We start from the raw sequence: 144,179 nt of genomic DNA, 5'->3' as shown, positions 1-144,179 counted from the left end.
CATCAAAAGACTCTCTGGTTCTTCTTCACTTTCTGCCATAAGGGAGGTGTCATCTGCATATCTGAGGTTATTGATATTTCTCTTGGCAATCTTGATTCCAGCTTGTGCTTCTTCCAGCCCATCATTTCTCATGATATACTCTGCATATAAGTTAAATAAGCAGGGTGGTAATATACAGCCTTGATGTACTCCTTTTTCTATTTGGAACCAGTCTGTTGTTCCATGTCCAGTTCTAACTGTTGCTTCCTGACCTGCATACAGATTTCTCAAGAGCAGGTCAGGTGGTCTGGTACTCCAATCTCTTTCAGAATTTTCCACAGTTTATTGTGATCCCACAGTCAAAGGCTTTGGCATAGTCAATAAAGCAGAAATAGATGTTTTTCTGGAACTCTCTTGCTTTTTCAATGACCCAGCAGATGGTAGTTCACGGTTCATGTACTGTCAAAGCCTGGCTTGGAGAATTTTGAGCATTACTTTACTAGAGTGTGAGATGAGTGCAATTGTGCAGTAGTTTGAACATTCTTTGGCATCACCTTTCTTTGGGATTGGAATGAAAACTGACCTTTTCCAGTCCTGTGGCCACTGCTGAGTTTTCCAAATTTGCTGGCATATTCAGTGAAGCACTTTCACAGCATCATCTATTAGGATTTGAAATAGCTCAACTGAAATTCCATCACCTCCATGATAGCTTTGTTCATAGTGATGCTTCCTAATGTCCACTTGACTTCATATTACAGGATGTCTGGCTCTAGGTGAGTGATCACACTATTGTGATTATCTGGGTCGTGAAGACCTTTATAGTATCGTTTTTCTGTGTATTCTTGCCACCTCTTCTTAATATCTCCTGCTTCTGTTGGGTTCATACATTCTGTCCTTTATTGAGCCCATCTTTGCATGAAATGTTCCCTTGTTATCTCTAACTTTCTTGAAGAGCTCTCTAGTCTTTCCCATTCTATTGTTTTCCTCTATTTCTTTGCACTGATCGCTGAGGAAGTCTTTCTTATCTCTCTTTTCTATTCTTTGGAACTCTGCATTCAAAAGTACATATCTTTCCTTTTCTCCTTTGTTTTTCAGTTCTCTTCTTTTCACAGCTATTTGTAAGTCCTCCTCAGCCATTTTGCTTTTTGCATTTCTTTTTCTTGGAGATGGTCTTGATCTCTGCCTCCTGTACAATGTCACAAACCTCCGTCCACAGTTCTTTGGGCACTCTGTCTATCAGATCTAGTCCTTTAAATCTATTTGTCACTTCCACTGAACCCACTCCAGTATTCTTGCCTAGAAAATTCCATGGACAGAGGAGCCTGGTGTGCTATATAGTCCATGGGGTCACAAAGAGTCAGACATGACTGAGTGACTTCATAGTCATAGTCCACTGTATAATCGTAAGGGGTTTGATTTAGGTCATACCTGAATGGTCTAGTGGTTTTCCCTACTTTCTTCAATTTAAGTCTGAATTTTCCAGTAGTCATGTGTGGATATGAAAGTTGGACTATAAAGAAAGCTGAGCGCTGAAGAATTGATGCTTTTGAACTGTGGTGCTGGAGAAGACTCTTGAGAGTCCCTTGGACTGAAAGGAGATACAACCAGTTCATCCTAAAGGAAATCAGTCTGAATAGTCATTGGAAGGACTGATGCTGAAGTTGAAACTCCAATACTGTGGCCACCTGATGTGAAGAGCTGACTCATTTGAAAAGACCCTGATGCTGGGAAAGATTGAAGGAGGGAGGAGAAGGGGACGGCAGAGGATGAGATGGTTGGATGGCATTACCGACTCAATGGACATGAGTTTGAGTAAGCTCTGGGAGTTGGCGATGAGCAGGGAGGCCTCAGGTGTTGCAGTCCATGGGGTCACAAAGAGTCGGACATGACTGAGCAACTGAACTGAATTGATTTTATAAAAATTTATCTCCATTAATTAACAAGATGGCTAAAATATGCATTTTTTTAGTTAAAAATTTTAGAAATGCTTGCATAGCAACATTTTATTGACTTTCCCCAACAATCAGTATACTTTGTTTCACTCAAAATCATTTATAGACATTTCCACTTACTAGTTTTAGGAACTATGTTTCTTTGGCAGAAAGAAATATTAAAGTTATTAATTTTGATATTAGTATTAGGATCAGTATTACTGCTGATTACAATCATTTTAATGTCATCTTTTTTAGGAAATCTTTGAATACTAGCCTGATAATAGCCACTTTATAAAATGTTATCGCCTATAAAATGTTCCACATCTGTTTTATGAGTTACCACCTATTGCTATGCATTTGGTATTTAAAGAAATATGCGCTTCTGATTTATTTACTTACTTCCAATATATTACTTTTACAATTTAATTTTCTCTCCATTCCCCAGGAGTAGTTTTTGATATGACTAATATAAGGATGGCAGTAAATGTATATTTTCTAAAGGGTCAGACTGTTCTGGGAATTATTAAAATAGTATATTTATTATAACAATACAATAAGTTGAAAAAGACTTGAGTCTCTTAAAATGTTTAGAAATGTTTCTCCTATCAACTATCACCTTTTTCTTTTTTAACAAATCATAGTTAATTTCCACTTATGAGATGGTTTTTATTGGCAAACATGAGCAGGAGTTGGGAACTCAGGCCTAACCTACTTAAATCAGAGGGAGCATTAGCACAAATATTCTTAAGTAAGCATTCATTGTCTAATCAAACGGAACTGGCTTACTCAATGTTCAGGAGCATGTCTTTTCAAATCCTGGCTCAGGCTCTTGACTAATGTGGGCTGCTCATTCTGATCCCACTGGAACTGCAGAAATCTCTTATTTCCTTTCATTTTCGGGTATGCAGCTGCATTTCTAAACCATGACTACATTGCTAAATGAATCATTGATTTGGAAAATCTGAAGTGACCTTCAACTTGTTCTCAAACTCTTCCTCAAGAGAAGAGAGACAGAATCAGCAAAATATTGAAAAGGTATAGTTTTTCTTAAAGGTGTTTTTGGCAAGTAGAATGTTGGAGACCACTCTGTGTGTGTGTGTGTGTATATATATATATATATATACACACATATATACACATATATATAAGTGTATGTGTTAGGGGAGATTATATTTTATATTCAGAAATAAGGGTCTTTAAAATAGTTTGTTTGGGGTATAGCTTCAAAAGTCAAAGGTTTTTCTTATAATATAAAGGCAAATGCTGTTTTTGGCTTCTCAGCTGCCCTGTTAAACTATATGCCACTCAGATAGCCTGAAATTCTTCACTGAAGTGGCTGGGATTAGTTCTGGGTACTTACCAGATGGTTTTCCAGACAACCAATACTGTGAACAGTTGTATGATTAGAAATTTTACTTCATTGTCTCTTTAACTTCACCCTTAATTTTCAGTCATGTTTATAGAGGAGGTTTTGTCAAGAATTCTAGATATACACACAGCCCTGGAGAGAAGTAAGGCATGCCTTCTGCACTGACTTGTTCCTCTTCATGATGAGTGACCTACTTAGGCATATGAATATTCAATGAGACATATAGATTACCCTGATGGAGCTGCCCAATTAAGTTCATGTAAGGTCAACGGAAGACACAGATCCCACATCCACTGAGTCACTAATTGGCTTCCTACCAGACGTGCCCCCTCATCAAGACAGCCCGGTTAACCTCACCCTGCTTTCCCTTGAGTCCCTTTTACCCTTTGGTGCTGAATGTTGAAAAAGTTTCTCTACCTAAAGCAAGTATTGGAAAATAAATTGATAGGAACATCAACCCTTAGGCATAAATGACTGACAAGTCTCAACTCTTAAAACTGCAAAAAAAATCTGCAGTTTACTGTGCTTGAAGGTTTCTACTACATCACTGGAGCCATAATTTAAGTTTTCTATGAGTTTACCTAAGATGAGTGAATAAGCTACCGAGACAACCTCATAGGTTCTTTCTCACTCTGACAATACAGACTTTTTATGGATTTTCTAAAAAGTGTGGTTTACTTATTATTAACTCTGCTTTAGAGCTATGGAAGCAGGGGCTCAGAAAGGTCTAGTAGCAGAGCAGAGGGCAACTTTCTAACTTGTGGCTTTAGTCATATTCCTGGTTCAGAAGCTTCCTAGTTATTCTTATCTGCTGCGAAGCTTGCATCAGGTTCTTTTCATAAACTTCCAAAACCAAATCATACTGACAAACTTTTCTCCTGCCTCTGACATCTCTTAACCATTTTCATACGATGAGTCATTTTTTGCTCTCTCTCATCTCATTCTTAATGTTCAGGTGGGTGAATGTGATGACTGTAAAAGGCAAGCAATCAATATCTTGGGTTAGGTAAAGCTCTGTAAGCCAATCTGCAAGCCTGAGCAAGGCTCCTTGTGTCCTTAACTGTAACCTTGGCACATGAAAAGCAACTTCCATTCCATTTTACCAACGTTTCGGTCAAAGATCAATTGCCATTGTAATTATATCATATATCACAGGACGGGGAATCACTGAGAGGGCAGGCCCTCTAAACTAATACATATCATTAGCATTTAAAGAACATGAAAAACAAATTGAACATTAGTCCTCATGTAACTCTTTTTTCTAGAGCAAATAATTTTCCAAATTAAAATGAATACATTAATGAAATTGCCACATTCCTGAGAATAAACTAGGTTGGTAATGTCGTCAAGCCCTGAGCAAGGTTTAGCTCATTGTACTTCTCTGTCTGATCATTATAACATCTAATCAAGAGGAGCTTAAATACTTCAGTGAGCTCTCAAAATAAATTTGATCTGAGCAGCTCAGGTCTCATGGATTCCTGGGGTTACTGACTAGGTGAAACATGTTTTTGTTTTAATCCCTGTCTCAGCTCAAAGAGGATTAATGCCCATAATTCTCCTATCCCCATTTAATTGAGAAATGAAGTTTGAAGAGGCACCTCCGGAACACTCCACTTTGAAGTATGACCTATCTACTGTCTATACAATAAATCTTCCTCTGCTCACACACACACTTTTTTTTTCTCACCCACAGAAGAAAGGAAGAAAGGTATGTACATGCGCCTATGTGTATGTATTTGCATGTCTCTATTGCAAAACACACATCCTTGTGGTTTTCCCTTTCCCATCTTAGAATTACCTTAATGAAGGCATTCTCTTGGAGGTTCAAACTGTGTCTCAAACAGCTGTGACCTCTTCTTTCTCTGACATTCTAATAGCCCCTTTGGGACAAATAGCCCTTTTATTAAAAGCAACACAATTCTTGCATCCCTGTTACAATGTTAGGAGTTTTATTTTTGCCTTTTCCACATCATTAGAGGGAAAATTTTCTGAGGAAAGAAAGAGGCAAAATACTACACCCTGGAATGACTTCCTCAGCTGGACAGGCACTAACTAGCAGAAAAGGGCCAAAATTTTGAAATACAGACCCCTTCTCATGTCCTTTAATTGACCCAGTGCTAGGATATAATTTGAAAAGGGCACAGAGATACACAGGAAGTCTTCATGTCAATCTCACTTTTTCCATGAAAGTTGATGTGCAAGTTTAATGAGGTAATATCTATGAAGTGCTTAGCACAGGACTAGGTACACAGTAAGCCCCCAGCCCAGTGGTGGTTGCTATGATTTATATAAGGAAATTTGACATCTTGTACCCAAGCCATAAGGTATCAGAAGCACTATATCTGAAACTCAAATATCTTTATAAGCTAATTGCAAAAGTGACATGCCATCACTTCAACCATAACCTATTGGTCATATAGACAAGCTCTAGCTCAGTGAGAACAGCACCACCTAAGGTTATGGATATTTGAACTCAGGGACCATAGGAGGCTGTCTGGCTACCACTGCTACCTAAAATATGCCCAAACCTTTACCAAACTACTCTCTTCTACATTTTAACCTTTAAGAGCCAGATTTGTGTGTTATTGCTGTGAATGAGATTTCAACAAAATGATATACCCAGAAATAGCAATATTTAAAGATTGACTATCCGTTATCAATTTACAGATGTTTTATGTGATGTCTTGCTTGAATTTCAAAATAACCTATTAAAATAGGTAACAGAGAAGATACTACTATAACAGTTTTATAGATAAGGAAACTGAATATCAGACAGACTTAATGATTGACCCAAGATCTCAACTAGATATCCTCCTACATTCTTATGGCATTTCTTCTGCCAGGTTAAGCTGTCTTGTTTGTTTGTTAAATGCTTTCCTGCTTGTGTGCTGGGGAGACAGTTTGTAGCAAATCACAAGTGTGTGATTTTTGTCTAAAAGTCATTAGATTCCAGCAACTGATACATATGTTTCTTTTTCTGTCCAGTTGCTTGTACCACACACACACACACACACATATATATATATTTATAGACACACATGGACATACATTCATCTTTCTCATCTCTGTTATTAAGAGAAGACTAAATTTCTTTCAGAAAATACTTGTGGCCATTGTGTCACAAAGAAATCACTCTTCCATGGAAGTTAATATATATATACATGTCTATATCTATATCTATATATATAGATAAACTTTGTAGCTTTCCTACCTTTATTCTAAAATAAATTATGAAAGGTTGTATGTATGTTCAAGCTTCAGGCAGAATTTTTCCTGTTTGGGAGAACTTTTTCAACTACTTCTATTTGAATTGGTAACCATTTGTATGAGAAGAAAATGAATGCTAATGGAAAAGCCCAGAGTGGATTTGGAAAATCATTATAACCATTCTGTCGTAGGTTTGAGCCTTTGACAAAACACCTATTCAAGGATGGAAAATCCACTATTTCTCTTCTGCATTTCTTTTTCTGAATAGAGCTAGATTGAATAACCAGGGTTGATAAAGGATTCAGAGCAATTGCCTTACTAAGTAATAGTGAGCCATTTTCTCACCAATGGGACAGAAACTGGTCTTCATCTGAATATATAACTATACTGACTACCATGTACTGGGGGGACTGGGGGAGCAGATGGGTAAAAAATGAGTGAGAGAAATCCCCTATAATTTTCACTACTCCTACAACATGCTTTATCTAAGTACCAGTTAGGACACCCCTTTACTAAGTTCTACATATTTGCAGATTTATTTGCACCTCTAGATTTTTTCTTACCTTTGTATACCCTTTGTGTTTCAAAATATGTCAACCATGTGTGCGTGCTAAGTCATTTCAGTCCTATTCAACTCTTTGTAATGCTATGGACTGTATGTAGCCTGCCAGGCTCCTGTCTCCATGGGATTCTCTAGGCAAGAATACTGGAGCAGGTGGCCATGCCCTCTTCCAGGGAATAGTCCCCACCCAGGGATCGAACCCATGTCTCCTGTGGTTTCTGCATTGCAGGCAGACTCTTTACCACTAAACCACCAGGGAAACCCCATATGTCTACCTTCTTTATGCATATTTAGATCCACTGACCGTCCTTGAAGCTTCCTAAATGAGTAATAATCATTTACATCCCTGTTAGTGCTATGATTTTCAAAGTGCTTTAACAAAAGCTAACTGAGTGATCCTTACATAGAAGCAAATATTACCTTAGTGTTTTAATGGATAAGAAAAGTAGGAATGGTTTGATTAGCATATAAGGATATAGATTTAAAAAGAAACAAGGCTACCATTGATCCATCCTTTAGTGAAATTTAAAGCTTCACTTAATTTACAGTCTGCCTGAGATTCCCTTCTTCTGAGTGCTTGCAGCTCCTAGAGTCTGTCACATTTTAAAGCAGCCTTTAGGGACCAACTGCCTGGTTGTTTCCATATGTGTATAACTCACTGATGACCTAGAACTAGATCTATCTTGCACATTCTGCACGAAACATTCCTCATGCTGGCCTTCTTCCTACGTGCATCCAAAGAGAAGTAAGTGAGACATTTTGTGTGCTTTTTCCTACTCCCAGCAATTCTTGAAGAAGATAACACAGTCAATTGAGATCAGAATGTACTTCATTCATTCGTTCATTTACTTAATTGCAGTGCATGCCTATTACGTGATACTCTTTCTTGGGCCTGGAAATGCAAGTTAAAGGTGGAAAATTTTAATTTCCAGGAGCTTAAAATTGAGTGGGGATACTTTGACCCACTTTTTAAAATGAAAACAAATGTAACCACTGATGTGAAGGACAAAAAGAACTTGTTCATGTCTTCATCTATATCCGAAGTAAGCACATGTCTCTGAGAATGGATTCCTCCTCTTCTACAGGACTCTGAACTTAAGGATCAAAGTTTAATGACTAAATTATGCTTACCTTAAACTGAGCATTATATGTCAGGTCTTGCATTTGCAGCTGGGGGATGGTAAATGCTAAACATTTTTTTTTTCCTTTTCTCTTCTAGAGTCTAACTTGAATGGAAAACACAATGTGAGGGTGATCAAGACAGTTGATCACTAGACAGTTTGTCTTGGGTGAAGATGATAGAAAATCATGCATTCTACTTATATCCAAAGTATTTAGCAGATGACATGAAATACTTTTGACTGGCTTAGCTCTTTTTACAATAGTTTTCTGCCTACTCAACCATAGCACAGGTGGAAGGAAATACACCCTCTTTGGATCTGTTCAATGGCCAGGAAATATATTTTGAACATTATATTGCCTTTAAAAATGCATGATAATATGATCAAAATTTCTGCTTCCAATCTCAGAGCTTCATATCCCATCACTTATTGGACTTGAACTCTGTACTATCTCTGGCTCATTTTTCAATAGATGAAGAGTCATTAAACAATAATTATGCATGAAGTCTTCAGGGGAATTCAGTGGTGAGTCTCCAACAGGGGAAATAACAAGAAAACAATAGCAATCATGCAAAGCTCAAGAAAGACAATCTTCAAAGGAAATAATATGAATGGGGATAGGACACTAGGTGTGAGAGGTCAATTACCAGTTTGGGGAGCTTCATCTCAGAGGATGCTTCAATTGAACCAAATCTCAAAAAATGTATAGAACTGGCACTATAGAAATTGGACGTGGCAAGTATAACAGGCTTACAGAACAGCCTGAGCAGGTAAGAATTCTAACCATGATTTTCTACAATTATGCATTGTTTGGAACAATATTAAATGATGATTCTCTGTCCCATGTATTTAGTATATTTATTAGATCCCACGTTTGTTCCTAAATGCATTTTTTTCATACAAGAACCTTCTACACTATATAAGTCATTTGAAAATAGTTGATATCTTTCACAAAAGTACATTCTACACTCAAATTTCAGAGGTAAAATTGAAGCCAACTTCTTATACCATGGCATAATACAGTGTTGCTTTATTGGCAAATTTTTATTTTCCCTGAAAGCTCATCACTTCACAGTGACATTTCAAAATTGCCTTCATAAAATTAGGATGATTCTAGAAAGCTTGAAAACATAGTAGCTATTCCCATGATGTATGATCTTCCTGGACCTCTACCTCATAAACTCCTAACTTCCTTTGAAATAATATAGAAGGGCTGATTTTTCCTTTTTTGTACACAACATTCATTTTTTTCCCCTCTCTTTGGGCTATTCTTTATTATTTAACTTGGTTACTGTATTATTTAAAAGAAAAAAAAAGGAGTTTGCAATATTGCCTGTATGGGAGATGTTATATAGAGTAAAGCAATATTGATTACATTGTAGCTATTAACTACAATTCTAAAAACAAGGAAGGAGTTTGAAACAATGGATCAGGGCAATAATCATCTTCACTCTCCTACAAGATAAAAACGGGAAAAAAAAAAGCAAGTCATGTCCCAAATAATTCAAAACTTTAAAATTTCTCCTTCAAGGTCTATAAAGCCAGCTTGAAAGTTTAAGGTAATAGGTGAACTTACAGGAATGGAAATAGCCTTCAATGAACAAAGAATTTACCATTTTTTTAGAGTGTACATAGAGAATGACCAAGCTTTTGTCATTTGGCTCCAGTCTACATTTTCAACATTGACTATTAAGTCCTTCACACAATTTTACATGCTCTAATTAGACTTCCACATAGAATTTTCAGTATATATTATTCTGGTTCTTGCTGATGACATTTTCCTTCCTAAAAAGTTCAGACTTAATAAAAATATGAATTTCACAAATATTTCCATTTCTTTACCTTCCTCTGTCAATCTATCTGGATCTCTCTGTTCTAGTTGTGAACAGGAGAATTTAATAGAATATTACCAGTGAGAGTTAACCAAGCAAATGGAGTTAACCTAATTCCATAGATTAGGTTTCACAAAGGGAAACATTCTTAAACGAGCCCGTAAGAAGACATGGGGAGCATAAAGACCACAGTGGATGAAATGCAGTTAGTAAAGGAAGAAACAGAAGAACACATTTTTTTTTTTTTTTTTTTCATCAAACTGAGAGAGAAAAGAGGCAGATGTCAAAAGCTCAGTATGAAGTCAAGGCATAGGGACAGTAGAATCCAAAGTAGAGAACAAAGGTCAAGAGATTAAGTGGGAGGTTATTTCTGGAAAAAAAATCAAGAAAAGGTGTAATTTATCACTGACATTTAATTGGCCTTCATGGTGAGACGCACGGAAGTACCACCAGTATTTAAAAAGCTATAGACAAGGAAGGCAGAATTAATCAACTGGGTTTCCAACTGGACTCATCTCTGTTAGGTGTTGTGGCAATAAAAGAGATATGCCTCTTTAAAGGAAGTTAGAAGACCAATGTAGCACATAAATCAATTAGAAAATACTGTTTCAGAGCACAGACTATTGGTTTCTCTAGTTCCTCTAAAGCACCTTGCTTGTAGTGATTGATCAGTAAATACTTGTTAAGTGCACATAAAAGCTGTTTGTGTTTTTCAGATTCTATGTACTATAAAGTTGGAGGATAAATTTAATGAGGGATAGATAATTAGAAAGGTCTAAAAGGAGGTGGAGCTTAATCTGTGCTTTTGAAATTAAATACAGAAGCAAATGAAAAAAAATACCATGTTTGGGAAAAATGAAAAGAGATAAGTAAAATAATTTCTCCATTAATTAGATCATTGCTCAAGGGTTAAACAAAAATTCCAAAGTCAAAACCCCGGTTGCTTAACTCATTCATAATTATTTATTCCAGAAAATTACCCAATCTTTCTTTAATTAATATCATACCAAAATATACATCTTGTTTTCAATAAATAATAACACACAAATTATCCTTAGTTGTCCCAGTACATACATTCATATGTTTGGGAAAGTCTTATTCATGTGAAGTCATGTCAGACCTGCAGAACAGGTTGAACAAGCTGTTCTTTGGGCTTTAAGCTTATCACCCTACAAATAGTAAGGGCTGTAGTGTTAAACTCTATGGTTTCTAAAACTGAAGCACATTCTAACCCTATTATATCATCGTTTTCATTTAAATGACATCAATCTGAAGATATGCGTGCATTATGGTCAAAATGAATATATGATTTCTATACAAATTAAGGTTTTTTCTAATTTGCAGTGATGCAATTGAAACAATAAACTCAATGATAACAACAAAGTAGCTAATTGAGTTGATGATCATTTAATTTTACTTTTGATAATGTGTATGTTTTTATTTAGACTAATACAATATAAATGATAACCAGCTAGTTTTAACCATCCTCTCATTTGAAGCATCTGCTCAATGAAGGAGAACCACTGAATTGTGTGTGTTCCCCACACTGCTGCTAATTGTGGGAAGAGGCTGACTTGAAGCCTGCAGTTGTCTGTGGACTTATCGTTGCACAGATGACAAACCTGTGAAATGTGGGAGTGAGGTTTGTTTATATCTCTCCATACAGAGACACAAAACGGTGCATTCTGTCAATTTAAGAGAAAAAACAAATACGCTAAGCCTATTGAATTCATTCATTTATGCACTCATTCGTTCACTTATGCATCCTTTCATTCACTCATACACAAAATCCTTATAAAAAAATAAAAAACATGTAACATCATCAAATACTCTATGTTGTAACCTATATGCTGAATCTAAAAAATAAAACAAGGGAGTGATTATATCAAAACAGAAATAGACTGACAGTTATAGAGAAAAATTAATGGTCACCAGTGGAGAGGAGGAAAAGGGAGGGACAAGTTAGAAATATGGGTTTAAGAGATACATATTACTATGTATAAAATAAATATTATGAACATACTGTATAGGTGTTGTTCTATAAAAATATTGAATCCCAGTGTTGTACACATGGAACTAATATAATATTGTAAATCAACAATACTTCAATCAAAAGCAAATATATAGTTTATTATCACAAGTCTCACATCCTAGGACCACAAATAAACATCTAGGTGAGAAGTCAATAGAACTGAACTTTATCAAATATTAAGAGTAAAATGAAAGTAAAAGTGTTAGTTGCTCAGTTGTGTCCAACTCTTTGCGACTCCATGGATTGTAGCCTGCCGAGCTCCTTTGTGCATGGAATTATCCAGGCAAGAAAACTGGAATGGGTAGCCATTCCCTTCTCCAGGGGATCTTCCCAACCCAGGGATCAAACCTGGGTCTCCCACATTGCAGGCAGATTCTTTACCATTTTAGCCACCAGGGAAGCCCCACTGAGGGTAAACACTATGCTAAATGTTTTGTGTATAGCATTGTGCTTAATCTAAACATGCTTTAAAAAACACACAGGCAAACTGAGAGTTAGATGTGACTTTTGGAATAAATCTTAGTAAAGAATGAGGTGCAGGTCATTAGAACAAGGTGTAGGATTTGAATATTATTCCTAGTGTATCGGGGAAACACGCAAAGTCCTATGTATCTAAAGGACAATGCACATTTGGCATTATGATGAGAGATGAGAAAGTAAGCTGAATCAGTTTAAGGTTTTGAAATTCATCTTAAAACAGAAAATTCTCTCCTGTATGTAAAATAAAAAATAATTAAAATCAAAATGCCAAAGAAGTTCTATTTTTAAAAATTTGATGTTACTGATATCAGAGGAAGGAGACTGTAGGTGGGAAATGGTTGAAATGCCCATGACCTGAACATCTATGAACCAATGCAGTCAGAACAGAATTGTAGAGCAGGGTCTGAGATATATTTCAGAGAAAAAATAAATAAGCAGAAGAATCTGTACACTAGAATGCTCTGTTCTAGAAGCTATGATTGTTCTCTAACAGACAAAGACTGCGATTATCAACTTAATTTCACAAAACTGATTGGAACACTTGGATTAGACGTGTGGCCACATTGGTTTCTTAATAAGTTATCTTAGTACTTTAATTACTCCATCCAGCAAGACAGAGTTGATGACAGATCTTGGCAGGAGCCTGCCTCAAAACATTGACATAATGGCCAAATACAGACTAGAAAATGTCCTTGGCACAAGGAGGGGAACCAAAAACACAGCCCCGGGTTGAGCCATGCACGTTCAGATGTTTTTCCCACATTCTCAAATCAGGCAATGCTCCTGCTTCCTATAGCAAAAGATAAGTGATGGTTGTGGAGTGTAATCACTAGTGTGTAAATCACCTGGGAATCTTGATAAAAATATAGATATGGATGAAACAGGTCTTGTTTAGGACCTTGGATGTTGTGTTTCTAACAAGTTACCAAGCCATTCTTATGCTGCTGCTCCATGAATTAATTAAGAGAATAGAGAGCCTAGGATGGTCACTGCAGTAAATTTTTCTTGCGTTAGAGCAAGGACTGTGACTCTGACCACATCTCGGTTGGACAGGGTGCTCCATTTCTCTGATTTCCTGCAAAGTTCAGGATCAAAGACAGCTATTTTTTGCACATTACAACTGGCTAGGCTCATGATAACCAGTAATTGCAGAAATCTTGATAAATGTGCCCCAACATAGCCATAAGAGGATAATTCAATTAAACACTCATAAAACATCCAGACTTAAAAATGTTGATTCCAACTATTTCACACTTTTCATATATTCTCCCTTCTGGCTCTAGAGGGTTTAAATATTTTTAAATTAGCTCATTCTGCCCAGAGAGGTCTTCATTTCTTCATTTGTTTTATTTGATCACATTAACTTATAAGCTGCCTCATATATTTTGGGAATGTGGGGACAGAAATACAATAATGAAATTAGCCTTTCCTCCCCTAAAAGTTGGGCTGCAGTGTGGACTCTGCTTATCTGTCATACTTGCTTTCTTCAACACAGTGTTTTGCACATAATAAATCTTTAATAAATATGTCTTGATTGATGTTTTTATTGATACATTTGAAATTTTTCATTACTTATGTAAGCCTAAAGTATTAGGTTTCCCAAGGCTATTTCTTTTTCTCCCTTTAGAACTTGACTCCTTTCTTCTTCAAAGCTCTAGTAAGCATCTCAAGTTTATCCTTTCAGCTTGGAAGTCACAATTTCCCAATCAGGGGGAGATGGATGCTATGCCCCAACATTTGTGCACTTAATTAAAACACAAGAAATGCTTCATTAGTGTAATAAATGCAATTTAAAATGTCTCTAATGGAGAAAATGTTGCTCCATTTTTGAAGCAACAAAAGGGGATGGCCATATGGGTCAATTAATCACTGCTAACTCTCATTTGATGATCACTTTGAGGTTATTTGATACAATAAGACTATAAAAAAGGCTATACATTATTATTTTGTCCAGATAGAATTATTAGTCCAGATATAATTATATTATTTGAGTCCTGTTTTCTTAGTCCTCTCATTTAAAAGTTCTCCCTTTCAAAATTGACCTTTAGTCTCTCTAGGTATAATTCTCTTGTTTCTATCTCCCAATAGTAAATTAAGATATACTACAATGGAAGACGGTAAATGTCAATTTTCAAACTTTTAAAAGAAACTTGTTTATACATTCAGCAATATACTACTTGATTTCTTTCTGAGAGAAACATCTTTTACTGTTACTGTTGTTAACCTGCGTGAGTCCTAACATCATTCTGAGTGGAAAAGATTACCATTACCTACATTATGCCACTGAGTCAAATTTCCATCAACCAATGATTTTTGAGTACCTACCATAAATCTTCTGTGAAAGAAGCTTGAAAAATTATGTGGACTTTTATTAATATACTTTATAAAAATATTTGAGCCATTTTTCCATGCTTACTGTACCATATTTCTTGTTGGATCAAATTTCTGGTTGGAAAAAGAATCAGCTAGTACCTGAGATTTAAATGATTAGAGGGGTTAACTCTGACTCCAGAGGTACAATCAGTGACCTCCTGTCTTTTGTGTGTACACGGATAATATCCCCCGTGGCTCTGAGTCACAGGAGAAAACAAAGGTCTGTGGCCATTGTTGCTCGCTGTCAAGACTTTACACAAAAGTACTGACTGTGCTATAATAGGGAATCAGCTTGCCAAAACATTACAAGAGGCTGAAGTTTCTAACTCACTGAAACTCTACTTAAGTTATTATATGCTTGGATGGCTGCAAGAACAACAGATAGCTATGCAATTAATGCAAACCACGGCAGCCTCCCTCACTTCCTTCTCATCTCCATGCAGACCAGTAATGAGGCGCCTCCTGACACACAGTCACAACACACTGACAAACCATCTTGCTGTGTGAAAAAGACACAGAAAAATCCAAGAACCGTGACGGTGCTAGCAAGCACAACTCCTCTTCACCAGAGATTTCACATCCTAGATGTGTCCAAGACAGACTCCTGGCTGGGGAAGACTTCATCTGCCAGACTCCAGACCAACTTTGAGGTCGAAAGGGCGCTTATGTTATCATAAGAAAACAAAAGTTGCTATCTAAAAGAATGATTTTCTCTTTACTCCTTATGTTAGTATTCCTGAGAAAATATTGACCAAGAAAGATTCTCTGAAACAATTACACATTTCACTGCTTATTTTCCTCATTTATATGAGGAATATGTACCCACCAAGAAATTAGATAGTTTCTTTGGTGTAACCTCATTAAATAGATTACAAAAGATGATGTTAGCTTTTATTATTAACAAAAAAGGTGAAATTTCACCTGATGTACCATGAAATGTAATCATTGTGCTTTAGTAGGTCTGTCCATCAGTGTCACCATTGACTGATATCTTAGTCCACTATTGCCTTACATAACTGTGCTAGTTCCTACAGGTGATACTGCAAAGCATAAAACACAGTCTTTGGCCCTGTGTTCTACTTACCTTTATTTCATTAGGGGAATGGAAGAAAAAATGCAGAACTATTGAATGCAATCAAATCTAACTTTAAATGGATAATACAGATGAGATGCGTGCGTGCATGCTGGCTAAGTCCCTTCAGTCATGTCTGACTCTTTTGAGACCCTGTGGACTGTAGCCCACAAGTCTCCTCTCTTCATGGGATTTTCCAGGCAAGAATACTGAAGTGGGTTGCCATGCCTTTCTCCAGGGGATCTTCCCAACCTACTGATCGAACCTATGTCTCTTACATCTCGCCCATTGGCTGGTGTGTTCTTTACCACCAGCTCCACCTGGGAAGCCCACAGAGGAGATACACAATGGGAAATCAGTGACTGAGATTACCATTGAGGCAAAACAGGCACAATCCCTACAGGAGGAATAGATCCTAAAGTAAGGAGATTCTAGACCAAAGAGTGTGTGGAAGAAGTCAGAAGACTCAACACTTTTATAAGAAAAAAAAATCCACTAAGAATGTCCTCATAGATAACAATATAATAAGCAATAATGCTCTACGTACCAAATAACTGGCTTAAAGGAGTATGGCAAGGCTGTATATTGTCACTGTGCTTATTTAACTTATACGTATGAGTACATCATGAGAGACGATGGGCTGGATGAAGCACAAGCTGGAATCAAGATTTCTGGGAGAACTATCAATAACCTCATATATGCAGATGACACCACCCTTATGGCAGAAGGATTTCCCTGGTGGCTCAGATGGTAAAGCATCTGCCTACAATGTGGGAGACCTGGGTTCAATCCTTGGGTTGGGAAGATCTCCTGGAGAAGAAAATGGCAACCCACTCCAGTATTCTTGCCTGGAAAATCCCGTGGACGGAGAAGTCTGGTAGGCTACAGCCCATGGGGTCACAAAGAGTCGGATAGGACTGAGCAACTTCACTTTCACTTTCACTTTACGGCAGAAAGTGAAGAAGAACTAAAGAGCCTCTTGATGAAAATGAAAGAGGAGAGTGAAAAAGTTGGCTTAAAGCTCAATATTCAGAAAACTAAGATCATGGCATTCGGTCCCATCACTTCATGGCAGATAGATGGGGAAACAATGGCAACAGTGGCTTACTTTAATTTTGGGGGCTCCAAAATCACTGTAGATGGTGACTGTAGCCATGAAATTAAAAGACGCTTACTCCTTGGAAGGAAAGTTATGACCAACCTAGACTGCATATTAAAAAGCAGAGACATTACTTTGTCAACAAAGGTCAGTCTAGTCAAGGCTATAGTTTTTCCAAGAGTCATGTATGGATGTGAGAGTTGGACTGTAAAGAAAGCTGAGCACTGAAGAATTGATGCTTTTGAACTGTGGTGCTGGAGAAGACTCTTGAGAGTCCCTTGGACTGCAAGGAAATCCAACCAGCCCATCCTAAAGGAGATCAGCCCTGGGTGTTCATTGGAAGGACTGATGTTGAAGCTGAAACTCCAATACTTTGGCCACCTGATGCGAAGAGCTGACTCGTTTGAAAAGACCGTGATACTAGGAAAGATTGAGGGCAGGCAGAGAAGGGAACGACAGAGGATGAAATGGTTGGGTGGCATCACTGACTCAATGGACATGAGTTTGGGTGGACTCCGGGAGTTAGTGATGGACAGGGAGACCCCGCAGTGCTGCATTCCATGGGGTCGCAGAGTCGAACACGACTGAGAGACTAAATTGAATTGACCAGAGAGAAAGCTTAACAAGTAGAAGTTATAAACAGTTTAAAACTTATGCTCTAGATTTTTAGAGAAGACTAATATGCAAAACAATGGTGAATGTTTAAGAGTTAAGAATAAGAATTGCTAAATTACATGGTAAAGACTAACCTTTATGTGAATTCACATGAAAGAAATGTCAATGAAAAATGGAGCAATCTGTAAGATATCCTGAAGATGATAGATTTTATCTTATATTTTGACTATTGGCTGATATTTGAATTTATAGAAGAAAGAGAATAAATACCAGATGGAACTAAAATATGATATAAGTCGTGAAGTCAATTTTAGATCTCACATATTTAAGGGGCAGTATAGAACTTAATTCAGCTAAAGATACAATTCAGTAGGGAATAGTGATCTACTGATATTTATTTAAAAAAACTGATGAAAATTTTTATTTTAGATAGATTAATCAAGGGCAATGGTAATATACTTTGGTTTTTAAACTCCAGGGAAGCTGTGGACTTTTAAAGCTCCAAGTTTATGTAGCTCCATGTGCAAACTGAAATGTGTATTTACTAAATAATGAATATGTTATCAACATATATATCCTTTAAATATATATAAAAGTGACTAATGCAGTGAAAATAAATTTAATAAATGACATCTTATACAATTCTAATTTTCTCAACTAACAGGTGTGGTTATTATCTCATACTGGGAATTGTATGACTTCCTTTAAAATACTGCCAACTTACATTGCCATTTGTCTTTCAGTTATCAAATATTAATAAAAGCCATATCAGATGCTTAACACATCTTCATTCCTTTTCCTTATTGATTATAATTTACTGAGTTCCTCAACCTAAATAACACCATTAAAATTGCTATATTTGTTTTCTTTTCTTATCAAAGTCTTGGTAATTAATTAAGAATCCATTTCTTATGTCTGAAGTTAAATGTATACATTCCCTAATGTCTCCAGGACCTTCTTAATCCATTTACTGAATAGAGTGTCTATTCTTTGTCAAAGAGCATTTGTGGCACATTTTTTTAAAGACCAGAAAATAAAGATGAAATTAGAATTTAGCTGAAAGTGGCATGTTTCAAAGCCAAATGAGCTTGTTTGATGTACCTCAGACTTTGGATTTTCATCACTTACAACATGTCAACTCACTAAACACAAATGTTCTATCCCCAAAAAGCACTAAATATTGAAAGAAAAAAAAAAGATTCGCTGACATAAAGTAAGTAGGATATCAGTGATATAACAGCTCACAGTTTCTAAAAAAAGATTTATCACATACAAATAAGAAAAACATCAACTGGTTTCCCAACTTTTGTCCTCACCCCAAATGCACAGCTCTCTACTTCCACAAATTATTTCTGCGATAATGATAAACTTTTCTTTTTCAGGAAATGGACATTGCAGTTGAATACGCACTTGATAGTGGAACATGTAGTAACCTGGATGCTGAAATAAATGCCTTAAATTGAAATTGCACTTTGATTTGTGACCTTTTCTTTCCAAGCTACTTTGTCTGGAAAGGGTTAACTCAGTAGGCTTACATTGCTCCAAACTCTAGGCAAAGCAAAGACTGTCTTCATAACTGTCCCTTGGTCAGCTCCTAGAAAATAATCTCCGAGCCTGTGGAATATTCTGGCTAATAAGAACACTTTAACCATGTAAGTTAATTCTGACAATGTGCTATCTGGTAAATACTCACTGTTCCTCTGTAAGTGGAGATTGAAATCTGGAACAGAAACCTGGGAAATGTATGCCCATAGGATTAAACCCCAGTGAAATCCCTGGACAACCAAGCCTGGTTAGCTTCCCTGGTGGGCAATATTTCACACGTGTTATCACATTTTTCTGGAAGAATTAAGTGCGTTCCCACTGGCAGGGGACACCTAGAGGCTTTCTCCTGGTTGCTGCTGGACTTTGCCCATCTACCTTTCCTTTGCTGATTTTCACCTGTGTCCTTTCATTGTAATAGACCATAATAATGAATGTAACAGTTTTTTTTTTAATTATGTGAATCCTTAGAGAATTATCAAATCTGAAAGAGTTCTTGGAGACCCTCAAAACACTTCTAATTCTCCGTGAATATTTTCCTAATTTGGTCCTCAATGCATTTCCTCTATTCTGAACCCTGAACACTTATCATCAATGCCAAAGAATGTAACGGCTTTGCAGAACTCTTATTTGTATTGTTTATCATTGTTTCATATATTATTAATTTCTCAGATTAATTGCTTATTTTATCACAAAGGCTATGAATACCATTTTTTCTACCAAAAATGTGCAATGCTTTTGTAACACTCAACGTTAACTAGACACTCAATCAATATTTTTATATTAATAATCAGCCAACAAACTGCTGGAATTAACAGTGAATTAGGAACCTCTGTTAAAAATGTATCTAATTATGCTTGACTGTCTATCAGAAGCAATCCAGAAATATTCTAGATTACTGTTACTGGACTGCCTAAGCACCGATATAGCCTATTCTGTCCCACTGTGTCTTACACATGATAAACACCAAATGTTTATGGAATGAATGTGTAACAAGGAAACCTATTTGATTCTGTGAGAACATTGGTTGAATTTTCTACGAAAACCTAAGAAGGACAAACTTGTGGACATTCTAAGTTTGAGTCAAATATTTCAGGTTGAAGGATTATTTCGTGTATCTGAAATAACCCCAGTGGTTGTCTCAATCCTTAACTTTTTGGGTGCTAATGTAACACCAATTAAGTCAATATGTTACATGTAATAACAAAATTTCTGTGTTATAGTGGAAATAAGTTTTAAGTATTTTGAAATTAAATAAAGGCTCCTTAATACTATATTTTTAAACAAAGCTTTCATTTTGCTCTCTGAACTTGTGCAGGCCATAAAATTTTACTTAATATACCAGTAAGGAAAGGATGTAAAGAGGTAATAGTAGGTATTACCAGGCTAATATAGCTGGTAAAATGACAGATGATGAAGTTGAGAAGAATAAACTTTTCTAAGTTAAAGAAATATATAGATCATTGGTTTATTGTCTTAGGTCATATTATGCAGAAACCTGAGGTAAGTACAAAGTGATCTTTTCAGAAATGTCTTCCCAGGAGAAATAGGTGAGGGAAGGACGCAAGCAAAAAAAGTCACATTAGAGCATAGTTTTAGGCAAAGTCCTACAAAATATGATTCAGCGCAGTCCACATGGGTGACTAGGGTGTGTGAGTTCCACCTGAGAGTTCTTGTCTCTATAGGTAAGGAAGCTGAGCTTTCATGCCATCAAGTCATTTGTTAAAGGTTGTCCCCAGGGATTTAAACTCCCAGGCATCCCCTATTCTTTGTGAGCACAGGAAAACTGCTTCTTTCTTCTAGGGGAAATTCTTCTGAAAAGAGTCAGAGGTGCAGGCCATTCAAAACAAAATCAAGCAAAAAGTCTAAAAGAGATCCAAGGAGATCCAAGTGGAACACTGCCAATAACCGTAACTGGTTAATAAAAATATGTTGTTGTGCTATAAAATATAAACTGAATTATTTGAAATTATTTGGATTATTATGGCTTAAAGAATGTTATTTGAACTGTTGAAAAACCATTTGAAAGAATTTTGCAATAAATACACCAGCCTTCTAATAAGTTGTCTCATTAGTTGTTAGGATGCAGAGATCAGTGTACATAAACCCAGTGGAAAACAGTAAATGGTATAATGGAAGAGGAGCACCCAACCAGAACCCAGACGAAAAAATAGTTAAATCAACTGTCACTTGGAAGGTCTTTTGTTAGGAATGTTTTCTTACAGGGCAAATATACAAGTATAGAGTTTAACTCTGGGAAATGTAAATGCTTTCTTGAAGAAGGGAATTTGAGCATCCAGTACATTTGTTCACTATTGTCTAAAGCAAATAGAATTTAATTAAAAGCTTGAATCATGTAAGTGTTATATTTGAATAATCCAATGTGTATGTTAAGGAATATTTTATTTTGTTTTAGTCTCTGTTTGTTTTGTATGTTTTCCCTGGCAGTTTCCTCTCATATTGAGTTCTGTAAGAACTTGGGAGAAATTTTTCTGTGACGATCCCAGGGTGGCCATGGTTATGGAAAATGATAATCTCTATGTTCATTAAATCATAAGAATTAATTTAAAAATTACATTTAGGTATGTGCCATTTCTGTTTTCCAGAGGTGGTATGTATTCCTTCACCTTTTAGGTCTGGGATGCCTTTGTGATTTAGTTAAACAAATGAAATCAATGAAAGTAATGTATGATTCCCAAGGTCAGGCCACCAAAACCTTGTAGCTTTTCTCTCCTCTTGAGCCCTGGTGCTGTCATGTGAAGAAGCTTAGGCCAGCTTTCTGGAGGATGAAACCATGCAGAACTGAGTCTTCTTAGGCCTGCAACCCTGTAATTGAGTTGCCAGCATACTGCAGTCACAAAAGTGACCCCAGGAAATACCAATAAAAGAAAAACCCAGCTGAGCCCAGACCAAATTGTTGACCCACAGAAGTTTGATAAAATGAAGTGATTATTGTTTAAGTCATTTAGCTTGAGGATAATTTTTAAGGCAGCAAATAATAACCAATACACTGTGGCATACATACATGTCAACACACACAAGTATGAGGCTTGCACTGAGTCTATTATAGACACCAGGCTATAACAACAAGGTCTCTTGGGAAGTTGCTTAAAAATTTATGTTGGGAAGGTATGCAACCAAAATAAATGTGTATATTCCTCTACTTGTCCAGTCCATGGATAATCACATACATATATGTTAAGTAACAAAACCCAGGAGTTCCTCTAGAATATTTCCTTGGGTAAGTGCTCAATAAAAACCTTTATAAGAAGAAAATGAAAAAAAAAAAAACCTCTCATTATATGTATTTATTAATTGTCATTTCATTTATAATTATCATCTATCTCCTGTTGAAAAAAAGTAGTCTCGTAATTGGCTGATACCTCTATTTATCAAAAGTGGAACATCCATCCATCTAGTATGATAAACACATGTAATGTGTCTTGATTAGACATAAGTAGTTGGCTATTATCTATGGAGCTGATGAAATAAATGGGGCACAGCTACACCTGCACTTTCCCAGGGTACCTAGAAATGCCTTGCTTAACAGCAAAATTCTGAAATCTTTAGAACAGCTTGTTGCTATTGGGATTAAAGCCCTCCTCATCAGTCGTGCTGTGATGTTATGGTTACAAACACTCTAATTAAGATTATGTACAGACTTCACAATCACTTTCTGATTACCTTCTCATTAAAAAACATTTTTTAAGTTGTCCTCCTGGATGATATATTTTATGCTTGTTCCTCTGTTATCATCTCCACACAAGAATGGGAGAACTTCTAGGCAGAAAGAGAGACTTAGGGAGAAAATAATAACAGATGTACACAAGTAATGTCAGTATATTCTGAATCATGCAGTCATTCTTTATGTCCTACTCTTTGAAAAATGCTGGAAGATATGTCTACCTGGCCGATAAATCCCAAAGAACTCTTGAGACCCACATTGCTGAGTGTAGAAAAAAACACAAGGAAAGAGTATTGGACAGTTTAGATGATTAAAATATATCCCCTAAATGGGTTCTATGCCATATAAAAAAATAAAATGAGTTCTCAACAATTCTATGATCATAAGAAAAACATATCCATTGTACTGACCAGCTATTTTGTTATCTGATGTACTTAATGTATCAGTCTTCTTCCAGTGTGGAAAAATAGCCCAAAGACTGACATAGATGAAATACTTTTTAATCCATATTCAGCTTTCTTTTCATTCACTTTTCACTCCCAAGCCTTTTTACTTTATTTCCCATTTATGTTTTAACTTTTTGTCTAGTTCTTTATTTTGTTAATCTTCCTCCTTCCCAATATTTTATATCTTATATTTTCTTAAAGGAACATGTAACAGGCCAGTTTATGGTTGTATCACTAGTCTCAATAAACACTTTATGTACATTTGAAAAGAATGCATATTCAGGATTTGATGGGTGTACTGTTCCATAGATATCAGTTAGGTCAGGATGTTTCATATTATTCAGATCATATTTGCCTTACTTATTATTTTTGTCTGACTTTTCTATTAATTACTTAAATAAATGAGTTAAATATTTACTATTATTGCTGAATTGTCTGCTTTCTTTTAATGTTGTGCATTTTTGCTTCATGTATTTCGAAGTACTACTATTTAGTGAACACACATATATAACTGCTACATCTTTCTGATTAGCTGAACTTCATCATTATGGAATGTTCCTCTTTATCTCTAATAGTATTATTTGCTTCAAAGTCTATTTTGTCTTATATTAATATAGCCATTTAAACTTTCTTGGATTTACTGTTGCATGGCATATGCCATGCAATCACTGGTATGGTTGAATTGGGTCTACAGTTTTATTATTAGTTATCCTACTGTCCTTTTTTTTTTTTCTTTTATTCACATGCAACTCATTTCCTGCCTTCTCTTGAAATAGATTTTTTTCAGAACTGTATTTTAATTTGGCTGTGACTTTTAAAGATATAACTCTGGTGTACTTTTAATGGCTACTTTAGATATTACTATATACATTTTTAACTTTTTATATTCTGACTTGTTAATATTGCACCACTTTAATGGACTTCTTAAAACAACACTGTAACACTTGTAGTGCAAGTCTACTCGAAATGAATCCTCTGAGTTTTGCTTTATCTGAAATCATCTTATTTCACCTTTGTTCTTGAATGATATTTCCCCTAGACATAAAATTCTGGATTGGCAAATTTTTTTGTTTACTAATTATTATTATTAGTTGTTTTTTTCTCTTAACACTATCTAGAGTCTGTCTCATTCTGTTCTGGTGCACATCATCCCTGATAATGTGAACTGATGTTTAATTGTATGTAATATGCAATAAATAGTCTGTAGCTGCTTTTCAAATTTTCTTTCCTTTTTAATTTCTATCAGTTTTACTGTGATGAGCCTAAGTATGATTTTCTTCATATTTATTATTCTTGGGTTTATCCAGCTTTCAAGTATCTGTAAATTTCTGCTTTCCCCTTAAGTTTAGAAGTTTTTGGCAATTATTTATGAGACTATTTTTCTTCCTTTTTTATTTCTTCTTCTTTTAGAGACACATGTGTACAGATTTTAATACTTTTTACATTGCCTTGAACTCTAAACTTTTGCTCTGTTTTTTATCATATCTTTATATTATATAATTTCTACTAATCCATCTTCTAGCTTTTTCTTCTTTAATGTATCATATTCATTTCACAAGCCTGACTCATCAATAATTTTCATATCATACATTATACTTTGGAGTTCTAAATTTTCCTTTCCTAATATTTATTATTTCTCTCTTGTGGTTTTCTACTTTTTCATTCATTACAAGCATCTTTTTTATACTTCAGTGAATATAATTATGATATTAATAGTTCCTATAAAGTTCTGGTTTGATATTTCTAATACATGTATTATCTAAGACTTGGCTTTTGTTGATTGTCTCTTTATCTGAATTGGGCCACATGTTGTTTGTTTCTATATCTTCATATGTCCCATGTATTATCTAAGACTTGGCTTTTGTTGATTGTCTCTTTATCTGAATTGGGCCACATGTTTTTTGTTTCTATATCTTCATATGTCTAATAGTTTTGAATGATATCCTGGACATTGTAAATATTATGTTTCTGAGAACATAAATTCTGTTACATTCCTTCAATGGGTGTAGATGTTTTCAGTTTTATTTTAGAAGACAATTAACATGGTTAGTTTCCAACTGCAATCTCTGTCTTGTGTGCAGATAGTAATGGCTTAAATTTTAGTTCAGTAATTTTACTTCACTTTTTAATTAATTTTTATTGGAGTATAGTTTCTTTACAATGTTGGTGTTATATTCTACTGTACAGCAAAATGAATCAGCCTTACATATACATATATTTCCTCCTTTTTGACTTTCTTCTCATTGAAGTCATCACAGTGCACTAAGTGAAGTTCCCTGTACTATATAGTATGGTATCATTAGTTATCTCTTTTATCATTGTGTCAATAGTGTATATGTATCAATTGCAATCTCCCAATTCCTCCCACCTCAATTGAAAGATGGTTTTATTCTGCTCCTACATATGTGGGTCAAGATTCAGATAGTTATTTGATTAGGGTTTATATATAGATTTTTGAGTTATCCTTCTCTAACTCCCTCCTAGTGTTTTTCACCATATTCTGGAGGCTGTCATTGCCCTGGGTTTCAACATCTGGCTCTTGCCAACAGAAGATGTCAGGGTTTTAAAAAAGGAATTTCAGCCATACAGTTCCAGTTCAGTTATTCAGTCATGTCTGACACTTTGTGATCACATGGACTGCAGCATGCCAGACCTCCCTGTCCATCACCAACGCCCAGAGCTTACTCAAACTCATGTCCACCAAGTCAGTGAATCCATTCAATGATCTCATCCTCTGTCATCCCCTTCTCTTCCCACCTTTAATCTTTCCCAGCATCAGGGTCTTTTCCAATGAGTCAGTTCTTCGCATCTGGTGGCCAAAGTATTGGAGTTTCAGCTTCAGCATCAGTCCTTCCAATGACTATTCAGGAATGATTTCTATTAGGATAGACTGGTTGGATCTCTTTGCAGTCCAAGAGACTCTCAAGGGTCTTCTTCAACACCACAGTTCAAAAGCATCAATTCTTCAGCTCTTAGCTTTCTTTATAGTCCAACTTGCACATCCGTACATGACTCCTGGAAAAACCATAGTTTTGACTAGATGGACCTTTGTTGGCAAAGTAATGTCTCTGCTTTTTAATATGCCACCTAGGTTGATCATAGCTCTCCTTCCAAAGAACAAGTGTCTTTTAATTTCATGGCTGCAGTCACCATCTGCAATGATTTTGGAGCCCCCCCAAAAAAGTCTGACACTGTTTCCCTATCTATTTGCCATGGAGTAGTTGGACTGGGTGCCATGATCTTAGTTTTCTGAATGTTGAATTTTAAGCCAACTTTTTCACTCTCCTCTTTCACTTTCGTCAGGAGGCTCTTCAGTTCTTCTTTGCTTTCTGCCATAAGGGTGGTGTCATCTACATATCTGAGGTTATATTTCTCCTGGCAAACTTGATTTCATCTTGCGCTTCATCCAGCCCAGCGTTTCTCATGATGTACTCTGCATAGAAGTTAAATAAGCAAGGTGACAATATACAGCCTTGACATACTCCTTTCCCTATTTGGAACCAGTCTGTTGTTCCATGTCCAATTCTAACTGTTGCTTCTTGATCTACATACAGATTTCTCAAAAAGCAAGCCAGGTGGTCTGGTATTCCCACCTCTTGAATAATTTTCCACAGTTTGCTGTGATCCACACAGTCAAAGGCTTTGGCATAGTCAATAAATCAGAAGTAGATGTTTTTCTGGAACTCTCTTGCTTTTTTGATGATCCACAGATGTAGGCAATTTGATTTCTGATTCCTCTGCCTTTTCTAAATCCAGCTTGCACATCTGGAACTTAACAGTTCACATACTGTTGAAGCCTGGCTTTGAGAATTTTGAGCATTACTTTGCTAGTGTGTAAGATGAGTGCAATTGTGCAGTAGTTAGAACATTCTTTGGCATTGACTTTCATTGAGATTGGAATTAAAACAGACATTTTCCAATCCTGTGGGCACTGCTGAGTTTCCCAAATTTGCTGGCATGTTGAGTGCAGCACTTTCACAGCATCATCTTTTAGGATCTGAAATAGGTCCACTGGAATCCCATCATCTCCACTAGCTTTGTTCGTAGTGGTGTTTTCTAAGACTCACTTGACTCCACATTCCAGGATATATGGCTCTAGGTGAGCAATCACACCATCGTGGTTATCTGGGTCCATAAGATCTTTTTTGTATAGTTCTTCTGTGTATTCTTGCCACCTCTTCTTAATTAATATCTTCTGTTTCTGTTAGGTCCATACAGTTTCTGTCCTTTATTTCAGTTATACTGTGCCTTAAAATCAAAGTTCCCTATTGCTGAAGCTCTATTAAATGCCTGGTTAATTCATTTTCTAAAATTTAACTATCTTTCAAAAAACTGTTATATCCCAGGGATTGTGTGTGTGTACGTGTCCAAATTTTACAGTTCTTTGGCATGTGACCTTCACTCTATAAAGAGTCACTCCACTGTCCAGAAAGAGAAATTTGTTTTATCAAATTGGCAGAAAAAATATCAAACATATGTAGTCAGTTTATCAATAAATTTGGAAAACAAATTTCTTTAAAAAAAATATTGACAGAACTTTGGAAAAGTTGTTTGAGTTTCTATCAGTTCAATTCAGTCCAGTTACTCAGTCATGTCTGAGACTTTTGATCCCACGGATTGCAGCATGCCAGGCTTCCCTGTCCATCTCCAAATCTGGGAGCTTGCTCAAACTCACGTCCATAGAGTTGGTGGTGCCATCCAACAATCTCATCCTCTGTCATCCCCTTCTACTCCTGCCCCCAATCCTTCCCAGCATCAGGGTCTTTTCCAATGAGTCAGCTCTTTGCATCAGGTGGCCAAAACATTGGAGTTTCAGCTTCAAAATCAGTCCTTCCAATGAACACCCAGGCCTGATCTCCTTTAGGATGGATTGATTGGATCTCCTTGCAGTCCAAGGAACTCTCCAGAGTCTTCTCCAACACCACAGTTCAAAAGCATCAATTCTGCGGCGCTCAGCTATCTTTACTGTCCAACTCTCACATCCATACATGACCACTGGAAAACCATAGCCTTGACTAGATGGACGTTTGTTGGCAAAGTAATGTCTCTGCTTTTAAATATGCTATCTAGGTTGGTCATAACCTTCCTTCTAAGGAGTAAGCGTCTTTTAATTTCATGGCTGCAATCATCAGTAATGATTTTGGAGCCCCCCAAAATAAAGTCTGACACTGTTTCCACTGTTTCCCCATCTATTTCCCATGAAGTGATGGAACCAGATGCCATGATCTTAGTTATCTGAATGTTGAGCTTTAAGCCAACTTTTTCACTCTCCTCTTTCACTTTCATCAAGAGGCTCTTTAGTTCTTCTTCGCTTTCTGCCATAAGGGAGGTGTCATCTGCATATCTGAGGTTATTGATATTTCTCCCTGCAATCTTGATTCCAGCTTGTGTTTCTTCCAGCCCAGTGTTTCTCATGATGTACTCTGCATATAAGTCAAATAAGCAGGGTGACAATATACAGCCTTGACATACTCCTTTTCCTATTTGGAACCAGTCTGTTGTTCCATGTCCAGTTCTAACTGTTGCTTCCTGACCTGCATACAGGTTTCTCAAGAGACAGGTCAGATGGTCTGGTATTCCCATCTCTTTCAGAATTTTCCACAGTTTATTGTGATCCACACAGTCAAAGGCTTTGGCATAGTCAATGAAGCATAAATAGATGTTTTTCTGGAACTCTCTTGCTTTTTCGATGATCCAGCGGATATTGGCAGTTTGATCTCTGGTTCCTCTGCCTTTTCTAAAACCAGCTTGAACATCTGGAAGTTCACGGTTCATGTACTGCTGAAACCTGGCTCAGAGAATTTTGAGCATTACTTTACTAGCATGTGAAATGCAAAGGAGAAAAGGAAAGATATTCCCATCTGAATGCAGAGTTCCAAAGAAGAGCAAGGAGAGATAAGAAAGCCTTCCTCGTGATCAGTGCAAAGAAATAGAGGAAAACAACAGATCGAGAAAGACTAGAGATCTCTTCAAGAAAATTAGACATACCAAAGGAACATTTCATGCAAAGATAGGCTCGATAAAGGACAGAAATGGTATGGACCTAATAGAAGCAGAAGATATTAAGAAGAGGTGGCAAGAATACACAGAAGAACTGTACAAAAAAATCTTCAAGACCCAGATAATCACGATGATGTGATCACTCACCTAGAGCCAGACATCCTGGAATGTGAAGTCAAGTGGGCCTTAGAAAGCATCACTACGAACAAAGCTAGTGGAGGTGATGGAATTCCAGTTGAGCTATTTCAAATCCTGAAAGATGATGCTGTGAAAGTGCTGCACTCGATATGCCAGCAAATTTGGAAAACTCAGCAGTGGCCACAGGACTGGAAAAGGTCAGTTTTCGTTCCAGTCCCAAAGAAAGGCAATGCCAAAGCATGCTCAAAATAGGATTAGTGATGGTTAAAACAGAATGTTGAGAGGATTAAAAAGATAAATATATTTTTTATTACATTTGATGCACCAAAATATTATTATATCTTAATTATTCTCTGGTGATATTAAAAGATGAATCTTATTTACATTATGATCACACTTTGTATTAACTCAGTATTTACTTAAACACACTTCTTATTTTCTTACCATGAAATAATAATTCAACATTTTAACTGAGAGTGTAGTACTATCAAACACAGTATTTCAATTTTGGACTGACTGGAATTTTGTGATAATTCAGACAATGGTATATTGGAATAAAGTTTGCATGGAATAAAAGCGTATTGAGAAAATGGAGAAAGCAAGTAGTACCAAAAAGGAAGATTTAAAGTGCTTAAGAGGACAAATCCTTGGAATTTTTAAATTATTCCTGTCGATATGAATAATATTTAGAACTGAAAATGTGTTCAGTTCAGTCACTCAGTTGTGTCCAACTGTTTGCAACCCCATGGACTGTAGCACACCAGGCCTCCCTGTCCATCACCAACTCCTGAAGCTTGTTCAAACTCATATCCATCGAGTCATTGATGCCATCCAACCATCTCATCCTCTGACGTCCCCTTCTCCTCCCACCTTCAATCTTGCCCGGCATCAGGGTCTGTTCAAATGAGTCAGTTCTTCACACCAGGTGGCCAAAGTATTGGAGCTTCAGATGCAGCATCAGTCCTTCCAATGAGTATTCAGGACTGATTTCCTTTAGGATGGACTGGTTGGATCTCCTTACAGTCCAAGGGACTCTCAAGAGTCTTCTCCATCATCCCATAGTTCAAAAGCGTCAGTTCTTCAGCACTCAGCTTTCTTTATAGTCCAACTCTCACATCCATACATGACTACTGGGAAAACCATTGCCTTGACTAGATAGACATTTACTGACAAAGTAATGTCTCTGCTTTTTAATATGCTGTCTAGGTTGGTCATAGTTTTTATTCCAAAGAACAAGTGTCTTTTAATTTCACGGCTGCAGTCACCATCTGCTGTGATTTTGAGCCCAAGAAAATAAAGTTGCTCACTGTTTCCATTGTTTCCCCATCTATTCATGAAGTGATGGGACTAGATGTCATGATCTTAGTTTTCTATGTGTAGACACTGACCAAATTGTTTCATTTACAATGTGTAGTCGCTACCTAAATTGCTTATTTTTATCAGTTATACATGCTTCTAGTTGTTATTTTATAAAATATCATAGATATGCAACAAGTTTTAAAGAATTCATTATTTAAAAAGCAGTTTTCTGTACCCTTTTCCATGTCCACATTTCTTATTCATTGTTGTTGTTGTTTAGTCATTAAATCCTGTCCAACTTTTTGAGACCTCATGGACTATAGCATGCCAGGCTCCTCTGTCCTCCACTGTCGCACAAAGTTTGCTCAGATTCATGTCCACTGAGTCGGTGATGCTATCTAGCCATCTCATGCTCTGTCACTCCCTTCTCCTTTTGCCTTCATTCTTTCCCAGCATCAGGGCAAAGGCCTGATGAGTCTGCTCCAATGAGTCTGCTCTTCACATCAGGTGACCGAAGTATTGGAACTGCAGCTTCAGCCATAGACCTTCAGTGAATATTGAGTTGATTACCAGAGTTGACTGGTTCAATCTCTTTACTGCTCAACAGACTCTCCAGAGTCTTCTCCAGCACTACAATTTGAAAGCATCAATTTTTTGGTGCTCAGCATTCCTTATGGTCCAACTCTCACATCAGTACTTGAATACTGAAAAAAAAAAAGCAAAAAAAAACATAGCTATGACCATACAGACTTTTGCCAGGGAAGTGATATTTCTGCTTATACTCTGTCTAAGTTTGTCATTTCTTTCCTTCCAAGGAGCTAGCACTGTTTAATTCCATGACTTCAGTCACTGTCCACAGTGATTTTGGTGCCCAAGAAAATAAAGTCTGTTATTGTTTCCATTTTTTCCCGTTTATTTGCCATGAAGTGATGGGACTAGATGCCATGACCTTAGTTTTTGTTTTTGTTTTTTTATGTTAAGTTTTAAGCCAGCCTTTTCACTCTTCTCAATCATCCTCATCAAGAGGCTCTCTTGTTGCTCTTTATTTATGCTATTAGAGTGGCATCATCTGCATATTTGAGGTTATTGATATTTTTCCCAGCAATCTTGATTTCAGCTTGTGATTCATCCAGCCTTGCATTTTGCATGATATACTATGCATACAAGTTAAATAAATAGGGTGACAATATACAGCCTTGGCATAATCCTTTCTCAAGTTTGAACCAATCCATTGTTCCATGTCCAGTTCTAACTGTTGTTTCTTTACCTTCATATGGGTTTATCAGGAGACAGGTAAGTTGGTCTGGTATTCCCATCTCTAAGAATTTTACACTGTTGTGATCCACAAATTCAAAGACTTTAGCATAGTCAATGAAGCAGAAGTTTTCTTGAATCCCTGTGCTTTCTCTGTGATCCAACAGATGTTGGCAATTTGATCTCTGGTTCCTTTGCCTCTTCAAAACTCAGCTTGTACATCTGGAAGTTCTTGGTTCACATACAGCTGAAGCCTAGCTTGACGGATTTTAAGCATTACTTGCCAGCATGTGAAAGGAGCACAACTGTATGGTAGTTCAAACATTCTTTGGTATTGCCTTTCTTTTGGATTGGAATGAATACTGATCCTTTCTAGTCCTGTGACCACTGCTGAGTTTTCCAAATTTGCTGGCATATTGAGTGCAGCATTTTAACAGCATCATCTTTTAGGATCCAAAATAGCTCAGCTGGAATTCCATTACCTCCATTAGTTTTGTTCATTGTAATGCTTTGTAAGGCCCACTTGACTTCACACTCCAGAATGTCTGGCTCTTGGTAAGTGACCACACCATCCATGGTTATTTAGGTTATTAAGACCTTTTAATGTACAGTTCTTCTGTGTATTCTGGCTACCTCCTCTTAATCTATTTTGCTTCTATTAGGTCCTTACCATTTCTGTCCTTTATTATGCCCATTCTTGCATGAAATATTCCTTTGATATTTACAATTTTCTTGAAGAGATCTCTAGTTTTCCACACTCTACTGTTTTCCTCTATTTCTTATTACCCAGAGAAAATAACTTTTTTCTTTTTTAAAAGATCTGTTTTCTGTTTTCTACTACATCTCTAAATGATGTTTTTTGTGTGTGTGTGTGTGTGTGTGTGTGTGTGTGTGTGTGATTCTTTGGGAAAAGAAGATCTTAACAATCTTTCTCTCCCCATTTTCCCTCAAGTAGGTATCCTCTTACTGCACAGCTACATGGGTAAAATAATGAGATTAAGAACTTTCTTTGGCATAAATAGTAGCAATATGTTTGTTTTGTTTGTTTGTTTGTTTTTGTATCCATCTCTTATGGAAAAAGAAATAAGAGTGAAGTAAGCCAGAAAGAAAAACACCAATACAGTATACTAATGCATATGTATGGAATTTGAAAGATGGTAACGATAACCCTATATGCGAGACAGAATAAGAGACACAGATGCATAGAACAGTCTTATGGACTCTGAGGGAGAAGGTGAGGGTGGGACGTTCTGGGAGAATAGCATTGAAACATGTATATTATCATATGTGAAACAGAACATCATTCCATGTTCGATGCATGAGACAAATGCTCAGGGCTGGGGCAATGTGATGACCCAGAGGGAAGGGATGGGGAGGGAGGTGGGAGGGGGGTCCAGGATGGGGAACACATGTAAACCCATGGCTGATTCATGTCAATGTATGGCAAAAACCACTACAGTATTGTAAAGTAATTAGCCCCCAACTAAAATAAATAAATTTATTTAAAAAATAAAATTAAAATTAAAAAATTTAAAAAAAAGCAAAAATAAACAAATGGGACTCCATTACACTTAGCAGATTTTGCCCAGGAAAGGAAATCATTGACAAAATCAAAAGAAAGAAGAATGACATAAAATATTTGAAGATTAAATGATCAACAAGGGATTAATGTTCAAAGTATATAAATAGGTGATACAACTCAATATCAAAAATAATCTAATCAAGAAATGAGCAGAAAATCTGAGTAGACATTTCTCCCATGGTCAACAAGCACATAAAAAGATCATCAACATCATCAATTATTACACAAATGCACATCAAAACCACAATAACATATCACCTTATAGTAGTGAAAATCAGAAATTTTTTCATCAGGAAGTCTTCGAATAATAAATGATGGCTAGGGTGTGGAGAAAAGCAAACTCTAGTATACTGTTGATCGGGATGAAAATTGATGCAACCACTGTGGAAAATAGTATGGAGGCTTCTCAATAAATTAAAATAGAACTACCATGCATGCATGCTAAGTTGCTTCAGTCATGTCTGACTCTTTTGTGACCCTATAGACAGTAATCTTCCAGGCTCCTCTGTCCATGGGATTCTCCAGGCAAGAATACTGGATTGGGTTACCATTCCCTTTTCCAGGGGATCTTCCTGACCCAGGGATTGAACTCATGTCTCTTATGTTTCTTGTATTGGCAGGTGGGTTATTTACCACTAGAACCACCTGGGAAGCCCTAGAACCACCATATGATACAGCAATTCAACTCCTAGGTATATACACAGAAAAAAAAAAAATGAAAACCCTAATTCAAAAAGATGCATATATATTAATATTCATAGCAGCACTATTTACAGTAGCCAAGACATGGAAGTGACTTGTGTCCATCAACAGACTAATAAAGTTGGAGTTTATATATATATATATATATGATTCATTACCACCAAGCCAAGAATATACAGAAGAACTGTAAAAAAAAGGTCTTAATGACCAATGATGTGGTCACTCCCCTAGAGCCAGATATTCTATAGTGGAAATTAAAGAAGACTTGCTCCTTAGAAGAAAAGTTATGACAAACCTAGACAGTGCATGAAAAAGCAGAGACATGATTTTGCCAACAAAAATCCATATAGTCAAACCTATGGTTTTTCCAGTAGTCATGTACGGATGGATGTGAGAGTTGGACCATAAAGAAGGGTGAGCACTGAAGAATTGATGCTTTCAAACTCTCGTGCTGGAGAAGACTCTAGAGAGTTTCTTGAAAAGCAGGGAAATCAAACCAGTCAATCCTAAAGGAAATCAACCCCAAATAGTCATTGGAAGGACTGATGCTGAAGCAGGAAGCTCCAACACTTTGGCTACCTGATGCAAAGACTCATTTCATTGGAAAACCCTGATGCTGGCAAAGATCGAGGGGAGGAAGAGAAGGGGACACCAGAGGATAAGATGGTTGGATGGCACCATCAACTTAATGGACATGAGTTTGAGCAAAATCCAGGAGATAGTGTAGGACAGGGAAGCCTGGTGTGCTGCAGTTCATAGGGTTGCAAAATGTCAGACATGACTGAGCTACACACACACACACACATTTAATTCAGTATTTAATTCATTATTTAGTTTTAGTATTAATTCAGTATTTAGTTCAGTTTCAGGTCAGTTGCTCAGTCGTGTACTCATCCATAAAAAATATTGAAATTCTTCCATTTCCAGTAACTTGGATGGATCTAGAGAATATTATGCTTTGTGAAATAAGTCAGAGAGAAAAAGACAAATGCTGCATAATACCACTTGTGTGTGGAATCTAAAAATTAAAACAAATGTATATACCAAAACAGAAACAGACTTACAGATGTAGAAACTAGAACTAGTGGTTACCATTGGGGAGAGGGAAGGAGTAAGGGATTAAGAAATAAAAATTGCTATATTTAAAATAAATTAGCAGCAAGGATATAGTATATAGCACAGAGAATTATAACCATTATCTTTTAATAACTTTTATTAAAGTTATTTAATAACTAATATTAGCTATATGATATATTATTATAACATATAATAAATTATGTTATAATATAATGTATATTATATTAAATTTATATTATATTATATAAGTATAATCTGTAAAAATACTGAAAGTAAAATTACTGAAAATCTGTAAAACTACTGAATCACTATGCTGTACACTTCAAACTATGATATTATAACTCCACTAACTTCAACAAATATATAGTTATATATATATGTATATTTACACTGCTTCTATATCTCCATCATTTAAAAATAATTGTCAAAATTTGGATTATATCTGTAGTAAATAATTTAAATATTTAATACTTTTTGCCTTTGCATTAATATTTTTTCCCTTTTCTCCTGTGTTTATTTTAGTTTTTTTAAGTTAATTTTCTAATTAAATTGTTTTCATCTTTTCCTTATTTTGTCAAAATTTTGTTTTAATACATTAAGATTCTTTAGGAATTTTCTCTATGGCATCTTCTCATCTTCTGATTTGCTTCAGTCTTGTGACTGGTCTCTAGTACTGCTAGAACTGCTAGAACTCTAGAACTGCTGTCCACTTATCTTTCCAGTAAGTGGAAATGCCCCTTCATCATCATCCAGGGGATTTCCTCTCCTTCTCTAATTTGTGTCAGAACCAATGTACCATTATGGCATATTTAATTTGTGGTTTATTTTCTTGTGTTTTCAAGGCATATTATGCCACCATTTTGTAAGAAAGGGACATGGAAGGAAAATTTTTGCAATCTCAAATGTCAAAATATGTTTATTCTACCTTTGCTTTTGATTGACAGGGATTAGTTACAGTGTCATAGATTGGAAATAATTTCATCTCAGAATTTTGAAAACATTTCCCCATTGTCTTTTCTCAGTTTTATTTTATTTTAAGTAATCTAATCCCATTTTGATTCTCAATCTTGTGTATGCAAAGTTACTCACTTGATGCCCACATCATTGTTAAATTCAAAATATTGTGCTCTTGTAAAAGTATATAGTCATTTGTTTTCTTGAGCCATTTCAACCTGTAAACTCAACTTATTTTGTTCTCTAGAGTTACTTTTATTGGAATAAAATTACTTTACAATGTTGTACCAGTTTCTGTTGTACAATGAAGTAAATCAGCCATATGTATACATGTATCCCCTCCCTCTTGGCCCAGTCTCCTACCTCCTCATCCCAGCCATCTAGGTCATCAAAGGGCACTGAGTTGAGCCTCCTGTGCTTTATAGCAAGTTTCCACTATCTTTTTTTTTTTGGATTCCTTTGTTTTCTATGTTTATTCACTTTTGAATTCTATTATGCAGATGTTGGATCTCCTGTACCGGTCTTGTAATTTTCATATTGTTTCTCTATTATTTTAACCTCATTCTTTTACTCTTTTCTTTATGAGATTATTTTTCAAATTTATTTTTCCATCTTTTTATTACATTTTTCATTTTTTCTATTGCAATTTTTATTTCCTTAAGCTCATAGTTATTCTTTTAAATTGTCTCCTTCCTATTTCAAAGATTATCTACCTTTAGTTTACCTGGAAACTGATCTTCTTTTTTCTTTCTTAGGGTAGGAAATATATCCCCTGCATAGTCTCGTTTCCCACCTTTTTGTTCTTATTTGTTTATTTGCTCTGGCTTCTGTCCTGTTTAGCATTTGCTGTCTTCTTGTAACATAATATTACAACACATAACTGCTGCTGCTGCTGCTAAGTCGCTTCAATCGTGTCCGACTCTGTGCGACCCCATAGACGGCAGCCCACCAGGCTCCCCCATTCCTGGGATTCTCCAGGCAAGAACACTGGAGTGGGTTGCCATTTCCTTCTCCAGTGCATGAAAGTGAAAAGTGAAAGTGAAGTCGCTCAGTCGTGTCCAACCCTTAGTGATACCATGGACTGCAGCCTACCAGGCTCCTCCATCCATGGGATTTTCCAGGCAAGAGTACTGGAGTGGGTTGCCATTGCCTTCTCCACAAAACATAACTAGAGTATCTGAATTCATTGGATGGGAATCATCAACTCTTAATGTCCACTCAAGGTATTCTAGTTTTGTTGTTTCACTGAACAATCATCTATCTATATCAGCACATTTAGAAAATTTCCCATGAGCCAGTCATGTTTCTCAGAAAAATCTCCTGATTTCTTCTGCCTGCTAGTTAGCAAACTGGCTGAAAGTCCTGTGGTTAGGTTGGAAAAGAAGGCTAAGAGTTCTAATGACCACTAACATCATTGGCTACAGTATGGTGTATCTTCCCACAATTGTGCTCAACAGCGTCCTGTGTAGATACCACTGCTTACCATCTTTAGAGCATAAAATTCCAATCTTCCAATAGGGTGAGAGGTGGTAGTTACTTTATTATGCAAGTTTGGTGAAGGAATCTGTGAAGAGTTTAAATCAGTGTTTCTCAATGGGAGATGTTTATTGACATCTGGGACTGGACAACTCTCCGTTAGGTGCGACTGTCACATATAGTTCAGAAATATATCATCACTGATCCTAGTCCACCAAATGCCAAAAGCATCCCTCCCTTCATCATTGTACCATCCAAGAGTGCAATACAGCTGCCCACTATTCCCTGGAGAGGACACTGCCTAGGTTGAGAAGTGATTTCTGAACACACTTTTCCGATCTTTTTACATTATTCCCAGTATAAATCCCTCCCAAAGATATCACTGATTCTAGAGGTTTTTAACATTTCTGCCAGAGTGCCACCAATTCTGGAGGTTTATAGAATTTCTTCATGTAAATTGAATTGCTTCTTTAATTTATCCAGTGCTAGTTTTGAATTCAGCTTTTGGAGATCTAAACATTTAGGATCTATCAACTTTTCAGAGCCCAATATGTTATTGCTGTTGTTTCCCTTTCATTTTTCCTTTTGTTAGTTGGTATATTCTTAAAAGATTCCATTATTGTCATTTTAGGGAGGGCTCAGCACAGAATAGAAACTAATGAACACATCCAATCTATTCTCTTTAGCTTCTGCTGCAAATCCCTCTTGTGTACTGTTTCATTTCTGTCCACAAAAACTATCTGAGGAAAGAACTCATTTTTGTGTTTTACCCAAGGAAACTGAGGCCTTCAGATATACTCCTTGACTATGTAGTCCAGCTGTTAAGAAACAGAAGCACATTTTAAGCCAATGATCTGACACTGCTGCCTGCTTTCAGAGGTTTTTTGAGGAATGTTGTCTGTTTGCCTGTGGGAACTGGGTGAGCATAATGTGGAGAGGAGCCTGGGGGCAAGCTGCAGTTTCAAGGACTGGAGTATGAATCCTCTCCCAACTTATCACAGGCCATGAAGAATTAAAGACTCATTTTCCTTTGGTCCTCTAAACCTTACTATTCTACATGAGCAGAGCCCTAGATAGCCTAGAATGTCAGCTTGTTTTAGAAAATCTCTTCAAACTGTGCCAGTTGTGAATGACCTTCACCACCCCACTTTCCTTTGCTTGGACTCCATGCCTTCTCTCTGTTACTCATTATTGGATGGAAAATTTTAAACATCACTTTGAGGTAGTCAACTATCCCTTAGAAAGTAGTAAACTATCTCCTAAAACTAATTCCCTTACACAAAAATCTCTGCTTACATTTTTTAGGGAATTTGCACTCCTCTGAATTCCATCTGAGAGCCCTACAAGTTTATAGATTCCTTTATTTTAATAACAGTTGAACTATATTCTGAAAAGCACCCACCCCACATGTTACTTTTTTGTATATGAGAACTAGAAAGACTAACATTTTTCCCCAGGACTTTTAAAATATGCTTTTGAAAAAGAGCCTTTGAAGCTACTGTAGGCAAAAGTTATTTTAAGTCTCTGTTACCATGTTTTTTTTTTTTCCTTCTGTTCTAATGAACAAGTGAACTTCTAAAAATTTCAGCTTCTAATAGTGGCTATGAGAAAGAAACTAGAAATAAAGCTGTGTGGAGGCTTGCTCTATTTCATGGGACTTTCTAGAGGATTCTCTATTGATAGAATAGAATAACTTCAACATTCACCAATTTTTCTCCTGACATATTCTATAGCTCAGGCCATCTGCAGTAGGTTCCTTTCCTTATTATGCTGTGAAGATTAATTTTCCATGTCCAGTCCTTGGGGTGCCCTGATATTTGGTCAAGATTATTAATGTGTATTTTTGAGGGTGTTTTGGATGAGATTAACATTTAAATTGGTAAACCAAGTAAAGCAGATTGTCCTCATTTTTGTGGATGGGCCTCAGATAATCCACTGAATATCTGAACAGAAGAAAAAGGTCACCTTTTCTTACTACTCTGAGTAAGAGAAAATTCTTTCTGTTAGACTGATTCATTGAAGACATAAACTTTTTTCTCGTCTTTGAACTTACACAGAAACATTAGCTCTTCCTGGGTTTCAAGCCTAATGGCCTTCAGACTACAACTATACCACTGGCTCCCTGCTCTTTAGATCTTCAGGCTTGACCTGGTATTAACAATCGCTTCTCCTCAGTCCCCAAACTGTCAACTTACCCTGGAGATCATAGGATTCATCAGCATCCATAATTGCATAAGCTGGCTAGATAGCTATTCATATATATATTGTATATAATTCACTCACACACACATACACACACACACATACACACACACACACACACACACACACACACACATACATATATAGGAACCCAGGTGGCACAGCAGTAAAGAATCCACCTGCAAATGCAGTAGGCGCAAGAGATTCAGTTTGATACCTGGGTCAGGAAGATCCCCTGGAGTAGGAAATGGCAACCCACTCCAGTGTTCTTGCCTGGAAAATTCCATAGATTCCATGAACAGAGGAGCCTGATGAATCCACGGGATCACAAAGTGTGGGACACATCTGAGCACTATCCACACACACACACACACACACACACACACACACACACGTATATATATGTATATCTCCTGTTGGTTCTGTTTCTTTGGAGACCACTAATATGTATATGTTAGAGAGGGGGAGATTTAACGGAGAAGAGGAAAAATCATTTAAACTGTAAGGATGGTGTACATTTTTCCTTTTAGAATAAAAGAAGCCCAGTGCCATGGTGCAACTTGCACCGGTAAACCCAGCATGCTCTTCAGACCAGAGTTCTGTGAAGTGTCATACTATCCACAGAGTTATTACTGCACTGGATTTTAACAAGTCAAATATTTAATTTATCTGCAGGTCAAATCACCATCCTAGCTTTGCTTGTTACCTGAAAGCATTTTTTTCTCTTAAATTTGAATGGGAAGAAAGTAATATTTTTTTCCTTCCATTACATCAGTGATTTTATAAATTTAAGGATCAAAGAAGATGTATTATAAATATATAATTGTTTAAATGTTCTGTTTTCTGCCATTTGATATATCAATAAGTGTAAGAAATCATACATCAGAAGGGTTGGATTCAAAAGCCAGTTCTTTTCCTGTTAGTTACACAAATTAATCTAAATCACTTATCCTGTGTTTCATCGTCTAGTTCTTTTTAAAATATTTAGCTATTTGGCTGTGTTGGGTCTTAATTGAAGCATGTCTGTTCTATTTACCTGATGAAGTATTGAACCCAGGGCCACCCGCATTAGGAGCATGGAGTCTTTTATTTTTTTTAATTAGTTTATTTATCTATTTTTTAACTTTATAATATTGTATTTGTTTTGCCATACATTGACATCAATCCACCATGGGTATACATGTGTTCCCCTTCCAAAACCCCCCTTCCACCTCCCTCCCCATCCCATCCCTCCAGGTCATCACGGTGCACCAGCCCCGAGCACCCTGTAACATGCATCGGACCTGGACTGGCGATTCGTTTCACATATGATAATTTACATGCTTCCATGGCATTCTCTTGCTCTCGCCCTCCCCTATAGAGTCCATAATACTGTTCTGTATATGTGTCTCTTTTGCTGACTCGCATACAGGGTTATCTTTACCGATTTACTAAATTCCATATATATGTGTTAGTATACTGTATTGGTGTTTTTCTTTCTGGCTTACTTCACTCTGTATAATAGGCTCCAGTTTCATCCACTTCATTAGAACTGGTTCGAATGTATTCTTTTTAATGGCTGAGTAATATTCCATTGTGTATAACCACTGGACCACCAGGGAAGTTCTCTCATTTTTTTCTTTTGTTAACTATATACTTACACTGATTTTCTTATGAAGCACTTATGAAAAATAAGTGGGACAATGTATATGAAGGGCTTCCCTGGTGGCTAAGATGGTAAAGAATCTGAAAGTACATGCAATATGTTTTGATAATTAACATTAATACATTTTAATACCAACAACTTAAAGGAACCAAAGGAATGGAAAATAATTTTGCTAAGAGGGGAAAGAAACAGTTTTGTCAGTACAAAAAGAAGATGGATATCATTCATATCAAATGTCTAAAGTTATGACATTTCCTTCCTATATGAGTCTGTGGATACTTATGATGATGGTTTAGTCACTAAGTCATGTCAGCTATTGTGACCCCACAGACTGTAGCCTGCCAGGATCCTCTGTTCATGAGATTTCCCAGGTACTGGAGTGGGTTGTGGTATCCTTCTCCAGGGGATCTTCCCGACCCAGGGATCAAACCCATGGCTCCTGCATCTCCTACATTGGCAGTCAGATTCTTTGCCATTGAGCCACCGGGGAAATTAGACCTAATATTTGCGCCTGCAAGCCTGTAGATATCTGTATTTGCAAGCATGTAGATTTACACAAGCAGATTAGAACTGCTTACTTCCTTTCTCTGAGCTTAGCTGGAATGGTTCCAGAATGAAAGGGATCCTGATTAATCCCCCAAACTACCTGCAGGCATAAACATCAATGGAATTAGCTCAAAAAGCCTGAAAAAGACTCATAGGTCACAGAATGTTAGAGCTAGAAGCAATTATCAAGTCCAGCTCTCCCGACCCTCATTTTACAAACTTCTCAGATACAGAGAGAAGTTTTGAGTTATCTTCCCAAGTTCATTGGGGTAAATGAGAGAGCAGGAATTCCAAGTGGGCTTCATAACTGTCCGTCCATGGCCCACTTGTCCCCCTAACCCCACACTATGGCGGTGGTGTCCATCTCCTTGTCCGGAGGATGGAGTCAGGATCTGCCGCCAGTGACTTCCTTGACTCCTTCTCAGCTCAGCTCGGTTTGCACATGAAAGATATTTCTGGCCTGGAGCTTGGTTAACAACTGTTTGGAAAGAGGACACAAAAGCTGTGTTTCGGACCTTGGAAAAAGATGATGATTAGAAGTAGTGGAAGATATGAATAGATATGAGCTAGTTTCATTTTCTGAGAACTCATTTCTTGGAAAAGTTACTCTCCAGGTTCAAGTGGGTGTGGGAAGGAAGTGTGGTCCACTTATGGTACCTGTTCCTGGTCTTTTTACTGTCTCCATATCTTTGTCTTTTTCAGAATGTCATATAGTTGGAGTTACACGGCCTTTTCAGATTGACCTCTTCCACGTAAAAATATGCATTTAAGGTTCCCCATGTCCGGTTTCCTGGATTGATAGCTCATTTATTTTCAGTGCTGAATAATAGTCAACTGTGTGGATGTACAACAATTTACTTATTCATCAATTGAAGGATGTTTGGTCACTTCAAAGTTGGCAATTGTGAATAAATCTGCTATGAACATCCATGTGCAGGTTCTTTTGTGAACATAAGTTTTCAAGTTCTCTGGGTAAACATCAAGGAGTATAATTTTTAGATCATAGGATAAGAATATGTTTACTCCTATGGGAAATGGCATACTGTCTTCCAAAATACCTGAACCATTCTTCATTCCCATCACCATTAGATGAGAGTCCCATTAATCCATATATTCACCAGCATTTGGTGTTGTCAGTTTTCTAGATTTTGGCCATGCTAATAGGTATGCAGTGATCTCTTGTCAATTTAACTTGCATTTCCCCGATGACATATGAGTTGGGGTATCTTTTCATATGCCTGTTGGTCATGAGTATATGTTCTTTGGTTACATGTCAAGTCATGTCTAGCTTATTCATTAATTGATTGTTGTCTTAATAGTGAGTTTAAGAATTCTTTGTCTGTTTTGGATATCAGTCTTTTATCACATGGGTCTTTTGTAAATATTTTCTCCCAGTCTGTGGCTTCTCTTCTCATTCTCTTGACAGTGTCATTCAGCAGAGCAAAAATTTTAATTTTAATGAAGTCTGCTTATTGATTCTTTCTTTCGTGGACTGTGAATTTGACAATGTATCTAAAAGTCATTGCCATATTCAATTTATCTAAAATATCTACTATGTTATCTTCTAGCTTTGTACTTTAGGTCAGTGATACATTTTGAGTTAATTTTTTTTAAAAGTATATAAAGTCTTGGTCTAGGGTTTTTTTTTTTTAGTATGTGAATAGCTACTTGTCCCAGTGTGATTAATTGGATGCTTCTTCTTAACCAAACATTATGAAACAAAGGACTTTGGAATTAGCTTTTGTTCAGAGTGCAAAGTTCATTTCCCACATCTTATCACTTTCCCTTTCTATCCTATTTCTCCAAATTATACAATTCATTTAAATTTTCAGATTTGTGTGCTTCCTCAGGCCTACTTTAGAGGGCAGGAAAAGGTTATTTAAATTCCCAAGCTGTTCAGGAATTCACATTCTTGCTCTTATAGGATTGTTTCCACTTATAGAGTGTTTGAAGACAATGGAATTTGTTCCTTAAAAGGGAAATGTCTTTATTGATTACATTTTCAATGCTGTCACCAGATTCTGTGGCATGATAGTAAGAATTTGAATTGTGATAAATAAGTAAGATTTTTTTTTTTTTTTAATTTTGGCTTCTCTATCATTGTTTTGCTATCAGTTCAGTTCAGTTCAGTCACTCAGTAGTGTCTGACTCTTTGCAACCCCATGGACTGCAGCACACCAGGCTTCCCTGTCCATCACCAACTCCCAGAGCATGCTCAAACTCATGTCCATCGAGTTGGTGATGCCATCCAACCATCTCTTCCTCTGTCATCCCCTTCTTCTCCAGCCTTCAATCTTTCTAGCATCAGGGTGTTTTCCAGTATGATTTTTGCCATACATTCTCATTAAAAGTTCATAGCCCAGAGGAATACTCTCTGGATAGCCTGTAATTTTCTGAAACTTTGAGTATTTGCCAAGCCTTACTGTTTTTGTGGATAATGCTGCATTCAGACCTATAATTCCAATCACTATCACTATTAACACATACATAAAGAAAATTGGTCAGACGTGTTAAAACAAATGCAATCAATAGCACATCTGTTCTTCATCCTCACATTAATTAGACCAGTAGCCAAAACTGTGAGCCCTGATACCCTTCCTTTTTCTTGATGTTCTTCAGTTTTTGCTATCCTTCTCTTGACTTTGCCCTCGGAGCCTGTTATTTCTTGACTTATTCCTTCAGTGAGAAATATCTAAATTCTGAGTGTCTATTCCTCATTCTGTGATCCAATACTTCCTACATTTATTTTGAAGGCATATATCAAACAACACAACATCTTAGCATTGTCTGTCAAACAGCTCTGGATTATCTGCAGTAACTATTCCTAGAAGTTATTCTGTCCAGTCAAATTGCCTGCTGCCCTGAAATTAACTGTGGCTTGCTCCGAGGAAGATATTAAATCTTACTTACACATTATGTTTAGAGTAGAATTTTTTTATTATTGTCTCCCTTACCTCTTTTCCCCACTTTCGCATTTCTGCCATCACAGTTTTAATGTTTCTCCATTGTTTGTTATCCTCCTTGGCAGCATTGCTTATGAAAGACTCAACAGATATTTATCAGGAATTATGGATTTATTTCAAATTTTGGAGTCATCTTTGGATAGTTCCTCCTAAATTTTTAGGCACTGTAGGAATAAGATAAAGACAGATGTAAGATTGGAAGAAAAATTGCAGATAGAAACTACCCCCTGTCTCTTTCCGGAGTGCAAACTGTTTCCAAAAAGAGACACTGAGTTGTATTGTACTCGAACCAAATGCATTTCCCCTTTATATCTTGAAGGGATATTAGATAACTAGATCAATGTGTGTAATGTTTATTTCAATGTTTTTTCTTCCTTGATTCTTTCACTTCCAACAATTTCATTCCATTTCCTTAGAAGCGAACTTTGTTCAATACCTCATGCCTCAGACCCTATAAACACCCTCAAGACTTGTTTTTCTTTCTCTAATCCCTCTAGCCTTAACTAGAGGCTTTCCTTCACCATGTTTGCTGTCCTAAAGCACAGAAGGTTTTAATCTAAATTCTCAGTTCAGGACCCTGAAATGGCTTAGGAAAAAATTTAAATTCCCTAGGAAAACATCTGGGCATTCATTAGTGCAGTGACATTCAAAAGTGCCATCATCTTTGCTTTTCCTCACTTAGCTCCTCCATGCGAATTCCCTGCATCAGGCAGACTGGTCAGTCCAACGTCCCATCCAAAAAATTCCTGTTGGAGTTCAACTTTGGTGTGTTACTCATTTCCACATGAATTCTGTCTTCCTGAGAAGTTCTAATTTTTTCTCTACTTAGATCTAATGCATCATGGAAGTTATAATCAAATTTTCAATTTTTACTTCTCTGTAAAGCCTTCTTTAGCAATCTAAAAGAATTCCCCTCCTCTTATCTTTAGCCACTTTTATTGCTTGCATTAATCATGTTGGCATGACTTAATCATTAGTGATTCTAGTTATTTGTTCACATATCTCTTTTGTTTACCCTGCTATATGGTAAGTCCCACAAAGCAGTCAGAGGTAAGCTCCCTGTTAGACATATCTGATTGCATCTTCCCTTTGTCTAAAAACTCCAGCAGCTCCCCACTGCAGCTAGGATACAGCCCCCATACATATAAGAACCTTTACTACTTATTCATGCCCACCTCTCTAGCTTCTTCTAAAACTGTGTCTGCTGTTTCCTCTCCTCCAAATTTGAAGCAACAGATCTACTTTACTGATTTTAGATTTTGTATCCTTACTACAAATAATCAGTCTTCAGATCCTTCCACTTCTACCTGAAAGATATCTTTGGAATCTACTCATTCATCATCATCCTTATTGCCACCATTCTAGAATATACCAGCATTTATTCTTTTATGGAAAAATCACTTACCCTTCTTTTATCCTTAGTGATTTTATTAATTAGCATGCTGAGTTTGAAGTGATTCTGAGTTATCAAAATAGATAAATCAATTTTGATATAAAATTTGAATACAGATATACTGGGGTAAAAAGCAAAATGGGAGTCATTGTCAAATTGTTAACCATTCCAATAGATGACAGGAACAAGAGAGAAGGTAGAAAATGAATCAAAAAGAGGGCATGAGTCAGAATACCAAAGATATCTAACATTTAATAAAAGGAATCTGAGAAAGGGCAGGCAGAGAAGGAGAGGAAAACCAATCTAGGTGGGTATCATGAGATATAAGAGAGGCAAGAGAAAATAAAATATAAAATGAGATTCATAATTCTGAATCCTGATCCTGAAAGCAGATCCAATGCAGATGAGGACTGAGGTAAAAAGGGTAACAATTCTGTGAAGAAGAACAGGTCACACTTATTGTGACTTAGTATATGTCAAACACTTGGTCCATAATAGTTTATTTAAATTATGTAATTCATGGAGGTAGCTTGCTGCCTGTGGGGGCGGGGGTGGGAGTAAAGTGTGAAGTTCTTTTGAGATGTAGGATAAAAGAGACTGTTTTGTTGTATGTGTTTTTTTTTTTTTTCCTATTCCCAAGTTTGGAGAGACTTGAGTAAACTTAAGTGCTGATTGGCAGGATCTGTAGAAAATTAGGAGTTGCAGGGGAGAGAGGGGAAGATAAAGGAAGTGAGTTCAGACAAGAAGGCAGGAGGCAAGGGATGCAGAGCACAGGTAGAAGGATGAATATTGACCACAAGCAGGAGCAACACAGTACCTTCTCCCTGAGCAGTGGCTGGATGGGAAGTTGACAAGTAGCAAAAGATGCCATTTCTTTGTAATAGCTTCATCTGGGGGAAAATGTTGATGATGAGATCATTTTTCTGGCAGTCAGATGTTAAAGCTCATAGGAAAAATAATAATAATTGGAGTCAGTATCTTCTGTGTCCACTTTCTTGCTACTTACTGTCTTGCTCATTAACCCCTTATTGCCAACAGATTGACACCTTGGATCAATACAATGTTACATGTCAATTATACCTCAATAAACTGGACAAAATAAAGGTCAAGAAGTGATCAATGCATTTGGCATCTGAAGATCTGGGTTCAGATTCCCCACCTTTGATGATTTTCTTACAATATATGAATTAGCCCCTTTATGCTACTAAACTAGGTTCATGATGCTTGACTTAGAGGGTTGTCATGGCGACACCTACCTAGCGCCTACCACATAGTAGGCATTCCAAAGAATTATAGTTAAATATGAATCTGCATTGCCCTTCCCCTCACTCCTTTAACTTTTTGAATTAGAAATCAGTAATGAGCTATTTCAAAGCTTTCTGCCAACAGCCATTATAAGGATAAAAAGGGGAAAAAAAGAAAAAACGTCGCTAAGTAGACAGTGCTATTCTCTGCAGAAAGCAAAGACGCTCAGACATAGTGCCCACCATGCCCAGGGCCATTAATGAAGCCTAGCTCCTTTTTCTCATCATTGCAGCCATTCAAAAGGAGAAAGTTCTTCTTGGCAAGGAAGTGCTATTTTCAGAGACAAGATTAGGCTCATTTTGGGAACGGTGCTTCTTCAGTCTCAGCACCTCTGAAGATTAGGTTAAAAGGTAAGAAGGAATGACTCAGAATAATTGCATTGCTTTACTGTGAACTTTAAGATCTTTTAGTGCAAGAGTTTTACAAGCAGTGATAGATAGTCATGGAGAGAGGAAAAGTACAAACCCAGGGGACCAGAGCAGCAATGGCTGACTGAATTTCACACAAAAAGAAGCTTGGCCAGCCCTGTTATTTTTTTTTTTTTTCTTACCTCCTCCAGTGTCACAGGAATACATTTAATATACCATCATTTTCTCAGTTTCTGAAAACAGATTTTTTTTTTCTTATTCACCTTCCCTGTGTAAGTGTATGTCCTCTATAAAGCAGATTTTAGAAATTCTATTCTGAGTTCAGGCATTTGAAAGCAAAGCACATGTAAAGTTCAATTGTGATTCTATAATTGGGGAAATACATCCCATAATGATATCTCTGAGCCAGAGCCTAATGTATTTCCTCTCAGCATTGATCAAGCAAACTATAGAAAAGCATTTATTGATTCCTTATTAAATTTTTAGCATAACGCTGAGCTATTTAGGAGAGGCAGAAGAAATAAAACTGGGCAGTTCCTAAACTTAGGAGTTTACAGTCTACTTGGATGGAAGAGGCAAGGTTCAACTGCACACTTGGCAACAAGGAATACCAATATGAAATCATAGTTATTGAAGTATGTATCTACTTGAACTTTCTTTTCATTTTCTTACTTGCTCAACTCTTGCTCACCTCTCATATCCACGCAGGTCCCAGAGGCAGAGATCTGGGGAAAATTACTTATTCCTCTTTTTTTATTTTCTAATCTCCCACATCCAATCAATTGCCAAGTTCTATGGTTTCTACTCCTAAGTATCTCTGGAATGTGTCCACTATTTTTTGGTGCTCTTGTCCTAATGAGGCCACCATCTACTCATACCTGGAATACAATAGTTTGATAACTGGTTACTTGACTTTCAGCCACATCCTTTGCCAATGCATTCCACACAAATGAGCCAGAGTGACCTTTCTAAATGGCAAATACTACAGTGTCCTAAAGTTCACAGACAACTTCAACCTTTCACACATTTCCTCATGCCTGTTTAATCGATTCTGTTTAAAACCATAAGATCACTCACACTGGCTTTTAAGAAGGAGACTGGATTCTTCATCATGGTGTTTAGACACTTGTTTCTCTGGCCGTAGCTTGACTCATGGGACTTTTCTCTGACCATTCAATAAAAGGATGTACAGTTTGGGCCCTTGGTGTTCCTTTCTGCTTCTCTCCTGATTTCCAGTCCCATGCCCCCCGGCTGTGGTCCACTTATTTCCATTTTTGGAAGTTATGGAATAATTATGTTGTGTTTCTGTCGTGTTTTACCCTAAGTCATAAAAATCATCATTTGTTGCAAATTTTTATAATAGTCTTTGTCTTCATCTCTACAGTTCAATAGGAGGAGGGCTCACTTTCACTTATTCTTTTCTTACCATCTGAAGCTAGTTTGTTTTTGTTGTTGTTTGGTTGCTAAGTTGTGTCCAATTTTTTGCGACCCCATGAACTACAGCATGCCAGGCTTCCCTGCCCTTCACTATCTCCTGGAGCTTCCTCAAACTCATGTCTATTGAATCTATGATGCCATCCAACCATCTCATCCTATGTCACCCCCTTTCCCTCCTGCCTTCAATTTTTCCCAGGTCAGGGTCTTTTCCAATGAGTCAGTTCTTCCCATCAGCTGGCCAAAGTATTGGAGCTTCAGCTTCAGCATCAGTCCTTCCAATGAATATTCAGGGTTGATTTTCTTTAGGATTGACTGATTTAATCTCCTTGCTGTCCAAGGGACTCTCAAGAGTCTTTTCCAGCAACACTGTTCAAAAGCATCAATTTTTCAGCTCTCAGCCTTCTTTATGGTCCAACTCTCACATCTAAGCTAGATTAGTCCCTGGCATTAAGTAAATAGCTGATCATCAATAGTCGAGTAAATAAATGTGGGACTGAGTAAAGGTAAAGATAAAATTCTGTAAGGAAGGGTAACTTTAATGTATAAATCAACAGCAAAGGATTTAGGTTAGACAGAGCTCAAGAGAGTGACACAGAGCATTACAATATGGAAACTATAAGAGGAAAATCACTAGGAAAGTGCTGTCAGCATGATAATGGAAAGCACTGGTCTGATTGAAGCAGTATGTGGATGCTGGAAATACTGGAAGATTGACCTAACCTTTGGAGAAGGGGACACCATTAGGAATACAGAAGACCTTGAAAATAGGAAATAAATTTATATTTAATGAACTGATAAAATGGAATATTTAAAACGTTTTACCTATCATCTGGAAGTTGTCAAGGAAAGATGGTGTGATGGGCACAGAAATTCAACTTGTTCCCCTATTCAGATACTAAAGCAGCAGGAAGTCCTCTTTCTATAATTCTTGAATTCAAAGATGATTTTTTTAAATCTGTGATTCCCAGGCAGGATGCCACAAAATGTAAGTTCATAAACCCTGTGGTCTGATAGATGAGTCTAAAACAATGTGCGTCTATATGCCTGCTGTATAATATTAGGCAAGTCATTTAACTTCTTGAACCTCAGTTTTCTCCTCTGAAAATGGGGATACAAATAATTGAACCTACCTCATAAGGCTGTCATGAGGGAAAAGAAATATAATTCAGGTAAAGTGCTTGACTCAGAGTAAATATTCAGTAAAAATTCCTTTTATTTTCATGATGTACTGTACTTCTTTTTATTATTTTGTGTTCGCAGTTTCCATTGTAAGGAAAAAAGGTTCAGTGTGAGTTATGTGCCCTTGTTAAATTAGTTTTCTGATTGTGGTTTTTGATTAAATGTCATGTAAGATTCAAAGTAGAAATAAATAATCATGCAGACAAGATGTTACATCACAAAGAAGTGCAGAACACAAATGAGGGGAATTTTACCATTTGTGTCACTGTCTAACTCACCTGAAGGACTGTGAGACATTCAGAAGAACTTGATATTCTGCGAATTAGTGCGTTAACTCACTTGATCAAATATTCAAATATGATAAATCAACAAATGTTCTCTATTCATTTATGACAGTTGTGATTCATACAGCACACAATAATGCAGATGACAGCAGACACACCTGGGGAACCTGTTTAGCCCTCGTAGCAGAGCTACATGTAGGGCTGCATCAAGATTAATTAATAGAAGCCTACTCTGGGATAGGCCATAGCAAAACTAGAGGTTCTGTTGTGAGGACAAGAAGGCTGGGACCCAGAAGAACAAGGGGAACGGAATTGACAGAGATATTGGCTCTGAAAAAGATGGTAGTTTTCTCCAAGTCAGAATTTCCAAAGAAAGTATTAAGCTCAACCACAAATCCATATGCACCCAGTGTAAGAAAAGTCCAGAGATTGTGCAGAGCAGAGTCCAGGACAGCAATGTTTATTGTAATTATGCAAAATACTATCTTGTTGTGGGAGAGCAATTCATTCATGTCATTTTCCCAGACAGTGCCTGAAGCCATGAGGAGAGGAATTCAGTGCCTTTGGGAATGATTTAATAGGAACTAGATTGGGAAATAGGATGTGGTCCAAGTTAACTGACACGTAAGGAAACAGACGCAGTCCTTTTGGTTGTTTGTTTGTTTTACTAGGGAAAATGAAGGAGAAGAGAAAGGATAGGAATTAAGTGTGACTTGGTAGTAGGGCAGGCCATGTGTTTTAATAGAACACATTTACAGAAACTATAGTTCATTCTTATTCCACCAGGGATTGCAAATATTTAGTACCACACTGATCAGATTCCACCATTATGCTTAGGAATTGGTAACTTCCCAATTCCTAATTGATAAACTTTGAATCTCTCATTTATTTGTTTCATTTACAAATGAATTTCTGTGTTCTTAGGATGGTAATACATGTTTTAAAAAACCTAAGCATTACTTCTCTCTCACTTGTTTAAAAACTCATTTAGAGGAGAAATAGAGCTTTTGATTTCTTCTCCATCGCTCTTATGTTTCTAAAAAACATTTTGTATGTGCAGAATATCCAAATAAATCTCTGAATAGTTGATAATTGCTATGTATTTTCACCCTTTATGAGAAGATGCATATAACTAGAGTACCCCTTGAAATACAATAAAATGCTATTGAACACTTGAAAGAAGCTAATAGGTGAAGCATGATGGTTCAATATCAATAAAAATAAATTTTGATATGATCATTAGAAACCATCTTTAAAAGTCATCTTCTTCATTAAAGGTCATGACAATGGATTGAAAGGTAACTGTTAATAATCATTTTTCTTTAACTTACTTTAATTTTTCTTAGGTAATAGTTTGCAGAAGAAGTTCATGCATCTTTATTTAAATATAAAGCTTTGTGAAACAAACAAACAAATGGAAAACCCCTAATTACGTAGATACCACGTTTGTTTGTATTTTTGTTATTTGGCCTTGCCAGGCAGAACAAGGGATATTATTTTCCTGAACAGGGATTGAACCCACACCCCTTGTAATGGAAGCACCAACTCTTAGCCATTGGACCATCAGGGAAATCCCTAGGTCCTGTGTTCTTTTGGTCAAATATGTTCTTGTAAGTCTATGTGAAGAATTTTTCCTATACTAACAAGGGACCCTATGTTCCAGAAAATACAATGGACAACTAAAAGCTATTTTCAGTTGTTTTAAGAAAACAAATACCGTTTCAAACTCATTTTTTTAAACTGTTTTCAATAATCTCCACTTTCAAACTGTAGGAACTGAGCCTGGCTGAGAGGAGGGAAAAAGGGATTATAAAAGCTCCACACAACTTGTTTCGTTTGGCACATGTACAGTTGAATGCTTTTGCTTTCCCGCCAGGATGGTTAAGTTAACACTTAATTAGTATGTGTACCAAACAAAACGTGCTTCTGGGCAGCACATTTTTTTGTTTTGTTTTAATTTCCCCCCACTGCCCCACAAATAAACAGCCTGGTTTCTGCCCAAAATATTCAAGGAAAAGACTGTGCTTGCCTGGGGCAGAGGCCAGATGCCTCAACTTCCAGCTTCCTTCCATCAAAGCTGTGCAGTTTGGAAATTAAAATCTACAGCAATAATGAAACATATTAAAATGCATGCAAAGTCTTGAGGGCTTATAATATGCTAAAAACTGGCAATGCATGTTTACATCCATATATCAACTTGGATGTGCTGAAAAGATTTAAAGTGTAAAATATGCAAATATGTGTCATATTGTCACACTTGGTCTCTCTAATGGAACTCCCTTTCATCTCAAGTCGTCTTAATTTCATGAATATTACATGGCCCTCACACCTTTTACTCCTGCTGTTGCTAGGCTGAGAAGATTATAAAAATATGTTAATAGTAACTTTCATCAAATAAAAGTTGCAATATTCCAAATAAAGCATTTTTCCCCTCCTCTCGAAATACAAATGGTGAAGGATTTCACGCTATTTTGTTTCCCTGTGGGAGATGAGATAACTATAGGCCAATTAAATTAATGAGAAAAGACCATGTGAATGGCAATATTTGTTCATAATCCTGGCTGGCTGCACATATAGACAGGTATATAGTGGTTTTTAAAATATCCTTGAGAAATTAAAATAGTCCCAGCTCTAGGATATTGATAATGTATACAGATGATTTTTAAATTAGGCTTTCTTCCACAAAAGCCCATGATTTATATTTAATTGTTTGAATCACTATAGGAAGTAGAAAGGGGAGGGAAAGTTTGAGGACTCTATCTTCATTCTGGAAGATGAAAAATAATGATAATATTGGAATTTCAGATAATTTCCCCAGAAAACACACACACAAAAGGTTATACTCTGTCCATCTGAGGCATATTGTCCCCAAATTTTCAGAATGACAGCTTTGCTCTTTTATTGTAACATCTGCTGAAAGGCTCGCTTTTGACTTGCCTTATTGATGACATTACAGTTGGTAGATGGCAAAGAAATAGGAATTGTTCTTTTCTAGACGTAATCCTCACCTATGGGAGAAAACTAGTAGCTTCACAGAAATAATAAGAATCTTACACTAAGTACCACACTGAATTTCATAACAGAGAAAGAATAAAAATAAGAACTCGGAGTTTAGTTAGAACTTTATTTTAGAGGAGCACTGGACTTAATATATTTGGAGAAAAAAATATTTTTTTTCTTTAACCTATGAACAGTTATTCTATAAATATTTAAAGGAGGGGAATCTAAAAAAGTGATATTCTAACAATAATTGAAATGAGTAAGTTACCAGCTCTCTGGCTCAGGAAACCAACATGTGAGCTCTGATTCTTAAAAGTGTTTTCACATATGATGAAAGGACGCACTCTGAACTAAGAGACAAGAAGCCTGTACAGGGAAGGCACAGGATGAGAAGACTGCAGTGCATATTATGCTGGGCTTGAGGTGCCAAGGTAAGCATGAAGGATATTGGAAACTCTGCTTTGAAAGGAGACTGCATGAAGCATAAACTGTGGTCAAAGACAGGCGATCTGGTTTTGACAGGTGACAAAAAGAAGACAGGTCTCCATAACTGTTTGTTTTTTTCTGAATTCTTGCTGTTATTTTGCTGTTTGTGTTTGTTTCCTTTTGTATCGTTGCTGTCCCCAAGAAGTTTTTACAGATTAGAATTGTTAGACAAAAAATATAAAAGGAAAATGCAACTTTTGCTATGTGGAACCAGAGAACATAAGCAAACACAAATTTTCATTGGATTTTACTTTATTTATCAGATATTTCTCTTTTTTCCTTAACTAACATATAATTTTAATTTTAAAAAAAATCCACAATTTGGGTAGAAAGTGACATTTTCTTCATCATTCAAAAGCAACTTCTCCATGTATCATGACAAATCTGGACTGTACCCTTTAAACAGTTTTATATGCTACATCTTAAAAATAAAGATTATCTCCTAAATAGCTCCCTACATCATTAAGAATACCATATGTCTTAATCAGTTGCTATATGTTTCATATTGTATGTTGTTCATCAATATTGGATTATTTGTTTTAAAAATTTGTCAAATAATATAAGTAAAATGTAAAATATTGTTTATACATCTTTCCCCATATTAAATAAAGTTTAAACAAATTCTTTTTAAGGAGATCAACACAGTTTATTTAAAAAAAAATCATGTTTACAAAGTTTTAAAAGTGTGATGCAAAGAGATAAGGTATATTTTAATATATATGTTAATAATATATTAAGATATATTTTAATACCCTTTAAAATATATTTCCTCCTGTGTTACTTACTTTTTTCTTATTGGCTGAAATGTATGAAGTGTATTTTAAAAGAGAATATGGATAAGACTTCCCTGACTGGTAATGGTAATGTAGCTTTTTCAAAATAATCATCTTTTGAAAAACAATGAAATATAATGAAAAACAATTAATGACAAAAACTTAAGGTGTCTAGCATGCAATTAAAAATAACATGACTCAAAAGAACATAGCGATATAAGAGGGAGTAAATTATACAGATAGCAGAAAGATACCTACAATACTTACACTTCAGACACTGAAACTGCTTAACACAGATTGCAAAATGGCAATGCTTACTATGTTTAAAGAAATAAAAAGCAAGCTGATAATACCTGAAGGACAGAAGAAAATTTATGAGAGTGGATTTGAAGAAAACAGTATAAAAATATAAATATATAAAATACAATAAAGCAAATTAAAAATCAGTGGAAATGTTTAGCAGCAAAAATGACACACCCCAATTGAGAATTAATAAGATAGATACAAATATATTGTTCATGCTAAAACACAGGGAGAAAATAAACATAAAATTCAAGAGAGAAAATATGCTTGCAGAGAATAGAATGTGTATAAGAAGAACAGCAGAGAGCAGACTGGGTGGAGGTAACAATCAGAAAGATAATGGCTGAGAGTTCTTTAGACCTGATAATAAACCGGTCCATATATTCAGCTCTAAGCAAGATAAATTAAATAGAAATTCATATGAGGAACCACCATAGAGAAATTGTTGAAAATGAAAATCAAAGGAAAAAACAAAGTCAGACAGCAAATAAAACAAAAATTTACTTTAAAGAGTGCAAACTGACAGCTGTCTTCATAAATGCAACAATTAAGACCCAAAGAAACACGGAATGATATCCTCAAAACACCAAAAAAAAAAAAAGAAAAGAAAAATCAATTGCATATCAATGCTGCATGCAATATAAATAACTGTAAGGATAGAAGTGAAAATCAGAGCATTTTAAAACAAAAGCTGAGAGGATTAATCACCAGAAATCCTTATTAAAGGACTGTTAAAGCATGGATTCCAGGCAGAGAACGTGATTCTTGATAAAAATTTCAATGATATTTTATCTGTGATTTTAAAGCAATGAAAGTAGTACACTCGTGTTTGCTCAGTCCTATTTGACTCTGTGTGATCCCATGGGCTGTGGCCTGCCAGGGTCCTCTGTCCATGGGATTTTTCAGGCAAAATTACTAGAGAAGGTTGTCATTTCCTCTTCCAAGAGATCTTTCTGACCCAGAGATTAAACGCACATCTCCAGTGTCTCCTGTGTTAGCAGGCAGATAGTTTACCACTGAGCCACACATGGACAAACATAAATAGATTTTGACTATAGAAAACAATGATAATATCTAGTGTATATTTTTAAATAGAAATAAAATTCCAGCCAAAATTCCATGAGACATAAATCTCCTAGATTTAAAGATGTATTCATAAGTAATTATAACCCAAGAAGAAAACATAAGATTTTATTAGTTTTATACTTTGATTAGTTATATGTTTCTAATATTTTTCAGATTTTGCCATAAAAGAGAGTACATGTGAATACACAGAATAGATAGAAAAAAATCACAAAATAGGATCATAGATATAAATCTATATTGTATTAAATATAAATGAGAATCCAGATAAAGACAATCATATTCATGCCAGAATAAAAAAGTAAATGCAATTTATAAAGGATCCACAGAAAGCATAAGATACAGAATGGCTGAGATTCAAATTCTATATGAGACAAAATAGATCATATAGAATAAAATATACCGACAACTGAGATAATAACCTTATCGTGGTGAATTTCTAATGACCAAAAAGATATAAGTATTTAATACGTATGCTTTTCAAAATAGAGCTTCAGTTTATAGGACAAAGTCTACTGACTTAAAAACAATAAACAATATATTTTTAAAATATTTAAAATAAAAAATTAAATATTATTCAAGTATAGCAGAACTTTTATGGAATTGGCTGATTTAGAAACTGAAATGTGTCAAACATATTTCAAATCAAAACATGTGACCCAGAGACCGAACTTATTACTAAAGCCTAAGGAACTCCCTCTAAACTCATTTTTGATTAATCAAAAAAAGATGGTAATTATATCACAAATTAGTAATATGTTGCCTTTGTCATTAAAAATCATCTGAAAAATAGAACAAAAAGCATAGTCTTGAATGACTTGAAGTTTTCTTCATTCATGATTATGAATGGCATGTATATTTATAATCAAATCTAGGTGTGCTGCTTTCGTGTAGTTGTACTTCAGTTTGTGGGTCGTCTGCTCGGGGGCTCTATGGTAGGGTTAATGGTGACCTCCTCCAAGAGGGCTTGTATCACACTCTGCGTGACCAAGGTCTGCTGCAGTCAGAACACCTGCCCCCACAGCAGGCCACTGCTGACCCATGCCACAGGAGACACTCAAACATTCAAAAGCTAGTCTGGCTTAGTCTCTGTGGGCTCTCTGGGTCCTGGTGTGCACAAGGTTTTGTTTAAGCCCTCTGAGCATCTTTGGCAGGTATGAGGTTTTGATCCTAAAAGTGATTTCGCCTCTCCTACCGCCTTGCTAGGGCATCTCCTTTGCTCTTGGACATAGGGTATCTTTCCCTAGTGGGATCCAACATTCTCCAGTCAGTGGTTGTTCAGCAGTAAGTTGCAATTTGGGAGTTCTCACAGGAGAAGATAAGCACATGTCCTTCTATTCTGCCATCTTGCTTACTACTTTAAATTGACTAAAGTTGAAGAAAGCAGGGAAAGCCACTAGACCATTCAGGTATGAACTAAATCAAATCCCTTGTGATTATATAGTAGAAGTGAAAAATAGATTCTAGATATAAGATCTGATAGAATGCCTGAAGAACTATGGATGGAGGTTCCTGATGTTGTATAGGAGGCAGTGATAAAGATCATCCCCAAGAAAAAGAAATGCAAAAAGGCAAAATGGTTGTCTGAGGAAGCCGTAAAAATAGCTGAGAAAAGAAGAGAAGCTAAAAGAAAATGAGAAAAGTAAAGATATACCCATCTGAATGCAGAGTTCCAAAGAATAGCAAGGAGAGATAAGAAAGCCTTCCTCAGCGATCAACGCAAAGAAATAGAGGAAAACAATAGAATGGGAATAACTAGAAATCTCTTCAAGAACTTTGGAGATACCAAGGGAACATTTCATACAAAGATGGGCACAGTACAGACCATAAATGGTATGGACCTAACAGAAGCAGAAGATATTAAAAAGAGGTAGCAAGAATATATAGGAGAACTATACAAAAAAGATCTCATTGACCTAGATAACCACGATGGTGTGACCACTCACCTAGAGCCAGACATCCTGGATTGAGAAGTCAAGTGGGCCTTAGGAAGCATCACTATGAACAAAGCCAGTGGAGGTGATGGAATTCTAGTTGAGCTATTTCAAATTCTAAAAGATGATGCTGTGAAAGTGCTGCATTCAATATACCAGCAAATTTGGAAAACTCATCAGTGGCCACAGGACTGGAAAACATCAGTTTTGATTCCAATCCCTCCCCGCCAAAAGGCAACGCCAAACAATGTTCAAACTACTGCGCAATTGCACTCATCTCATATGCTAGCAAGGTGATACTCAACATTCTCCAGGTGAGGTCAACAGTACATGAACAGAGAACTTTCAGATGCTAAAGCTAGATTTACAAAGGGCAGAGGAACCAGAGATCAAATTGCTAACCTCTGTTGGATCACAAGAAAGCAAGAGAGTTCCAGAAAAACATCTACTTATGCTTTATTGACTACGCCAAAGCCTTTGACTGTGTGGATCAAAACAAACTGTGGACATTTCTTAATGAGATGGGAATACCAGACCACTTTACCTGCCTCCTGAGAAATCTGTATGCAGGTCAAGAAGTGAAAGTTAGAACCAAACATGGAGCAATGGACTTGTTCCAAATTGGGAAAGGAGTAGACCAAGGCTGTATATTGTCATCCTGCTTCAAACTTATATGCAGAGTACCTCATGCAAAATGCCAGGCTGGATGAAGCACAAGTTAGAATCAAAATTTCTGGGGGAAATATCAACAACTTCAGATATGCAGATGACACCACACTTATGGCAGAAAGTGAAAAAGAACTAAAGAGTCTCTTGATGAAAGTGAAAGGGGACAGTGAAAAAACTGGCTTAAATAGCAACATTCAGAAAGCTAAGACTGGCACACTGTCCTATCACTTTATGGCAAAAATATGGGGAAACAATGGAATATGAGAGACTTTATTTTCTTGGGCTCCAAAATCACTGCAGATGGTGACTGTAGCCATGAAATTAAAAGACGTTTGCTCCTTGGAAGAAAAGCTATGACCAACATAGACAGAATATTAAAAAGCAGAAACATTACTTTGCTGACAAAGGTCCATCTATTTAAAGCTATGGTTTTTCCAGTAGTCATGTATGGCTGTGAGAGTTGGACCATAAAGAAAGCTGAGTGCCAAAGAACTGATGCTTTTGAACTGTAGTGTTGGTGAAGACTCTTGAGAGTCCCTTTGACTGCAAGAAGATCATTTCAGTCTATCCGAAAGGAAATCAGTCCTGAATATTCATTGGGAGGACTGATGCTGGAGCTGAAGCTCCAACACTTTGGCCACCTGATGCAAAGAACCAACTCATTGGAAAAGACCTTGACGCTGGAAAGATTAAGGGCAGAAAGAGAAAGGGACAATAGAGAATGAAATGGTTGGATGGCATCACCAACTCAATGGAGATGAGTTTGAGAAAACTCCAGGAGATAGTGAAGGACAGGGAAGCCTGCTGGCATGCTGCAGTCCATAATGTTACAGAGAGTTGGATATAACTTAGTGACTGAACAACAACATATCCTTATATAAGAATGTTCATAGTAGTTTCATTCATAATAGCCAGAAATAAGAAAGAATACAAATGTGTCTAAACTGGATAATAAATGTAATAATTTTGTCATATCAATACAATGGAGTACTACTCGTGAGTAAAAATAGAACAGACTACTGATATATATTCAGCACATACACAAAAAAATGTTATTCAAGTTGAAGAAGCTAGACCTAGCAACAAATAATGATTATGACATTCTACAATAAGCAAAAGTATCTATGAGGGTAGACATCAGGTCAGTTGCTGCTTCTGTGATGAAACAAGTTACCTGAGGAGGAGCACATGAGTGCATTCTGTGGGGTTAGAGCTCTTCTGGGTCTTGATGTGTCTTTATCAGACAGTTCACTGAAGATCTGGCAGTTTGCTGTAGATAAATTTCACCCTAATAAAAGTTAGCATCCTTACTTGTTTCTCTATGTGTATTTAACTCACATTGGAACTTATATTGGACTGATTATTAGAGGGTTTGCCATTTTATTTTCTGTTCACTCTCATTATTGGAGGACTTGAAAGATTTTTTTTTTTTTTTCTGTTTAATGTGCTTTTTTTTTTTTTTTAATGTTTTTGGTATTTGGGGAAATTGAGGACTTCTCAAAGAGAATACTTGTTTTTACTTGATGTATCTTACAGATTACTGAATGGTTTACCTTTGAAATGAACAGAGATCATTCAGTCGTTTTTGAGATTGCACCCAAATACTGCATTTCTGACTCTTTTGTTGACTATGACGGCTACTCCATTTCTTCTAAGTGATTCTTGCCCACAGCGGTTGATATAGTGGTTATTTGAATTAAATTCACTTTTTCCAGTTCATTTTAGTTCACTGGTTTCTAAAACGTCGATGTTCACTCTTGCCATCTCCTGTTTGGTCACTTCCAATTTACCTTGATTCATGGACCTACCATTCCAGTGTCCCCGCAAGAGACTGAGTCAGACTTGCCTATGAGTGTCAAGGAGTCACCAGTAGACAGTTTGACTTCAGGGGAAACAACAGGGAGGAAACTCAGCCCTGCCCATCAATAGAAAATTGGAATAAAGATTTACTGAGCATTGCCCTGCCAATCAGAACAAGACCCTCAGTCAGTCTCTCCCATCAGGAAGCTTCCGTAAGCCTCTTATCCTTATTCATCAGAAGGCAGACAGAATGAAAACCACAAACAACAAAACTAACCAAACCGATCACATGGACCACAGCCTTGTCTAACTCAGTGTAACTATGAGCCACGATGTGTAGGGCCATCTAATACAGATGGATCATGGTCGAGAGTTCTGACAAAACTCTCTGAGAAGGGATGACAAACCACCTCAGTATTCTTGCCTTGAGAACCCTACGAACAGTGTGAAAAGGCAAAACGATATGACACTGAAATATAAACTCCCTAGGTAGGTAAGTGCCCAATATGCTACTGGAGAAGAGTGGAGAAATAACCCGGATAGAGTGAAGAGATGAAGCTAAAGCAACCACAATGCCCAGGTGTAGATGTGACTAGTGATGGAAGTAAAGCCTGATGCTATAAAGAACAATATTGCATAAGAATCTGGAATGTTAGATCCAGGAATCGAGGTAAATTTGCTCTTAAACATAATATTAACTCCTCAATGATGAAGTGAATTATGAAAAACAGAACCTCCTGGTCATTCTGAAGCTATTTAAATGAATCCAGTTTTCTCTTAATATAAAATATAGCTTGGCTTGTCTTTTCCTTAGCTTAAAAAAAAAAAAGGACTTGAAGTAGATGATTTTAAAAATTCTGTCCAGTTTCATATTTTTCTGTTCCAATGACTAATTGTAATTATGTATATATATAGCCTTCCATAGTTCTGGCTCCATTACTAAACAATGTTTGGAGGAAGAGAAAAACTCAGATATATATATATATATATATATTCTGAGAAAAACTGTGAAATACATATGTATACTATATATATATATATATAATGTGTATATATATATGTATGTATATACACACAAATACTATCTCTCTATCTATCTATCTATCTATATATATATATATAGTCTAGGGTTTTAATGATAGAAAACTTTACATATCAGCTAGTATTCCAAAGTTTGTAGTTGCAGCTGATATATTAGCACGTTGACCACTTGGTCTAGAAAGTATAATTTGTGAGTTGGTAATCCCCAGACTCTTTAAGACTAAGTCATCTTCTCAGGGCCAGAATATCTTGGCAAGCCAGATCAAAGACTCAGGCAGCTGCAAAGAGAGAGGCTTCGTTAGACTCTGCACTGCTTGCCTTGGTAACACCTTTTCTGACCTATCAGAGCTTAGCTTTTCTGACCTATCAGAGCTTAGCTTTTCTGACCTATCAGAGCTATTTCTAATATCTAACTAACATTTTAACTGATGCAGCATCAGTATGTTACACCATGGTCTCTTTTTAACAGTGAGAGTCACCCTCACCAGCTTAAACAGGTGCATTGCTTGTAAATAAGACACTCTCAGTGTAGTTTCCAACTGATGCACTGCAGCTCATTCCTCTTTCACAGCAAAGAAAGTAGCTTTGCAAAGGGCAGAATCACTCTTCTGGCCCCCAAGTGCCATCACTGCAAAACTGTAGCGTAAGCTAGTGATCCGTCTGAGGAATCAGACTCACTTGGTGATTTATATGATTGATTTTGAAGTATTATCAGGACAATCAGAGATAAGAATGGGTAAACAAAATGAGAGCATGCAATATGACAACTTATAAATGCAACTAATTGTCTATTTCAACTGAAGACAATGTCTCTTAATGTTATCTAGTTAAAAGATTCCAAGATTATAAGAACAAAATAAATGTTATCTTAGTAAATAATCAAAATGGTCAAAGCATTAACCCACACTGGACTCCTGCTAAATGTCTGAGATCCATTCAAAAGAAAAGTTTGAATTTTATTGACAGAAGAGCCAGGAAGTGTGGAGATTCTCTATCTCTAGTAGCAAGGTTATTTCACGTCACTCAGATCTTCTCTGACATATTTTAAGACTCATGACTACAAGTAGAGCAAAAAATTTAATTTTATTTTCATTTGCTAAATCTGCCTATAATAATACAGCCATAATCTTCTTTCTTTAAACTGAGAAAAGAGAGACAAACAAAGAGAGCAATCTCAGAATAAATAAGTTGCATAGAAATAGACATTTTATTTAAAAAATCAAATTATTTATTTCCCCCTATATGAGGTAAACTTTACTTTCATTTGACAGATGGGGAAACAGAGAGATAGAATGATTTGATACAGGGTCCTGAACTTTTGCAACAAGACTAATGTTCATGGCTTCTGTAGCTGAGAAGAATATTCTGCTCTGCCGTAGGACTCTAAAATCAACTTACAGGGTATAGATGGTTCTTATCTGATCTATGTCCAATGTTTCTTCACTCAGAAAATAAGACTAATTTGTTGTTGTTCAGTTGCTGTCCAACTCTTTGCGACCCGATGGACTATAGCATGCCAGGCTACTCTGTCCACCATTATCTCCCAGAGACTGCTTAGCTAGTGGAGGTGATGGAAAACTAAGATCATGGCATCTAGTCCCATCACTTCATGGGAAATAGATGGGGAAACAGTGGAAACAGTGTCAGACTATTTTTTGGGGCTCCAAAATCACTGCTGATGGTGATTGCAGCCATGAAATTAAAAGACGCTTACTTCTTAGAAGGAAAGTTATGGCCAACCTAGATAGCATATTTAAAAGCAGAGACATTACTTTGCCAACAAAAGTCCATCTAGTCAAGGCTATGGTTTTTCCAGTGGTCATGTATGGATGTGAGAGTTGGATGGTGAAGAAAGCTGAGTGCGGCAAAATTGATGCTTTTGAACTGTGGTGTTGGAGAAGACTCTTGAGAATCCCTTGGACTGCAAGGAGATCCAATCAATCCATCCTAAAGGAGATCAGTCCTGGGTGTTCATTGGAAGGACTGATGCTGAAGCTGAAACTCCAATACTTTGGCCACCTCATGCGAAGAGTTGACTCATTGGAAAGGACCCTAATGCTAGGTAGGATTGGGGGAAGGAGGAGAAGCGTACGACAGAGGATGAGATGGTTGGATGGCATCACTGACTCGATGGACATGGGTTTGGGTAGACTCCGGGAGTTGGTGATGGACAGGGAGGCCTGGCGTGCTGCAATTCATGGGGTCGCAAAGAGTCGGACACGACTGAGCAACTGAACTAAACTGAACTGGACTGAACTAAACTGATGCTGTCTAACCATCTCACCCTCTGCCACCCTCTTCTCATTTTGCCTTCAATCTTTCCCAGCATCAAAGTCCTTTCCAATGATTTGACTCTTTACATCAGGTGCCCAAAGTATTGGTGCTTCAGCTTCAGCATCAGTCTTCCAATGATTATTCAGGGTTGATTTCCTTGAAGACTAACTAGTTTGATCTCCTTGCAGTCTAAGGGACTCTCAAGAGTCTTCTCCAGCACCACAGTTTGAAAGCATCAATTATTCCGTGCTCAGCCTTCTGTGTGGTCCAATTCTCAATATCCATACTTGACTACTGGAAAGACCATAGCTTTAACTATTCAGACCTTTCTCAGCAAAATGATGGATTTGCCTTTTAATACACAGGAAGATCCCCTGGAGGAGGGCATGGCAACCCATTCCAGTGTTCTTGCCTGGAGAATCCCCATGGACACAGGAGCCTGGTGCGCTACAATCCATAGGCTTACAAAGAATTAGACACAATTGAAGTGACATAGCCTGCACACACACTAGGTTTGTCACAGCTTTCCTTCCAAGAAGCAAGGGTCTTCTAATTTCATGGCTGCAGTCATAATCCACAGTGATTTTAGAGTTCAAGAAGAGAAAAATCGGTCACTGCTTCCACTTCTTCCCTTTCGATTTGGCAAGAAGTGATGGAACCGGATGTCATGATCTTACTTTTCTTAATGTTGAATTTTAAGCCAGCTTTTTCATTCTCCTCTTTCACCCTCATCAAGAGACTCTTTAGTTCCTCTTTACTTTTTGCCATTAGGCTGGTGTCATCTGCATATCTGAAGTTATTGATGTTTATCCTGACAATCTTGATTCCAGCTTGTAACTCATTCAGCCCGGCATTTCACATGAATGTACTCTACATATAAGTTAAATAAGCAGGATGACAATATACAGCCTTGTCATACTCTGTTCCCAATTTTGAATCAGTCAGTGGTTCCATGCAATGTTTTCTGTTGCTTCTTGACCTTCATAAAAGTTTTTCAGGAGACAGGTAAGATGGTCTGATATTCCCATTTCTTTAAAAAATTTTCCAGTTTGTTGTGATAAACACACTCAAAGACTTTAGAAAGTCAATGAAGCAGAAGTAGATTTTTTTTTTCTGGAATTCCCTTAAAGGTCCTCTTGACTTCACACTCCAGGACATCTTGTTCTACTTGAATGACCACACTATCGTGGTTATCGGGGTCATTGAGACTCTTTTGTGTACAATTCTGTATATTCTTGAGAAACCCTGGGCTGGATGAAGCACAAGCTGGAATCAAGATTGCAGGGGCAAATATCAATAACCTCAGATATGCAGATGACACCACCCTTATGGCAGAAAGCAAAGAAGAACTAAAGAGCCTCTTGATGAAAGTGTAAGAGGAGAGTGAAAACGTTGGCTTAAAACTCAACATTCAGAAAACAAAGATCATGGCATCTGGTCCTATCACTTCATGGGTAATAGATCGGGAAACAGTGACAGACTTTATTTTTCTGGGCTCCAAAATCACTGCAGATAGTGACTGTAACCATGAAATTAAAAGACGCTTACTCCTTGGAAGAAAATGTATCCTCAACTTAGACAGCATATTAAAGAGCAGAGACATTACTTTGCCAACAAAGGTCTGTCTAGTCAAAGCTGTGGTTTTTCCAGTAGTCATGTATGGATGTGAGAGTTGGCTATAAAGAAAGCTGAGTGCTGAAGAATTGATGCTTTTGAACTGTGATGTTGGAGAAGACTTTTGAGAGTCCCTTGGACTGCAAGGAGATCCAACCAGTCCATCCGGAAGGAAATCAGTCCCGAATATTCATTAGACGGACTGACGCTGAAGCAGAAACTCCAATACTTAAAGATTGAAGGTGGGAGGAGAAGGGAATGACAGAGGATGAGATGGTTGGATGGCATCAGCGACTCAGTGGGCATGAGTTTGAGCAAACTCCAGGAGTTGGTGATGGACAGGGAGGCCTGGCATGCTGCAGTCCATGGGGTTGCAAAGAGCCAGACATGACTGAGTGACTGGACTTAACTGAACTCTGAGTATTCTTGCCACCTCTTTACCTCTTGTGTCTCTGTTAGGTCCTTACAGTTTCTGTCCTTTATCATTCTCATCCTTGCATGAAATATCCTTTTGATATCTCCAGTTTTCTTGCAGAGATCTCTAAGCTTTTCCATTCTACTCTTTTCCTCTATTTCTTTGCATTATTTTTTGAAGAAGGCCTTATATCTCCTTGCTATTCTCTGGAACTCTGCATTCACTTGGGCATATCTTTCCCTTTCTGTCTTGCTTTTTGCTTGTCTTTTTTCCTCAGCTATTTGTAAAACTTCCTCAGCCAACCACTTTGCCTTCTTGCATTTCTTTCTTCTTTGTGATGGTTTTGGTCACTGCCTTCTGTATAATGTTATGAACCTCTGTCCATAGTTCGTCCAGTACTCTGTTTACAGATCTAATCCCTTTAATTTATTCATCACCTCCACCATATAAGGGACTTGATTAATGTCATACCTGGATGGCCTGGTGTCTTCCCCGCTTTCTTTTGTTTAAGCTCAAATTTTGCTATAAGGATCTGATGATCTGAGACACAGTCGCCTCCAGGTCTTTTTTTGCTGACTGTGTAGAGCTTCTCCATCTTCAACTGCAAAGAATGTAATCGATCGCTATCAGTATTGACCGTTTGGTGATGTCCATGTGTAAAGTCATCTCTTGTGTTCTTGAAAAACAGTGTTTGCTATCATCAGCATGTTCTCTTGGCAAAACTCTGTTAGCCTTTGCTTCATTTTGTATCCCAAGGCCAAATTTGCCTGTTACTCCAGGTATCTCTTTACTTCCCTACTTTTGCATTCTAGTCTCCTATGATGAAAAGGACATCTTTTTTTTGGTGTTAGTTCTAGTATGTCTTCACAGAATGCTTCAGTTTCACCTTCTTCAGCATCAATGGTTGGGACATAGAATTGGATTACTGCGATGTTGAATGGTTTGCCTTGGAGACAAACTGAGATCATTCTGATGTTTATGAGATTGTACTCAAGTACCACATTTCTGACTCTGTTGTTGATTATGAGGGCTATTCTATTTCTTCTAAGGAATTCTTGCCCACAGAAGTCGATATAATGGTAGTGCAATTTAAATTCTCTCATTCTTATCCATTTTAGTTCATTGATTTCTAAAGCCATCTTCCACTTGAAAGTGAAGCCACTCAGTAGAGCCATGTCAGACTCTTTGAACCCTATGGACTGTAGCCCACCAGGCTCCTCCTTAATCCATGGGATTTTTCCAGGCAAGAATACTGGAGTGGTTTGCCACTTTCTTCTCCAGGGGATCTTCCCAGCCCAGGGATTGAACTCAGGTCTCCCACATTGTAGGCAGAATCTTTACCCTCTGAGCCACCAGAGAATCCCTTGACCAGGTCTAATTTACCTTGATTCATGGACCTAACATTCCAGGTTCCTATGCAATTCCTTTACACCATGTGATTTTACTTTCACTTCTAGACACACTCACAACTGAGTGTTGTTTCTGCTTGGGCCCAGCTGCTTCATTCTTGGGGCTATTAGTAATTGCCCTCTACTCTTCCCCAGTAGCATAGTGGACACCTTCCAACCAGGGGAGCTCATCTTTCAGTGTCATATCTTTTTGCCTTTTTATACTGTTCATGTGTTTCTGACACCATGAATACTGGAGTGGCTTGCCATTTCCTCCTCCAGTGGGCCACATTATGTGAGAACTTTTCACTATGACCTGTCCATCTTGGGTGGCCCTTCACAACATGGCTCATAGCTCTTTCGCCACAACAAGGCAGTGATCCATGGGGGTGATAGTTCCATGAAGCCTAATAGTTTCTATAGAAATATGTTGTCATTTCATTTTTGTACTGGAAGTTTGGATGAAACTTACCCAACTACCAACTCTAGAGTTGACTATTATTAGCTTAATACATCAAGATATCCCGTCATGATAACCATGATGATGATGAATGATGCAGAGGGGTACTCATGATCTAAACAATTGATCTCTTCAACTGTGAAGTGAACTTCACTTTTTTTTTTTTCCTGAACTAGAAACAAGAAAGCATTTAGCCCCAGTATGTAAAGATAGCCATATTGAATCCATAAGAGAAAATCTGCAGACAGTGAAAGGAAGACAAAAGTGTTAGAGGTGAGAAATGTAAAGAGAGAAACCAAGTACCATTCCCAATGTATAAGACCTCACTTGGTCTTGGACATGTTCATCTTAATTTTTGCTGGATCATCTTCTCACTCACTCTCACCACAAGAAAGAGGCTTAAGCCTTTTCTAATTTGAGGCTTCTTTAAGTGTAATTTATAATTCTTTCTCAGTTTATTTCCTTTATTTTCCATCTTTGTGATGATAACCTCTGAACACCTGAATACAAAAATCTAAAAGAAACATGGGAAACAGTCTTGCTTATAGAACAAAGAAACAGATTTCATTTTTACAGAAGGACAACTAGAGACAGGGTTAGCTTATCAACAATTCAAGTTGACCTTACCATACAGCACAATCTGTTTTAATGTTTTTCTCCAGATTACAGTTTCTTTCTCTTAAAGGACTGCTTCCTGGTTGATGCCAATTTCAATGACCTCTCAGTCAACCATCCCCTATTACTGTGTGACCTAGTATAGAAGGAACTGACTTAGGGCAAACTGAAGATGCTTGAGTCAGATATAGGAAGTTGCTGCTGTTCATGGAAATAACTAAATATGAAGTCATATTTCTAGGGGAAGTTGTAGTCTAATACTCCTCTTATTTGACTAGATAAATTCTAGGATCAAAACAAAAATTAGGCTGTATGTTGAAAATAAGTTCATATATATATATATATACATACACACAAACTCATTGTGCTGGTTTTCTATTTCTGTTATGAAAGTAAATGCATTAAATAAATTAAATGACTATCCTGAATTACAATAATTAGACAAAATGATGCATTTAGATTTTAAGTGATCATATCATTCTCTGAGCCCTTTAACACTAATTGACACTAATTTGTATTATCTCTTGCACGTTTGTATGACTTGGATTATTTACACTTGCAAAGTTCATCAGTTGGGAGTTTTCATCTCTCTTGTATCCTCCAAAGTGCTTAGTACAGACATATGTCTAGTGCAGATGAACAAAAACATTAATCCTTGTGTTTGAACACATGAATGTAAATTGCTTTTCTAGTACTTATGAACTCTTGCCTTATTTACTCTATACTGAGTGAGTGAGTGAAAGTTGCTCAGTCGTGTCCGACTCTTTGAGACACCATGGACTATACAGTCCATGGAATTCTCCAGGCCAAAACACTGGAGTAGGTGCCTTTCCATTCTCTAGGGGATCTTCCCAACCCAGGGATCGAACCCAGGTCTCTTGCATTGCAGGCGGATTCTTTACCAGCTGAGCCACAAGGGGAGCCTTTTACTCTATTCTACCACATATAAAATGGAAATAACAGTGACTGTTCCTCAGACTTCACTGAGTAGCTGAGGATCTAATACAATAATACGTGTAAGCTTATACTTCAGTGAAAACTTATGCATTGGTTATAGCATGCCCCTCTGATCTCTCAGATGCTAGCGCTGTTTATTATTAATATTTTATATCTTTTTGTAAATATAGATAACTGCTAAATAAGCAAACTCTTTTTCCCAGGAGTATGAAATTAAAAGAAGCTTGCTCTTTGGAAAGAAAGCTATGACAAACCTAGACAAGTGTATTAGAAAGCAGACACATCACTTTGTCAACAAAGGTCCATATAATCAGGGCTATGATTTTTCCTGTAGTCATGTATGGATGCGAGGGTTGGACCATACAGAAGGCTGATCACTGAAGAATTGATGCTTTCAAAATGTGTTATTGGAGAAGACTCTAAAGAGTCCCCTGGACATGAAGGAGATCAAACCAGTCAATCCTAAAGGAATTCAACCCTGAATACTTACTGGAAGACTGATGCTGAAGCTGAAGCACCCATACTTTGGCCCCTTGATGTGAAGAGCCAGCTTGTTGGAAAAGGCTCTGATGCTGGAAAGATTGAAGGCAAAAGGAGAAGGGAGTAGCTGAGGATGAGATGGTTGGATGGTATCACCAACTCAATGGACATGGATTTGAGCAAACTCTGGGAGACAGTGGTAGACAGAGGAGCCTGGCCTGCTGCAGTCCATAGGGTAGCAAAGAGCAGGACACAACTTCCAACAATTGAACAACAACAAATTTTCCAGTAGAGTTTCCACTGACTTGCTTCCCCATTGTGGGGAAAAAAGAAAAAAATCCTTCTGTTTGCTATTCCTTAGAAATTTGTGAGAGATTTTTTTTCTTTGAACAGTAATAATATCTACCTGATTGTCTCATAGGAGAAATGCCAATCTTTAATATTGGTCACTTTTTATATCTGTAAGAGTCATGATTTTATCTTCCTTAGAAAACTTTTACAGTTTCAAAGATCTTCCACTGAGGTGCCTAATGGATTCACCTACCTTGGCCAGGTAATCTTCTTCACCAGAAGAGGGCAACTTGGGGGTAGTTTATATCCAGATACATTTTTTTTTTAGCTCTCAGGTTGACTCCAAAGAGGTAATAGAACTTTAATGATAACTTTCTCTTTCTCTAATATTACTCTTATTAAATTAGTGGTTTTAATTTTCTTTTTTGGAAAGTAATTACTCCCCATTACTGTCAGCTATGTTTGGGAATTTGTTGTAGTTGTTGTTTGTTTTATAGTCTGATTGTTTGATGATCTCTGTACAAAGTTTAGTTATTTTCAGCAATTTATTCTCTGTTGGATAAGAGGTAATAGGGACTCCAGTTTACAAATCTTTGCAATTAGGAGTTGGATTTCATGGTCTGAACATTTGGCAATTTCTAGTCCATATTAGGTGAGAGATGATAGAAAATCTCATTTGTAAATCGTTTTTGTTTGTCTATTTTGAGCTACAATTGACTATATATATTTTTTGTTTGTTTGTTTTTCTTTCTTTCCTTGCTGGGAAGGAAGTCAGTTCTATGGTAGACCAGTAAGATTTTATGGTTCTTTATTTATTCTTAATCCTTAGATGATTTTAGAATTGAAGCTCTCTGTATTTGTCTATGTGCTCCATTGTCTACAATTCTATTCAGATAGGTCCTTACCTCTGATTGTATAAATTTGTAATGTTTTGCTACTTCTAGATGACGTTGATAAATTAGACTATAAAGTCTTTTAAAGGAAGTTGTTCTGGTTGGCTTATAGAGATAAATAAGCACTTATATAAATTGAATAATCCTAATATTTCCAGAAAACAGGGAAATTGTACTTTAATGGAAAAAAAATGTATTTTTACAAAAAAAAAACTGTTTTGAAATATTTTAAGAATTCAAGATAATATAATTTAGGTAAGTCTGGAAAATGAGACTACTTAAATATTTTGTTTAAATGGAAACAACTCTATGTTCTCTTGATTTATCAGTGTTAAACATAATGCAAGTATACATTTTTCTTTTTTGTGTGTATGCTTTTACTTGAAGAAATACAATTTACTCATCAAATAAGCTAGCATTACTTCTACTTAACGTTCATCATTATAAAAAATGTAAATCTGTGTTTTGAATCTCTATTCAAATTAATTTTATTTCAACAGTAATTGTTCTTTGTAGTTGCCAGCTTGAAGAAAATTTACAAGATCTTTGGGTGACTTAAATCCTTGGACTGATACTAGATCAAGTTAATTAGTGCACATTCACTAGATATGTGGATCATTTCTGGGTAAGACAGAACACTGAAACATTGATTACTAAACATGAGTTTAAGTTTATGTGCTTTTGTTTATTTTTATGTTACCTAGATGCTCAACAGATCTTTGGATCTGTTGATGGCTGTGTATATTTTTGACACTTTGAATAGTTGCTTTCTGAGGGATGCATGTGGCTTCAGGAAGTTATGGTCTGTGTAGTGGTGGGGGTGGGGGTAGGGGTGGTCTCTGCTACTCCACTGCAAATTGCTGCTGTCTGACAGTTTACAATCATCTACCTCCATTTTTTTCAGTGAAATAGAAGTTACTTTAGTTAAAAGTTCTAGTTACTGTAAGTAACTGAGAGTGGACTAGGATTAATAGTGACAGAAACAGACAATGTTGTATGTAAAGTGACAAGATTTTTTTTTTTAAAGTGACAATAGTTTTGTTCTAGAGTAAAGTGATTGTTCCACAATAAGAAGTAGGATGAAGATGGACAAAAACCTGAATGTATATAGTAATTTGTAGAAGGTTCATAGAATGGGAATTTTATTTGCTTTGGATAATAGTGTATGCAAATAATGAGTGTGAAAAAGTTATGGCATATGATAAAATCTTAGCAAAGTATGTCAAGTTTTGATGGGCTTGTATTCTTTGATTGCTGTCTTGCCTTGGCCTGTGTTATTTCAATCTGTGTACAGATTTTGTAGTTTATCAGAATAATATTTTGTGCTTTGTATTCAATTTGTTCTGACCTTAATTGTTTAAAATAACAACAACAACAACAGAAGCCTCTTACTAATGAAAGAGCTAAAGTTCTTTCCAACTGTGTAACTTTTTATGTTTATTTTAAAATATTTTATTATCACTCTCAAATGAGTAAACAAATATTATTTCTATCTTAAATGTTCAAATCTCATGACAACTCTATTTTTTTGCATTCCCCAAATTGAACACTAATGTAAATTGAAATAAAACTGTCATGGCATTTTTTGCACCAAAAAAATTCCCTGAGGTCTCCTAAAAATCACAAAGATTTGTTAAAGCTTATAAAAGACAACTGTCAGAAATAGATGTATTTGATATGTCAATATTAATTTTTATGATAGTTGTCAAATCTAAAGAGATGTCTCTTTTTTCCTAGATTAAATTTTTAAGGGTATATTGTTTTAACATAAGGAAACTCTACCCTGTATGGGATGTACCTAGAGGTGGTTAATGCTCTAACTCTTTCAGACATGTTTCTATTTGTTAGAGTTCTGGTGCTACTTTGCCTTAGAATATTAGGCGACAATATTTTTTTATTCTTTGATTCCATACCTGGTTTCTATGGACTTTGGACTTGCTTACTGATTACTCATACAGTAAAATTGTTTGCATGGATTCAATAAAGACTTTACCTTTCTTGTCCATGACATAATTAGAGATGTTGGTTTTATGGCTAAGTCTTTGTCTAGAATGCTATATTTGAAAGTGTTGCTCATTTAATCAGGTCTGACTGACCACTTTTAGGTAATTATGTTTGACTATAGGATCAATGTTTATGAATCTCTCTTGGGAAAAGTGGTTTGGTATTGTTTTTTAGAGTTCTCAGCCTTAAAATTGAGTATGGGAGGTCATTTTTGGGCAGGCGAAGGAAGCCTAGAATATAATGGGACCTTGCAAAGTGTTGCATTTAACGAATTTATAGATACACCAGATTGGGGGGCCCCATCCTCGGGGATCTAACGCCAGATGATCTGAGGTGGAGCTGATGTAATAATATAAATAAAATGCACAATAAATGCAATGAGCTTGAATCATCTGAAATTATTCCCCCCAACTCAATCTGGAAAAACTGTCTTCCACAATCCCAGTTCCTGATGCCAAAATGTTTGGGGATCACTTTAGAAATGCACTGTGACTCATAGACATAGAAAACAAAATTATAGCTACCAAAGGGGAAAGGAGGGGAGGGGTAAATTAGTTTAGAGTTAATAGATACACATTGCTATATATAAAATAGATAACAACAAGAACCTACTATATAGCTCAGGGAACTATATTTGATATCTTATAATAACCTATAAGGAGAAGGCAATGGCACCCCACTCCAGTACTCTTGCCTGGAAAATCCCATGGACGAAGGAGCCTACTATGCTGCAGTCCATGGGGTCTCAAAGAGTCAGACACGACTTCACTTTCCCTTTTCACTTTCATGCATTGGAGAAGGAAATGGAAACCCTCTCCAGTGTTCTTGCCTGGAGAATCCCAGGGACGGGGGAGCCTGGTGGGCTGCCGTCTATGGGGTCGCACAGAGTCGGACACGACTGAAGCGACTTAGCAGCAGCAGCAGCAATAACCTATAATGTAAAAGAATCTGAAAAAATAATATATATATATATATATATATATATGCACACACACACACACACACAAGTGATTCAGTTATAGAATCACTTTGCTAAACACCTGAAAGAACTAACACAACACTGTAAAGCAATTATGCTTCAATAAATAAATCCAATCTGAGATCCTTCATGAAAACTTCTAGCAGAGCAAATGCTAAGAAGTCTAAACGTTAAAGTAATAATTTTGATGTACCTAAGTCAATAACCAGGCCGAATCTAAAGAGACTAGTCTTATTTTGTAATCAAGAAAATTATTTGAGATTATTTTTAAACAAAAGATGCGATTGTAGGGAAAAAAAACAACAAAACTTGTGTTATAATAGAAAGGTATACATTTTCTATATCATACTCTTCTAAACTGTCTGATTCTAGCCCCATTCATTATATTATTGGATTGCAGGACATGCTGCCCCAATGTATACCTCAATGTAATATTGATTATTTTGAATTAAAGATATTTAAGAAATAGCTAATACAAGAGGGACATTTTAATTCTCCTCATTGTCTCCCTAAACACAGGAAATAAATCTCCCACTTGAAGGGTACACTCCCTGCACTAGGAGGTAGAACAACAACATTATTATTCAGAATTCAGAAATGAAAAACCTGTACAAAGAAATCATGTTGCATTACTAATTTATTACCCAAGCCCCAAATTTGCTTCAGTTTCTCACAAAACACCCAAACCTAACTTCCCTTGTCCTGTCACCTCCACAAATGTATTGTTTCTTTTTCAAAAAATGTATAAAAGTTACCTCCTTTGGCCACTTCTTAAATCTTGTTGGTATGAATCACCCCTGCTAAGCACTGGTTGGACAATACTTGCTTAGTATCTGAACTGCAGGATGCTCTACCAGTGCCAGGAAGATGGAAATAAAAATTAATTTCAAGGAGCTTATAGTCTAACTATGTAAAATGACCTACACCTTGAAATATTAATGTCAGATAAAAATAGGCGACATCACTGAATGTTTAATGCTTATTAAGTTCCCAGGGCTATTTGGTGTGAGTTATAAGTACCAATGATGCATCAATATTCACCACAATCTTATGAGGCAGGTGTATTGTTGTCCCACTTTACAAATGGAGAAACTGAAACATAGTCTGTCACCATCATGGACTCAATGAACATGGAACTGAGCAAGTTCCAGGAGTTGGTGAAAGACAGGGAAGCCTGGCGTGCTGCAGTCCATGTGGTTTCAAAGAGTTGGACATGACTGAACTACGGAACAGAAACAGTTTATCTAAGGTCACACGGCTAGTGAACAGTCTTGCTAGGCTGTGAGGCCAGGAGGTTTCACTGAAGAGTGTATGCTTTTTAGCCACTTTACACAGGGGGGAAGACCACAGCTGCCTGCTTTAGAGCCAGGAGTATGATGTCCCAGTGAACTCCCTAAATGACTTCGAAAAGGAAGAATTTATACTGAAAATTTAAGCATGAATAAAATATGTAAGAATACACAGTAAAATGAGGGAAAGGACATTAATAAAAATTGTCGGGATATAGGAGTTCATTGTTTTGAAATCCGACTGCCCATCCTCTGCTATCCTCATTTCACATCTCCGTGCGTTTGTGAGGCACTTCAGTTGTTTCTGATTCTTTGTGGCCCTATGGACTGTAATCCAGGCTCCTCTGTCCAGGGGATTCTGCAGGCAAGAATACTGGAGTGGGGTGTCACGGATCGAACCCACATCTTCTATGCCTCCTGAACTGCAGGTGGATTCTTTATCCACTGAGCCACCTGGGAAGCCCTTACACATATCCGCCTTACTTCAATTCTGAGTTAACATCTCATCACAGCAGCAGAATTAAGCTCTGTGTCATGAGGTATGGTTTCTGCTGCTATAGGTTGGGCATGAGAGGTGGGTATGAAAGCTTATACCCTCTCCCTGCCATCCTGGGGAAAGGATTGAGTCCAGAGGATTTGGAATATGAAAAACCAAAGCCTCTATACCGTTTGCTTCTATCTTATACAATTTCAGTAATACAGGATTTACCTAAAATTGTCACTTCCCTAATTTTAAAATACAAAATGAAGAAAAGGTCTCACAAAGAATTGTGTTTGTGTACTCTATCAACTCCAGAAGGAGATAGGAGAGGAGACATGTGCTAGCATGTGCTTTTTATGTTAAAAAACTAACTTCCTTTACTTCAACCTCTTTATGGAGAGTGAGGCCACATTGCCCAGTAAGAATTCCAGAGTCCACATCGTTTCCAAGATACCTGGTGTAAAATAATCACAGAACCACAAACTTTTAGACCAGAAAGAAATCACTGGGATGGTATTATGTGTTATGTTGATGAGGAAAATGACTTCTCCAAATCACAGCTCTAGTTGGTGGCCCGTGCATGATTGGAAAAATTTCTTCAGAAAATATATTTCATACTGTATGTAGAGCTTGTATATCACTTAATCGTTCATGACTTGTCCACTTTAACCTGATAACAGTATTTGGTGATCTGTAAACTTTTAGAAAGGCTCTATCTGGCTCTCTTCATAACTCTTAGCATTTATATAGGGCTTCCCTGTTGGCTCAGTGGTAAAGAATCTACCTGCAATGCAGGACACCCAGGTTCGATCCCTGAGTTGGGAAGATCCTCTGGAGTGGGCATAGCAACCCACTCCAGTATTCTTACTTGGGGAATCTCATGGACAAAGGAGCATTGTGGGTTACAGTTCATAGGGTTGCACAGAGATAGACACAAATGAAATGACTAAGCAGCAGCAGCATCTACCTGAATCTCTTGCACCATTATTGCACTTGAAGAATAGACTGAGATGGGAAGCAGGAGGTGGGGGTTTTGGGGTGAAGGGAGGAGCAATCAGAATTACTTGCTTTTGGATAAAGATGTGAAAATCAGCAGATTATTAATCTTGCAGCATTCAATGGCTATTCCAAACCTAAAGCTTTCTATGCAGAGGAGAGAGAATTTAAAAATTTACTTTAATACTGATATCAAAAGGAAATCTATGGAATGAAACCTCCTTATTAAGTGAAACTCACAATAAAAATAAATAAATAATGAAAGTTGGCATGAAAACCCTCGCTAACAGAAGCTGCTGAATCTCCTGCACCTCTTAATGAGATTAATCCCTTCCTACAGGCCAGACTCTAATTATAAACCATTCTAATTAGTCAGGAAGTAGGACTGCTGTTTCTTATTGAGGAAAAAGTCTAGGAAGAGATGCTACTACTGCATGAGAATGCCAGAACGAAGCAAAGAATTTAGGTGCTAACGCAAGTCCGTTGTTTCATAACATAAAGCTTATTTGCTTGGATCAGTTGGCTGCTGCCTACGTATTTTTATGGGACATCTGCAGTTTACTTTGCTGTTTTAAGTTCACTATAGTTTCAGTTTCATTGTAGCAACACTTTAAACTTAAAATAAGCGGTATGCAAAATATTATTTTGACATGTTATTTTGCCTTTACATTAAATGGATCTTCACAAGTTTCAAGTGCTCTAGGGCAAAAAGAAGAAAATCTTTTAGGGAAAAGCCTTAAACATCCCAGATATAATGAGTTTGTTATACATTATCTTGCTTGTTTTGTTTCCTCTGGACTATTTTCACTTGGGTTCCTTTCATATCCCAGTTAGCAAAGGAATTGACCAGAACTAAGAACAGCCCTAGAGCGATAGCTAAATTTCTGCTGTGCTTGTCAGATACTGTCTGACCACTGATTACTGCCCAAGGGGAATTTGTTTCCTTTATAAACTTTTTGGTGTGCTCTCATCACCGTGGAAACAGCCATTCTCTCTGTCATGAGAAACTTCTGGGTGATACTGAAGAAAGCATGAGCTGCTTAATTTTCTTATTATTTTAAATCTTGGATTTGTATGGTATTTTAAAGGATAAGATGAAAGATGGGCCTCTTCATAACACTGAGATTGGGACAACATTGTAATAATTGACGATACAAATATGATCTACCTGGAAACTTGCCTCAAGCAAATAAGCATGAATCAAGTTGGAGAAGTCCAGCAGGAACCTGTACTTTCCCTTACCTTTCACCTATGGAAAATAGACAAATTCACCAATTCTGTGTTATGAGGAAAGCTTTCAATTGCATAGACTGCATTAGTCAGAGTCTTCTGAAGAAACAGAATTTACAGGTTTAAATGTAATTAATGAAGGGACTTTTTATAGAGTTATGAGCAGATCTGTTGTTTCAGTTGCTAAGTCGTGTCTGCCTTTTTGTGACTGCATGGACTGCAGCCTCCAGTCTCCTTTGTCCATGAGATTTTCCAGGCAAGAATACTGGAGTGGGTTGTCATTTCCTTCTCCAGGGGATCTTCCCGACCCAAGGAGCAGACCCTCATCTCCTGCATTGACAGGTGGATTCTTTACCACTGAACCACCAGGGAAGCCTCATGGGCAGGCTTAGGGGGACAAAAAGGAGATAATGCAGCTCCATTGTTGAGAATTGCAACAATTGTACACAGAAACTGCAGTCCTTCGTTGGAGTCAAAGGTCTTCAGGGACTGGCCAATGGAAATATGGAATACGGGATACACTATAGGAACACATGGTGGGGCAGACAAGTATAGAGGAGACAACACACCCCCTCAATGTGTACTGAAGGGTGGGAGTGGATGCAAATGGAGAAAAACTAACACAGAAGAAATGGACCTATGGTTGGGAGACCCCTAGATAGATTTCTTTTGTCTACATAAAAAGGAAACTCAGAAATAATGAGTTTCTGTTTTATGTTTTAAATATTTCAAACTTTTTTTTTTTTTTTTGCACCTTGGTCTGGATGCTTCTCTTTAAGGAAGTGTGTATTCTCTTGTTTGCACAGTTACAAGGTCAACATTTGAGTCGGGGTGTTCCTTTAATTTTGCATCATACATGCCTCACTTGTTTCATCTTTGTCTATGTCCTCTGGGGTGAAAAGTTTTTACACAGTTTCAAGCAGAAGTGGATCTAATAGAGGGATTCTAGGTGCAAACTCAGCATCCCAGTGTATTATGGATAGGATGTGGCACTCTATGGAAAAATGCAGCTGTGGTTGATTCATGTTGATGGATGGCAGAGGCCAACACAATATTGTAAAGTAATTATCTGCCAATAAAAAAAATGAAAAGGAAAAAATGCAAACATAAGAATACGAGGAAAATGGAAGAATTATTTTAACTGCCTCAGTATTACTGATACTGATATTCTAGTCACATGAACTTCCTATATCCTCCTCCCTGGCTCCAAACATTTCAAGTGCTTGCATGGGTTTGTCCTTGAAACTCTACTTTTTATGCTTAATCTACTCAGAACTTTCTGCATCCCAGTCTCCACTCTGAGACTCCTACTCCTATTAAAGGTTCAGCTTAAATGCTCGTCCACATCTGTGACTCCTTTATCAGAGAGAATTGTTGGCTGAACTATAAATTCCTTTACGACTAGGAAGTTGCCATAGCTGAATACTTCTTATGCTAGATATAAAATCAAATAACAAATAATATGAATCGTGTTCTGGAATGTTGGTCATGATTTGTGTTGTACATAAAAGACAACATTTATGAAGACACAGTAGGACTGCATTTCCCTGTCCCTTTGAAGTTGTGTTACTTTCTCTGGTCAATGAAATATGATACAGGATGTCTGTTTCATATTGAAGTGGAAGCCTTTAGAGCTAGCTCATGATCCTCATATTTCCTTCTAACCTTCAAAATGTTCCAAATGTTGGAGCTCTATTGATCTATATTTTCAAATGAGCAGTATGTGGATCAGAGTCTCCCATTGACCTGAGACGGACATGTTGGTTAAGTGATCAGGAAACATTTTTGCTTTAAGCCACTGTAATTACCCATTTATAACTAAAACAGAAATTTTAAGAAATGCCGCTGTTATGGACTGAATGTGTACGTTCTTGTGAAAGTCATACATTGAAATTTTAACCCCAATGAGGTTAATGAAGTTTTATGAGATGGGACCTTTGGACAGTGATGAAGTCATGAGATGGGACCTTCTTGAATGGGATTACTTCCCTTATAAGAAGAGATATGAAGTCTTACTTCCACTCTTTCTATTGTCAACTATTTAAAAACCAGGAATCTGGTTCTCATCACAAATCATCCATGCTAGCACCATGATCACAGACTTCCAGTCTCTGGAGATGTAAGACATGCATGTGTTATGATAGCAACCTAGTCTATGATGATTTGTTAGAGCAACTCAAACTAAGACTGCCAATATCGACTCTGTTGGCATAGTTTATTCCCCACTGCCTGAAAGAAAGAAAGAAAAACACATTTATCAACCAAAGTCACCTAAAATAGTGAATAAAACAGCATAGAGGACTCTTAGTAAGGACATCCTTCAAGAAATATTAGTGAGAATAAATATAGCATGAACAAAGACATGACTATGCTTTAGTGTATATGTGGTGAAGGAGGGGAGTGGAGGCCATGAAGAAACCTGTTTGCCTGTAAGAGGAGTTTTGAGATGGAGAATTGTTCTGGAAATATAAGTGCATAAGTAAAGCTGGCCCAGATTATCAAGTGAGCAGAGTTCATAAAATCCTAGCATCAAAGGATTGAGGAAGATCTTCAAAGGTCACTTGGTTCATTCACCTCCTTTCAAGTAGGATAACATCAAAACCATCCCAGAAAAATGAGAAGTTATTCTATTTTTAAAGCTTTCTGTAGAAAAAGATTCTCTCTGACAGAACTGCTTTTCAGCTCATGTTAAAATCTCTATTCTGAAAGATATGCCTCACTCACATTCAGGACACTTAATATAACACTCAGCTAGGGCTGCCATACAAATTACCATGAACTGGATAACTTTAAACATAGAAGCTTATTTTCCAACCGTTCTGGAGGCTAGAAGTCTGAAATCAAGATGCCAGCAGGGGTATGCCCCCTCTGAAAGCTCTAGCAGAAAGTCCTTTCTTGCCTCTTCCTAGCTTCTGGTGACTCTCAGCAGTCTTTGGCTTCCCTGTCTTATAGCTGTATCACTCCAGCTTCTGCTTCCATTGTCACTTGTTTTTCCTCCCTGCATGTGTCTCGGTGCATCTTCATCTCTCCTTAAAATGACACCAGTCATTGGATTTAGGACCCATCCTAAGGCAGTGTGAGCTCATCCTAACTTAACTAATTACAACTGCAAAGACTCTATTTACAAATAAGGTCATATTCTGAGGTTCTAAGTAGACACAGATTTTTTTGAGGATACTGTTCAATATATTAAGGCATCCTCTGTGTTACTTGTTCAGAGTCTGAGCACATCAATGATTTTCTTTTTTAAATTGCACCCCTAATTGATCTTTCTTGCAGTCAATGTGAATTTTATAGTGTTGCTAATGGAGATGATTTTCATTTAATTATTTTTCTTGATGGCTTAAATTAATGCAAAATCGTTTTCAAATGTCAGCATGAACATGGTCATTGCACTGATGTTTGGTAGGAGGAGAGAAATAAGCCTAAGACCCAGAAATTTAACTTGAGAAGGTAATAATATAGTCACACTAGTTGATTTAATGAATGAAATGAACACACTTGATACACACAATAAGTCAAGATGTATTATGACATAGTGCATAGTTTGGGGTTCTCTTGGGGCCAAAAATGATGTAAAAGATGTGGAGAGAGGGAAAGTGAGACATGCTGAAGTAACTAGAAAGATTTTAGAGAGGACGGAGAAGACATAGGGTAGATAGGATTTTATGAAAGGATACATTATATTCAGTTGGGGGAGTAAGTGAGTGAGTGCTAGTCGCTTAGTTGTGTCTGACTCTTTGCGACTCCATGGACTGTAGCCTGCCAGGCTCCTCTGTCTATGGGGGAATTCTCCAGGCAAGAATACTGGAGTGGGTTGCCATGTCCTTCTCCAGGTCAGTTGGGGGAACTACATGAGAAAGCAGTAGAGTTGGCAAAGGAGTAGCCATCGGTAGAACAGATGGGCCGCAGAGATCTAGGCATAGAACCTTTGTGATGACAAAAGCAGGGTTTGGTTTGTAAAGATAAATCAGGGCCTGCATGTGGAAGACTTTAAATGTCAAGTTAACTTCAAATAGTATCCTGTAGATAGTGGAGAGGCCCTAGAAGTATTTGAGCCCTGCAGGAACGTGATGTAGATGATGGAGGAGATGATGAACTTAGTGATAGAGTGAAGGTTGTGTTTCAGGTCCCTAGAGGAGGGCGTGAAAAATCACTCCAGTATTCTGGCCTGGAGAATCCCATGGACAGAGGAGCCTGGCAGGTGGCAGTCCATAGGGTCATGAAGAGTCAGAAACTTAAACGACTGAGCACACATGCACAAATGCTTTAAATATAGGAAATTAAAGATCCTTGCAATTGTCCAGAAGAGCTTTGGGGGGTTATTCACGATTAAATAATGGGAAGTAATGGCATGGATGTTAGCACATGAAAATTAGTTGATCCAGAGAAGATATGCCACTGAAGGAATTGTATTGTCGTCTAGTGATGGTCTATGAGAAAACACACTTTCCTTTCCCATGAATTCCTTCATTCCTCAAGATAGAAGTACATCAGTATCACCCCCAATATGTGAAATCTGCTGCTTTGGCTGCTCTCCACTTAACCTGAGTTTCAATTGAGAGAATAAAGAAAAGTACATTCTCAGCCTTCTCTGTCGGAAAAAATAATCTCGTTATTCAGCAAAAAATAATGTAAGGTTGCCCTGTTAACTCAGCCTTGCAGAAAACATTTCTGTCAGTTGGCACGAGCTTTGTTCCTTTCACCTCAGGCAGGTGGTAAAGGCATTTTGCAAAAGAGGATTCCAAATTAGGTTAAGCACCAAAATAGGAAAGTGGCCTGGCTCACCCTGGTGGGAAAAGATTCAGAGACGGCTGAAGTACATCCAAATTCACCTCTTAAAGCCACGTTTCAGTGCAGCTCTTGCGAGAATAAAAATGGAGGGAACGGTTGACTTGGAGGCCTTTCAAATTTTGTTTTCATTGGCCTTGCCCAATTCTCAAGCCTGGGCACCTTCATAAACGACCGCTTGCCTTATTTCAGCCAGACATTGCTTTCTCCGGGTTGTCTTAATGCCACTTCCTTCTAAAAGCATTGGACACTCTTTGTTCCCAAAGCAAGTGCACAAGAAAAATGTATTCTCTGTAGAAACTTTCATAAGACACAAAAGGGTAACATTTGAATGGAGAAATGACAGATCCCAGAGAGTGTGTTTGATAGTATTAGCTGTTTTCTTAACTTCTTAATATATAGTTTTAAGAAACTTATTTTTTTCAGTCAATATCTGAATTAAGTAGAATCACTCAAATTGTTCCATGCAACTGTAGTTCATTTTCACAAGTATATACTATTCTACTGTGTTATTACATTGTCTTGAGAATTTGCACACATATGTGTTTGTGAGTGTGTGTGTGTTTCCCCAGGTCTTCTCTTTTTATAGATGGTGCCACTTCGAACATTCTGTTTATACATTCTGGTGAATATGTGCGAGCATTTTGTCCCAGGTTACGAACAAAAATTTCAGATTACTGGGCTTATAGTTTATATGAGTGTCCAATTTTACAGAATAGTATCAATTTCTGTTTCAAAGTGGTCATATTAGTTTTTACTACCACCAGCACTAAGAGATGCTTTGATCTTTCAACATTTGGTAATGTAGACATTAATTTTAGGCAGTCAAATGGCTCTAAATATCCTGCTTTGTGTTATATTTGCATTACTCTCATTTGCATTTGAGTACCTCTTTCATAAATTTCATGACTATATGTGCTTCCTCACTGTACTTATTTTTTAGTGAGTATGCCAAATTATTGTTAGATCTAGTGCTCTCTCTTAGTACATTCAGTCTGGCTTACAAACTCATTTTCATTTCTTTGGATTTTCCCAAATAGTGTCCATAACCTTGTCTTGTTAGCAGCAGTTTCCACTATAAGATGAACGGCTTCTGTGAGTGACTTCCGGCGTTTCCCCAATAGGAAAGCCTATATGAAGAACTAGAATTTATGTGATGCTAGTGCTGGGGACAAAGCAAGAAAAAATATTCCCTAATTCCTGCTTTTTAGGAACTTGAAATTTTGAATAAATAGTCACATTCATCTAAATCCTCACTATTTAGCTTACCACTTGTCCATTTACTTTTCACTTCCAGGTTTTGTTTTATCCTGCCCAAAGTGGAAGTGTATTGTAATTTTTATTTATAACCCTCAAGAAATTGAGACCATATTAACACCTGTTTTTAAATATATTGATAATACTTTTGATTTTTAGCAATACATAAAATATGAAACATATTAATCTGACAAATTAAACTTGTGGTCATCTCCACAGGGAAACTTTTCAACTGCCCATTTGACTTTGTGCTTTTCATGTATAGCCTCTCTCTGACCATACTTCATATTGCAGAGACTGAAGATATATACCACATTCAAGACTCCTGAATTATACTTCAATTTAAGGTTTTGCAGAATCTAACTTCAAAGCTATTCAAAAGAACTTTGTGAGTTACTCAACTTCAAAGTGTACTTGAGATTACTTAGCATCATTAAACAGAGCAATCTAAGAGACAAAGACACAGGCTAAAGTCAAAGCAATTTTAAAAACATCATACATCCTTGTCTTTGCTATTAGTTTTCCTCTCAACTTACTAAAACCTGTCGCCCATCCAAACACGTGCCCAAGAGCATGTTACAGAGTGTGTGTAGGGTGGGGGGTTGTACTCACAAACTCGCCCTTATCATCCCCTTCAGTTCCATTGCTTTATATTAATTGTTTCTTAATATATCTACCTCCAGTTCATTGACTAAGTATACAATTTTATTTTTAAACAAATACAAAAGCCTATTTCTAAAAGTCATACCATGAGGCTGTCACAACATCTGACAAATATTCAAAGCCAAGGATATGACCTAGGAAGTCTGAATACATTCTCTCATTTTTCTCATATTTTAACATTTATCTCTCCTTTATTCAGTAGCATTTGTCAACCTGCCTCTATCCATGGCAGCCCTTCTTATTTTAATGCTCTCACTCTTATCCACAAACTAAATTTACATTTCTTGCAGTTATAAATTTTATTTTTTTGAGAAATATTACTTCAAGAAGACTGAAGTCCAATGAAGACTCAAAGAGAAGACTTTCAGAAGAAAAAGTCTTCCCTTTCTTACTAGCCTAGAAAAGGCAAGAGCAAATAAAAACAAAAAACAAAATAAGGTTCTATATCATTCTGTAAAGTTGTTCTGTCTAGTCTTATCTATCAAAGAACATTGGTAGAGGGTGAGGGAGTAGATCAACCAGCCCTGTGAGTTGAGTCTAACTCTGCAAAGGTGTTTGTGAATTTATTGCCTATGAAATATAATGATGTTGATAAAGTATGGCATTCAAATATATAGCATATACTTCATTGTGTCTCATTTCAGATATATGTTCTTCAGTTATTTAAAATTATAGAAATCTGTGGAAGCAAAACACTTCATGGATTATTTGCCCAGAATTCTTACTTGGTAAGTAACATGATTATATCATTTATTATCAAAATGTAGATACTTTTGAGAATGAAAAGGGATGTAATTAATAATTAGGCATTGACAACAGACACAAGCAGAGATGAAGGCAAGCAATAAGGGGCAAATTTCAGGCTAGTTCTAAGGTAGAAGGTAGTTAAGTGGCTTAGCCACATGTCTTGTAAGTGGCATAGAACACAGGAAAGCTGGCTCAAAGTGTCTCATTAGGAATTCATTGGAACTGAATTAGCTACAATCAGAAAACGGGCAATGATAATCTTGACCAAAGTCTGAAGATGAATAATACCAAACTGCTGACCTAAGATAAATGGAACTAATGTTATAACTTTACTCTCATCTTCTCACTAGACTTAAGATGGTAAAGAATTCTGACAGCATGTCTTCCCCTTGGGCACCAAACCAAAATGACAGGATCCATTCTGGTGTGACCAATTTGTTAACGAAAAGCATGATGAGCTTCTGCACATACGTACTTATCTCACCAGCTGTCTGGGTTGAGAATGAGTGTGTCCTGGGTCTGATACAGGAAGGAGTAATCAACTGAGGTGGTTCTTCATTCTTCATTTTTCCTGTTTCGCTATTTAGCACCATTAATGAAAGTCGTGTCTGCTATTTTTGTTTCTTTTGCCTTGAGTTTAGCATATTCTGAACACCTACTGGGTACCAAAAATATGCAAGGGGGTTTCATGTATATCACTGCTATTTATTATGTTTTGAGATTTGAATACTTTCTCTTACCAGTGACTCAGATGAATATGTTTTTGCATCTTATCGCCTGCCCACTTCAGTGTGGGTCCTAAGGTTACATGGAAAGCCCTCTACAGGACACTTTCTGCCAGTTCTCTCATAGTCAGGGAAAAGTTTACTAAAATTTCTGTTTCAGAAATGATCCCAGTCATATTCCCATCTTCACTCACAAAAACGTAAACAAAAAGTGAAATTCCCACTATTTAAGAACAGTGAAGACACGCTTGGATTTTCTTAGATATATTTTGCACAGGAAATTTGGAATAGAAGAGTCCAGGGTGAATCTCTGGTTCATACTGAACAAATCTATTGAAGAGCTATGAAGAGAAGCCTTCCCTGGGCCTTAAAAGGATCTTGCCCAAAAGAAGATTAAAATCTGTGAGAAGAAATAATTCAAGGACATAAATGACTATATCATAAGGATAAGGCATATTGTAGCATAACAAAATTCAAAGGCTGTGTTTTCAAAGTTTCATGTAGCAAAAAGAGACAAATTTTTCACAGAGAACATTAAATTTAGGGTGGAACTTGAATAAGTCAGTAAAATTCTGACAGATAAATATAAGCAAAGAAATTTTTCAAGCAGAAAAAGTAGCATGAATTGCAGCACAGAAACAAGAAAACACACAAAAGATAAGATTAGGGAATAGACAAAATCAAATCTTAGCTAGAATTTGGGGGCAAAATGCAAATGGTCCAAGATAAAAGTAAGTCAAATTACTTCTAAATCCCTTCTCAGGAGAAACATAAGAGGAGCATTGTAGCATATTCAAAACAAGCACTATTTTAATACAAAAATTCTAAGGTATGAGACTTTTTTCTTTTTAAGTCTGTGTCATGAACATTATTTCATTTAATTTTCTCAACATATCCATGGTATAGGCAATGCCCCTATTTACCTCTTGTGGGTTGGTTCACTGAGATAAATAGACGTTTATTGCTGCCCTGATGGGATAGGGTAATGCTCTTTCCCTCCTTCTCTCTCTCACTAGAAGCAAAAGTGCTTGGTCCAAGAGCAATATCTTTTCACATGCAGGAGGCTTGCTTTCCTGTTGAGCTTTTATTTGAGTTTTGAAAGTGGGACAATGCATTTGTCAAGCAACTTCAGTGCATTAAGCCACTACTTCAGCCATGCTAATAAGACTGCTGCACTCAAACTGTGAGCAGAACCTTGCCAACTCCAAACTGCCGCTGCCCGGCCATCTCATCAGTCCACCTGCCGTGCACCTAGCACTTCAGTCCTAACTCCTAGGCCCAATAGACTGAATATCAGCTCTGGCTTCAGGCCTTCGCCTCTTCTGCTCTGATGATACTGCCTACAACCCTCATTGCTATCTTCTGGCCCAGTATCCATCTCCCTAATGCCACTGACCAGGTTCTGGGCTGGCAGAGACCATTGTGCAGATGGGGTCAGTATGAATGGCCAAGTGGCAAATCAAAGCAAATGCAGATGGGAACACAAGGTGTGGATGAGAATCCTGGATCCAAATATGATGGGGGTTTAGAGAGATTAAAACTGCTAATTAGTGGCTTTGGAACCATCCTCATTGGCTAAATAATAAATAAAAATTTATCTGAGTTGGTTTTACTGGTAAACCTAATTCAGGGACTATGCCAAAAGGCAATGGATTCAGCTAGTTTTAATCCCTGAGGGTCATATGCAGGTGTAAGATGCAGTGTAAGAGCCATACATTATTTGCATGTGATTAGCCTGTGATTTACAGTCTTTACTTTAGACTGTAGTTTGTTCTCAGTCTCTCTTTAAATGAAAAATTCTTTAATTTTCTTCTTTGAAGATAATTTTGTTTACCTATTCCTATGCTTCCCTGTCCACATCCCCCCTATGGCTTAAGTCCTAACAGATAAATTCAGGTGAAAGAATGTGTCATGGAATCAACATGATAACAGAACAAGATTTCTAGGCTTAAGTTAGTAAGCATCATGAATGTTCTGAGCTCTCTGAATTTCCCCTTCCCCAAATTGATTCAGAAAGCATACAGAAAAGAACATGCCAGTCAGCTGAAGCTGAAAATGTACTCCTTTGGCATAGGATTAATTAGGTTTGCAGTTTTTTATGTTTTAAGCAAGTGAGTGAACTTATTTGAGTTTCAAATGTTCATGGCAATCACATCAGAGTAACAATTATCTTATGTCCTCACATCCTGAGAGGAGCAAAGGATATAGGGAGGGCATGCAAATACTTACTACAAATATTGATTCTGTCTTTATTTTTTGATATTTTTTGATATGCAACTTTGCATTGATTTTTGTTTCTTAAATATTCCACTGAAATAAATATTTATCTTGATTAATACATTTTTGTGCCCTTTAAATTTAGTTTTTGAGGTAAATATCTAACTTACCTCATTCTAGTCCTCAACCTGGGCAATCGCTATGTAGTGGTACAGCCATAAAGGGTTTCAGCCAAACAGATACTGCTGCAAAAAGAAGCTGAAAATACTGCTGAGTGCACCAGATGTCTTGGTCAGTTCAGAAGAAACACTGGCACCCTAGGACATGTTGAAAAAAAAAAATGTTGACATTGTTAATCCTAAAACCTTCTCCAGAAGAAATTAATAAATCTTTCCATTTGCTGCCCTTGAGGATGAAGTCCCAACTTCTTAGTTCAGCTTCCGGAATCTACTACACTATAGCCCTTTGCGCCCCTTGAGCACTGACTCTTAAATCACCATCATTGACCTGTTGGTTCAGTTGCTCATCACTACTTCTCAGATCCCATTCTCAGTTCAGATTATTGACTCTCTTGTTTGGCTTTCCTGTAATGTATTTGTCCTACTGAGCAGAGAAAAGTACTAACCAATTTGGCAAGTTTGAACTGAATCCTTTCTTCTCTGCCAGGCCTTTCCAGATGATTCTGGACCAGCATGACCTCCCTTCCTAATATACACTTGATTACTGCTTCCTAGTATATGAGTTAAGGACATCAGTTTCTACTGCTGCTTAACTGTTTTGTGCATGTGTTTTGTTTTAATTTTTCTCCAATGAGTTGATAAAATCCCAAAGAACAGTTTGGCAAAATATCAAATCCCAGAGAACGTCTTAAGATTTAATTCTCCACCTATGAATTTTTACCTATGAATTCTTACACACTAACTCATTCACTCATGCACACATTTTCTCTCTTTATGAGGATCTATAAGGCTGCCATATATTTCAAACTATATCATTCATATCACATAATTTATATCTTTAAGCATTTAATTTAGGGTATGCTTAAATCTTATCCTAAAATCTTTTTAGTGGTTTCTTGTGAATCAGTTGAGTTGCCTAACTTGATTACTAATTCCTCTGTGGCAGGAAATATGATATCCCCTTCTCCTGGGTCATCTTTAGTAACCTCCAAAGGCCACAATGGGCTTCCCAGTTGGCATAGTGGTAAAGAATCTGTCTACCGATACAGGAGACACCAAAAATGTGTATTTGATTCCTGGGTCCAGAAGATCCCCTGAATTAGGAAATGTCAACCTGCTCCAATAATTTTACCTGGAAAATACCTGACAGGCTACCTTCCTTTGGGTCACAAAGCATCAGACATGACTGAGCACACAGCACACAAAGCCCACCATATGTTTCTAACAATATACAGCTCAGACTTTCGAGTGAATAAACAAATATTTCTGGTTGTAGTAGGAAAAAACATCAACTTTTCCATGGATATTCTACCTAAAGTGCTCCATATTTTAGGAATTCATTCTTTATAACTTGATTAAATGTTTACCTTCATTGTGAACTTTCCTGAACTGTGTAGATAGTTGCTAAATGAATTTTCTGATGTAAAGACAAAAAGCTAACAGGAAACTTTAAAAACATATATCTTTCCTTTATATTCTACTTCTTTTTAAAATTGTATTTACAGACAATAAGCTCTCAGGAATTCTTTTGATATTTCATAGCAAGTACAACAAAAGCCATCTCATAATCTGTATCCATTTTCATCAAGAGTTAGCCAAGGCAGAAAAACATGGGAATGGATGGTGTTGGTAAAGTTCACCTTTAATTAAATATCAAAAAAAGCACAAATTATTCTAAAACTGGAATAGGATCTCAACAATAGAACAATAAGGGAGCAAGAACAGTGGTCAATCTATTAATCCTGTCATGGTTGTCATGAATTATTTGTATCATGTTTATCTCCAGCTTTCTTACAAATAGTTTTTCAGACTCCGTGACTTGCTGTGAAATCATTCTTCCAGAAGGAAATATGATTTCCTATATCTAGTCCAGTGACCTCAATTCAACATGAAATATGACAGGACCTTAAAAGATAAATTCTTATGCTGAAATTTTGCTTTCAAAGCCACATTGAATCATCTTAAAGTTAGCAGCTTTTAATTGGAGCATCATTTATTTCCCACAGTTGGGTTCACTTTTCATATTAGTGTGCTCCCGTTTCTTTATATTTTCAACCAAAGTGTTAAATAAACTGGTGGTATACTGGACATACAGGCTCATAAACATCAATTTTTAAATTTTCTGGAAAATTGAAAGCCAATCATTAAAAAGAGTTAGTATTAAAATTAAATTACATTCACTTCACTTAAATTTAAAACAAATAAAACATGAAAAACTAATTAAAAAGAAAAACCACCAACATATCTTCCTAAATTTCTAGGCTTTATTGCATGTTACCATTTATGGTTTTTAGGATAGTTATGTTCATTCAGAAGAACTATACAAGAAAGGTCTTAAAGACCCAGAAACAACAATGTGGTCACTCACTTAGAATCGGACATCCTGGAGTGTGAAGTCAAATGGGCCTTAAGAAGGATTACTACCAACAAAGCAAGTGGAGGTGACAAAATTCCAGCCAATTAAAATCCTCAAAAATTATACTGTTAAAGTACTTCATTCAATATGTCAAAAAAATTGGTAAAACTCAGCAGTGGCCACTGGAAAAGTCACTTTTTATTCCAATCCCAAAGAAGGGCAGTGTCAAAGAATGTTCAAACTACCATGCAGTTGCATTCATTTCACATAGTAGTAAGGTTATGCTCAATATCCTTCAAGCTAGGCTCCAGCAGCATATAAACTGACAACTTCCAGACAATACAAGCTGGGTTTAGAAAAGACAGAGGAATCAGAGATCAACTTGCCAACATCCATTGAATCATGAAAAAGCAAGAGAATCACAGAAAAACATCTACTTCTGCTTCACTGACTATGCAAAAGCCTTTGACAACGTGGATGACAACAAACTGTGGAAAATTCTTAAAGAGATGGGAATAGCAGACCATCTTACTTGTCTTCTGAGAAATCTGTATGCAGGTCAGGAGGCAACAGTTAGAAATGGACGTGGAACAATGGACTGGTTGAAAATTAGGAAAGGAGTATGACAAGGCTGTATACTGTTACCTGTATACTTATATTATATGCAGAGTACTTCAGGCAAATTGCCAGACTGTGTGACTCACAAGCTGGAATCAAGATTGCCAGAAGAATTATCAACAACCTTAGAAATGCAGATGATGCCACCATAATAGAGAAAGTGAAGAGAAACTAAAGAGCCTCTTGATGAGGGTGAAAGAGGAGAGTGAAAAGGCTTGCTTGAGAGTCAGCATTAAAAATAACTGAGGACATGGCATCTGGTCCCAACACTTCATGGAAAATAGATGGGGAAAAAGTGGAAACAGTGACAGATTTTATTTTCTTGGGCTTCAAAATCACTGTGGATGGTGACAGCAACCTCGAAATTAAAACATGCTTGCTCCTGGGGGAAAAACTATAACAAACCTAGACAGCATATTAAAAAGCAGAGACATCACTTTGCTAACAAATGTCCATATAATCAAAGCTATGGTTTTTCCAGTAGTCATGTATGAATGTGAGAGATGAACCATATAAGGCTGAGCATCAAAGAATTGATGCTTTTGAATTGTGGTGCTGGAGAGGTCTCTTGAGGGTTCCTTGGACAGCAAGAAGATCAGTCAGTCCTAAAGGAAATCAACCCTGAATATCCATTATAAGAACTGTTGCTGAAGCTGAAGCTTCAATACTTTGGCTGCCTGATGCAAAGAGTCAACTAACTGGAAAATACTCTGATACTAGGAAATACTGAAGGCAAAAGGAGAAGGGGAGACAGAGGATAAGTTTGTTAGATAGCATCATCGACTCAATGGATAAAAATCTGAGCAAATCCACTAGATAGTGGAGGACAGAGAGTCTGGCATGTCATAGTCCATGGGGTTGCAAAGAATCAGACACAATTCAGCTACTTAACAACTGCCAACAGATGTTTATTCCATCTTGACAGTGTGAAAGCCATACAATGATTTGCTACTGCTCATCTCTTCCCAACCCCACATTTAGTTGCATCATATCCATAGCTTGAAATTCACAGAAATCAACAAACACTATAAATTAGGGCTTGACTATTGTTTTGTTGATTGTCTTGAAGTAATAAAGTGGTGGAGCAGGTGTTATTAACATATATATGTAAAAGTTTAATGTGTCATGCAATTTGTAGCATTTATATTGAAAATAGCACAAAAACTGAGGAAACATTTTTTCCAGCATTTGAAACTATTATCCAAAAATTTAGATGTCATTTCTGAACGTGAAGCTTGTGCATGTCTTCATTATTCATTTCTTCCTACTTGGAAACAGATACAGAATATCAACCAACTGTCCAAACTGTACTTATTAGTCATTTGTAGTCATAGATGGACCTCAGCTATAAAAGCAGTAAAAATCAAAACACCATCCAGAGAGTATCAGTAGCCTATATAGAATCTGCAATAAGTAGTCCATATTTTGTTATAATTTCTAATTTATGTGACATATCTATTTATTTTTACTTTCTCAAATTTATGAGATAAATATGTATGTGTACACACAGACACACACACACACACACACAGTTTGGGCTTTTGTGGGGAGGGGTGCCAAACCACGTTTCATATTTGGCAGGACAGTACTGAAGATAACCAAAGTGTTATCAGATAACTAAAACTTTTATCTAATAAAGATATAAGATGTGACCTCCTCCTGAAACCCACCGATTATTGGACAGTAAGATTGGAGACCTTCTTCTAGAGCCTTAAATAAAACCTTATAAAATTTGACTACCCATATGTTACCTAACTAGTCACAGAGGATCAGAAAACAAGTGCATAATTTAGCGTAAGTACTTACACAGCAAGAAAAAGGCATGATCTTGACTCCCAGTTCAGTTTATAGTTTCATTGTTGTCTATTGACAACTCATTTTACTTTTCTGCAAGCACAAGTAAAGAAATACATGATCTTACTAGTTTCCAAACATCACTGCATATAGAAATTAACAGCAACACTGCTCAAATCATAGATTTTTTTTCCTCTAACAAGATCTACTGAAATGGAAACTCTACAAATAGGATCAAGAAATTGGGCAATTTTAATGATCTCATATGATTTCTATGCCAGATCTGGAATCCTTTTATCTCCAAAAGGCTTTCAAATCACATAGTCATAACAGTAAACTGACTAGTAAAGATATGTGTGCCAGATATTTACACATGTTATTTTCAGTAATCTACCAATTTTCCTGACTCACGTGTGTTTCTCCACATATATACTTTTTTCTATATTTAGCATGTTCTCCAAGTGACTTTTGGATCCTAATAATCATCCCACTACAGCTTACACAGTCAGTGTTGTTTTTAATTAATTATTCAGCTACTTTTAAAGAAGTTAAATGTATATATGTCAATATTTCTAAAATTTTATGCATAAAGCTATGAGAAATCATGGCAAATCTTTATTAAAAATAAGATTTGCTATGGCTAAGATACTCGCCAGATCAACAGATTGATAACCTCATAAATAAAAGAAAACTCATTTTGATAAATTTGTTAGTGTTCCTTGGTAAGCACTTAATTCTTTTCTAATGTTCTGTACTGCAATTATTCTTTTTGAAAAATATTGCTAACTGTGATTTAGAAAATATCCCTTAATTTTTCCTTAGATCTTATGATAGAATTTCTCATATTTATGCATAAGGATAACAAATATTTAGAAATTACTTTAAAATTTGTGTATATACCTCCTATAAATTTTATGTATATTCAAGTTTATAACAATCTCTAGCCAAAATATCATCTCTTATATTTTTGATGAACAAAACTAAAGCTGAGATAGCCATTATAGAAAATTAATTATGGAAATAAACTCAAAAATAAGTAGGTGTGTTGGTTCTATATCACATGTATTTTCATAACTACAATTGCAATTATTTTTTGGAGTAAAATAATAATGTTTGCAATAAAGGTGAAATCATAGTCATTATACCTAGTTGGTAACTATTTCTTTAGAGATTTGAATACAATATGCTTAAATTATCTCTTTGGAAAACTTTTGGCCTTATTCCATATGAATTTAAGAAAATATATGTATATTTTTTATCTCGCTTGAGAATTCTTGGTGGTTTATCTTTATTCTAAATGGTTGTCCAAAACAGTAAAGAGAACGTTGGATACTATTGCTTTTTGCTATCTCATTGGCTAAAATGCCTGTTTCTTTTTACAAATTGACTGAAATTCCTTCCATCTGCTGCTGTAAACCTCATCTAAATGTAAATTAAAATAAATACATTTCTTGAAAAAATATTAAGCACCATAAACCTTGGCTCATGTTGTAGTGGTTTGATGGCTTTTCTGCCATCCAAGATTTCCAGCTTCCAAAGAGATGTCTAAGGACATCAAGCACAAATGCTCTGCAAATAACTGTATGAAGTCCAAGCTTCCATTCTTGTGGGAATGAAAGATTCAGTGAAGAGATTCAAGTGACTGCCATTATAAGAGGGAGTGCATCTAGACTTGGGATATTAAGACAAATTATAAAAGTTAGAAGTTCATCAAACAAACAGGAAAATAAACCTGTGAGAGTGAAAAAGATGGCTTAAAACTCAACATTCAAAACACTAAGATCATGGCATCCAGTCCATCACTTCATGGCAAATAGATGGGGAAAAGGTGGAAAGAGAGGCAAATTTTATTTTCTTGCTCCAAAATCACTGTGGAGATAGTGACTGCAGCCACTAAATCAAAGGATGCTTGCTCCTTGGAAGAAAAACTATGACAAACTTAGTGTATTAAAAAGGAGAGATTTCACTTTGCCAACAAATGTCCATATAATCAAAGCTATGGTGTTTCCCATAGTCACATATGAATGTGAGTGTTCAATCATGAAGAAGACTGATTTCCAAAGACCTGATGCTTTTTAATTTTGGTTCTGGAGAAGACTCTTGAAAGTCCCTTGGACTGAAAGGAGATCAGTCCAAGGAAACAGTCAATTCTAAAGAAAGTCAACCTTGAATACTCATTGGAAGGACTGACGCTGAAACTGAAGCTCAAATACTTTGGCCACGTGATGGGAAGAGCCGACTCATTGGAAAAGATCCTGATGCTGAGAAAGATTGAGAACAGGAGGAGAAGAGGGTGACAGAGGATTAAATGGTTGGATGGCATCACTGACTCAATGGACATGAGTTTGAGCAAACCCTGGGAGATAGTGAAGGACAGGGAAGACTGGTGTGCTGCAGTCAACGGGGTCACACAAAGGATCAGACACAACTTAGCAACTGAACAACAACAATCACATTCATGGTTTTTGGATAGACTTGACTCCACTTTTTGATTTTTAACTTACTCTTTCAATTAATGTGCATGTATACATATGGAACAGAAACTTTTGGTGAAGAGTGATTCTGTACAGTAGTCTTTAGAAGAAGAATTCTGCTTCTGAAATGTTGTTCTTTGTCTCTCGATCATTACTGAGGGGTAGTTTCTGATGCACCTTGCAGGAGGCTCAGACTGTTCTCAATATTTCAGAAAGCACATTAGCAAACATAGTAAAAAATAATGATGGACTGAATTAGTCTTGCTGCCTTAAATGTGGCATCAGCTCTGATCATGGTAGTTTGTGCCATGTTGGCTCTTACCTGAATTTTTTATAAAATTCATGATTTTCTATTGGAGTTGCATACCTGTGCAGAAACCCAGTTTATTTGACCCACTCCTTGGCATCTGAGTTGGCTTCCTATAATTGCTACCATCACTGTTTTCGTTTAAAAATAGACTCATCATCTAGAACTAGAACTTTGTCTACTTTTTTAAATATTGTACCATGTGAATTATCTCTCTATAAATATGAAATTTCCTGTCTCAAGGCACACCCCTATCAATACGAAGTAAATATGAGTGGCCTTAATGTCCTCTCCTGTGCTGATTCAACTGAAACATAGTTCAAATATAAAGGGATACATAAATTAGGATTATATAATGTCATTTAATGCCTATTTCCTCAATCAGACTGAAATTTCTTTAAGGTCAGAGACCATGTCTATTTTTTGTTCATTACTCTGTTTCAAAATTCTAACATAGTGTCTATATGACAGTTTTTTTTTAAATTATTATTATTAAATGTTATAATTAGAAGGAAGTTTTGTAATGACATCATTAGTCTGTGTAGACATGGTGAATTCTGAAATTTAGCCTGGTGGCTCAGACAGTAAGGAATATGCCTGCAATGCAGGAGACCTGGGTTTGGTACCTGGGTTGGGAATATCCCCTGGAGAAAGGAAAGGCTACTCACTCCAGTTTATCAGACTTAAAGGACTTTCCAGGTGGCGCTAAAGGTAAAGGACCCACCTACCAATGTGGGAGACATAGGAGATGTGGGTTCCATCCTTGAGTCAGGTAGATCCTGGGAGAAGGGCAGGGAAACCCACTCCAGTATTCTTGCTAGGAGAATTCCCATGGACTGAGAAGCCTGGCATGTTACAGTCCATAGATTCACAAAGAGCAGGATATGACTGAAGCGACTTAGCACACATCATTGCACAACAGAAAACAACACTCAAATCTCAGTGGTTAAAAACAACACAAGTATAATAATTTACTAGTTGCTCATCTTCCAAAGGATGATTGGAAGCTCTCCTGAGTGACATCCCAACTTAGAAACAGCATGATGGAGAAGCCATGATTTGAAACATTGCTATCTCTATGATATAGTGAAGCTCTGTAGGGTCTCAGGTGTATAACTGAGTTCTTTGGCCTTTATTACTCAATGGCCAGAGCTAGTTACATGGTCCCAATGATCCATGATGCCAAAAGCACAATTCTACTATGTGTACAGGAAGAAAGAGAACTTTAAGCATTTGGAAAACATTCTAACGTCAACTAAAATGTCTTCTTATGCAAAGTAGAGAAGATATACACCAATTTAAAATGTAACTTAAATTTAAAAAATTTTTCCCTGGAATATGCTAATGATGAAAGACAAAATTTTAAGCATCTCAAAAATAGATATTTACTTTTAACATCTCAATGCTGTAAATATCAGTAAGAACTGAATCTAAACTTTGATAAATAGAAAATCATTCAAATACAAGTCTCTTCTATTCTGGGAAAAATATAACCCAAAAACAATCATACAAAGGGTTAACCTTCTCACTTAGAAAGTGAAAGTATTAGTCACTCAATCGTACTGATTCTTTGCAACCCCATGGACTGTAGCCCACCAAGCTCCTCTGCCCATGGAATTCTCCAGGTGGAATAGTGGAGTGGGTTGTAATTTCCTACTTCAAGGTATCTTTCTGACCCAGGGATCAAACCCACATCTCCTGCATTGCAGGCAGATTCTTTACCTTTTGAGCCACCAAGGAAGCTCTGGTCATGTTCGGTTCCAGGGAAATATGAGACCATTTCTGGGGGCAAGACGAGAAGGTAAAGACATCATTTCTGTACAAAGTAGAGGAATAAAATATTTGAAAATACAATATTATACAAAAATGCATGAAGTTATTAGCAGTTGTAGTTAGAAGTCAGTTAAATAATTATTGAAGAGAAAGTGTTATCTTCCATGATCAAGCATTTAAATACGTTAGCTGTCAGTGTTAATTTCATATTATTTCATAGCTCTAACCATCATTGTCATAACTGAATAAAAACAAAGGCCATTTTGCATGTGTAAATCAGCAATAGCTTCTATGTGGTTAGTGGAGAGTGGGGAAGTATTGATATCTACTAAGCAAATACCAAAGGTGGAGAGAAATTTATCCTTTTTCATATATCTTTTATCATTAAGGAACCCTAGATCCCCAAGTTCATCCTTTTTTTCCCTAGGTATTTTTTTTTTTTTTACCACTTTGTTGAGGTATAAATCACAACAAAATACTGTGCATATTTAGTATATAGAACTTAATGAGTTTAGAGATAAGTATATATCTGTTAAACCATCATCACAATCTATGCCATAAATAAAGCCATCATCTTGAAAAATATTCTACGGCCTTCTTTATTAATGATGATAATTTTTAACATAGGATCTATCTTTTTAGCACACTCTTTATACAGTACTAGCTATGGACATTATGCAGCACAGTAGATTTCTAGTTCTTATTCACCTTATATAATTGAAATTTTGTAGCCTTTTATTAATACTTCCTCATTTCCACCTCTACCCAGAAGTCACTGTTCTGCTCTCTACTTCTGAGTTGAACTATTTTAAATTCCTTATATAAGTAATATCATGCAGTATTTTTCTTTCTGTGTCTGGCTTATTTCACTTAGCATAGTGTCTTCCAGGTTCAAACATGTCATCACAAATGTCAGGATTTCCTTATTTTTTATGATTGAATAATATTTCACTGTATGTAAATACCATATTTTTGATTCATTCTTCTGGTAAATATCTATTCTGCCTCCATGTCCTGGTTACTGTGAATAATGTTGCAATGAGCATGATAGTGTGCATATCTCTATACTCAGAAACAGAATTGCTGGATCATATGATAGTTCTGTTTTTAATATTTTGAAGATCTTCAATATTGTTTTCCAGAATGAACATATCGATTTACAACCCCATCAATAATGCGCAAGGTGTCCTTTTCCTTACATATTTGCCAATGTTTAATTTTTCTTGAAAAGTCATTCTAACAGGTTTGAGAAGGTGGTATCTCATTGTGAATTCGATTTGCATTTCTCAGATGATGGGTGAAATCAAGAACCTGACTATTTGTATGTGTTCCTTTGAGAAATCTGTTTATTCCTTGCCCCAATTTTTAATCAGTATATTTGTTCAGTTGGTTTGGGTTTTTTTCTGTTGTTGAATTATATGAGTTCTTTATATATTTTAGACATTAAACTTTTTTCAGATAAATATTTTCTCACATTCTGTAGGTTGTGTTTTCATATTGTTGATTTTTCTTTGGATATGCAGAAGTTTGTTTATTTGTTTGCTTTCAGCTTGAGGTAGTCATACCCGTCTATTTTTGCTTCCGTTGCTTTTGTATTTTTGACATACTATTCACAAAATCATTGCAAAGGACAATATCAAAAAGCTTTCCTGGAGCTTCCCTGGTGGTCCAGTGGATAAGAATCTGCCTTGCAATGCAAGGGACACAAGTTCGATCCCTGGGTTGGGAAGATTCCACATGCCATAGAGCAATAAGCTGGAGCACCACTACTACTGAGCCCACACTCTAGAGCCTGTGAGTCACAACTACTAAGCCTATATGCTGCAACTACTGAAGCCCACATGCCTCGAGCCTGTGCTCTACAACAAGCAAAGTCACCACAATGAGAAGCACTACACGTGCACCACAACAGAGACCCACCAGAGCCAAAAATTAATAAATTTCTAAAACAGATTTTCTGATATTTTCTTCTAGAAAGTTTGCAGTTTCAAGTTTCATGCTTAATACATTCATTCATTTGAGTTAACTTTATTGTATGATGTAAAATAAGGTTCTTTTTCATTTGGGTGGCTATGTTGTTTTTTCAACACTATTTATTAAAGAGGTGATCATTTCCCACCATCTCATCATGATATGTTTGCTGGGGATCAGTTGACTATATTGACTGTACATGTGTTGCTTTATTTCTATGTTCTCTATTCTATTCCATCAGTGCTTATGTGTGTTCTTAAACTAGTACTTTATCATTTTGATTACTGTAGCTTTGTAAAGTAGTTTGAAATCGAGAAACATGATAGCTTCAGCATTGCTATTCTTTTTCAAGATTGAGTTGACTGTTTGGAGTCCGTTATAGTTTGATATCAATTTTAGAATTGTTTTCACTAATTTTTGTATAAATTCTCTATGGAATGTTGATAGGACTTAAATTGAATGTGTAAATTGCTATGGGTAATACGGTAATATGGGAAAGAATAATATGAGTTCTTCCAATTTATGAACATGGGATGGATTTTCATTTATTTGTATCTACATTTATCAGTGCTTTATAGTTCTCAATGGACACTTTTTAAAATTCTTTGACTAAGTTTATTTCTGTTTTATTATTTTTATGCTATTGTAAATGGAATTGTGTTCCTAATTTACTTTACAAATAGTCTGTGGTTACTGTACAAAATGCACTGGCTTTTTTGTTTTGATTTTTATCCTACAATGTTACTGAATTCATTTATTAGTTTTAACAGTTTTGTTGTTGTTATGTTTGTGTGGAGTCCTTATAGTGTTTTACGTTTAGGGTCAGATCATCTGAAAACATACAATTTTACTTCTTGCTTTCTGATTTTGATGCCCTTTCCTTTTTTAAATCTAATTATTCTGGGTGGGATTACAGAAGATCTGCTATGTGAATAGAAGTGGTGAAAGTGGGAATCCTTACCTTGGTCCAGATATTAGAAGAAAAATTTTCAATTTTTTATCCTTAAATATGTTTGCTGTAGGTTTTTCATACATGGACTTTATTTTATTGAGGTAAGTTCCTTCTATACCTAATTTGTGACTGTTTTTATCATGAAAGGGTTTTGAATGATACCAACTGTTTTTACTGCATCTGTTAAGGTGATCTTGTGTTTTTCATCCTTTATTCTGTTAATGTATGTTATATTGATTTCCTTATGTTGAAGCATTATTGCTTCTCTATGGATAAATCTCATTTGGTCAAGGTATGATCTTTCAATGTGCTATTGAATTTGGTCTGTTAATATTTTGTTGAGAATGTTTACATCCGTGTTCATCAGAGGCATTGGCTTATAGTTTTCTTTTCTTGTGGTGTCCTTTTCTTTCTTTCTTTATTTTTGTTATCAGGGTTATGTTGGCCTTATAAAATGGGTTTGAAGCATTCCCTCTTATATTTTTTGGAAGAGATTAAGAAGGTTTGCTATGAATAATTTTTCTTCAAATGTTTGGCAGAATTTATTAGTGAAGCCATCTGGCTCTGGAGTTTTCTATGTTGGTACATTTTTTTTATTATTCATCCAATATCTTTAGTTTTTACTGGTCTATTCATTTGTTTTATAATTTTTTCTTGATTCAGTCTTGGTACAGTGTATGTTTCTAGGAATCTATTTATTTTAGATCCCCTAACTTATTGGTATATAGTTGTTAATCTCTTATGATATTTTAAAAAATATATATATAGCTTCAGTGATAATAGGGTCCTCTTCCATTTCCAATTTTCCTACAAGTCTGACAACTGTCCTCAGTAGGAAAACAGATAAGAGTTACATTTTTGAAAATGTGTGAGTACAAAGAGCAAGGCAGAAAGCTGTAGAATTCAAACCTTGGACAAAGGGATTAAAGCTCTAGAAATTTTATCAGCAAATTTTGATAAAATTTAACACTAAATCATGGTAAAACTTCTGAGTAAACTAAAGATTCAAATGAAATTCTCTCTACCTGAATAAAAACATATGCAAAAAAATCTATAGTTAATATCGTGCTTCTTGAGACAATGGATACAGTTTTTCTAACATCTAGAACAAGGCAAGAACATACCTTCTTAATCCTTCTACTCTTTGCTGCAGTGGGAGTCTTAGTTTTTGCTATAAGGTGAGAAAAATATATAAAAGGCATAAATTTTTAAAAAGAAAGATTAGAACCATTTGTTTGCAGAACATGCTTATTGATACTGATAATCAGAGGAAAATCTATAAAACAATTACTAGAACTAGCAACTGGTTTTATCAGTGCTATAAAATATAAGCTTAATTTACAAAAAGGAAATTAATATTTTTATATTAGTGTTAAAAACATAAAAAATATGCTTATAAAAGTTTTTCATTTATAATACCATCAAAATATATCAACCATGTATCCATAAATTTAACAAGATGTACAAAACCTCTTTACTGAGAGCTACAATATATCATGAAATAAATTATGAAAGTCTAAAGAAATGGTCTGACACATTACATTCAAGAACACAAGACTCAGTATTGTTCAGATAATAATTCTATCCTATTTGAATGCAAATTTAACACAGTTTTAATAAATATTCTAATAGAAATGTACGAATTGAAAAACTTACTCCAAATTTGATATGGAAAAAGAAAGGAACCAAGAATTTGTAAGCAATTAAAGTTTTCTTAAGCAAGGCACACACCAATAATGATAAAATAAAAAAGAAATTATTACTTTGAAATCATGGTTCATGAAGTCTTATAATTCTATTAACCAAAATACACTGTCAAAATAAATCAGCAAGTTACAAACTGGGGCAAAATATTCACTAGAAAGATATTTGTCAAACTACCAGTACCAAGAAGAAATAAAGAACTTCTACAACCCAAAATAAAGACACCCAACAATTTTTTGCTACTGCTGCTGCTGCTACGTCCCTTCAGTCGTGTCCGATTCTGTGTGACCCCATAGATGGCAGCCCACCAGGCTCTGCCGTCCCTGGGATTCTCCAGGCAAGAACACTAGAGTGGGTTGCCATTTCCTTCTCCAATGCATGAAAGTGAAAAGTGAAAGTGAAGTCACTCAGTTGTGTCCGACTCTTAGCGACCCCATGGACTGCAGCCCTCCAGGCTCCCATGTCCATGGGATTTTCCAGGCAAGAGTACTGGAGTGGGTTGCCATTGCCTTCTCCGCAACAATTTGTTAGATAGCAAAGTAGTTGAAAAGATATGGAAATGACTTATAAGCATATCTAACAGTGCTTGGCACAAATTAGTGATTGGATACATTAAAATCATAATGAGACACCAGTACCTATGCACTATCATTGAAAAGAGGGTCAGCAGCAAATGTTGGCAAAGATATGGAACACCTAGAACTCATGAGTTTAGAGGTGGGGACCTGGGATGGTTAGGATACAGCCAGGGATTGAATAAGAACTGCATGTGGAACTTTCAGGGGTGCAGCTGATGCTCTGTGTCTTCATAAAGTAAGGGATTGGATTACAAAGATGCTTGCATTCATCAAAGTCCAGTCAATATATACTGAAGATATCATTAGATGTCTTAGCTCAAAAGGAAACATCTATTTAAAATTTAAACTATAATTAATCATTTGAATGATGAAATACTTGAGGAAAATTTATTGATAATTGAGATTTACTTTAAAATGCATTAATCTTTATAGTTGATATAAAGAATTCACTGTAAAACTCTTCCAAATTTTCTATGTTTAAAATATAGAAAAATTAGCTTTTTTAAGTACACTAGTATGCTTTTAATGGAAAAGGAAATGGCAACTCACTCTTGTACTCTTGCCTGGAAAATCCCATGGATGGAGGAGCCTGGTAGGCTGCAGTCCATGGCGTCACGAAGAGTCGGACATGACTAAGAGACTTCACTTTTACTTTTCTCTTTCATGCATTGGAGAAGGAAATGGCAACCCACTCCAGCATTCTTGCCTGGAGAATCCCAGGGACAGAGGAGCCTGGTGGGCTGCCGTCTATGGGGTCACACAGAGTCGGACACGACTGAAGTGACTTAGCAGCAGCAGCAGCAGCATGCTTTTAAAAAGCTAAACATGTATCTCTAGCTAATATTCAATAGATTACTATGTACCCTTCAGTATCTCTATGCTTTACATATATGAGCACTTTTAATACTTACAATAAAACTTTAGGATGAAATCTGTCATTTTTCACTTTATAAATAAAGAAACCGAAACCCAAGAGGATTAAAGGAAAATTAATAGGGACTACCCTGGAGGTCCATGGTTAAAACTCTGTGCTTCCACTGCAGGGGGCATGGGTTCAATCCCTGGCCAGGGAACTAAGAGGGTGTGCCTCATGCACCCTTTCAAAAAAAGAAAATAAAAGAAAATTAACAAAGACACGTCTTCATCTTTGCAATAAGTAATCTATATGAAATGTTACGGGATGTATAGAAAAGCTACATGTATTAGAGAGCTACAGTTCCAGTGAGGGAAAGACACATAAGTCACTTTCTGTTTCTTCTGCAGCAAACTAGGTAACATAAGAGTGGGTGATGCTCCCCCACTGAGAGCATAATAACATGGGAAATTCAGACAATACAGTGTTTGTTAATTCTGAAATGTAAATATCCTTTGACATATTTGGATCACTCTTTTTTAGGGATACCACCAGGCAATGAATCCCATTAACAATTAATTTTCTTCCCCATTTCACTGTCCCACTGGATTGCTTGTGATCCAACCTATCTCCTGGAAAGTTTCTCAGAAACAGAAGGAATCCACCGGCACAGCTTAGACAGAGGGACCTGTAAAGAATGCTTTCCTACAGACCTCATTCTCCTACATCTCTTTTCACATCTTCCCAATATCCTAAACTGTCATCAGAACAACCACAGCAAGCAATAACATGGATGTGCTTCTCAAAATGTGGTACCAAAGCCAGAAGCCGCAGCTATGAAATATATTAGTAAAGCTACTCTTCAACTCTATCCTAGACCTACTAAATCATGGGAGTGGAAATCTGTGTATAAGCTCCAACGATTCTGATACATCCTAAAGTTTGAGAACCACTGATAAATAGAAACCATTAGAGCTTTCTGTACTCTATTTCAGCTGTCATTCAGAGCTTTCAACTTTACAATGGGAGAAGTTTCTAAAATTGTAAGAAAAGTAACAAGGTCTGATCCACATGTCTTTTTTATCTTTCCTCAACCTATGCCCCGCTCAGGGTATTAACTTCAAATGCTAGTTTCTCCTTACTCTTTGATGACAAAATGTTGTGGCTATATTATCATTATAGTCTGCTGAGCATAAGACTCAGAATATATCATGTATAGGGGTTTCCCTGGTGGTAGAGTTGTAAAAAATCCACCTGCCAATGCAGGAGACACAAGAGACCTGAGTTTCATTACTGTGTCAGGCAGATCCCCTGGAGTAGAAAATCGTACTCCAGTCAGTCCAGTATTCTTTCTTGGGAAATCCCATGAACAGAGTAGCCTAGCAGGCTACAATTCACAGGTTTGCAAAGGGTCAGACACAACTTAGCGATTAAACAACAGCAGATCATTTGTGAAATTAGTAATGTAATTGTTTAATAAATGAGTAAGTAAATGAGTATGCCTGCATGTGAGCGATGAATTTCGGAGGGAAAACTTATCAGCCTCTTAGGAAATGAAGAAAACCCCCACTGAGTGGATCTATCAGGAAGAATAGCTAAAATATGAATAAATGCATAACACCCGGTAATGTCAGCTTAAGAGCTTCCTCTACTCGGGATAAATCAGAAACCACATGCTTTGGAATATTGCTCTGACTCCTCCTTCCAGATGGTGTGTCACCTGTTTGAGAGGATCTAAAGAAGAGGGTATGACCGCTTAGAGGTGGATCAGAGATCCTATCATTTGGCGGATGCTGAAACCTAAATTGTGTCACATACAACTTGGGTCCTGTTGGTTAAGAAAAGGATTGTTTATACGTTTCTTCTTTTAATATAAAACTTAAATTATTTACTGTAATTTTAATTGAATCAAAGCTACTTTTAAAAAATCAAGCTCAAACTCTCAATAAGACCATATCTATTAATGTTTAAAAAGTAAATTATTCATTTTTTAATGTAATACCTACATTTTCTAAGGATTTCCTAGGCAGTACTAGTGGTAAAAAACCTGTCTGCCAATGCAGGAGACATAAGAAACACAAGTTTGATCCCTGGGTCGGGAATATCACACAGAGAGGGCATAGCAACCCGTTCCAGTATTCTTGCCTGGAGAAACCTGTGAATAGAAGAGCTTAGCAGGTTACTGTTGCAGAGGGTCGCAAAGAGTTGGACACGACTGAAGTAACTTAGCACACATGCATCCTTTCTTAAAAGGAAGAATAAAATGGAATTATTACTAAGAAAAATTTTACCACTCAACCATAACATTATCCTAATTTGTCTGTACCCTGGTTCTTTCTTCACTTTTAGAAAGAAACTAATTGAGTTGTCAGGTTGTGTTAGGAAAGAAAAAAGAGTCACTTTATATTTGCCAATCAAATCAAAGTTGGTTTTTTTAGTCAACACTCCTTTCTCTTTTTCAAACCCAAAAGGAATATAAGAACTGGGAAATCACATAATAGTTAATATTTAATGACATTATAACGGTAAGTATGAAATTTGTTGATACTCAACTTGATTTATCTTACCCAAGATTTTTTATAAACATTTGATCATAAAGTAGCCTGCTTCACTGTAGGTCCAGAAAAAGTGGGAGAGAGTGGCACACTAAATGTTAAATAAAGCCAGACATAGCTACAATTTAATATAATATACAAAGATTCATTGATGTGTATACATTAAATTAATTTCTAATTAAATGACAATGTTATCGAGAATATATGTTATATTTTTGACTGGTATCTGCTAAACATCATAATTCTTATTGATCTAACTTTAATTTTGAGAAAGAACATCTGGAAAGAAATGCTTTCTGGAAAGTTTTGCCACAAAAATTGCCCTGTATATGGATAGCTACAGAGTTTTACTGGTTCACCAGTATCTTTGCTAGGATCTTGCCCCATATTTCTGTTTTGTCTTCATAACGGAGTGAGTGATAATTTCTCTTGTTCACTAGACAGCTTCTATAGCAACTTTCATTGTGTCTATGTGAAAATGTCCAAAGAAAGGGGCATGGGTGAGGATTCCTTGTGTTTTATAATGGAAGAAAGCTTTCTCCAGAAGTCTCCAGTAGGTTTTGCCCCATTTCTTATTGGCTAGAATTGGTTCATATGGTCATTGCTTCAGAAAGAAAGAGCTGGGAAATTGAGCATCCGGCATTTTCAGCCTCCATTTTGGGAGGCAGACTTTGAGAAGAAAAGACAAGAGAATGATGTCACAAAACTGGCCAGTAGTATAAGACTGTGTCTTGTTTCTTACAATAACGGAAACAAGGTCTCTGACCTATAAGAATGAAATAGCTACTGGTGGAATTTCAAGTTCAAAGACAAGGGAACCTTTTTTTTAATAAGGGAGATTTCCCAATAACCCTAAAATTATCTGTCACATTAGTCCTTCAATGGATTCTTCTCATTCTATTTCTGATTTTCACTTCATTAATTTTTCTCTGAGTTTTTCTTAATCCCTAGCATAAAAATTAAAAAGTAAAGGAGATGGAATGTGATTATGAACTTTCAGTATGCAGTTACAGGTAAATATAGATTTAAAAATTATAGCAAAAAACGTTCTTACTTCCTCTAACAGAACAGTCTTTGGATTAAGGCAAATTCCAGATCAGTAATTATAACTGACAAACAGAGAAGAAGAAACTATGTGTTTTCTTCCTTTGATTTTAGATGTGACCCTCAGTTTTTGAAAATATTTAAACATTCTATGCTCCCTGGAAGAATTAAGAAAAAACTGAGCTATATGAAAGCAACTATATATGTGTGCATGCACATATCCATAGAGACATGGTCCTATGTACATACATATCAACAAAACGTCACTCCCTTGATGACAGCTTGGTGAATATTTCTTTCCTTTAGCAAAATTCTGATGAACCGACATTTCAGGTTCATGCAAACAAATTCCCCATGGAATGAATTTATTATTTGTATCGTCATTAATGTTACTCAGCTCTGAGAATGATGCCTTCAAAAGATTCCACTGCCCTTTGTTGTGTGCAAGTGTATGTGATTTTGATTAGCAAACCTGCATACCTAATCTAAGTTTCCTTCTGAGCTTGTGCAGTTAAAATAATTATAATAAAATCTATTAACTGCTTGTTACTGCAGGGGGAAAAGGCACTGCATCCAACCTTCCATCTGCAACCATTGATTCTGAAGTGGTGAGTGACAGTTCCCCACTGCCTAAGTAGGTTATAACAAGCTAGCTTCAGGCTGCAACAGCCAGTAGAGTGCAGAGGAGAAACGACTGGCCTCCAAAATTGTCTTAAGCCTCAAGATAGAAGGAAGGAGGGGTGGGGAGTCTCTGCCAATAACTGCAGTGCCTGTTCTCACATTCAGCAGCAGGAGCTTTGTAATTGCCAACTTGCTTTAATTCCCACTCACACCTTGGGGGGACAAGGCAGAGAACTCTCTCTAACGCATAGTAATAAAACTATTATTCATCTAATCACCCACAAACATATGCATTTCTTTTGTAACGACTCTGTTGCCCTCATTCCCATAAAATACACTTACACATCAGCCAACTCATGCAAATGAAAACACAATAATGAAGACTGTGTAAACCAAAAGAATTGGCTGTTTTGCAAACACACAAAAATTCTATCTCACATTCATTGTATATATATATATAATTCCAATAAATTCCTATCTACCCACATAAGATAGCTAAGGCCCTGTATGTAGTGATGAGGAGAATCCACACTATTATTTATATTTTTCAAATGAAATCATTCATTTCAATGATTTCAAGTGAAATCATTCCTTTTACCTGGAAGCTAGAGGTGGAAGTGTATTTCCATTTGGAAGCTGGCCTCATATTTCTCTTTAATTTTGCATTGGGCCATCTAAATGAGCTATGTACACCACACATCATCAGTACTTTACTACCACCTTCTTTTAGTGTTTCATTTTGTGTATACATCATGGTACAAAAAATTATCTGATTTATCTCTGTCCATTTCTGTCAAACAGCCGTACACACATCCCTCCTTGTACCATGCTTCACAAGAAATGTCTGTATGTGAATATGTTAGTTCTCCAGTATTTCTTATTCAAATAATAATAGGTCAATTTTCATAACAGTGTGAGAGTATAAAGCAATAAGATTACTATATGGTGTGGGGAGGGTACCAGGTAAATCAATGTAGATTAATGCTGCCCTCTAGAAAACAATGGGGAAGATTTGCTTTTATTACAAAACTAAAGTTTGATACTTTTGGTTTATTCTTTACTCACGTTTTTAAAAATCATATAGACAGAAAAACTGACCAAATAAATTAAATTTGATTCAAAATAATGTATCATCTGACTCTTAAAACTTGTCTCTGAATATATGTTCACCATTTTTAAATACAATTTATTAAAAAAAAAAAAAAAAGATTCCCAAGTGGATCAATGATAAAGAACTACATACCTATACAGGAGACACAGAAGACAAGAGTTCAATCCCTGGGTCAGGAAGATCCCTTGGAAGAGAAAATGCAACCCACTCCGCAACTCTTGACTGGAGAATCCCATAGACAGAGAAGCCTGGCAGTCTGCAGTACATGGGGTCACAAAAAATCAGACACAACTGAGTGACTGAGCATGCTTGCATGCATGTTGAAAACTTAATTTTCTATCATTTTGCTTTCTCAAGAGAATGTTCCATTGAGTGTTACATAAATTTAGTTGTATGCAACTATAAATATTTTCTGATTGGACATTTAATATGTACATCTCTAGGAGAAGAATATTCTAGAAAATTATAATAAATTATAACAACAACCACAATTATAACAATCAGTATTTCAGCCAATAGCAGGTTTGTAACAAAGATTTAAATAGGCTAGTTAATTTATGTAAATACGTTATGACTTTCTCTCCAGTAGATACACACAAACATGACTTTGGGCTATCCACACTGACTCAAAGTTCTTAGATTTGCTGAAAATTTGCTGAAAACAATTCAATACCATTTCCATTGTTTTGTTACTATATTGTATTGAACGCAATTTTACAATACACTGGTTAGCAGGATAAATTTACCAGAAATGAGGCTTTTCATTTATTTTCCTGTACTCCAAGTGGTGTCATCAATTTGAACATATCCTGACCTGTGAATCTAGGGGAGTTAGCCAGTACACAAAAGGAACTCATAGACTTGTCAATATCTGTTGTTCATCTTTGATAAAACCAGCATGACATCCCTATTTCTCTCCATAAACATATGGAACTTTACACCTTAGAGTTTGGGATACATTGCAGAACTTGTTTCCTATATAGCCTCAAAGAAAACCAGAGGTTGATATCCTAATCAGTAGAATTGAATGCACAAATGAAAATTCTTATCTTAAAAATGTCCATTATACAGTGGGCATGAATACTATAGAGTGTATATAAAAACCTACAAAAACCTGTGGTTTTAGACAGTGTAGCGGTGGTAAATGTTTTCATATATATATATATATATATATATATATATAAATGTACATCTGCATTCCCTTAGTAAGCTTTCTCTGTTCTTGTGTTTGTGTTCTCAGTCATATCTGACTCTTTTGTGACCCCATGTACTGTAGCCCACCATGCTCCTCTGGCCATACGATTTCCCAGGCAAGAGTACTGGAATGGATTTCAATGCCATTTCCTACTTCAAAGGATCTTTCTGACCCAGGATCAAACCCATATCTCTTGCATCTCCTGCAATGGCAGGTGGATTCTTTACCATTGAGCCACCTGGGTTTGCCCAATTACAAATCATAAGAGAAGTAAGAATAACTGAAGATTTAATATTCACTGAACTCTCAGCATATATTTGCTATTCATTATGCCAAATGCTTTGTTGTTATTGTTATTCAGTTGCTAAGTCATGCCTGATTCTTTGAGACCCTATGGACTGTAGCACACCAGGCATCGCTGTCCTTCACTATCTCCCTGAGTATGTTCAAACTCATGTCCATTGAATCAGTGATGTCATCCAACCGTCTCATCCTATGTTGCCTGCTTCTCCTCCTGCTCTCAATCTTTCCCAGCATCAGGGTCTTTTTCAATGAGCTGGCTCTTCGCATCAGGTGGCCAAAGTGTTGGAACTTCAGCTTCAGCATCAATTTTTCCAATGAATATTCAAGGTGATTTTCTTTAGGATTGACTGATTTGATCTTGCAATCTCAAGGACAGTCCCAAGGGACTCTCAAGAGTCTTTTCTAGCACAATTCAAGAGTCTTAGTTCTTTGGTGCTTAGCCTGCTTGATGGTCCAACTCTCACATTTATACATGACTACTGGAAAAACTATAGCTTTGACTATATGGACATTTGTCAGCAAAGTTATGTCTCTGTTTTTGAATATGCTGTCTAGGTTTGTCATAACTTTTCCTCCAAGGAAAAAGCGTCTTTTAATTTTGCAGCTGCAATTACCATCCACAGTTATTTTGGAGCCCACTAAAATAAAATCTGCTGCTGTTTCTACTTTTTCCCCTTCTATTTGCCATGACATGATGGGACCAGATGCCATGATCTTAGTTTTATGAATGTTGAGTTTTAAGCTACCTTTTTCCACTCTTCTCTTTCACCCTCATCAAGATGCTCTTTAGTTCCTCTACAATTTCTGCCATTAGAGCGTTATCTGTTATCATTTGCTTATCTCAAGCTGTTGATATTTCTCCCAGAAATCCTGATTCCAGCTTGTGATTCATCCAGCCCAGCATTTCGCACGATGTATTCTGTATAGAAGTTAAATAAGCCAAATGCTTTACAACTATTATTTTCCTAATCTTTCCAAAATAATCTATTAGGCAGATATTTTTGTTCCTTCCATTTAAAGATAAATAAATGGAGGTTGAAAGAGAGTAAGTAACTCTCCCAAGGTTACACTCCTGACAACTGACAAGTCCTGTCTGTGTTAGTTTGAGTTCCCTTAGATAGAGACCCTACTCAAAGATTTGAGCAAAAGTAGTCAACTGAGAATTGCAGGAAATGACGTTAGAGGAGAAGGGAATTAAGAAGTTGAAGGGAAGGTTGTCATAGTAAGTAATAGGATATCATTATCTCTGACTAGAGCTTTATTTTATGTGGACATGCTTGGAAACAGCAGACTACTTTCCTCAGCCTTATCCAGTCCAGGGGGATGGGAGCTGAAATATATGTACATCAATAGTGCTCAGTTATTTCTTGAGGGCTGCTGGGAGGAATGGCCATTCCCTATAACTATAGTCAAAGAAACCTTTTTCTACTCCAGAGGAAGCGTCTAAACAAGTGATGTAGATCCTGGTACTTACCTGAATCTTCTTGGCACTGAAATGGCAAGTCTGCAAGTAAATGGACCCCCATCCTTTTAATTGGCACTGCAGACAATTACAATATAGATTTTGACGGTGGCCACATGATTTTTTCTAAGACAATGATAATCTGGTTGATGTACTGTATTGCTACATGTATCACAAAACTGTATTGGAATAAAAATCATACTGTTTTCACTTAGTTTTTATTTTCATTTGGGTTTATTTTGATTATGAGAAAAGAACTGATAGAGATTTGGGGATTTTCAAAGCTGCAAGCCACCCCTCAAGCCATTGCTGCTTGGTTTATACCCAGATCTGTCTACAAAGCTCATGCACTTAACTGCCCTACAAATATCTCTGATGAAAGCACATCTCTCTACTGGGGAAAGTTGACTCCAATATCTCCTTTCAGAGGCTCTCAGTCTTCTGAGAGCACAGTGCCCTTCAGTCTTCCCTGCATGCATTAAAGATTCTAAAGCATTTTAGGCAGTGACTACAGTAGAAATGTACCCATTTGATCTGTTGGGAGTAGAAGAGGTCAGTGGCCTCAGGGGAAGATGCTTGTTAGCAAAACTAGCTCCCCTACTGCTCTGACACAATACTTGAAAATTCACCAGCTGTGTTTGGGTTCTTAGGGAAATACATGCTGTCTGCAGCATTCCCCTCTGCCTGGTTGGTAATATTTTCATTGTAACTTCTCCCATGGGAATTTGCATTCTATCACTATTAAAAATTCAATTTTTAAATTAGTAAGTTTCTGTGTCCGCCCTGATGTCAAGAAATAAAAGATGGGGATATTATGATGGCGATTACTCAAGAGGGAAAACATGGAAAATGATTGAGAGACAATGAGTCCTGATTTTGTGGTAATATATGGGTCCTTGGACAGAATTAGAGCAAGGAGACATTGCTTCCAGGACCATGATTCAGAAGAAAAGCCAAGAACAGAAATGGGAAAAATAGCCCTAAAAATAAATTCCATCTAGTTTTCAGGTTTTCCCAAGGTCAAATTAGTCTTTAAGATCTATCCTAGAGGATACTTAGATGTGTGGAAATTTAGACTCATGAATCATTAAGCATAAATATGACATTGGAAGCCATGAAATTCTACTGTAATTATAGAAGAACCTAAGACCCTGACATGGTAAATTAACTGTTCATAGTACTGGCATAGATACTTGTTCTAAAGAAAGGGGGATCCTAATACTTCTCTGGTCTTCCTACTCATCCCTGTCCATTACTCGATTCAATTATTTATTTATTTATTTATTTATTTTTTTCCATTACTCGATTTACAAGGTTTTTTTTTTTCAGATTTTCAAAACATAAATATAATGAGAGATAGAAAGAAAAAAAATAAGTAAGAGCAATAAAAAGGACAGAGATGGGCAGAGAATGAAAAGGGTGAACAAATAATACATTATGGCATGGTGCTGATCTGTTCGTAATTAGTAACTGGGTATACTGCATTCGAAAAAGCCTCAGATGAAGTAAGTGAGTAAGAACTTTATGATCATAATATTTGAAATTGACTACTGAAACCTTCTAAGGGCTAGAGTGTCTCCTTTGGTTTTCAGCTGTACTCAAGGTTGAATGATCAGAGGCTAAAGGGAGATGGAGATCATAAAGCAGCCACTGAATTATTAACATCCTATGAAAGGTCACCTCGGGTCAGTATCAGAGAAACAGAAAGATGACTTTTAAATCTCGTATGTGCACAGAAGTTTGAGCTAAAGGGGATTTTTCACTCAATGTAAATATTTTCTCATGTTGCAATATTTTCTGGCCACAAATTTCTCTAGGGACTTTGATCTTATGGTGAAAGAATCAATAAAAAAAATTATACATCATACCTACTGGTAGGAAAACCACTTACTTTAGAAATTAAAATCTGGAAGACACAACTTAAAAATAACTCTGGAAAACAAATGTCTCCATTCAATTCAATTATATTCCACTCAGTTTCATTCAGTTCATTTTTTTTAACTATGTATATCACAACATATGCCCGTACTTGTGTTAGATGCTATGAGGGCCAAAGAACAATTACTCAGCTAATACTTACTTTTGAAGAAGTGCTAATTTAATTTGTGGGATCAGAAACAAGCACAGCAACTATCTGCTCAACAATGTGAAGTCAACACCATAGACCAGGAGAGAAGTGTCAAGGCCAGAGCAATGAGTAGAATAACATGGAGCAGGTGGACCTCAAGTTGACTTTGAAAGATTAATTTGATTTGAAGGATGAAGTGGATTGGGAGAATATGGCCAAAGGTAAATAAATCAGAAGCAGGGTTATAAGAATGAGATACAGTGAAGATGAGTTATTAACATTAGGTAAGTTAAACACCAACACTATTGCACAACAAAGTTTCATGTATTAATGAAAGCCAAATTAAGCACTTTTTTAAAGGTGCACAAAAAGATGTAAAAACCTGAAAAGAAATTCATAAGTTAAGAACATAGTGATTCAATATGAACTGTTTCTCTGAATTGTGCAATTAGCAGTGGAGTGTGAAAGTTGGATAATTATATCTTTTCAAAAAGGGGCTGATGACACGTGAAATCTTCTTGGAGGATGGGAAGTATCACTTGTGTTTTGCTTCACACACCTCACAATAAACTGTTGAGAACTGTGGCATTTTGATTTAGGCTCTTAGAAACCCCAGGCTTAATTTTCAAATTCCACAGTCTGTGCTAACAATGGATAAATATTAGTGACATATAGATATTAAGAGTCGGACACGACTGAGCGACTGAACTGAACTGATAGATATTAAAATAAAAATGCCTCTCAGCACTACATCTACCTGTGTTAGGGAAATAGTACACATCTCATTGTTCTTTTGTTCCTGTATTTCAGAATTGCTCAGCATTTCTGGGCATCTGCTATCTAAGAGCTATAACTACACAAACACTGAAGTGAAGACTTGGAACAATTGTCTAGTATTTGAGACAAAAGAAAGGAGAGCAAACACTAAACAGAGTTTAAAACAAACATTTTTGGATTGACTGTCCAGTCACTTTGGATGATCTGCCTGTATCTCAATGAGCAAGTTGATTTTGTCTCTCCAATTAGCCACAAATGGAAATTCACCATTATTAGTCATTGGCATCAGAGAGCCATTAAAACTTACTAAAATAAATCCTTAAGAAAAGCAGTATTGAAGCACAAAGTTATAAAAATCTAAATGCAAAATTTCATGCAAACTTAGACTTCTCTAATTTTACTTTTGCTAACTAGAGGGATTATTAGCATGGGATACTTAACCCCTAAATCAGAAGCACTCCGCAGAGCTCAACAGCACTGGGTTTTTATTAATTTTGTTTGTTTACTTTTCATTTCTTGCAGTAAATTGTTTTCTCTTAATAACATAAATGAAAATTAAATTGGACATTGTGATTGAAAAATAGTCTCCCACTTTGAAAATAAATGTCTCTACTTCACCTTGATACTTATTTTCACTAACCATAGGAGATCATTATCTGGTCAGAGCATTCAGTTCTGTCCATGTTACACAAGCTATTTTTGGTCTTTGCTTTTAAGGTCAATTATTTGTCAGAAAATCTGTGTTGAACAGGTCTCAACAGACCATGGAGGGAGGAACAAAGATGCCAATGTGCTTAAGAATCAAGAATTAAGCTTTGCACAAAGCCCATACTTCACAACCCTTATCTGAATTCAATTAAATAGAAACGTTGGAAGACTCTCACCAGTAATAGATCTTTATATTATGTGATTAAACCTGTTGAATCTCTACTATCTCTGATTTGTTTCATTAACTATGTTTCTAATAGTTATCATCATATTTGTGAGTTATTTTGTTTTGCAACAATAGCACAATGTTGAATAGATGTAATATTTGGCAGAATTTTTAATTTCATATTTTTCTATAAATATTCTGTGCACAATTAATTCATAGTTTACTCTAATATCTTAATACATGAAGTCTTCAGAACCTACATTGGTTCTGTTATTATTATTATTACTCTTATAGCTGGTAACTTGTACATTTGGTGATTTTGAGTTGGGAATTATATTTTATTAAAATTAACCTGTGGAATGCTATACATTTTATTCCAAAAAAATTTTGCTTTGGGTTCTGTTGGGAGTAAGTGGTGACTCTAGACCTACCACAACTTTTATTCTGTTTGAATAAACCAGCTTAATTTTTCATCGCAAATTCAGCCCCTTAACATCACAGAAAACATAGATTTTTTTCTGTGGCTTCCAGAACTGGTGCTGCTTACCTTAAGGTTATCATTTCTTTGTGCACAAGTCCTTTTTGCTTCAAGTCACTATCATTTATTTAGTTAGTTTTAAAATGCACTTATTTTTCCTAAGAGATTCCTTTTGGTTTCTTGTGAGCTCAGCAACAATTTCTGAATTATGTTTGCAAGAATTTTCCAGAATGTTTCTTCAAATCTTAGTCCTCCATGTTTCTGCCATACATGTGTACAGATTCATTGTTCTTCCTTTGGGGGAAAAAAAAAGTCCCTGAGTAGTCTTAATCATCTGGTCCTTGAAAGATGCTGAGTCCTTTTGTGTGCCAAATTAGTGATGACTGGGAAAAATGTTTGTTTATTTTGAATTACATTGAGGGGCAAGAGTGTGCTTTCTGTGTCTTAAGCTAAAAACTCAAACTTTATTTGCATACAAATAAAACAGACAGTACCTTTAGAACTCTGATTTTTGAGTACTAGTGAGAGAGACACAGTAAATACTTTTAAGAACAATTTCAAAATGTGCATTTTTCATCAACACAGGTGGTTCTGATCTGAAGTTCTTTCAAAGATCACTCCTTGAGAGCCACCAGCATATACTTGCTCACATCTGGGATCTTCCAATGTTTCTTTACTTAAAATACCCTCAATTCCACCTCCTCATTTTCTTGTTGTTCTTCCTAAATCATTACTCCATCTTTCATAGATAATTCTACTTACCTGATAATCATGATGGTGTGATCACTCACCTAGAGCCAGACATCCTGGAATGTGAAGTCAAGTGGGCCTTAGAAAGCATCACTACGAACAAAGCTAGTGGAAGTGATAGAATTCCAGTTGAGTTATTTCAAATCCTCAAAGGTGATGCTGTGAAAGTGCTGCACTCAATATGCCAGCAAATATGGAAAACTCAGCCGTGGCCACAGGACTGGAAAAGGTCAGTTTTCGTTCCAATCCCAAAGAAAGGCAATGCCAAAGAATGCTCAGACTACCACACAATTGCACTCATCTCACATGCTAGTAAAGTAATGCTCAAAATTCTCCAAGCCAGGCTTCAGCAGTACGTGAACCGTGAACTTCCAGATGTTCAAGCTGGTTTTAGAAAAGGCAGAGGAACCAGAGATCAAATTGCCAATATCTGCTGGATCATCGAAAAAGCCAGAGAGTTCCAGAAAAACATTTATTTCTGCTTTATTGACTATGCAAAAGCCTTTGACTGTGTGGATCACAATAAACTGTGGAAAATTATGAAAGAGATGGGAATAGACCATCTGACCTGTCTCTTGAGAAACCTGTATGCAGGTCAGGAAGCAACAGTTAGAACTGGACATGGAACAACAGACTGGTTCCAAATAGGAAAAGGAGTATGTCAAGGCTGTATATTGTCACCCTGCTTATTTAACTTATATGCAGAGTACATCATGAGAAACGCTGGGCTGGAAGAAACACAAGCTGGAATCAAGATTGCCGGGAGAAATATCAATAACCTCAGATATGTGGATGACATCACCCTTATGGCAGAAAGTGAAGAAGAACTAAAGAGCCTCTTGATGAAGGTGAAAGAGGAGAGTGAAAAAGTTGGCTTAAAGCTCAGCATTCAGAAAACTAAGATCATGGCATCTGGTCCCATCACTTCATGGGAAATAGATGGGGAAACAGTGGAAACAGTGTCAGACTTTATTTTTTTGGGCTCCAAAATCACTGCTGATGGTGATTGCAGCCATGAAATTAAAAGACGCTTACTCCTTGGAAGGAAGGTTATGGCCAACCTAGATAGCATATTTAAAAGCAGAGACATTGCTTTGCCAACAAAAGTCTATCTAGTCAAGGCTATGGTTTTTCCAGTGGTCATGTATGGATGTGAGAGTTGGACGGTGAAGAAAGCTGAGCGCTGAAGAATTGATGCTTTTGAACTGTGGTGTTGGAGAAGACTCTTGAGAGTCCCTTGGACTGAAAGGAGATCCAATCAATCCATCCTAAAAGAGATCAATCCTGGGTGTTCATTGGAAGGTCTGATGTTGAAGCTGAAACTCCAATACTTTGGGCACCTCATGCGAAGGGTTGACTCATTGGAAAAGACCCTAATGCTGGGTAGGATTGGGGGCGGGAGGAGAAGGGGATGACAGAGGATGAGATGGTTGGATGGCATCACCGACTCGATGGACGTGGGTTTGGGTAGACTCCGGGAGTTGGTGATGGACAGAGAGGCCTGATGTGCTGCAATTCATGGGGTTGCAAAGAGTCGGACACGACTGAGTGACTGAACTGAACTGAACTTACCTGATACCTCACCTCTAATATCACCCACCACTTCCAGAATGCTTTCTTTTAACCCTTTCCAAAGGTGACATTAATGTCCATAGCACCTCATTGCTACATATCTGCATTATATACTTTATTTATATGTTTATACACTGGGTCCATCACCAAGCAAAGTGTTCATAGAGGATTGGATTTTCTTGTATTGATATTAATTTCTTATACCAGACTTAGCAGATTGCACAACGCATTGCAGACATTCAATAAATATATTCTGAAAGCAGCAAGGATATGTGGGGATTTAGCCAACTACAAAATGAGGGGGTCAGTGGATGGAAAGTTACTAAGAGGGGACATCAAGGATAGGGGAATTCTTGCTAAACAAATACTTCTTCTGACAGAAGGATAAAACACACAGAATGCTTTCTTTATTTGAAAACCTAATTCCATCTTAAAAAATTGAAGCAGTTTTAATGTCAGAGACATACCTATAAGAGATCCTAATATTTTGTATACTCAACGAAAGGAGTACACTATATCTGTCTTTAGTCATCTGATTTTATTAAAAACTACAGTAATAGCAGAAAACAGAGACCTCTGTAAAACAAGTCTTAATTCTGAATGCAGCAAGGATACGTGGGGACTTAGCCAACTACAAAATGAGGGGGTCAGTGGATGGAAAGTTACTAAGAGGAGACATCAAGGATAGGGGAATTCTTGCTAAACAAATTTAATAAGGTTTTCTGAAGACAAGCCAGTGTTATTAGGTAGCAAGAAGATAAAATAGTTGTCTGAGGAGGACTTACAAATATCTGAGAAAAGAAGAGAAAAGAATGGCTAAGAGGAAGGGTAAGATATACCCAACTGAATGTAGAGTTCCAGAGAATAGCAAGGAGAGATAAGAAAGCCATCTAAAGTGAACAATGCAAAGAAAAAGAGGAAAACAATGGAATGGGAAAGACTAGAGATTTCTTCAAGAAAATTGGAGATGCACAGGGAATATGGCAAGGACCTAACAAAAGCAGAAGGAATTAAGAAGAGGTGGCATGAATACAAGGAAGAACTGTACTAAAAAGTCTTCATGACCCAAAAGACCATGATGCTGTGGCTACTCACCTAGAGCCATAAATTCTGTAGTGTGAATTCAAGTGGGCCCAGGGAAGCATTATTAAGAACAAAGCTAGTGGAGGTGATGGAATTCCAGCTTAGGTATTTCAAATCCTAAAAGATGATGCTGTTAAAACACTGCACTCAATATGCCAGCAAATATGGAAAATGCAGCAGTGGCCACAGGACTGGAAAAGGTCAGTTTTCAGTCTAATTCCAAAGAAGGGAAATGCCAAAGAATGTTCAAACTACTGTACAAATGCACTCATTTCACAAGCTGGTGAGGTAACACTCAAGATCCTTCAAGGTAGGCTTCATTAGTCTTTGAACCAAGAAATTCCAGATGCACAAACTGGATTACAAAAGGCAGAGGAACCAGGGATCAAATCGCCAAAATCCATTGGATCATAGAAAAAGCAAGAGAATTCCAGAAAACCGTCTACTTCTGCTTCATTGACTATACTAAAGCCTTAGACTGTGGATCACAACAAACTGTGGAAAATTCTTAAAGAGATGGGAATACAAGATCACCTGAGTTGCCTCCTGAGAAACTTATATGCAGGTCAAGCATTAACACTTAGAATTGGACATAGAACAGAGTGGTTCCAAATTGAGAAAGGAGTACATCAGGGCTATATATTGTCACCTTGCTTATTTAACTTGCAGAGTATATCATGTGAAATACCAGCCTGGGTTACTCACAAGCTAGAATCAATATCACTGGGGCAAATATTAGTAACCTCAGATATAAGAATGATAACATTCTAATGGAGATAGGGAAGAGAAACCAAAGGGCCTCTTGGTGAGGGTGAAAGAGGAGAGTGAAAAAGCTTGCCTACAACTCAGCGTTCGAAAAACTAAGATCATGGCATCCATTCCCATAATTTCATGGCAAATAGATGGGAAAGCAATGGAAAAAGTGACAGATTTTCTTTTCTTAGGCTTCAAAATCACCATGGACAGTAACTGCAGCCAATGGACTGTAGCATGCCAGGCTTCCTTGTTCTTCACCATCTCCCAGAGTTTGCTGCAACTCATATTCATTGAGTTTATGGTATCCAATCAATTCATCCTCTGTTGCCCTCTTCTCCTCATGCCCTCAAACTTTCCCAGCATCAGGGTCTTTTGCAGTGAGTCAGCTCTTCACATTAGGTGGCCAAAATGTTGGCGCTTCAGCATTAGTCATTCCAATGAACTTTCAGGGTTGATTTCCTTTAGGATTGACTAGTTGGATCTCGTTGCTTTCCAAGGGACTCTCAAGAGTCCTCTCCAGGACCATAATTAAAAAGCATCAATTTTTTTTTTTTTTTTTGGCCATACATTTATAAAGTTAAAAAATAGAAAATAAACTAATTTATAAAAAAAAAATGAAAGAAAAGCATCAACTCTTTGGCACACAGCCTTTTATATTGTCCAACTCTCACATCTACATATGACTACTGGAAAAAACATAGCTTTGACTATACAAACTTTTGTCTGCAAAGTAATGTCTCTGCTTTTTAATATACTGTCTAGTTTGTCATAGCTGTGCAGTGTATTAAAAAGCAGAGACATCACTTTTCCTACAATGGTCCACATAATCAAAACTATGACTTTTCCAGTAGTCATGTACATATGTGATAGTTGGACCATAAAGAAGGCTGAGCACTGGAGAATTGATGCTTTCAAACCGTGGTTCTGTAGGAGACTTCTGATATCGAATAATATCAACCCTGAATATTCATTGGAAGGACTGATGTTGAAGCTGAAGCACCAATACTTTGGCCACCTGAAGGGAAGAATCAATTCATTGGAAAAGACTCTGATGCTGGGAAAGATTGAGGGCATGGGGAGAAGGGGGCAAGAGAGGATGAGATTGTTGGATGACTTCACTGAGTCAATGGACATTACTTGGAGCAAACTCCAGGAAGACAGTGAAGTACCGGAAGGCTGGTATATTGCAGTCCATGGGGTCACAAAGAATCAGACATGACTTAGAGGCTGGACAACAACAATAAACAGATATCCAGGGTGGGTGATGAGTATCTGATCAGCTATCAAGGGTGGGGGATTCTTGTTAAACTGACTTATCAGAATTCTTTCTAAAACTGTTCTCAGCAGGCTGAAGACAGGATCCAAGGATAAGATCTGGTCAAAAAGAAGACTTAGAGAAATGTTTCTAAGATTTGATCAGAGAAAGGCTCTTTTTCAACTTTACTGATTTTCCTAATGTTGTTTATTATAATTGTTATCATATTATTATAAGCATCTAGGAGAAAAATTTACAGTTGAAACCATTACCTGGGAAGAAAATATCTGCAATGGTTGCATCTCTGTGCCCCCAAACATACTTCCAGAAAAACTGTAGTCAAAGGTTAATTTTCTGTGTCAAAGGTGAATATTAGCTCTTTAAATTAAAGCATCTACAGTATATTCAGCATAGCTGAGGCACACAGGCTTTCATCTCTTTGCTGTAGCTGCATGCAGAAGCTTCCTTTGTGTAGAAGGATAAGTGTCTGACTTCAAAGGATGAGAATTCAGTAGGACTTCAAAGGTGATGTGGCAGATGGTACATGAGGAAGCATGGCCCAATGCCTATTCTCACATTAAAAGGTGTTTTTTTTTTAAACATGAACTCTGTTGACATTTACACATGATAATGAGTATGGCATTTCATCTGCCCATGCTTCTCTGTTGTAGTCCCACGTTAGTTATCCACTGAACACGAAAGAATGCTGGGAGCCATCTTGAATAAATGGAAAGCTAGACAAAACGGCATTCAGCAACCTTTCAACAAATATCAGGTTTCATTTATGCTAGTTTCTTCTTGTCAATAATGCAGACAATTCCAGGGTCATAAATAGCAACTTTATTTTAATAATCCAATACAGTATCTATTTACTGAATGCTTGTCATATATGCAACATTACATTAACTACTATTAGAAAGAGAATTGGAAGAAAGATAAGACATAGTTCCTACCATGGAAATCTATGTGGGATTTTTAAACATACATTCATGTGAAGAAATTTGAGGACTAGCCAAGGTGTTTGAATTCATGGGACACTCACTGGGACTTCACCATGGGAAGGTGCATGCAAAATAATTTTGTCAGCGCTTTCACAGAGAACACTCTGCTAGAAACATCAGAGCAGGCAGCTGCTGAGTTCTCTATCCTAGGCAGGTGGAGTTCATGAAGGGAAGAGGACTAGAGAAGAACAGAATATAAACAAAAAAATGCAAATAATGATAGCTTTTCGAAATCACAAAAAGACAACAATTTAAAAATCAACCTTGTTTTTACTTTACATGTTCCTGAAATCCAAGCTCCAAGGTTTCAAAAAGAAAGAAAACAAAAAAATATATAACTTTCTGTAATAATACTTTTTTAAAGGTTATAAATTTAAATAAAGCTTCCTGATGTGTATTCTTATTGTGTTGCTGGCCTCGGTAGGTCTAGTGAGACTTGTAGGAAAAGGGTAGCTGCAAAGTCCCAGTGTGGAGTCATTTCCCCCCTTCCTCACAGATAAACACAGCAACAGTAACTAACGCATTCTTCATTTTTTAAAAGTATGAAATGAAAAGATCATTCATGCCACAGACCTTATGCATATGGACTATTTAAATTGTTTTCAGTTGATATAAAAATATCATTCTTAATTCATTTGGCATTTCATTATTTTGATTCCTCTAAATAAATAGATTCTGAAAGGTTACTGTGGAGATACCTATCAAGCATTTTATCTGGCAACGAATTGAAGAAAAAATGGAGGCTGTGTACATTGGAAACTCCAATCTAAATGTGTCATTAGACTGAGAACAAGTTGTTAATGTCACCCTTGAAGTCGACCTTGTCAGAAAGAAATGTAGACAGTGCTCCATAATCTTCAATCTGACCTATCTTTGAGACTTTCTCATCTTTCTTCACCCATTGTGGAAATGCTTCACTGCTTTTAGCTAATGTTCTGAACATACCAGCACATACAATTTTTCATACCAAGAGAATTACCGTGGCTACAAAGGCCAGGGAGGAGTATTTTGCTCAATGACCAAAATAAACAAACTACCTCTGTCTATAGAAAACTCCTTGAATATGTTACAGGATTATATTATGAAGGAAAATAAAACATACATTTATATGTAAAGCCAGTCTGAGGTTAAAGGGAAAGGTATGTGGAAGAAAAAATATATATATATGGTCAACATGCTTGAGATAAACAAGTGGACCAGCTGGAAAAGAAAACTGGGTGTAAACTGACTTTTCCTGACTGTCATTGAAGTATCTGGGCAAAGCACATTCTAGTGCTTATTAGATAATCTCAATCTGAGGTATAATCTATCCAGACTGAAGACTGAATACTCTCTAAATAGAACTATGAAATGTTTTGTTAGCATGTTAACTAGTTTCAAGTTGTTATAAGTCTAAAGACCCATGTATATCTGAATGTATTTACAGTGCTGACACTGAAACTGCTTGATGAATATTTATAAAGCTACCTAGAGTATTGAAAGAGAACTCTGCAAATCTAGGTTTTAGAATCTTTTCTAAACTTTAGAACTATGTGAATTGAAAAAGCAAACTATACTGTGACTTCTGTTTTATCGCTAAAATTGTGTGGTCATATTAAATCTCCTCAATTCTTTCACTCAATTCTTTAACAAATATTGCATTGTACACAAAACTGAGCATAATTACAAAATGAATATGCGTAATGTTTGTCTTCATGGAGCTTATAATCTAATGATGAAGCACAATATTTAACAATCATACCTATAAACATACACATGCATTATTGCAGAGACTGGAAAACTGTTCACCAAGCAATTTTCTATTCTTACTGGAGCAACAGTTAGATTATGTCCATATTACCTTGCAATTAGGTGGCCACTGTACACAGTTTCCAATCCTGGCCTATAAAATTCTCCTTGCATAAAATTGTGTATATAATTGTGATTTTTGATGGTCTCTCAATGCTTATTATGTTGACTTAAATGATGTAGTGATTTTGGAGTCATGTGTAAGGAAATAGAAGATCACAAAATAAACTAATCTTGGGTCTTTAAATTGCTGTCTGGAGAAAAGCTACCTGTGGGTAGAAATATCTACTTTGGTCATCATATTACTGAGATATTAATCACCTACCTCCATATTTATATTTGTATGCATGTATGTATGGGCTTGGGCTTCCCAGGTGACACTAGCAGTAAAGAACTCGCCTGCCAATGCAGGAGACGTAAGAGAGGCAATTTGGATCCCTGGGTCAGGAGGACATGGTAACCCACTTCAGTTTTCTTGCTTGGAGAGTCACATGGACAGAGGCACTTGGCAGGCTAGGGTCACAAAGGGTCGCAAAGAGTGAGACATGTTTGAAGCAACTTAGCATGGCACAATATGTATGGGCTTCCCAGGTGGCTCAGTGGTACAGAATCCAATTGCCAATGCAGGAGATGCAGGAGAGGCAGGTTCAATTCCTGGATCAGGAAACTCTCCTGGAGGAAGAAATGGCAACCCACTCCAGAATACTTGCTTGGGAAAGTTCCATGGACAGAGTAAACCCAGCATGCTGCAATCCATGGGGTCTCAAAGAGTCGGACACGACTGAGGCAATGAGCACACATATATACAATTATAATTTTGAGTTAGATTGATTCTGTAGTTATATTCAATAATCAGCATACTATCTAGCAAAATACAGAAGCTTTTACCTTCAAATCAGTGGCTGCCATAAAATAAGAATATTAAGATGTGTGACACCACTAGCTTAGTAGCTGAGCACTTAAGTAGCGGGCAGTGAGAAAAAATGTTCCAAAAGCTAAAAAGATGAAACTCCATGCTGTATAGTATCAAATATTAGATAAATCTCTCTCCAAAATGACTTGGAAGAAAGATTATATTGTATTAAGACTGAAGCTATAAGGTAAGTGGCTAAAAAGAGCCTGAGAGTTAATGTGGCATAGTGATTATTGCCTGCCTTCATAAGACATTACAATAAAAATGAGTTCCAGGCAAAAGTTCACTAATTTTGCAACAGAATTAGGAAAGAATACAGATATTACCCTCCTTCAGTTCAGTTCAGTCACTCAGTCACGTCCGACTCTTTGCGACATCATGGACTACGGCACTCCAGGCTTCTCTGGCCATCATTAACTCCTGGAACTTGCTCAAACTCATGTCCACCAAGTTGGTGATTCCATCCAACCATCTCATCCTCTGTCATCCCCCTCTCGTCTTGCCTTCAATCTTTCCCAGCATCATGGTCTTTTCAAATGAGTCAGTTCTTTGCATCAGGTAGCCAAAGTACTGGAGCTTCAGCTTCAGCATCAGTCCTTCCAATGAATATTCAGGACTGATTTCCTTTAGGATGGACTGGTTGGACTTCATTGCAGTCCAAGGGACTATCATGAGTCTTCTCCAAAACCACAGCTCAAAAGCATCGATTCTTCGGGGCTCAGCTTTCTTTATAGTCCAACTCTCCCATCCATACATGACTACTGGAAAAACCATGGTTTTGACAAGATGGACCTTTGTTAGCAAAGCAATGTCTCTGCTTTTTAATATGCCATCTATGTTGGTCATAGCTTTTCCTCCAAGGAGCAAGCATCTTTTAATTTCATGGCTGCAGTCACCACCTGCAGTGATTTTGGAGCCGAAGAAAATAAAGTATTTCACTCTTTCTATTGCTTCCCCATCTATTTGCCAGGAAGTGATGGGACCGGATGCCATGATCTTAGTTTTCTGAATGTTGAGTTTTAAGCCAACTTTTTCACTCTCCTCTTTCACTTTCATCAAGAGGCTCTTCAGGTCCTTTTCCCTTTCTGCCATAAGGGTGGTGTCATCTGTGTATCTGAGGTTATTGATATTTCTCCTGGCAGTCTCGATTCCAGCTTGTGCTTCATCCAGCCTGGATTTCACATGATGCACTCTGCATACAAGTTAAATAAGCAGGGTGACAATATACAGCCTTGATGTACTGCGTTTCCAATTTGGAACCAGCCTATTGTTCCATGCCTGGTTCTAACTGTTGCTTCTTGATCTTCATACAGATTTCTCAAGAGGCAGGCCAGGTGGTCTGGTATTCCCACCTTTTTAAGAATTTTCCACACACTGGAAAAGCCAACAACTTCTGGACTCCAAAGAGAAGAAAGATTGAAAGTGAACAAGTTACTATAAGACTTTTCAACTGAAATAAAGGACTCAGCTCTGGATCAAAAACCAAAATAAGAGTATTATTTTCATAATAACGCTTTTATTTCAGATAGTCTACATCACCATTGAACTGAGAGGAAGTGCTAAGGGAATGAGAAAGCAAATAAATTAATCAAACATGAGAAATGTGCCAGAGAAAAATATGTACAAAAGATTAACTGAAGGTTCTGAAGTTTTATCTTACTTAGAAGCTAACAGGTTGGTCACTTCATGGATGCAGGTAGAAGATGCAAGAATGTTGAGTCAAAGACAAACATTTATTTATAGCAATAGCTGTAGCTAAAGATTTGAGCTTTTATTTTTTTCACCAATTCCCTATGTCTCATTTCCTGCAAGAAAATGTGAAGACAACTGCATGCAAAGTGGGTTTCATTGCAACAAATGAACTCTGAGCTTTGGGAATCCAAATATTTTATAATGGATAGTAAGCATATCAGGAGAAAGCAATGGCAACCCACTCCAGTGTTCTTGCCTGGAGAATCCCAGGGACGGAGGAGCCTGGTGGGCTGCTGTCTATGGGGTCGCACAGAGTCGGACACGACTGAAGGGACTCAGCAGCAGCAGAAGTAAGCATGCCAGAACTCTGCCTGGGAGGAGATACTCTGTCTTAAGGCTACAGATAACACTGTCCTTTGCTTCAGATCTAGACAGTATCTCCAACTGCCAGGACTCCTTGTTATATTGAAAAAGGCCAGGGGCAAAGGCAGTCCATGACTCTGGTTGCAAGATGTGTAGAATTGTGATATTCTCATAGAGAATGACTTTTCAACATGTAATAGTACATGCAAGTCTCTAAGAGCAAAGAAATCATATTAATTATTAGAAAGTCAAAAAAAAAAGCATTAGGTAAAAGAAAATAAAACAAATAACAACAAACCTTAGGCCATCAAACTTATGAAGTATGAAAGCTCTGCAGAGACCCTAGGAGGGCTTTTAGCAAAATTTGTACTTCTGATATGGCTATAGGAATCATTGAAGAATTATTTAATTCCCAGAGTATATACATAAGAGACATGAAGAGCTCCACCCATGAAACAAAATCAGAGTCTAATTAGAAAGTATCTCTATCTTTTGAACTATTATATTTTGAAGGTTTCTTTGTGGAGAAACAACCTATATTACAACTTAACTGATAAATATTATGTCATAAACATAGAAACTGAGGTGAGATATAATTGAGAAAAATGAGTGAAATCGAGGGATCAGATGCTGTTCCTCTGAAAAAGCCCTGATCTGAGAAAGGTGAGTAGGATTTAGCAAGATGAAGAGATAAAAGTGCTTAAGCTGATTAAATATACTGCAGTAGAAACATCACAGAGATGAAAAATAATCAAAAAGAGAAAGAAGAATAACTGAGCTCTAGAATATTGTCAAGTGACTACTGTACACAATTGGGGTCCTTTAAGAAGAGAAAGAAGGTTCCCAGGTGGCACAGTGATAAAGATTCCCCTGCCAATGTAGGAGATACAAGAGAGGCATATGCCATCGCTGAATGGGAAAGATCCTCTGGAGAAGGGAATAGCAACCCACTCCAGTATACTTGCCTGGGGAATCCTATGGACAGAGGAGCCTGGCAGGCTATGATCCATGGGGTCATAAATGGTCAGAAACAACTAAGCACACACATAGCACACAAGAGAAAGGAGGGGATTTAAGAAAACATATTTAAAGTAATAATGGCCAACATTTCCCCTATTTGTTGAAAAATATAAAGCCAAAAATTCAGGAAGTTCAATTAACTGCAAGCAAAAGATATATGAAAAAGCTACATTAAGAAATATGATAATCAAATTCTTCAAAACCACTTACAAAAAACAAATGTTAAAAGTAGCTTAAAGCAAACAAACAAACAAAAAAAGCATGTTATTTCTTGCCAAAAGGAAAAAGGTAAAAGGATGATAAAGATTTCTCATCAGAAACAAAGCAACTAAGAAAACATGGAAAACTTCTTTAAAGTACCAAAAGAAACACTCTAGGCCTAAAATTCTATAGTCAGCAAATGTATCTTTTAAAAAGGGTGAAAATGTATAGCACTAGCACTAAAAGCCTATATTGAACAAAATCATGGTCTCAAATTAATAAGCTCAGCTTACCCCTTAAGAAACAAAAAAGAGAATCAAATCAACAATAAACAGAGTAAAGGAAATAATAAAAATCAGAACCAAAATATAAAATAGAAAGTAGAAAAACAATAGAGAAAAATCAATGAAACCAAAGTCCAATTCTATGAAAAGAATCAATAAAAGTGATACACCTCTAGTCAGCCTAATCAGGAAAAAATTAGAAAAGATACAGATTAACAATATTGAGGGTGAGAGATGGAACATCAATAATCATTCCAGTGTTTCTGTGGACAAAAATAAAGCAATCATTATGCCATTATTAAAAGGATAGGAAATATGATGAGCAAATTTAAGCCAATATTTAATAATGTGGGTGAAATGAATAAATTTCTTGAGAGACATATAATACCAGCCAAACTCAAAAAAACAAAAAGGAGGCTAAAACTGAATACCTCTGTTTCCATAAAATAGATTGAATTTATAGTTTAAAACTATGCCACAGAGACTTTCTAAACCTAAATTTTATTGGTAATCTCTACTAAATATTTAAGGAAGGCACAATATCAATTCTATACAAACTATCACAAAAATGAAGAGAAGGGAATACTTCTCAGCTTTTCTATAAGACTAGCATTACCCTGGTAGTGAAACTAGGCACAGATATTACAAGTAGAATAAAATTACAGACCAACATCCCTCGTAAAAACAGATGAAAAAATTATTTATAAAATTTTAGAAAGTGAAAGCCAAAAATATATATAAAAATATTAATATAACATGCACAAGTGAGATTTATTCCAGAGGTTCATAATTTAACCTGAAAATTATTCAACTTAATCCATGAAATTAAAAAACAAAAAAAGAAAAAGAATACAATTCAACATTCATTAATGATTAAAAAACAAACAAACTCTGTTTCCTAAGAACTGAAGAAGCTAGTCTCAATTTGATAATGAAAACCTACATCTAACATTATGTGTTGTTTTAGTTGCTAAGTCGTGTCTGACTCTTCCATCTCCACAGACTGTAGCCCGCCAGGTTCCACTGTCCATGAGATTTTTCAGGCAAGAATACTGGAATGTATTGCCATTTTCTTCTCAAGGGGATCTTCCAGACTGAGGGATGGAAACCCCAGTCTCCTGCATTGCAGGCAGATTCTTTGCTGACGGAGCTACCAGGGAAGCCCATATCTAACATTGTACCTAATATTTGAAAATGTATGCGCCTTTTTAGGAGGAACGCTTTGTTAAAGACTAATGTTTCCTTTGATGATTAAGAACAAGAAAAAAATACAGCAAAATCTACTGTATAGCACAGGGAACTAAACTCAATATTTTGTAATAACCTATGTGGGAAAAGAATCTGAAATGTGATATGACTGAATCACTTTGCTGTACATCTGAAACTAACACAACATTTTAAATCAACTATGCTTCATAAAAATTAACTGATTAATTTTCAAAAAGAACAAAGAAAAGATGTATGCTTTCACCATCTACTCTACATATGGCAGAAGTTCTACTCAGTTCAATGAGGAAAGAAAAAGAAATAAAAGGCATCCAGATTAGAGAGGAAGAAATAAAAATTGTCTTAACTTGCAGAATGCTACTTATCTACATAGAAAATATGATATCATTAATACATAAAAATTAACAGAACTAATACTGCTACTAGCAAAATTACAGAAACTAAAATGAAGGTATAAAATTTAATATTATTTCTGCCTGATAGCAATGAAGAAACAAATTAAAATAAAGCTACCATTTATAATAGCATCAAACATGTTAAATACTAGTAATAAACCTGATAAAAAATGTATGACACTATACATTGAAAATTTCAAAACTTTACTAACAAAACTTTGAAAAGTCCAAAATCATTAGAGATACACCTTTGTTCATGGATTGCAAGGCTCTATATTGTGGCTCAGCTGGTAAAGAATTTGCCTGCAATGCAGGAGACGTGGGTTCAATCCTTGGGTTGGGGAAATCCCCTGGAGAAGGGAAAGGCTACCCACTCCAGTATTCTGGCCTGGAGAGTTCCATGGACTGTATAGTCCATGGGGTAAAAAAGAGTCAGACACGACTGGATGACTTTCACTGTTCACTGATATTGGTTTAATGTCAGTCTTCCCAAACTGATCAGTACAATGCCAAACACAATCTCAGCAACTTTATTTTTCGTTTTTTGTTTTTTTTAGGTAATTGTTAAGCTATTTCTAAAATACATAAAAATTAAAAAGGTAGAGTAACCAAAGTAAATTTGATAAAGAAGAACAAGATCAAAAGACCAACAGGATCTTATTTCATGACTTATAATAAAGCTACAGTAATAAATACAATGTGTTCTTGGTAGCAAGACAGAAAAATATAACAATTGAACAAAACAGAGTCCACAATGGAGTCACACATATACAGTTTAATTTTGACCAAACTGCAAAAGCAGCTCAGTAAAGAATGGACACTTCTTTCAACATATGATATGAAAAAATTGAGTATTGTTATACAAACTAATAAACTTTAATCCATATCTTGCATCACATACTGAAAAATAACTCAGTGTCAATCATAGCTCTAAAAATAAAATTAAATTGTAAAGTTCATAGAAAGGAAGATTTACCCATGGGTTAGGCAAAGATTCTCAGCTTTGACACCAAAAGCATGATACACAAAAGAAAATACTGATCAATTGGGATTCATCAAAATGATTAACCTCTGCTCTTTGACAATCCAGAGAGAATAATGAAGACAAGCCCCAGATGGGGATATAATATGCGTAAGCATAAATCGGAGGGATAATAAAGACTTGTACTCATTATATAAGGTCTCTCACAACTGAAAAACAAGAATACAAATAATCCAACAAATAAATGCTCAAATGATTTGAATAAACCCTACTCAAAGACTATATATGCTCAACATCATTACCCACTACACTAAGAGTACAATTAACACCACAATTAAATATCAGTACATACTTACTAGAATGACTAAAACTAAAGGCTAGAATAAATGCTTAAAATCAACTATTGAAGAGAATGTTGATGAAATAGTGCTGTCACATTCTCATTCTGCTGGTGGGAACCTAAAATGATAAGACTACTATAAACACTCTAAAAATAGTTGATAGTTTCTTAACAAAATATATAACCCATCATATGATTCAGACTGTTCTACTCTTAAGTATTTACTCAAGAGTAAAATACACACACACACACACACACACACACACACACATCCAAAGTACACATTTTTTAATTTATTTTTTATTGAAGGATAATTGCTTTATAGAATTTTGCTGTTTTCAGTCAAACCTCAACATGAATTTTCTTTTTGAACCTCCCTCCTATCTTCCTCCCCATCCCACTCCTCTAGGTTGATACAGAGCCCCTGTTTGAGTTTCTCAGCTGTACAGCAAATTCCCATTGGCTATCTATTTTACATATGGCAATGTAAGTTTCCATGTTGCTCTGTCCATACATCTCACCTTCTCCTCCCCTCTCCCCATGTTCATAATATTCTCTATGTCTGTTTCTCTATTGCTGCCCTGTAAGTAAATTCTTCAGTACCATTTTTCTAGATTCCGTATATATGCATTAGAATATGATATTTATCTTTCTCTTGCTGACTTACTTCAAGGACAACAGGATGGGAGAAAATAATAGCAAATGAAACAACTGACAAAGGATTAATTCCCAAATTATACAAGCAGCTCATGCAACTCAATACCAGAAAAATGAACAACCCAATCAAAAAGTGGGAAAAGACCTAAACAGACATTTCTCCAAAGAAGATATACAGATGGCTAACAAACACATGAAAAGATGCTAACATCATTCATTGTTAGAGAAATGCAAACCAAAACTACAATGAGATATCACCTCACACCAGTCAGAAAGGCTGTCATCAAAATGTCTATAAGCAATAAATGCTGGAGAGGGTATGGAGAAAACGGACCGCTCTTGCACTGCTGGTGGGAATGTAAATTGACACAGCCACTATGGAAGAAGATATGGAGACTTCTTAAAAAACTAGGAATAAAACCACCATATGATCCAGCAATCCCACCCCTAAGCATATACCTTGAGGAAACCAAAATTGAAAAAGACACATATATCCCATTGTTCATTGCATCACTATTTACAATAGCTAAAACATGGAAGCAGCCTAGATGTCCATCAACAGATGAATGGATAAAGAAGTTGTGGTGCATATACACAATGGAATATTACTCAGCCATAAAAAGGAACACCTTTGAGTCAGTTCTAATGAGATGGATGAGCCTAGAACTTATTATACAGAGTGAAGTATGAATGTTTTAATAGCATTAATTTTAATAGATAAAGACAGAAGAAGAACACAGATGTCTATCAACAGATTAATAGATGAACAAAGAATGGGATATCTGTAAACGAAATACTATTCTGTAACAAAAAATGTTTATTACTATATATGCAACTTAAGGGAATCTCAAAATAAGTAAGCAAAATAAATGAGACCAAACAATAGAGAGAGAGGGTCCATATTGTATAATATGATTCTATTTCTGTGAGTTTTAGAGAATGCAAATTAATCTGTAGTGATAGAAAGCAGGAAAAGTGATTCATTTGGATTGGAAGAGGAACAGGAAGGAAGGATTATACATGAGCACAAGGAAACATTTGTGAATTATGAATGTGTTTATTATTTTGGTGTGGTGATGTTTTCAAATTATGCACACATGTCAAAACTTATTTAATTGTGCATACTATTTACAGTTGAGTTTATGTCAATTATACTTAATAAATATATTTGTTAAAGTACAAAAAAATACACATCAACTGCTCTGAAGAGTAGAATTCCATAGTAAGATTTTTTTGTAGTGTTAATCACCCCATTTAGGTTGGAGTTTATTAATTTTACAGTGATGATAAATTACACAGTTATTTTTCTTCCCTAGTACAAAAAAAACAATAGATTGGAAACTGGCAAAGAGAAGGACAATGATTTCATAAATTCAGAGTGAGGGCTTCTAAGGGGCAGTGTACATAAATCAGAGGCTTATGATAACATAGCAACTGGGAGATACTCTAATATCAGGCTAATGGAGCATCTACCACTGGTGATATGTCTAGTGTTTTGGACAGAAGTAAAAACAGACTTTTGGTGTGTAGTCTTAAAGTTTTCATTCACAAGTGGCTTTTGTTCTCATGGTATTTGCCAAAGCAAGTCACTTGAATAAGCCTGACACCCAAGACAAGGATAAATATAAACTCACAGGCAGGAGTATCACAAGTTATATGGCCAACTATAATGCCAATGTGACAGGAATATATAAATAATTACAGTGCATGACACAACATGTTTAAACTAAATCTTCCTTAAAAAACAAAACAAAACAAAACAACTAGTTTTTACCCTATCTCAAAAAGAAACCACAATCATCCAATCTAATCATGGTTTCAGACACAAGTCTGGGATCTTAGGATGGTATCTACATTAGACTCAGATATGTTTCTTTCAGCTCCAGAAATTTGTGATTCCAAAAGTCAAGTTATCTAGTCCCCTCATATGCATTGTTGAAACAAGGATGTAACAACTGCAATAAACACCCCCATCTGGAGATTGAGGGTAGAGACATGTAGTGTCACAGTTCTGTAGTAGCCCTGACATTCTGAAGAACAGAATTATAAGAGGGTTTTAGAGTATCCCTAAATAGCTGGCTTTACTGCCTGAAAAATCTCTCCGCATTCCATTTTAGTTTGGAGAATACATCCTTATTACTGACTGAGAAGTTCTCTCATCCTGATTCTTGCATTTAGAAGGTCAGAGAATCCAATGGTCATTTTTTTTTTTTAATTTTATACTGAAGAATAGCTGGTTAACAATGTTGTGATAGTCTCATGTGTACATCATGAGAAACACTGGGCTGGATGAAGAACAAGCTGGAATCAAGATTGTCAGGAGAAATATCAATAACCTTAGATATGCAGATGACACCACACTTATGGCCAAAATCGAAGAACTAAAGAGCCTCTTGATGAAAGTGAAAGAGGAGATGGCTTAAAACTCAACACTCAAAACACTAAGACCATGGCATCTGGTCCTATCACTTCATGGCAAATAGATGGGAAACAGTGGAAACAGTGGCTGACTTTATTTTTGGGGGGGCTCCAAAATCACTGTAGATGGTGGCTGCAGCCATGAAATTAAATGACACTTGCTCCTTGGAAGAAAAGTTATGACCAACTAGACAGCATATGAAAAAGCAAAGACATTTCTTTGGCAACAAAGGTCCATCTAGTCAAAGCTATGGTTTTTCCAGGAGTCATGTATGGATGTGAAAGTTGGACTATAAATAAAGCTGAGCTCAGAAGAATTGATGCTTTTGAACTGTGGTGTTGGAGAAGACTCTTAAGAGTCCCTTGGACTGTTAGGAGATCCAACCAGTCCATCCTAAAGGAGATCAGTCCTGGGTGTTCATTGGAAGGACTGATTTTGAAGATGAAACTCCAATACTTTGGCTACCTGATGTGAAGAGCTGACTCACTAGAAAAGACCCTAATGCTGGGAAAGATTGAAGGTGGGAGGAGGAGGGGATGAGAGAGGATGAGATGGTTGGATGGCATCACTGACTCAATGGACATGGGTATGAGTAGACTCTGGGAGTTGGTGATGGACAGGGAGGCCTGGTGTGCTGCAGTCCATGGGGTTCCAAAGAGTCGGACAAGACTGAGAGACTGAACTGAACTGAACTGAGCCATTGATTTAGTAATTAGATTACTTCTGGTGCATTGCCTTCACATTTTATTTTTATTTAGATTTTTAAAGAGACAAATGAGTGAAAAACAAATGAGTAGCCAATCTGAATATATTCTAGAGATTTCTGTAAGATTAACCCAATCTGGATACCAAATGCATCGCCAAACCAAAAAAAAAAAAAAAAGAATTCTATTTAATCAATGCACTAATTTCAGTTGTCTTTACTATTAATATCTGTCAGTTCATCATATACACATTTAAAGATCTGTATTGATAAGATTTTCTGAAAACCACCAAGGAATAACAACAGCATTCCAGTGTGTATTAATTGTGCTCATGTTGGCATACTCTAAACACCACAATTTCTAAGATAGTGACAAATATTAGAATGCCAAATCCAAGAGAACGATATTATGATTTGGGATATTTCTCCCCAAAATGCTAATCATCATGTTTTTCTTTTCCTAATCAAATTTCCACGTGTTTTCTAGCTCTTTTTCTCAAATAGCTCTCTTATAACACCTGGTGGTTTTAGGACAAACATAGTTCTCAATACATTGACTTAAGATGTCACTCTCTGATAGCCTTACATCCTTTCTTACCCAACTTAAAGTCTAGGTTCTATCATTACAATTCTGGGCCAACCTTTTTTTTTCCATAATACCCTGCACTAAATTACTTAATAGTTTACAATATTTGCTGACTTTCCTGGGATAATGGTTATATTTTATTTTATTTTCCCTCCAAATTGTCTTTTGGCCAATTAATGAAAACTGAAATGATATATATTCAGCATTGCACCCACTTTTTCTTCAGTCATAAACCTAGCAATGTCACAGACAGAGATTAGTGAGTTAAGTGAGTGAAGAGAGCATGACACACAGCCACTCCAGACTCACAGTGAACATGTAAACTCTTTTGCTACAGGATCCTGAGGATAGAGGAACTATTGGTCACTGAAGCAATACAAATGTGTACTTCCTGAAAGACACAGAAAAACAGAACTATCTTAAAAAATTAATCCATAAATGTAAAGAATAAAGTCACAAAATAACTTATTTTTTTTTTCTCTATTTAAAAGATAATTGTGAAAAAGAATAAAGCAACTGAGAGGAAGCCATTGTATTTCATGACAAGGAAAACTTCAATTGTGCTATTTATTAGTTTACAGTGTGGCAGCTCTGCCCCTATTTAAAAGGACATAGAACTCATTGTATAGCGCCCCAGAAACACGGAGCACCAGAAGAAAAAGGCAGCCATCATCTGGAAAACAAACAGTGAAATGAATTGCTATTTGTCACCTTTCTAACTGTTCTGTTGACCCTTAGTCCCCATCTACTCTGAGTGGTTTCATGTACAATTCTTAATAGAGTACAAAAGAAAAAAGTAATGCCTGCATTTTCAGAATGAGAGAGTCATCCTGCAAAGGTTGCCCCTTAAAGGTAAAGTATTATAACTGTCATCTTTGTAGTCAAATTCTTTTTTTCCTTTTTGAAATAAAAGAAATGCTCTTTGAATGCTATTTCTTTCTTTCTCATCAGCCATGAGTGATGATAGATATTAACAAATGGAATTAGACTCCCTCTGCCTATCCTTAGATCAAAAACTCCAGAACTAAATCAGTTTGTAAGCCACTTTCTCTCCTTAGAACAGAGAGCTGATGTTTACCTAATTGGAATAAACTATCACCTCAACATATTAATAATTAGAGTTATGAATAACCAGCTGATCAGTGTGGACATGATCTGTGGAACATATCAGTAATCCTATTTGCATGCTACATCCAATCCATTTACATAATCTTTTTCAAGAGGGCAAGGACATGGGTACCTGGTGGCATGTTATTTTCTTTTCATCAAAATACAGAATTTAAAAAGGTCTATCATGAGTAAGAACTTTTAAAGGCATATAATTCATCAACCCTATCCAGTAAACATTTTTGAAATCCTGAAAAGTTGACAGTGAAAGTCGTTCAGTCGTGTCTAACTCTTTTTGACCCCATGGACTGTACACTCCCTGGAATTCTCCAGACCAGAATACTGTAGTGGGTAGCCTTTCCCTTCTCCAGGGGATCTTCCCAACACAGAGATCAAACCCAGGTCTTCCACATTGCAGGTGGACTCTTTACAGCTAAGCCACAAGGGGAAGCCCTGCTATCGGGCGAATCATCGGGAGACTCATATCTGAAGAAAACCTTCATAGATAATTTTTGTTTCTATCAGTTGTGCCATGTATCCCAGACAATGCAGGTCTCAACTCTGTTCACACGGGTGTAGGAAGCTGGTTAAATATCCACAAAGAGCTGAACGGTGACATCTTGCACAAGCAAATTCACATAGGACATCTATTTCTTCATATTCTCTATAGTACAGATAGTGAGAGTGTTTTGTTTTTTTTTTATTTTGTTTTGCTTTTCCTTCTTTAATTGAAAGAATGGCTATACACTGATACCATATTTTCTTCTTTTATTGATTCATACCTTTCTGTGAGATTGCAGACCTAGTTAAAAGCCAGTTTTATAGGCACAGTTCATTTTTAAACTTAGAAATATATTTTCACTGAAACTAGAGATGTAGTCTATAAGATGGATTATAACAACCTGCATAGATATTAAACTAAGATTCAGAACACATTTATGGTATCCTAAAACCAAGCTGGATACTCAGTCATAGGTATACACAAAGAAAACATGTTAAAGGATATAATGATCACTTTCTAGAGTTAGTTCACGGTGACATTTTGCATTAGGTGATGTTTCCTTTCTTGCTCCCCTTTCTTTTACCTATTTCTTTTGATGTCTTTTGATAATCAATTTGAAGTGAATACTCCCACTCCAAATTAATTCATGTTTACTTAATAAACGAGATGCTTAACAGGTCACTTAGGCTGAACCCATTTTCCTTTAGTAATAATCCAACTAGATTTTATTAATAGTCAATCCCTAGGAGATGTGGGGTTACAGAAAGTTTGAAAAGTTGAAGAGTCTTGAAATTTTACTGCAAAACTGTTCTGTGAAGGGGAAACTACAGGTCCTCACTGTTGATATGAAAAAAAAAAAAAAAGAAGATTCAATGCTAGTGAATTCTCAGTAACAGTATATATGTTTCTGTTTATTTTCTTGTATCAATTCTGTTTTTAAAATATGTTGATGGATTTGTATTAAGCAATTCACTGTTTCTGACTAAGGAGCCTGTCCTTGTCTGGATTCAAGAGTGATTCTCTGTTGGAATGAAACCACAGTTAATGAGGGGCACCCAGGAACCAGAGAGGAATCTGGCTTCATCCAAGAATTGCTGATGAAATTTAAAATTGTTTAAAAAAAAATCTATTCAGTAACAGACTGAGGTTATTTTGATTATATTTTAGAGTGGTAATTCTCAATATAAACTCCCATAGAAGGGATATTTGCTACAGGAAATAATGCAAAAATGACCTTCACTCAATTCTCAGAATATTTAATAAATACATCTTTTTTTCTTAATTTTAACATTTCTTTCCATAATTTCCCCCTTAAAATGTTAGAATTGACTACACCTGAACAAGCCTGTTAAGCACATTTCATTTTCCTCTCTTGAGGGAAGCATAAATGACTGGATGAGGATATAAAGTGCATACATTAATATACGGCCATATGTATATTTTCTTTTTCAATAAATTAACTTAAATTCATATAAAAATTTTTGACTTTTTATTATATTCAATACAAAACAAATTAACTTAGGGTTACAAACATCTAATTTGAAAACATTTGCTCCAGTTTTCCAGGTATTTGCTTACCTAAAATATATTTTCCAATTCTTATTCCTTTAAATGAGTGATCCAGGCCAAAACTGTCTGAGTATGTTCTTTTTGAAATACCATTTTAATTAAAAGTGCAACATATAAAGATGGGCATAGGCATACAACATTTCTACAAAGAATGAAATTTCAAGATCAAACTGGTAGAATTAATCAAAATTACAATACATTTTGAATATTCATAATTACATTTTCACTCATTAGATTAACAAGCTATGAGCAATTGGTTGACCACCCAGAAATTCCTTAAAAAGAAGGAGAAAGAAACAGACAGAAGAGAGAGAGAAGCTATTTGGAGACAAGGATCATTTCTATTGTCAATAAAATATATCCTGATCATGCACATAATCTACAATATTTTATTTTTTAAGAAAAAATAGTAGCTTACATTAATATAGTTTTTATATTATCATACTTACAAAATCTATGAGAATACATTTTGTGATTACTTAAATATTGATTTAAAAAACAGACACAGGCCACCATTTAAAATGCTACTTCTCTTTTTTCCTTATAATTTTCTTAAAATTCCAAATGCCTTTTGTGATGACATTTATTCTAATGTTTATATATATATATATATATATACACATACACACACACATATGTATTTATACATATACATATATATACAAGCATTTTGTGTATATATATATATATATATATGTATATATACACAAACATAAAACAAAAATATATATATATAGGGCTTCCCTCATAGCTCAGTTGGTAAAGAGTCTGCCTGCAATGCAGGAAACCCGGGTTCAATTCCTGGGTTGGGAAGATCCCCTGGAGAAGGGAATGGTAACCCACTCCAGTATTCTTGCCTGGGTCTATGGGGTTGCAAGAGTCGGACACGACTGAGCAACTAAGTACACAGATACACACACACACACACATATATATACATATACATATATATATACAAACACACACACACACACACATATATATATATACAAACAAGAAAATTAAGGTAGTTACCATTTTTTAGAAGTGTCAAAAGTGAAAATTAGACACTTTCACTTTGCTTGGACAAGTTGGCAGGAATTGATCTAAATACTTGGAAGCATATATCTTAAAAAGAAAAAAAAATATTAACTGGTTGATATGGTCTGAAATATGTGCTGATAGAACACCAGTTTAGCTCAGTAACTAGTCAGAAACCCAAGGTCAATAAAGAGAGACACATTTACGTTTAAATAACTCGTTAAAAATTTGATTATGTAATCTTCAAATACACAATAGAAATAATAGAATATACTAATATGTCACTCCTCACTTACCCTATAAAGCTAGAAAATTATTTCTTGATTATATTAGTAGTAAATTTTTGAAATTCATTCCTATAGCACAAAAACAATGATATTTAAAAGGATGTACTGTATTTAAGACAAACATTCTTATATATATTTATGTATACATATATACATACACATATACATATTTATGTATATCTCACACATTTATATACACAATCCTGAAGAAAAAAGTTTTACATGTTAATATACATGATCCATGCACTTTTATCTTGACACAGAAAAAGACTGGGCCAAAGCTTTCAGAAATCAAATGTGAACTCATTTTGAAATACCAGCAGTGTTTGAATTTTAAATTAACCTATTTACAATGAAACTATGCCTGCTGATTGCCATCATCTTCAGGAAAATTAACAGTAACGATCATTGGTGTCATAATGCAATTTCCCCACAAAAATCACATAGGCTTCATTACTGTTTACATAAATTGTCATAAATACCAATTATAGCTGAACATAAAATGTAATGCTCTTTTTTTAATCATAATCAGACAATTGTTCTTCTAATTCATATGCTAGGGGAATAGGGTTTTGATTCAACCTTTGTTGTGGAGGCAATGTTTCGATGGCAGTTAGTTTTGCTCGAAGCGCTGGTTGGCTTCTTGTCAAATCGCTCACTCTCCATTTGGATCATGTAGTCCTTGTCCCCATTCAGCGTGTCCTCTAATACACTGGGAAGAATGTGGAGCCACGCTAATGGCAGATGAGGGAGATATACACTGAAAGTGTCCTCTAGACTTCAGCCGAGAGGTGGCTTCCAGTGGGATTTATAACAACATTTGGTGTAATTACACGGAGGCCCCCATAAAGGAATAATGCAATAACAGACCTGTTAGAGGAACACATTTGCAGTAGATTCCGGCTTCCCCCATAGGTCAGCAGAACAAATAGCCAGTAAAGGCAATGCCCTGTTAAATGGCTAATTTTCAAAACAAATAAGAGTTAAGTTGCTAGCAGGGGAGTAGAGGAAAGGCCAGGAGGAAGAGATTCAGTATCCTTATCATTTTGGTCTTTAAGAAGGAGATAAATCAGCTAGAAAGGTTATTCAGACAGAAAGTCAGAGCAAGAGATAGTTCTCTCTGAGGACAAAAAAACCTGTTTTTGCTTTCCATCATCTGGCAAAGCAAAGGTGAGAATCACTCTGTTTGGGCTTATTTTATCTCACCACAGAACTCTTTCTACTTGTCTCTTTGGTTATTCTTCAGCTTTGCTTCTTCTTGACTTGTTTATTCCTAAAATTTAAAAATAAAGTCTGAGTGAAATTTCCACCCTCTTGATTCAGAGCACTCCTTAAAAATTAGAATCAAAAGAAAAATCACTCCATTGATTCTGTGAGCAAAGCTGTCCATGTGTGTTGATAACCGCACACAATTGCGTGTGTCTCAGAGCAGCAGTGGTTGATCTGTCCTTCCTCACATCTCAAGACTGGGCCATCTCTGTTATTTTAATGAGTCCTGGTCATTTGTCCTATTTTCTATCCAGTGTTATCCTAGTTGATTAAAGCAGGCTAAAGTGATATGTCCAGTCAAGTTTAATGAAACAAAATTATGATTCCTCATCTAAGAAGAAAATAATAAATACAACTGGTAGAGATTTCATCTGTGTGACACATCAAAGTGGAACAAATAGAAATCTGGTAAAATTAGCTACCGTTGTTTCACTGTCTGAGCTAGGGAAATGCAAAAGGTAAACAAACAGCATCAGCAGGGAAGACAAAATGGGACTTCTACTTTTTTTTCATCTTTCATAATCTCATGCATTATCGGTAACAGGGTGAGACATTTTAATATGGTATGATCATCATTAAAAGGCAGATATTTATCTTATCACAGTGCATTAAACTCCCAGAAGGAAGCAGGAAAGGAGAGAAAGTGAGAGACTCTCATGAACTATTTAAAGAAACACTATGGTTGCTGCTTTTCTTGATTGTTTTTCCTTAAAAAAAGAAAAAAAAAGCAAAACCCTGATGTTGGACAAAACTGATTCCAAACACAGTCTGCATACAGGGCCTATGCATTTTGAGAAATCTCTACTGTATTCTGACTTTGTTTAATAATTTCTAATTATGTTCTACAACACAAATTAAATATTTCTATCTCCATTGTGTGTACTTATTCATGAGCTGGGCATTAATCGTAAAACAATGTATCTTGTTGTTCATTTATACCAGATGTGAGAATTTATGTTGCTCTGTTCAAGGTTCCCATCTAGGTCTTTATTTGTATACTGAGCCACCTGGTTTTGCATGAAAATGGTTTCTGAGCTCTGGAGTTCATCTCCACTCTTGTGTTTAAAACAACAGCAACAATTCTTTAAAAAAAAAGAATTTATGACTAGCTAAGAGATTTCTGTTGTGGCTCCCCTGGTCTCTCACCAGCAGGTCAGCCAGAATACATTTTGGGGACCAAGAAAATTCAATTTGGGATTTGCTTCACAGTTTATGATGCTTGCTTCTTGCAAATAAAAGCTGCCTGTGCCATAGAGAGCCTTTCTTCTAAAATATATTTGCATACTGCTAATTCTCTATTTATTTATTGAGTTTTAGAAACATACGAGCTTGTTGGGGTCAGAGGCAAAGTGCTTCCAGTGTGTCTTTCTGTGTCTTCCTTCAT

At 36.4% G+C, this 144,179-nt stretch overlaps 2 long non-coding RNA genes across 2 annotated transcripts; one reads left to right on the top strand and one right to left on the bottom strand.

Annotated features, from left to right (window-relative positions):
- Window positions 1-45,278: 45,278 nt before the first annotated feature.
- Window positions 45,279-47,833, bottom strand: LOC145534409 (uncharacterized). Its single transcript, XR_014074568.1, has 3 exons — window positions 47,660-47,833; window positions 47,397-47,522; window positions 45,279-45,350 (listed from the first exon to the last, which is right to left on the bottom strand). It is a non-coding gene; the product is annotated as an uncharacterized LOC145534409 (long non-coding RNA).
- Window positions 47,834-47,849: 16 nt separating this feature from the next.
- On the top strand, window positions 47,850-127,654 carry LOC145534410 (uncharacterized). Its single transcript, XR_014074569.1, has 3 exons — window positions 47,850-48,234; window positions 85,963-86,046; window positions 127,486-127,654. It is a non-coding gene; the product is annotated as an uncharacterized LOC145534410 (long non-coding RNA).
- Window positions 127,655-144,179: the final 16,525 nt, after the last annotated feature.

The sequence above is a fragment of the Giraffa tippelskirchi genome, chromosome 14 (assembly GCF_054371585.1).
Source record: "Giraffa tippelskirchi isolate mGirTip1 chromosome 14, T2T-mGirTip1v1.2.pri, whole genome shotgun sequence".
In the NCBI taxonomy this organism is placed as follows: Eukaryota; Metazoa; Chordata; class Mammalia; order Artiodactyla; family Giraffidae; genus Giraffa; species Giraffa tippelskirchi.
Note: the sequence above shows the minus strand (reverse complement) of the source record. Positions and strands in the feature narration are given on the sequence as shown.